Here is a 143,870-nt window from a genome sequence, read left to right as displayed (position 1 = left end):
ATTAATTCAAGAAATCGTTATGATAGCTTAAACATAAAAAATCTTATTAATATCGATTTGGTAGGTTCAAATTCTTCTCATTGATATTTTTAATAAAATTAACAAATTAATATTAAAGATATATCTTTTGCATAAGTTTGACCAACACTACTCTTTAGACGCTATTTTTGCATTTTGTTGCAAGGTGGTGAAGTTTATTAAAATCATCCTAATTAGTCTTGTTAAAGAATATTCAATACTCCTTAATGTTTTTAATTACTTATTTATAAATGTTTGGATTGTAAGAATGTATATTTATCACAGGTGAAAGAAATTTCAATTCATATTTACCCATAAAATTCACTCCAATGAAAAAATTAACCGTATGCACATAATTTATTATCTCAATTCAAACACTTAAAAAATTTACTCATTAATTATCCAATCGACATTTTTTTATACACAAGTGGTATTCTTAATGTGTCGTGTGTATTTGAAAGTATAAAATAATAGGAAATATTGAGATATAAATTAACTGTTATTTTAAATATTTCATCAACATTTCTCATTTTTTTTTATCTCTTTTTTTCATATTATAAATTTTATTATATCTTTATTTTTTTCTCTAAATGTTAAATAATATTTGACCGTCTATCAATCATCTTCCAACGGTGGAAATAGGGTAGGGACAAAGATTTGGGTTTGGGTTTGGGTGGCGTCAACGGGACACAACATTCTGACGCGTCTAAGATTCTTTTGTCACTCCCCTTCCCCTTCTACTCTATTCTCAATACCCATCCCATCCAATAATACAATTACAAAAAACAACACATTATTATTATTATTAAACATAAGAACAAGGGGATAAGATATTGAGACGGATCAATAAACATGAAACGACGTTGCCTCTCGTCTTTCTCCGGGGTCCGGCTTGCATCCACCGTTGTTGTCTTGTAGTTTTCAAATTAATTCAATGCCTGAATTATGCTTTGTACATGCCTACGAGTTTGAGGCCATATCCACACATATATTAATGGTTTAGCATTGTGTTTGCCTTATGGTTTTTGTTTAACGTTCAATCGAGACTGAGTCTGAATTATTTATACAGATTATAGTAGCCTATAAACGGTGATTGAAATAATACATTTGTCCCCACATAAATATTTGGGACAAAAGTTAATGAAATAACAATAATTTTTTTATTTTTTTTAGTTTTTTATAAGGCTAACCGAAGATAATTTATTTCTATGTTTTAATAGTTAATATTAGACAAATGCTATAACTACTGTTCCGAATTAAGGAAAACTACAATTTTTTTTTTATTAAGATGCAAACTGTATGTTTTTTAATACGAAATTTCTTTTAATATCTTAATCAAAATGAGGGCTTTAAAATTATTCAATAACTTTTAGACCCTTAAAAAGGGTCGTTTGTTTTTGCCAACTTTGAGGGGTTCACTGCATAATTCTGTGTATGAATTGATATATGAGGTAGTAATTATTAAAGCTGCTCGTTGTGGATATATGAAACTAATGGAATGTTTATATATATAATTAGATTGAAGACACGTCTAAATCAGAATGATTTTGGCTTTAGAAAGGAGAGGGAGCATTTTCTCGTTAGTTTTTACAAAAAGGGTTTGGGAAAGGATGCACAGAAGATGGGACAGAGATTCATTTCACCACCCCCGTTTTATGTTGTCTAACATATCCAAAATCATACATATATATTGCACGTACAGTTGCCAGTGGTTTGGTTCCCACTAAAGTTGTGAATCTATATATCTTGATCTTGCATTTCGGCCCTCAGCGAGCCCTCTTAACCATCATCAAACACACGTACAGGATTTGTAGACCTAACTCATTAAGGATCTCCTAAAAGAGAATTCCAGAAGGTGATGTATGCATTTTGACAGAAGACAAGTAATTAATATTCTTTCTCATTCAGAATTATAAGATTAAGTTGATAGTAAAAAAAAATAAGATTGTAAATTTGGTTTCTCATGTTAATAAAAAACAGATAATTGATAATTAATATTTATTGATAAAAAAAATATTCTTTCTTATTTAGATTGACATTCTTTTGTGATTGAAGTCATATTTCTTGAGAAAAAGAATGATAGAATGAATGTCTTCTTATATGTCTCTTTGAGTGAAAAAGAGTTATATTTTTTATATTTTTTTTATCCATAAAAATCAAAGATATATATAAGAAGATTTATAACAATTAATTAAACTAAATTTTCTTGATACTTTTGTTATACTTTGTGAGAATAGAAAATAATTATTAACAAATGTGAAAATGTAAAATTCTTTGAGTGATTCTTTCAAAATAGAAAAACAAATTTTGTAATCTTATCTTCACCGTGAAAATCTTTTGTTGGACTAGGTCTCATGATTTAAGATTTTTCACGTAAAAATTGAAGTATTATTTTTTTCTCTCTTTACACTACGTTGCATATTTCACGTTCACTAAGAGGGGTTAATGAACAAAAATCATATTGATAGACAATGATGCAAAACAATATACATTATTAGGTATCAGTTTTTACTTATTAATAATTGTTTTGAATCAACCTTAAGCCATTAGCTATAGAAGACTGAAAAATCATTTGTGTCACAAATTGCTGTAATTCACCCTTAATTTCCCCCAACTTTATAAATAACAAGATCCAATCAAACCATGTATACATATTGTTACTCTTCTTGAGAAACTTTACAGATTTACTCTTCTAGAGAAATTTTACAGATTAAAAAGTCGACTTAATAAGTACCCATTCTCTATTGTAAGCACAACGACCCGGGCATCTTCTTTGATAGATTTTGTTTCCTTAAATAAATGTTTTAAATTTAATTTATTGTTTCTCTTGAAAATTTACGTACTATGTAGCTAAGTATATATATATATATAAGTACTGTGCTAATTATAAAACGGAACAAGATAACATTTCATAATCAATTTTAGTCCTTTAAAAGTGATTCTAATATACTTGGGCAATATTATTATGCTTATCCGAATGGAATTGGGTTTAGATTCTTTAAGTAAACTCTCAAATTCAAACTTTATAAATAAATTAAAATGATTAAAAGTGAAAATCCTACTAAAAATAATCAATTAGCTAGGTTTATGAATAAACATTATTCATTTTGACAAGTTACCAAATACTACTTCGCATCATTAAAAAAAGAAAGTGATTCTACATGCCACTAGCTAAGTGTTTTCTTTTCAAAGCTATCTGTCTTTGGAGTTTCTTTTGTTGAGTGACAAGAAGACAGATGCATTATCCTCAAAGAAAATGTAACTTCAATTGGCAATGAATTCCGCCAGGGAGGTTGAAGAAATGAACATCGAAATGCAGACAAATTCATGAACCCTGTATTAGTGTTGGTGGGCTGGGTGCCTGTAATATTGGGTACAACTGCACACAGCATGGGTCACGCAAGTTTCAAGCCGAAGGGGAACGACAAGTGCCTATGTTTGACGTATGCTCCATGTGTTTTTTCATGCTCAACTTCAATCATGCCAACGCATCAGGTAGTGGAGTTTCCATGAGATGACCTAACTAATCCCCCCTCTCTCTCTCTTCTCTCAATCCCCACCACTTAAAATGAATATCTCTTTCTCCAGGGTACATATATGGTAGGACAGGACCTCATCAATTGTCGAAAACAATCAAACTAAATATTCTTTATATTGTCATTTTTTCATTTATCATTTTAGGAGAAGTGGGAGGGGGTTACATATAATCTTTTTCTTGCTTGTAATTAACATGTTATTGTTTTTTGTTTATATTTGATTCTAACATGGATTCTCTTGCCTTCTTTCTAATACCCTTGCGCGGATATTTATTAATTTATCTTTTTTTTTTTTTGACTTTAGAAATTACCTACTACTATCAAATATTAGGTCATACATTAATATATCATTTGGCTCAAGTGAAACTAAATTTAGATTCTTTAACTAAAATCTTGAATTTAAATTTTGTAAATAAAAAAAAGTTCAACTAAAAGTAATCAATCTGGTTTACTAAATTATACAATTAGAATATATAAAATAGGATTTACTAAGTTTTTAGATTCCAAATTTTTTTCAAATTTGGTTTTTAATTCTTAAACAAAAATTTGACCGATGATCAAGGTTCCTCAATTTTTTTAAAATTTAATTTTTAGTCCTTAAATAAAAATTTAACTGTTCAATGTCTCTCAATTTTTTTATTTAGATTTTTAGTCTCTAAAATCTCGTTAAATAAATAAAAATAATAGAATTAAAGTTTTATTTAAAGATTAAAAACTGAAATTTCTAAAAGTTTAAAAATATGATTGTGAAACAAAAGTTTAGAAATTAAAATTCTTAATAAAAAAATTAAGAAATTAAAACTTAATTAATCCTATAAAATATGGTTGAATGATATATTTAAATCGTGATTCTATTGCTGGTGAATGATATATATATATCCCACTCCAATCAAACTCCAGAAAGGGGAAAAGTTTAGCGCCGCAACATTTGGCAACAGCTCTGGCTTTTAACTCCAAGTCGATGGGTCTGGGCCAAAGCGGTGCTGGAAAGCTATACTACTTAATAAATATCCAACAGCTCTGGCTTTTAACTTCACCACTAAAAGATCTAATTTTTTATATTATTTTTACAAATAAATTGATGTCTTTATTTTATCTTTTTTATTCAAATTAAAATGTGTTATGTGATTAAAAAATATCATTTTTAATTATTTTTTTAACATGTTATTGTCATAAATTCATATTGAATGAATTTTTATCTCTTTATATCAATATGTAAATGATCTATAATAATAAACTTAAAGTATTTTTTTAACAAGATAAAACACACACAAAATAAAATTATAAAAGAAATAAAATTAAAATTAGTATATTAATAAAGAATAAAATATATGTAAGCTTTTATATGAAATAATATTTTGATCATCAGAGAGTTAGAGATTATTTTTTGTGGGACTAAATAAAAAATAAATTAAATCATAAATATATAAATAAAATAAATTTTTAAAAATGAGATAAGTTTCTTGTGAGTTTATCCAAACTTTTTAAGATTCAATTAGAGTAAGAATGAGTTTCAAAAATATAATATCATATATTTTAAATAAAATGTTTCCTACCTTTTACTTGAAATAGAGATTGGAAAAGATAAATTTATCTAGTGTTTTATCTTTTTATCATGTTTATTTTATATATAGATATTTATATGTATGTAATTTTTTAAATATATAATAAATTAAATAACAAATGATAACACAAGAGTAAATTAAATAAAAAAAATATGATATATATTTTTCAAATTTGTTAAATTATGTTATTTGTTTAGTGAAATAAAATTATTTTTTATGAAATTATATATCTATTTTTAAATACTCAAATAAGAAAGTCTTATTTAGTATTTCACATGTATCATGAATCTCATGACCGACCCTATATATAGGTGAATTTGTGTGTGCGTGTGTATAAATAAAAATAACTGCCATAGACGAGCCTACACTATAGACATTAATTAATTGCAAGCATTTATCTTGATCATATCGTAATTTATGAAGCTCCGATACTCCAAAAATAAAAATATGTGTTATACCCATGTAAAACATCGATACCCCTCCATATATCAGGCTATACATTCAAGAAATTAAATATCCAATTTTCTTAAAAAGAAATTGTAGGACAGGTTCGAATACGACTCAAGATGTCTGTGCACAACTCCAATAGGCTCAAGTTGTTTTAGATATAATTTTGGTACGACTTGAGCCACTTTTTAATATTTATAATTTTAAAATAAAAAATAATCCAAACATAAACTAAACAAAACACAACTCTTTTCTTCTCAAAACATAAAAACACGGCACACCTTGTCACTCTTCCGAGCATGACAACTCCTTTCTAATTGTTCTGGAGCGAGTGAGTCTCTCTCTGCACAATGCACAATTTCCCCCTTCTTCAAGTACGAAAACATCTCTCCTTGGTGGTTTTGCATGTTCTTCCGATGAGGGAATCTTTCTGTTTCTGTGGTTTTGGCTTTGCTCAAATCATTTTTATTGAATAAATTTATTTTGTCACTCAACAGGTGTGTTTGTAGTGTTTGATAGCTAAAATAGAATATGCATATTACAGTGTTTTAACAACACTCAATATCATCTGCTGAATTGCATTTTAACACCAGTATTATTATATTTTATTTTGCATCCATATATAATTTTTTATTAACATATTCAAGATATATCGTATCCTTAATTTTTAAAAAAGGTTATATTTTTATATCCATATTGTATGGTATCCTTATTGTATCACGTTTTTAGCTTCATGGATGATAATATTTATATTATAGCCTTATATAGGAAAATATTAAAGCCCTTGATTATTGTGTTTTCTAATTCTTTTATTACTAGACTCAATTTCTTAATAAATTTTTTATATGATTTTTTCTGGAAATTTTTATATTAATTAACCAGTACAATATATATATAATTATCATATTACTATGTTTTCACTATAGAATATTAGTTCTCCCCCCCAAAAAAAACTACTGAAAATTAGTAGGTCCTCTACAGGTAGAAAATGGATGCACGTAAGTGAGAGCCTCTTTCCTTCGTGTCTTTCAAGTTTCTTTAAAAGCCAAATTTAGTATGGATGGGACACCATTAACATTGTATAGTGATCGGTGTGAATTGATGAACAATTATAATGTCATTAAGAGATTTTAACTAGCAATTACTCCTTCCCTTTCATATGATTTTTAACATTTTGACACAAAAATTAAAGAATATAATTAATTTGTTGAATTTTTTTATAAAACATTAGATAGTTTTTTAATATATTATTTGTCTCTCAAATTAATTACTCATTTACTCTTATTATATATATTACTCCCACTAAATACTGATTAAAGATAATCCTAAAAAAATATTTAATATAGTATTGATTTTATAAAATAACATTTGTTTTGAAATAATTTTTCCTCTCTAAAATGTCATATAATCTAGAATGGATGTTATAAAAATATAAGACTCTTCATGAATAAAATGATTACATGTTAATGAAAATAAGTCGAATTTTTTCTATAAAAAATGTCGATTTTTTTAACAGCTATTGAAAATATGTGGATGATTAAGCTAGTTGGTCCAATCCGTCTTTGATCATACAAACTACATAATTTTCTTTAAAAAAATTATAAAAACAGATGATACAGTCCAGGAAAAAAAATTAAAAAGAAATGAAAGAAATCAACAGTAGTAGTATTAATAGAAATGAGAGACTTTGCAAATGAAATATAAATGTGGGCAAATGTGCCTTATATATAATTAGTTACAAGAAGGAAATCAACCAATAACTAGGAGATAGATCCAAAAAATATACAAGTGAGAGACCTTGCTACGATTAAATAAACTTTTAGCATACACAAGCAAATTCTTTTATTTTTTTGAGGTTAAATGCTGAATATTATTGATGTACTGAAGAAACAGAAATTACATCGTTGGCTATGATTTAGATCACTTGAAAAGGGGCCTCCTCAATTCAGCATGTGTCAAAGTAAATGAAAGCTGAAGCAGCTAAAATGTGAGCTGTAACATATTTATTCTTCTTGAAAAAAACAGATTACTTATTCTTGAGTTATTCTTGAGCTGTTACATATTTATTCTTCTTGAAAAAAACAGATTACTTATTCTTAAAAACCTCCTGCAATCATCCACTAAACCATGGAAAAGTGAATGACCTTGAACATCTTTCTTCTTTCATAAACATTTTTAAATTCAGATAGATAGATAAATAGATATAGAGAGATAAGAGAGGGTGTGTGTTCTAGATTAAGAATTATATAAACTAAACTATCTAGCCAGCACATCTTCAAGCCACGCAACAAATCAAACGATCGGGAACGCTTTCAAATCAAACACCGGCTTCTTTTTTCTTTACTGAAAACATCAAACCAGGCCACTTTTACAATGTTGACACCAAAAAGGAGTTTAACTCCTCATAGTAGTCATGAAAATACAAAAACAAGAAGAAAAAAAGCTAAGAGACAGAGTAATCCTAATCATCAAGAGACAAAAGTGGCAAAGGTCTCATCTAGCAATTTCTAATCCCTTTTTATAATTAGAGTTTAGGAAAGATTAAAAATGAATTTTAGATCAAACGTATTATGAACTGATCTAGAAATGGATTTTAAGATTGGTTCTTAGTGAAATTAATCTAGAATATCTAGCATAACTTTTTTCTTCCATAAACACACTTATATTTTCTGAAACCTTTTGTTCTCAGTCTTGATAACATCAAAATCATTGATAATTTCATAATTTCTCTCCATTGACAATACTCTCTCCCTTGACAACATTGTATGTCAATGTTATTCTCTCTCTTTTGACTCTCTTATCTCTCTCGACACTATTCTTTTTTAATAACATTTAAGATACTATGTTTTCTTTTTTCTTTTCACTCTCTAATTATCATGTGTTTTCTTGATTTTCATTATATATTTTATTCATGATTATTTGTTAGGTGTTTATCATTTTTTTTGCTGTTCTCTTTTCATGGTTATTGGTTATGATTTGGTGTTGTATTAGTTTTATTTGTGTAATTTAATCTGGGTAATTATTATTTTTATTGTTCCCGCCCCAAAAATGATTGAATATTTTAGATATGTCCTCCAGTTCAGTGTGTCCTTCCTTAGTACTTGTTGAAGCACTCTTACAAAGGATGTGATATTTGCAAAAACTATTCTGATAATTAAGTAAAATTTCCACTTAGAACCATAAATATAAGTAATGAATGAATGAATAATTATTTTTTACATTTTGTCGTCAATCTTATAGGAATTTGGACCTTATGAACTTTTAGGGTGATTACCATCTTAGGTAATTCAATCCTAAAGATGATTAGGGAGGTTAATATGCATGTGCTACTTTGTTAATTGTCCTACCGGAACCCAAGTATGTGTATACAGGTCAAACACCCATACACCCATTTAGGTACTAGGAGACTTAGATATATGGTTGACTGAATACCTACCGTATAGTTAACATTATTTTCTTTATAAATTATATTATTTTTGTGTAATTTATCATTTGGAATTTGTTTTCTATAATTACTATGCTTATTATGAACTAGCTTTGGTTAAGGTTGTAGTAGTATGTAACAACAGAGTGCTGGGTTTGTAACTGATGATCAGATAGAATCAACAATGCACATGCTGATCAAAAAAGAAAAACCAAGAATAAAACACATGCTTTTAATTTCTAGGAGTTAAATTCTGATTAAATATCCGGGAAATGTTGATGCAACATTTCCAACCACGTTGGAAAGTGGACCATACGGTACTGGAAATAAAATCAAGATTCAAAAAAGGTTAAGAATAAAATTAAAAAAAAAAAAAAGAAAACACTAGTACTAGTACTATACATTATTTTGGGTGAGTAAATGAAGTTTAATTATAAACTAAAATCCAGGAGAAAATAGAATACAATGGCAAATACAAATTTCCAAATTCTTACAGTAATTGTAAAGATGTATGATTTCGCTTACTTGTTTGCTGGAACCTTAAAAGTTCAACATACAAAAAGCAGCTTTTTACGACCATCAGACTGCGTTTAAAACCAAATAAATGGGGGGATAATAAATAGCACATTTTGTGATGTTATAGTTGGTTTAACGTTGTCCCTGTTCACACGTGACACACTCAAACCCATGGACCATAATGGCCATTGTCGACATTGACTTATAATGCGTGTTTTCACGCGCCGAAAGGAATGTGAAGCTAACAACCATTTGGGGCGTGCCGCAAATGGTAAAACGAACGATGCCCAATTATCCCGTAGTTTGAACCCACCTGCCCCCAAATAGAGTTAACTATGATTCACTCAACTTAACTAGGGTTTAATTAACAGCTTCAGTCCCTCTTCCCAATGTTTTAGCCGCAACATATCCAACTACTACACTTCCCTTAAAGTCGGTATTATTTCTCTCATTTTTTCGTTTATTATATAGTTAAAAACTAATTAATATTATCTTCAATTTTTAATGGTTTAATTTTACTTTTCTTCTTAAAAATGTGATTGTACAATTTTGGATACCATATTTCAATTGTGTTAATTACATCAATTAAATATCATAATTGTGTAATTTTAATATTTTTATCAATCTTTTCATCACCTTTTTTTATTAGATTTTATTAACATGACATTAGATTATAATAGATCAGTAACAGGATATGTTGATTGAACATGACTTAAACACACTTTTAGTTTATCTAAAATCAAGCAATATGTCTTGTCATTAAATAATTTAGGGAGGGATAAAATTAAACAATTATGATACATATAGATTTAATTTACCTAAATTAAAAAATAGAGATTAAAATTGCATAATTACACTGAAATTAAAAGTATAATTAAACCATTTTAAATCACCACATAAATAGAGAAAAAATTTATAATCTCAGATCTATCATTTATTAATCATCACACTTTGATGAATAATCTACCACAATAACATATTGTAATGTTAAATGCTTCAAAATGGTTTGCCGGCTTTTGAAGACACAGGTTTCTCAGATCCAACGAAAAAGAAATGTTATTACTGTTTGTTTTTATTTTTGTTTCCCCCTTTTCGAGAACAAATAAGATTAGAAAAAAAAAATGGAAAAAAGGTATTAGAAGAGGTGGTGATGTCCCATGGTATTATTACTATGACCACCACCAGTGGGTCGTTGTAGTTAAAGAAAGGCTTTTTCTGTTATTTTTCTTGTGTGTGCGCTGTTTGGACACTTGCATTGCATGAGCTAAAGCTCGAAAAGAAAACGATTCCTCTGCTATGCTTTGCTCTGTAAGAGTGTGGGTCTAAGTCTGATGTCTCTGCCTCTTTATCCGCGCATCCGTGTCGATCATACAATTCATCATCTCATCACTCCGAATCTATGAACGCCAAAGGTTCCCTGAATTTTTTTCTATTGTTTTAATAAGAAAAGAAAAAAAAAAAAAACAACTTTTGGGTCTTCCTTCGGATTTGAGGATTTTGAACTACAATTACGGAGCTTATAGGAGATATTGTTACAGAGATTATCGTATAATTAGTTACAGATTTTTGTATTTATTTTTTGTGTGTTTTCTAGTTTTATCATCTTCCTTTCTTTCTTTATCCCTCTCTCTTATCCTGTTCCACAAACAAGACAGCGACTGAGTCTGAATTCTGAAACTGTTTTTGTAGCCTCCTCCACGATCTCCAACTGTGTTTTCTGAAACATGTTGTGGTTTTCAGAATAATTCAATTAAAACCTTTTTCACTGTCCCCCCAACTCACCCTTCACTTATCTTCTCTGCTTCAACCATCCATGGCGTGTTTCAACTTTGAACCTTGGGGGAGTCTTTGAGATTCTTCAATTTTGCAAACAAACCTCTTTTTCTTCCACCGAAGCTAAGAGAGAAGCTTTTCAAGTCAGAATTGGTCTGTTACCAAAATTCTGTTGCAATCACTTACTTGTGGATAAGTGGCACGGATTCTTATGTTTTGATCATATATATGCTATTTCAGGTAAGAAATTCACAAAAATGCACTTTACTGATTCTCAAAAGGTGATAATTATGGAATATAATTTTTTTTAATTAAAAAGGGAAATTGTGGAAATTTATATCTATGCAGGAATTTGCAGTGAGAACAGGTTACTGTATGATGGAGTCAAAGGAGAAATTGAAAGAGGTGGAGAAGTGTTTGGATTCTCGGCTATGGCATGCGTGTGCGGGAGGGATGGTTCAAATGCCAGTGGTGAATGCTAAGGTGTTCTACTTTCCTCAGGGTCATGCTGAACATGCATGTGGACCCGTGGACTTCAGGGTTTATCCCAAAATTCCACCTTTCATTCAATGCAAAGTTGGAGCTATCAAATACATGGCTGATCCTGAAACTGATGAGGTTTATGTAAAGCTTAGGCTTGTTCCTTTGACCAGAAACGAGGGTGATTTTGAGGATGATGCTGTTGGAGGCATCAATGGATCTGAAAATAAAGATAAATCCCCTTCTTTTGCCAAAACCTTGACACAGTCTGATGCCAACAATGGTGGGGGCTTTTCTGTTCCCAGATATTGTGCTGAGACAATTTTTCCTCGGTTGGACTATTCCGCGGACCCTCCCGTTCAGAACATCCTTGCCAAGGATGTTCATGGTGAGACATGGAAATTTAGGCACATTTATAGGGGCACGCCGCGCCGGCACTTGTTAACTACCGGGTGGAGTAGCTTTGTGAATCACAAGAAGCTTGTGGCGGGGGATTCAATTGTGTTTTTGAGGGCAGAAAAGGATGATCTGCGTGTTGGAATTCGGCGGGCTAAGAGGGGGATTGGAATTGGTGGAGGACCTGAGGCTCCTGCAGGGTGGAATTCAGGTGGGGGGATTCGTCCTATGCCTTATGGAGGGTTTTCAGCTTTTTTGAGAGAGGAAGATAGCCAGCTCTTGAGAAATGGGTTGAGTCCAAATGCAAAGGGGAAAGTGAGGCCTGAAGCAGTTATTGAGGCTGCAACTCTTGCTGCCAATATGCAGCCATTTGAGGTTGTTTACTATCCCCGGGCAAGTGCCCCAGAGTTTTGTGTGAAGGCCAATTTAGTTAGAGCCGCATTGCAGGTTAGGTGGTGTCCTGGAATGAGGTTCAAGATGCCCTTTGAAACAGAGGACTCCTCGCGGATAAGCTGGTTTATGGGAACCATCTCTTCTGTTAACTTTGCTGATCCAAGATGGCCCAACTCTCCTTGGAGACTTCTCCAGGTACTGTTTAACCGTGTTTGTTGAATTTAATATCTTCCTTCCAGAGTTGAACATACTTTATTACATGGTATTGATAAATGGAGAACTGTGCTTTTAATCTGGTGGTCCCTGCATTTTTTTTTACCTGCAATAAATCATGTATTATTGGTAATTTTGTTGGTTTGTGTTATCATCCATAATGGGCATGGACAGCTTAGCCATTAAGTGAATTTGGTAGAAATCCTATACCTGCATTGATATCATTCATTTTGTATCTGTCAGAACCTTCACACAGTTCACCTTGGATACATTTAGAGTTAGCAAGTAGATGTGAAAATTTGTTTGCACATATGCACTAAATAATATAGAATGTTTAGAAAAAAATGGGACATTGTTGTTGCTGATAAATTTGCTATTAGAGAATTAGATTATTAATAAATTTCATGATGTTAGTTTGCACATTACTTACCAATTTGCATGTTATCACATTTAGAATCAGGCTGTATATATGTGTTTCTATTTTTATTTAGCTCCAAATAATCTTTTGAACTTTTAGGTTACATGGGATGAACCAGAGTTACTTCAAAATGTAAAAAGGGTGAGCCCGTGGCTGGTTGAAATTGTATCAAACATGCCTACCATTCATCTTTCCCATTACTCAACACAACAAAAGAAGCCAAGATTCCCTCAACACCCGGATTTTTCTTTTGATGGTCAGATTTCATTGCCAGCATTTCCCAGCAACTTTCTAGGTCCAAGCAATCCGTTTGGTTGTCTAGCTGAAAGTACTCCTGCTGGCATACAGGGAGCCAGGCATGCTAATTATGGTATATCCCTATCAAATCTCCACTTCAATAAACTGCAGTCAGGCCTATTTCAAGCTGGTTTCCCTCCACTTGATCACACTGCTTCCCCAGTATTGAGAGTCTCCTCCAACAATGCAGCAACAATGCAAAAGGTCGGCACGGGTGACAACGTCTCTTGCTTACTGTCCATGTCAACTGCTACTCAACCTTCAAAGAAAGTGGATGATGTGAAGGCACCCCAATTGGTGCTTTTTGGCCAAACAATTCTCACCGAACAGCAAATTTCTTTGAACACCTCTGCTAAGACAGATCCTACTCGAAATAATTCATTTGATGGAAATGCTGATAAAATGTGCAAGTTTTCAGATGGTTTTGGTTATGCTCTTCACCCACAAGGCTCTTCTCTTGAGAGGTTACAGTGGTACAAGGATCAACAAAAAGAAACCATGGCTAGTTTGGAGACAGGTCACTGTAAAGTTTTTATGGAATCTGAAGACATTGGTCGGACTATGGATCTCACAATGCTTGGATCTTATGATGAATTGTATAGAAAGCTGGCAGACATGTTTGGCATAGAAAAATCTGTGGTGCTAAGTCACATGCTTTACCGTGATACAACTGGGGCAGTCAAGCACATTGGAGATGAAGCATTCAGGTAAAAATCAATGTCACTATATCCTCTTGTGTTGCAAATACAAAACCCGTCTTAGAGGTTCAAATGTTGATTATGTCTTTGATGCTATTGCAGCGAATTTACCAAAACTGCAAGGAGGTTGACCATTCTAATGGATTCCAACAGCGATGGTAGAGGAATCTAGAGGAAGAAATAAACAATTATCATTTCAATTGTACAGCTGGTTGATCAATTTCTCTGGAGAGTCTCATCTAATTTATGGATATTAATGTTTTTCTCGAAGGGCCTATTTGGATTTGTTTTTTTTCTTTTAGTGATGATAGCTCGTGGTTTTCCTTCTCTTTTTGGATCATAACATGGTTTACTTGAGGCTTTTGTTTAATAATTCTGATGTGAAAAAAGGTGGGGGAGAGAAGAGAAAGGGTAGTGATCATATATCCCTATGAATACGATTGGTTCATAGGAGTTTCCTGTATACAATGGTTTTTAAGTGTAAAAAAAGCTACCTAGGCTTAATGGTTATTGAGACAGTAGTTACCTATTTTTTTGTTCTGTGTTTTTACCACTGTAGTTACCTATTTCATTTTCTTGTGACTTTCGTATGCAAATCAGTTAGGTCATACGCATTGACTAACAGTTTATTTGCAATCACTACTCCATTTGGCATGAATGAAATTCTACGGCTGAAATTTTATGGGGAGACACTTACAAAATTGACTCATCTCATGTCCCCCAAAACATTCAAAGGAGTTTCCGTTTCTATTTGGAAATACGTTCGTAGTTGCATTATTCTTTGGAGGGATTCGGACTTGCAATTCAATTCCAAATGTTATGTGACATTAGCAACAAGACATTATTATTAACAATTAGCAAACAAAAAAGTGTGAACAAGTTGTGAGACATATTATGCTTTTCTAGAAGTAGTTGGACGCAATTTTGGTCTTCCAAATAAACCTTTCTTGCTTGACCCGGAAAATTAAAGAGTAGAAATAAAATAAAAGACAAGAAGATTAAGTTTGTTGAAAGTCTAATCAACATATAGAAAAAATGGGTAGAGTTGACTTGATGCTGAATTGTAAAGTCTTATCAGATGTTTCACACACGGCTACAGATTTCACAGATCGCGAGAAACTAATGATCGAGGTGCCACATGGAAGACAATAACAATTAAATATCATAGAAGAAATAATTTATAGTAACAACAATATTGACACATACACATATGGTTCCAGGTTGCTCTCTGAAAACAAAACCAAACCTGAATTCAAATTCAACCAAAAGCAGTTGCCATCATGATGCCGCAAAGTGTGTGTGTGTGTGTGTGTGGTGGGGGACTAACAGTTTGGTTAAGGTAATTAAGGAAGGATGGGGTTATGGCCTTATCGGGATTGCAAAACACAGTTGTCAAATAAACGCAAAGTCAATAATGGGTTAGATTGGGAGTGTGACACCCGTAACATGTCACTATTGTTAGTACCAGAAACAAAACAACAAACCACACTAGTACGCTGGTAAAAAGGCCAAGGCATGTTCCTTTTTGACTCATCTTCCATGCTGACTGCCAAGGGATAAACAAGTAAAATGCTTACGGTGCAGATTCTTACGGACGGAGAATTCTAGAGAAAAAAAATAATACTACTTATTATCTCAAGAATTACTCTCAACACAATACTACACATAAAATAATTAGAATGATGACGAAAAGTCATTACCTCAACTGATTCCACACTTGAGTTCAACTAAGATTTGACCATAAAATTACAATTAAAAATACTACTTTATCTCAAAATGATTTAATTCGATGAAAAAAATTAATTAAATGTTAAATAAGTAGTCTTTTTTATTTTTCGTTGAAAAAAAAAAAGGTGCACGTGAGAAAGCGGGGTCAGGTCTGGGCTTGGTAGAGTGAAGTTAAAGGTAAGAATAGAGTTAACGTGTGGTGGTGATATTAGGGACGGTGGTTTACGAATGTGTTGCGGCGTGTTGGCCACCACACTGTTTTGTTGCTGTCTCATATCATATGCTGATGCTATTTTTATGCCTTGAGGCTCAACCACGCTACGCTAATCTATGTTAACCACGGAGCCCTAGACCACTGTGTTATTGCAACCAGTGATGTAAGATGTTAACCATTATTTCGGTAATTAAGTACTAACTGATATTATTGTCGTGGATAGAACAAGGATTGTTAAATGTCTTCAGATCAAGTAAAAGAGTGATATTTTTTTTTCTTATTTTTTATGTAACACTCAGTTATAATACTAAAATTATTTATAAAATTGGAAATAATAACAATGAAGTAATTCATATTATTTACTAACTTCAAAAAAAAAAAAAATGGAACCAGTGTAAAGAATTTCTCATATTACATAACATACTGTGTACTTTATACATGTCTATTGAAGTTCAGAGTTCTGTCATTACACAAGAGCCATTGCAGTGAATGCAAATTAGGTAACAATTTTCCATTATATAATGCAAATTAGGTAGTAATTAATAAGCTTGCATTTTTTTTCCACTCCTACAATGGGAGAACACAAAGCTAGCTGGACCTCATTATAATCACTGTTCTATGATTATCCTATATATAGCTTATTCTTGATTAGGTTATCCACATACTCTCGTAATGATCTCAAAGTATTTGTCGGGTTCTCGTACACATAACAAAACAGCTACTAGTATTCAACGATCTTACATAATAAATTTTTTAATTAAATTAATATTATTGAAATAATCAAAGGTATTATTATTTTATAGAATTTTATGTTTTTAGCATGGACCAAAAATGAAAATAAGAAAAATATCAATATGTGATATGATCACAGAGAGAAAGGGAAAAGAGAAACAATTAATTTGAAGGCTATTATTTTCTTTATAAATATACAAACTCCACTACTCTGGTTTTCTTAATCAGATTTAGACTTGAATTAGCTAGCAGAAAACATTATTGATCTATAAACACAAGTGGGTGGATCCACATGTTCAACCTCCATTACCATTATACTTATTCATCATCACGCATGGTGCATTGCATGGTCTTTTCAGGAATGCCAAAGCGTATTCGCCAAAAAGTTCCTTGGAACAGTAATCTTCCATGTTCAAAGCAATTAATTAATATAATATAATTCACTTGCATAAATTATCAGCCAGTGAGAAGTACACAACCTGAAATCCTTGGAGATCCCCATATATGGTAACATCTTGGGTTGGGTTGGATCTTGTAACTTGAAATCGTCTTATCAACGACATCAATCTCTTGTTGGCTTCGTATAAAATATACAAATTATCAAAATTGTTTAACTTAAAATTAACTTTAATCATTTGTTTTTATATGGTTAGAAATAATTATCTTCGTATACTCATGTTTTAGGGATAGTTAATATGTTTCCGCTTATTATTTTTTTAAAAGTATGTTAATAAATCATATATCTAGAAATGGTTTAATAAATCTAAGTTATATATGTAACACATTGAATAATTCCTTTAAAAGCATTAACGGAACAAAAAATCAGAAATAAAAATTACTCAAACTTTCATTTAGAGACTAAAAATAGAACATTGAAAGAGTTTAAGCACGGAAAATATAATTAACTCATAATTTTATAACATTTTTTTACAAATATCTTATTTGTTAAATGAAGAAATGTTTGTATTTCATATTATTTTTATTTAATACTACTACCCTTTCTATTATCTTTTACGTAGACAGTAAATAATAAATTATTCTCGAGTTTCCGCCAAATCCTAGCCCCAAGTTAAATTCTACTAAAAAAAACAAAACAAGAGAAAACTAGAAGAATAGTATCTAAAGTAATGGTCAAAGTACGATGGAAGAGAGAGCAGCGAGTAGGCAAGAGCAGAGAGGTGACAATAACTGTTTCCGAAGCTGTCTTCAATTTCAATTGCCCTGTTTTCAAGTGACAGCAAATGAAAATTACTCTGTTTTCAGGACGCAGTTTCCACCAAATATGGCATGGTTTCTATCTAGAAATAAACAACACATTACATTAAGGTATATGCAATAATGTATGCATGGTGTCTAATACCTCGCCTAGTTAAAACCTGTGCATGGCTTTACAATTGCATCACGGAAATGTCAGTTTCGAAACACAGATTTTTTGCTTGTTTGATTAGGTACGGTTTAAATGGATTGTGGTTGAAAAAGTTTCAAATCATAGTGTGTGTAAAAGATTAGCTGTTTCGTTTTTGTTTTAAATATTAATCGGAGATTTCTAAATGAAATGCCAATAAGTTTATAAGTGAAGGCATTATTTGTGGAGATTTGTGAACTTCCGTTTGTGTTAAAAGAAATGTGAACAAAAAATTTTCACAAATAATTGTCTATACATCCTATTTATAAATGTCCACAAATAAATTGTACATATAATTTATGATTAAAAGAGTGTAAAATTATAAATAATAAAAAAAAAAGAGTTTGTGACAGGCAAGGCAATTTGGTCAGTGTTTATTTATTAATGTAACTAAAGTACAGGAAAGTGTGATCCAAAGACGACAGAGGTTCGGATGACGCGGCACTATTACAGCCTCGTGCGGTGGCCCCCAACTCGTACCTGCCAACCCTGTCACACGGACACGGTTACATCCTACGACCGCTTCGGATTGCGACTACTCTGTTGTTCCTTACCAAAAATTTACTTACCCTTCTTCTTCTTCTACTTTTTTTCTTTCGGTGTGAAATTTTTATAAAAATAGATTTATAATGATACTAAGTACAAGAGAAATATTTGAAAATACTAATATAATATTCAACATTATTGAAATACTAAAAAATAAAGTGTAATATTAAAATATAATAAATTATTTATAATATAATATAATAATGTTGATTTTTTTAAAAAAAATGTAAGAATTTTAAGTGAATAAAAATTGCACTTTACTCATATAAAAAATGAAACGTATAACGTAACATAAAAGCATAATTTCAAAATAACAAAAAAATATTTAAAATTGTTGTATTTTTAAACAATTTATGAATATATTGAAAACAAGTTATATAGAAAATTTAAAATAATTAAATAATAAAAAGTGAAATCCAGAATTTTAAAATAATATAGCTTTTAAATAACAGAAACTTATCATTCACTTATAAAATAAAGCATAAGCAATTATAATTTTTAAAGAACAGTAAACAAAAGATAGGAAGGTACAAAAAGGGGGGAAATGTGACTTTTTAGAAGAGCAAAATTCTGATAATAGTTATATCAACTGTCATATATATATATATATATATATATATATATATATATATATATATATATATATATAATTAAATAATAATATAAAATTATTTTATATTAGCGGTATATAATCATTAAATTTATAATATTATAATTATTTTCATTACCAATCATATACTTGTTATATAAGAAAATTAAATCTTATACACAGAAACAGAGACAAGACAGAGGAAGATGCCCAGAGGAGGGCTAACCATATAAAATATGTGTATATTAAGATAAATTAAATATTTATTTTTTAAAATTTTAAAAATGGAAATGTTAATCATGGGTTTTACATTCTATTAAAAAATTTATGAATTTATAATAAAAATTAGTAACTAAATTGACTATAATTTAATCTTAAAAAACTGTAATTTATTTTAACAAAAAAACTTATTAATCACATTCTAAAAATATGCTAAATCGGAACAAATTATATTACTCTGTATTTTATGCTTTACCATGATAATATCCAATAAGCATGAAAGAAGAATTTACTTTTAGATTGGACGGTGTGATAAAAAATATGACTATATTGTAATCCAATATATATATAATATGTCTTGAAGTTCAAGCTGTCAATCTTGTCTGTAATGTCTGCAAGCTTGCTCCATTTACAAAGGTTAATAATATATAATTTTTAATTCACCAATTAATTATAACCAAATCAATATAAAAGGAATGATAATGAAGTGATTTATTTGTAAATACAATAATTTATTTGATTGTCTTTAAAGTAATAATAGATTATCAAAAAAAGAAATTTTAAAAAGAGAAATAAACAATACTCAAATATTTTGTATAAAAAATATAATTATACAGTGAAAACTATAAAAAAGGAAAATAATAAATATATTTTAAAGGAAAAAAGAATATCATTATCTTGAAAATAAATATTATAAAAGGATAATAGAATATTTTATATAAAAAAATAAAGGGATAAGTAATACTTAAAAATTAATATTTTTATAAACAAATTACCAAACTCTTAAAATAAAAAATAATAAAATAATATTATATGTTAAAATTTTAGAATTAAAAAAAAATGAGAGGGGGCCAAGGCCCCCCACGCTTTAACGTCCCTCCGTCCCTGCTTATAGATGAAATACTTCTATTGACAGAGATAACAGCGCCGATGTATTCTTTGAAAAATGAAATTAAAATAACTAAAAAAGAAGAAAAGAAAGACAAAAATATATTCTTTAAAATGTAGCTATATATATTGGTCAAAACAAATTAAAATCAATGCATCATGCCTTTATATAAATTGTTTTTTTTTATAAGAACAAACTTAAGTCATTTTATCAATAGCTGATAAACAATACGATAAAAAAAAAAAAAAAAACATGATCATTATCACAGACAATGGTGGAGCTTAAAAGGACCCAAGGGGTCATGGCCCCTCCCAAACCTTTTGGGGTTTATAGTATTACCGATCTTAAGTTAGTATGAGTTAATAGGAGGGAAAAAAACACACTGAACCTACAAATCTTATCATAAGACTCACACACAAAAATTTGCCACAAACAAACTGAAAGTGTAAAAGGTGGGCTGGGAAGCTACAAAATAGGTTGGCCTAGGACAAGCACTCATGACTTGTGAGTTTTACTTTTAATAGGATTCATCAAGCTTATATTGTGTTTTGATAATTTACTGTGAGTTTTACTTAATAGGAGTTTTTTTTTTTATAATTTACTGTATGTTATGTTTCTATACATATATTAAAAACTATTAATAATATTAATATTAATGGCTAATTTTAAACATTAGTAATAATTTTTGTACAAGAACTATTTTTTTAATTAAATATCTTTTTATAATTTTTTTTTGCGTTCTTCAAACTTATTTTTTATGACCTTTAAATTCTCAATCCGTATAGGAAAGCCTCAAATATAACTTAAACCTACAACTTTTTCTTGCTTGCATATTTTTCTTGTAGGCTTTTTATGCAATTTTTTTTAAATTTTATTACAATTTTTCTTTCAATTTTGCTATGATTTTGGCAAAAATATGAATATTTCCTTAAATTTGTTGAAAAAATTATTGAAACTTTAACATTTTTTGCGTATTATAAAATAACTTAATTTGTCTTGTTAATTTTTTACAAAAAAATTGAAACATAAATCCTCTACTTTTTTATTTAGTAGCAAACAAGGGTATATAAGTCGTTAAAAAACTAAAGAGTATTATTAATAAAGTGCTAAAAATACTTTCTAATATCATAAAAAATAATTCATATTTAAATAATATCATTAAATATTTAAAATTAGCCATAAGTACAATATTTTAAAAAAGATTACATTTATTTATATAATATAAGCTTAATTATTTTTCACCTCTCCAAATTTTTTTGTTAAACACCTTCATTGATCACAAAGATAAGATATAAATGGTGCTGCTTTTGCTAGAGCATTAATCACTCCATTTGCTTGCCTCCTTGCAAAACCAAGACTCAGTAATAATAACTCCCAACTTTGAAATATCATCTACTGAATGAATCTTGTGGATCGACAACCCCTTTGCAATCCATCTCAAAGTGAACATTCTCCGGTCCAAGAGAGTTGACAAGTTTTAACGCATATAGAAGACACTAGGCTTTTCCTTTCCAAGACCTGCAGGCAAGGCATTACGCAATCTGATTTGCAACCAACAACATGACCCAAATGGTCTCTAATGCCTTTATATAAATTGCTTGAATCAATTATTTCTGTTCTTGTGTTTTCATCATCAGTTATCAAGTTAAGCAATTAAATAGATATATAGCCAAGGATTATCCAATGTAACTGAAGTCATAAACTACTTAATGCATCTTATAGGGATGCAATGAAATGATTGCTGAATAATGATATAAGTGAGGAAGAAGTGTGTTCCAATAATATATATGTAATAATGGATCCCTTACAGAAGATATCCATGTACGTGATCCAGAAGCTAGGGGTGATCTTCGCTCCCTGAATTAGAAGAGACTGTTGTTAAAATTTAAATGATCACCTGCAAACAAAGCTGCATCAATTCCCTGAAATTAAGCATGTACTTTTATAAGTGCATTATTAGTCTGTCACGTTCAATAGAAATATGGGCAAAGATTAAATAATAAAAACAGATTGATCACATGCATCCTCTCTTATGTTCTTCTTTAATTATTAGAGGAAAAGGTACACAAGTAATAACTTCAGCAGAATCTACATCATTTTATGTAGGTTTATTAAACTGGTTTTTGTATCTTTCTCTCTCATATACAACATTAAAGAACCAAAGTCTAGTTTGAATATCTTGTACTCCATACTAATTAGCAGCATCATTCGAGTATTCATACAACAGGAGAATTAATATATTGCTCATCAGACATTGAGACACTACACTACCCTAATAAACTTTCAATGTAGAAAAAACCAACAAAAATTATGTTGATTTACCAATGAAGAGACAAAACAAGAAGATCAAAGGGCCTAATATTGCATATATGACCCACACCCTTCAACAACGAAATAGGGCAAGCTATTTCTTTTTTTTTTTAGAGGGTTGGTTAATTGGGCAAACACAGAGTCACTTATTAAACCAGAGGGAGTACAATTTTAACAGTCATGGATAAATATTTAACTGTTGTTCCAAAATTATAGATTTTTCAAAATTATATAAGTGCAATTTAGCGTATAAAAATTAAATATTATAGGACGTATAAAATTTTTTATGTATCAAAGCATAGGACAGTGGACTGTAACCAAATTCTTATTATTAATGTAGACTGTAGTGAGTTTTTTTGTTGACTGAAATTTAAGATCACCTAAGGAAAGTTATACTCTCTAATCTCTAACAAACACTCTGAACAAGGAATATTGTGTTCTATAATAAAAAAAAATATCGTATTCTTTCTTTCATTTCCTTATAGAGAATTCATACAACTATACCATGATATTTATTGAGATTACAAAATTTAAAATATATAGTTCATTTAAAAAAAGAGGGTATGTAATAATAGCAAAATTAAGTCTATCTAAGACTGTTTTCAAATGCAAACTCCCAGGACATTGTGAGCAATCAACACATTATTCTTTGAATTTTCATAGCAAATACGTAACCCCCACCACAAAAAAAAATGTAAGAAAAGAGTTCCCATGGTCTATTTCACTACAAAAACTTGTCCTCCATCTAAATTTGCACTCGACCTTTAATTCTAAACTTGCTACCAAAGCGATCAAACCTCCATTAAACCAGGTCACATATTTGATAACTTCTATTTTCCCTACACTAATGGAAGGATGATGGGGTGAAATTAGAGTTTAAAGACATGTGACAATAATGAAAAAAATATTTAAAATAAAATATTAAATTAATTGGTCTTTTTATTTGGGTCAATAATCAATAGATGGTCTCTTCTAAAAAAAATAGATGGTTTAGTATCCCACTTAGCATGCACATTATGAACAAGTTAACAATTATTTATCTATTTGGCACTAGTAATATAGTCATGCCAACATTCAATAAAAATATATGACCTTGATTTATTGCTTGTAAGATAATTAATTCGTATTGATTATCAGATTATAGATGCCTTTCTTTTTGTAATTTACTTACGAGAATAATGCCTCCTAAAATGAGTTGTTTTTTTAATAATATTTTTATACGCGTAATAAGGAATTAAATTCTAATTTAGATGCTTAAAGAAATACAAGTATCCCCCAAACTATGTTAGACTCTGATATTTTACAAGCCATTCTACCACTTGACAAAATCAATGTTGTACTAACATTGAAACATCATCAATCACTTTTAAAAAGGCTTAAATGTAGGAGCAAATTGAAAATTGATCTATTACCAACCCAACAAATTTATTCTGATTCCTTCTACGATTTGATTTTAATATACAAAAGAATAATGGATTTTCTCTCTGATCATTCATTCATTCTTAATATAAAAATGTTAACAATATTTTTTTCAAGACTTTTTGTCAGTATACTTTTTTATCATTGAATAAATTTTATGAGTTTCGTTAAACGAATAGTGGATATAAGTAATTTGTGGAACTCATATAAAATTAATTTTATAATAAAGATAGAAATAGGTGGATAATATTCATCTTCTCAATATTTCGGTTTCAATTGTGCCATTTTCTTCATAAAAACGTGTCTAAATTATTCCCTCTGCTATCGAGCAAAGGTAAATGTTTGTGTCCTTTGCGAATATAAAATATTTCTTGCAGTTTTTTATTTAAGACTTTCTTTATTTTTAAAGGAGAGAGACGTGCGTTCAAATTTATATATTTTGTTATGTTATATATTAAAAAAAGATAAAATATACTTTTAATTTTTTCTAAAATTTTCCAAATTCAATTTTAATGCTCTAAAAGTATTTTGTATTATATTCATCCTTTTAATTTGAAAATACCATACTTTTAATCCCCAAAATATATAACATTTTTAACCGTCATTAAATATTAATTTTTCAGAAACAAAGATGTTTTTAAATTAAAGAGACGAATAGAATCATTTTTTCTTTTTAAAAAAGCTAAAACCAAATTTTTTATTTATAATAACCAACTATAAATTTTATTCTATTAAAAAAATTATAAAATAGTATCATAAAAGAATAGTGTCAATTAGAAATACGGAAAACAAGTGACGTTGGAATGGCTGTAGTAAAACTGACCCGTATACGACTTTGTTTGCATACAAAAATTGAGATGAGGGAAAGTTGAAATTTTAATTCTTTTCCATTTTATTTATATTTTTTTAGTTTTTACTACATTACTTATTAGTTATTACTTTTATTACTTCTCTCTATTTCTTCGTCTTTTTTCCTCTGTTCACTCAACTCACCTAGAATAGAGTGGACCTTTTATCATCACTCTTATGAGTCTTATACATTCTATTTTTCTCAAAAAATATCACAAACCTCATAACTACTTTTAAAGATATTTTTACATCCTACGTAAGTACATTTTTGGGAATAATTTGTTTCGAGTAAATCATCATTTCCTAAAGTTAATTTATTAAATATGATAAAATAAAATTATTTATGTAAAGATAAATAAACCGTTATATTATTAATTTTCTGATAGAAAATAAAATATATATTTTTCTAAGAAAATTATTCCAAATATAAAGAAAGAAAATATTAGAACATATACTTGCAGAGGGTTCCACTCTAGTAAAAAACAAAACTTGAAATAGTTCTTCTATTTTATTATAAAAATATATTGTATTAATAATATTCATTAAAAAAATTAGAATCTTATTCAACAGTAAAGTCACTTGAAGAGGATTCATTCTCATGCATAAACACACATTTATATATATATATATATTGTTTCATTATTATAAAAGTGTATAAAAATAATGCATAAGTATCACTATTTATACTATAATACTATAATGAAGCAAGGAGTTTGTGCTAATAAGAGCGTAGCTAATAATACCTTGCTAAGAAGGATAATATGTATGAACAAAAAAATATTGCATTTGTTTTATACAGTTTTTGTTTCAGTAACAAAACAGATATAATAGAAGGTATATGTTTTTGAAAAAATAACTTATAAACAACGTAATTCCTTTATGAACTGTTGCTCGGTGTAACCTTTCTCACCAACCGGTGCGTTAAGCCGTTAACTATTACTACAGCAACCAATTACCCGTGTTTTCCGCCAACGTCTTCCATTTCTTACATGACATCTTCTTTAAGAAAGTTTATTGGTTCGGATCATTTTTTTATCAATTCGACAATTCAAATTGAATAAATTAAATTGATTTGGATTATTTTTTTTCAGGTTTAATCCGAACCAAATTAAAATTCCATGTTAATTGGTTCGAATATCGAATTCACGTTTTTAAATTTAAATTAAATCAATTATATATTCATTATTATTATTTTTTTTAAAATGTTTAATTTACCTAATATTGTATTATTTTGAATCTTTTCATTATGTTTTACTTTAATTTGCTTTTAGAATCAATATTTGTGTTGAATAATTTAGTTTATTTTCTTTTAATTATTATATATAAATGAAGTTTTATGATTTAATCATAATCATGTGTTTCTTTATAATTTATATTATTATTTAGTTGGACATAACTTAAATAACATTTAAATATGTTACATATACTATGACATCATTATTTGTTAAAATTAGAATAAAATCATGTTATTTTTATTTTTTTTTAAAGCTACTTTTAAGAAAAAAATTGATGGAATATCTGAATCAACTCATTTATTATTAGATTGGTTTGATTCCAGTTAGACAAAAATATTTCTAAAATTTGAATAGAACCAAACCAATAAAATCAATTGGTTTGAATTTAATTTTCTCCTGAATTCAAACTAAAACAACCCATCAACACCCCTAATTACTTTGTTTTCTTCCCATTCCCATGAAAACTTCCTACCATTCATTCATGCCTTGCCCTTTTATCTCTTTAAACACCATACACCTATCTCATCATTCAAACCCAAAAGCTTTTAACAAATGAAAAAACAAATAATACAAACAACGTAACGCTAAAAAAAAGAAGAAAATTAAGTATAAGATGAAAATGAAACTTAAAAGATCTCATAAGTATAAGTAGGCATTTAAATAGTTGAAAACACTTAATTACAACTTACAAGCATGATAATGATCCCTTCTTCTAGACATCCAAATGAAGGAGGCTTCATATATCTCCTTATATAACCTAACAATCAAGAGTCACCCGTCCCAAAAGAAAGAAAAATGTCCAATAATTTATAAATATAAACCTTTCCTAACAGAGCTACTAAGTTGCTAGTATAGTCCTCTGACTAAATTGATCACCTAAACAAAAAAATTCCAAAGATTAAAAAGTGATGGAATCAGATCTAATGTTCATATGTGTGTGTGGCACTACTACCAATTTACTTAATAAATCAATCTTCAAACCCCAATTTCTTCCAAATGGAATTTCTTACACTGCGCAAGTCCCTGCCCTTAAGGGTCCTTCCTTTTCCTTCATGCACTGAGTGAGAAGCCTCTCTGGTTCTAGCAAGATACTCATGAGGAGGAACTCGATCGTAATCGTGGTCGCTAACAAATTCTCTCTTCTTGTGCTCCTTGAAGTCCTCCTTCAGAATCTTGGACCAATCAGGAATAGCCACTGGCATTGAGGATGAGGCCACAGGGTTCACCTTTTTCTTCTTACCAGATCGTGGTCTCTTCTTCGACTCTGTCACAGTGTTGTTCTTGTTGTTGTCATTGGACATGTTCCAGTTGAACATTTCAGCTTCATCCAATTCCAAGTCACCCTCTGTGGATTTCAGCTCCAAATCGGTACTTGATGATACAAACATGGAACTCACTTTCGAAAGGAATCCCTTCCTAGACGCCATTGAATGTTGCTCTCATTCACACTCTTGACTATTATTCCTTCTAGTTCTCATTTATTTATATAATTGGTTTTCGGTTGGTTATGCATAAAGCCAATCCGCTTTTTCTCTACTCTAGGTATCACTATACGCGTTACAATTAACAAATTTAATAACTAGTAAGGGTTCAATTTTAATGCAATGGGCCTCACGTGCTTTAACATCAAGCCCCCCTTAACTGGGTCACTTCTGTTAATGATATCATGGGGATGCAGTGCACCGTTGGTGATGTTTCGGGTTCAATCTCAAATTCCTTTCACATCAAGGGAAAACAAAAATGGCACACTACACGTTACACAAATAAGTAGTGAGTGATACATGCACCATATGAAAAAAATTCACATTCTACATGTTAAATAATAAAAAAAGAATCGCTATTTAACACTCAAAATTGAAGCATTGTCATGGGGGGAAAAGTTGTCATAAAATTGTACTACTTAAACTATAGTGACCCATTCTTACCCAGTATACTCGTTTTAATTGAATGTTTATTATTACTTGGATTGTGATATTTAAAATATTAATTAAAGGCATATTTTTATTGTAAATGTGTTTGGTTTTAATTTAATTTAAAGATTATCATAATCTTTTTTTTCTCTCGATAAATTTAGAAATTAATATACTCTTTACTTAGTTGCTTATTTTTAAAAGTAATTTTCCCACCATAATAGTCACGTGATATTGAGCCGCGGAACAATAAATCCTAAGATTTTCTCCTTTCTCGTAACCTCCTTTTTTCTAAAATTATTATTTTACTAGTCTGGATAGGGAAAACAGATAGAGAAACAAGAAAAGAGTTATCCGATTTCCATGAGACAGACACTTGGACCAATGGGATCTTTGTTCGGCGACTGCCTTAAGTTAATAAAATAATAAAACATTTCTAATGACTTTTAATAAAGGTTAAGACGGCAGCACACGTTTTCTCGTAGAAATGGAAATTTTTATATTATGAATATCAATTTGATATTTTTTTGCTATCATAATTTTATTATACCTTATATTTTCTTTTCTTTTCTATCGCTAAGTGTTAATTAGCATTGAGGGTGTCCACCAATTTTTTTTATGGATTTTTCTTACCCAAATTAGACTGCTATTATCGTAAAAAAAAAAAAATAAGACGCTCATTTAGCTAAGAGAGAATATCATTCGAAAATTTAAATCCATTTAATCAAGAAAACACATAGAACTTAACGATTATAAATAATATATACAAGAAACAAGGATCCGTCTAGTTACGAAGAGTTTAAGTAATTTAAATAAATTCATAAAAGAAATTATAAATAAATGACGAGGCGTTAAAAAATACTTCTATATTGACGAAAACATAAAAAAAAAGTCCATTGTCTAGTCTATTACTTATGTATAAAAAAAAAATCAGTCAATTGCCAGCTACTACTGGGAAAAAGTTAAAGAGTTATATTATTTATATATTATTATTTTTTGAATATTAATTTTATTTCTTATATATTATTCATTTTATCACATATTATTTTAATTTTATCTCTTATATTAAAAATATATAAATTTATAGTAACAATATAATTTGTCAGATTTAAAGATGTGGGTTCCATCATCACCATTCAATTAATGATGATCAAGATGTCCATATCCTGACACGTTATCATAGACTTTTGTCACGACGTGGTCATTAGTATTTATTTTTATCATAGTGGTCATGACTATTATTGTCTAGTACTTCCACTGTGGCCTAATCCTTTCCCATTGGTGTATACGCTTTGCATTGGACGTAACTACATCATTTTTGCTCATGCAAAGGAACCAGCGGTTTAGCCTTTTAGCTTTAGCTGTCCTTTTAAATGTTCAAAGATAAGGTTTATAGATTAACAAATATTGATCCGATAAAGAATAGACTCATCTCTTTAAAAGGATATAAATATAATTTTCGTTGTTAACCTAAGAATCTTATTAATAGATCATATTACATATTTCTGTAAGTATTATTAAGCTTTGAGGTTTGTCTTGATTTTGATATATTCTAAGGTTCAATACATATAAACTAATTTATATATAAAAAAGAAAGATATGGGTTACAAATTAGCGCAACTAGAGAGAAGATTATATTTTAAAAATAGCATTCAATTAAATTTTAACACATTAGCTTTGATATAGTATGCGGTGAAGTGTAAACTATATATATTCCGAAGATTATAATATTATAGAACAATGAAGATGAGAAAAAGATAAAGGTGATTTGTATTACTTTTATAGGTGTCCCAAAAAGTAGAAAACAATATGATTTAGTAAAAAAAAATTATATATTTGTACAAATCATACATTGTTGTTAAAAAATATATATTTTTATTGTTTAAAAACAAATAGAATATATGATTTAGAAACTGTTTTTCTCAATGATTTGTACAAAGAAATGCCCATTCACAACCTCAAAGCGTGAAAGGTTTTGATAGGCAAATAAGTTGCTCAAAGTACAATAGAAAACAAAGAAATCAAAATCGGGGACCAAATTAGGCTCAAAATGGCTCACCACGCAGTCGAATTGTTGGTTTGCTTTGAAAAGAACCAACTTTAAGTACATGTTCAATGTTACTTGGTTTGGCAAATAGTTAAAAATCCACAAGAAAACTTTGACCTTCTCAAGTTATAGGTTTGAATTCCTTTGAATTTTGTTTGACAGAGAGTTCTCTCCAAATAAAATTATTTGCAGTTTAAGCATGTATTAGGAATTTAGAATTACTAAGTCGATTTCACTTGTTCATTACAACATATTAGTTTTGTTTTTTTCAACAAAAAGTATTTTCATTAATACTGAAGGTATTGATGGTACCTATGTGATTAAAATCTCCAATACAAATTAAAGAGAATAAAATATAATCCCTATAATAGAACAAACTCCTTTATAGAGGATAAAATGTTGTATCTAATTAGATAAGTATTACCACTTTATGAATGTACTCCATATGACTATTTGGACCCTAAACTATTGATTAAAGGAAAAGAATGCAAGCTATAAGATTTGATTGTCATTGCTACAGCATAATAGTTACTAACATTCTGTTTGATATATGATCTTTTACCATTTTATAAACAAAAAATAATCTATTTTTAATGTAAAGCTCGACTGTTGTTAATTGTTATTCATGAGCTTTAAATGTATTAAAAATAGGAAAAAAAGTATAAATGTACCTCTAATTTATTTCTTTTGCGAGATTTGTAAACAATTTATTATTGTGTGAATTTATACAATGGAGACTCCATTTTTGTTGACTAATGTTGGATTTAATTGGATTTTTAGGCTAAAGAAGAGAAGATTTTGAAATGCTGCTGAAGGGCTCGCCCAGCGAGCCAGATTGGCTAAGCGAGACTCATCCGCTTAGCGAGAAAGCCTGCTCGCTAAACGAGAACAAAATCCTAGAGAATGTTGAGTCAGAGAGCAGTGCGCTTAGCGTGCAGCCAGTCCGCCCAATGAGAACGTTGTCTCTTCTCGCACTTAGTACATCCAAGCTCGCTTAGCGCACAACCACTTACTCTCTCTCTTAGCGAAACATGCTCGCTGAGCGCGCCATCATAAGCTGAGAAGCCCAAAAGTCTTTAAAAACGCTGAGAATAGAGGGAACAGAAAGACAGACAGCGTGAGAAGGAAAGAAGAAGGCACCAAGGCTGAAGAGAATACATTTTCTTCATACTTTTACCATTTTCTTTCATTCCAACATCATTTCACCTTTGTATTAAGCCCTCCTTGCTAATTGAGGGCTAAACACTTCATTGTTGGGGAGTTTTTCTACTGAGCACTCTTAATGTAAAACTTCTAACTATCTATTTAATGTTATTGCTAGTGTTCTTTGCTTCTATTTGTGTTTATTTTACATATTTGCGGCTTGATCACCCATTTATATGCTTTGTTAGGTTTTGAGTATTGAAAAATGGTTAAAGTCCTTAGAAAGTCTGCATTTCTAGGAATAATGTGCAGTAATATAGTAAATGTTGCCTCTTGTGCGTAGTGTAGCCCGCTTAGAATGAGTTTGTTGAGGAATCAAGAACAACACTAAGAGGGTTAGGCTCTTTCATGTGAGGAATTACGATTTGAGTAATTTGACGGTGCAAGAACATGAGAGTAATATTGAATAAAGAAAAACCTATTTAGTTACGGCAAGAAAAAATTTAGTAGAATACTCCTCAACATTTTTATCTTTATATTTGTTCTGTTTTACAGTTTTGCGTTTGTTTTGTTATGCGTTGAAGTCTAGAAAAATTAATTAAAGAATTTGAAACATGAATGAGTTTCTCTAATTTATTTTACTGAAATTGAAAATGCTTACAAATTGGAAATATGGTATCTAAGTACAACAAATTTCCTGTGGACACGATACTCAGACTTACCATTTTAATTACTACTTGTGCAAATTGGTATACTTGTCAATCAAGTTAACAGTTGTTAGGATACCTTTTAGTTTTGGAAGATGTAATTAAAAAAATCCAAAAGTGTAACATCTCTAATTTTTAATTTTTTAATGGCTCTCACACTACAACATTTCACGCAATGATACTTTACTCCAAATTCTTGTTGGTCAGAATCCTCTACCATTCAGAAATCCTTCGTAAGTAATCCTTTTTGAAACCTCAAGAATAAGCTCTACCTACTTCTAGGCCAAGACAATCTTGTTTAACTATGAAGTTTTTAAGTGATTTGCCGAAAAATATATGTATCTTGTTGATTATAGGTAGTACCAATTAATTCCTTAAAGTCATCATCAATTGTATCTATACCATCCTTATTCTGATGTGATTCCATTAGAGTATTACAAAAAGCATGTGTAAATCTAATGACATTACTTCAAGTATCGAATTGGGACTCTTGTCCTCCAGATCTTTAGCTCACCCTTCAAGGTGATGCTTTAGGAACCTTATTTCCTGGGTTAGTTGATCTCCTTTTTCCTTGTTGTCTTTATTTTATCATTGAAAAAAAAGTATCGAATTGAAGGAGTAAAACTCAAACCAACCTAGATCTTGGACTTATATTTTTTAAATTTTTATGTTGTATAATTCTATAATTCTATAAATTTTATGTAGTATAATTCCAAATTTTATATTATTTATTAGTTTTCTTTTCTTATATAATGATTTCCTATTTTTTTTATTAGGTGATATGATGATTTGATTCAAGTCAATCCGAATATGATCAAGTTGTCTTTTTGTCTTCTAAAAAATTCAGTCAAACTCAAAACAATTAACATTGATTAGTTTGGATATAAAAATCTCTTAAATTTGAATCAACTTGATCGTGGTTACCCCTAGTCTTAGATATTTTGTTAAATTATTACAAAATCTAGCACGGTTAGTTGTTAATTATTAATTTTTTGTTAGTAAAAATATTCAAAAACTTTATTTTTAACTAAAATAATATTTTCTCCACTTAGTAGGTAACTTTATATTTGTTTTATTTAACGATGAAAAAGTCCTTCTCATCTTAAATTATAAATTAAGACTATTACATTTGCATTAATTGAAATCATAAATTTGATATAAGATAAAAGAAGGTAAATTTACAACTTAAGACAGTCTTGAAACGATATATAAACTTTATACTAATAATATATAACAAATAAACTATTATTATTATACACACATACATTAAATAATTTGAATATTATCATTTTTAATTTAAAAATAAATAAATAACTTTGAGAGTAATTTTTCAGACCTATTATATATCCAACCTGTTATTAGTTGAGTTGATTTGTTTAATTTGAGTCATAAACTCAAAATTAACTAAATCCCGAACAAGTAAACTCTTTCAATTTTAATTGATCTAGTGATATTTTTCTTAAACTCAACCTAACCTTATTCATGTACGGTCCTGGAGAGAAGGATTCTTTAATCAATTTATTTATTTATTAAGAAGAATTCCTTTATTTGGTTAGTAAAGGGAGGAGAGAAAAAATTAAAGTAATATATTGTTATATATCCTTATAAGTATTAAACAAATTTAGTCAGTACAATAAAACAAATCATAAACAAGTTTTCCTCCCTTTCAAATTTCTTTCCCTGATGGAGAATAGGCAAGAATAAGAAGATAAAGATTTTAAATTTAAACCAACCTCCTCATGTTTCTTTCTTCCTCTCCAATTTCCTCACACCATACTAACAAGGCAATTAAATTAAAGGGTCTTTATTTAAAATGAAAATGCAAATCTATTCTATAACTTTGGATGATTCAAGTATAATAAGTGTATATTTCTTTATTAATTAATTGAACAATATGTATAAATTATTGTAAACTTTCTGAGTTGATTTTTTTTTTTTTTGGAATATAACTCTCCCTTGAGGTTTTAAGAACATATTGATCCTTGTTTTTTTTTAAAAAAACAAATTGATGTTAATTATTTAGTCAATATACTTAATAGGTGTAGCCTAATTGACAATACAAGTTGAATTTGTAGGGAAAAAAAATAGTTTCAATTCTCACATAATACATCATTGAGAGGAAGAAAGAATTTTAAGTGTAAGTAAATCTTGTCCTGAGAATTAATCTCATAATTAGCCTGTCAAGGATTGAAACTTGTGAATTTTTTTGTGAAGCTAAATGCTATAGTTACCGTAACTACCAAAAAAATTCAATCAATATAAAATGTTAATTTTTGTCCATTCCCCCTTCAATGTCCCTTTTTTTTTAAAAAAAAGAAAAAGATTGATTGCTGCTGCTTACTTGAGGGAGGTAAAAGGATAGTTCCTATCGATGTGAACTCCTAGTTCTAGATTAGGAAAGCAAGAAAGAAAGTGATGGCTCTTAAATTTTGAAGACCACACATATGTTAATTTGATAATTCCGCCAAATAAAGAGCTTAGAAAAATGAACAAGGCCTAATAAGGCATGCCTATTGTCCTCTTCACTGTAGTATATCAATCACCCGTGCAACATGTGTTTGAGAGTAAGGATATATATTTCCTTCGTCAGATTAGCACGCGTTGGCCAACTTGTCCCAAGGCTCTTGTATATATAATGCAACATTATGGGGTGTCTTATATAAGGTAAAACAAGTTGCAGCGCGCATGCCCACATATACTGTGGTCCTATCAATTGAGTTAGGCTAGAATTTAGGATGCAAACAGTGTCTATCAAAAGATAATTAACGTACTATACGATTGTCTTTTTATTGTTTTGTAGATAAGGATGAGCTTCTTTGGACCTTATATCATTTAAAAGTGAAACTTCACTTAAAGAAAGTGTTCGCCAACTGTAGTAACTCAATTTGTTAACGAATTTTACTTGACTAGTGAATTCAACAGTGGCTTTGCAACTGTTTATTTTACCGCTTCTTTTTTTATTCATAAAATCATGATAAATTATCACCAACAAGGTATTTTAGTTTAAATAGATTAATTCAATGCATAGCTGTGACATTTTTCAGTTTTTCACCCTCTCTTTTGATCTCAGGCTAAAAATATCTCAAAGATAGGTTGGTGAAATTTTTTTATTTTTTGTGGGAAAGGGAGGGGGATTGTAATGTAATGGGTTGGTGAATTAATGTGGATCAAACTTTTTTGTATTGGGTCAACTGGTTTTATAGGCTTATAGGTCATGGGTTATCTTCAACCAATAATAGGAAATTACTACGTGCACCATGCAAATTTCTGGTACACCCAGCATAATTTGCGCAATTCTCATCTTATTCTTTCATAAAATTCCCATCTTATTCATCCGTGTGAGTCTTACAAATTGTTCAATCCGTATCAATTTTATGACAAAATCAGAATTACTTCTAGGTGCGCGTAGTAACAGTCCCAAGAATAGTTTGTGGTCAAACCAATTTATGGGCTCATTAAATCGGGCTAAGGTATAAATTCCTCGAAGGAGTCCAACAGGGGACCACAAGAAAACAAAGGCCTAGATCCAATCTCAAGTGGCATACGACTTTTAATGGCTTTGTTAAGTTAAGGACATTGTTGCCTTTAGTCTGAGTTTGTTGGGCATAAACAGTTGATATAGGACCAGGCACCCATAAAAAATAAAAAAATAAACATTGAGTGCGTTAAGGAATTGTTAAGGAACATATTAGTAACATGTTTAAAGAATTGTACAAGAAAAAATATTGGTAACATGTTGTGACCGCTTCACCATTAAAGGAATTACTAGTTTTAGTTCCAAATTTCCAATCCTTTCTGTTTCTCTGTTAGATTCCAGTATATTCTAGAGGCTATGCCCAAATTGTCGACAAATTAGCTAAGAATATACGAATATTTCATGGACATGATAAAAGTGAGGTGTTGTTGACATTTTCTTTTGCCTCTCTAACAGGGAATTCGTTTGGGGGTTCTTAGTAGGACTTTAGCAACCGACAATGATATTATTCTAGGGACACGTTTGTGGTTAGATCAATAGCCACGCTATTCTTGGAACTTTTCGTAGATTTTTAATGTAATTAATGTTGCCATAACCGAAGCTTCCGAATAGTCTTTCATTTCTCCACGTGTATTACCTTAAAACCGTCCAGGTATACGTGTCTCCTATTTATGCCTTCTCCAAATATCTCCTACTTAATTGTATCTTCTGATTTTTAGCTCCTTATTCCGAGCTCCACTACCTATAAATATGTACACGCACGTAAGGGCTTTGGCAAATAAAAAATATAAAAAATTCCTGCTTCTTATTTGATTCTCTCTCATAAACAAATTAAAACCCTTTGCAAATACTCTTAGGAAAGTATCTCTCTTCTTTCTAGACATAGGAGGAGGAGAGAAGATATTTACATTTTGCAATACTCGATTTGAGATTTGATCAGGTAAGAGGAGCAATATCAATTGTTGTTTGTCAAAATATGCCAATGGCTAAGGGAATCAGAAAGCTAAGTTCCTGGATGGAGGTTGCCCCAGCACCTATTATTTACACAAAGAAACCTTCTAATACACCTACTTTGGAAACAATCACCGAAGAAGAAGAAGAAGCTGCCGAGGGATTCGAAAATGGAAATGGTCAACTATAATAAACGACCTTCTCCAATTTGATGTAACTTATAATTATAAGTTGTTTATGCATGGTTTGTGACGTAGGGTATATAAATATCCATCAATCATCCATGCATGAACATTTTGTCGGTGGTACCATCAAGCATATATCTTGGGTCCATAATCGGGGGCTTAATTTTACGTTTGCAGGAATGGTGAAGTGTAGTAAAGTAAATGTTGCAAGATTTTGTCCCATAAACATGTGAACGCCAAACATGTTTTGAAGGCTATAGTTTTATGAAGAGAGTCCAGTTGTGAACTTGGTCACGATCGAGCTCGCAACTACTTTGTACATTTGTAAAATATGCAGTTAATTATGTAATTTTCTATTTATGTAAATAATTTTAAGAAAGTCTTTGTGTGTACGTGCCCCTTTTCTTTTCCTGAAGTGGGTGGTTTAAAATTTTAATGTGTTTGGAGATTAGCGTAGAAATCTACATTTGTTAATAATACATACATATTAAACTATTAAACTCAAAATCATGGTAAAATTATAACAAAAAAACATTAATTTGTTGTTTCAGATAATTACGGTGATTTCAACTCACCATATTATCAACTTTATATAATCATTAAACATGCACTGGATCTCTATTTGACAGAACCTAGACTTGTAAAAATAAATGCTAATTAAATTTAATTTAAGTTAAATTGTAATTTTTTTCTTTTTAATTTATAATTTTAAATCTATGATTTTGATCTTCCTATTTTTAAATCAAGACATTTAATCCTCGAGAATATATCATACAAAGTCAATGTTTGTTGTTATATGAGGACTAAATATCTTAATTTAAAAATATGAAACTAAAATTATGAATTTAAAATTATAAAAATATCAAAATCATAATTTAACCCTCAATTTGTCATATTATTTTTCTGAAATTGTGATTTTTTTATGAGTTACTAAATTTATGGGTTAAGATAGTTTAAAAATCAATTAGTATTTGACTCGATTAAAGCATTGTATCACAAGGTCAATAGTCAAACTAGTGAATCACTAATTGATCCGTATGATCTGATCTTTAATAAAAATAAATAAAATTTTATTATATACAAATTTTATACTTGTAAAATTTGTTAAAGTTTCTAAAAATGCACTAAAAAAGCAACAAATAAATACAACACAAATTAACATAATTGCTAATTTCATATCATACATTTCCAATATTTTGATGTCACGTGATAAGAAGAGTTACGGGAACCTTTGTGCCTAATTATTAATATAGTTAAAACTTAATCTTCTTTATTTCAAAAAGTTAAAAGTCAATTTATCATCCAAATCATATTTAATTTTAATATAATATAATCTGTATAAAAACCTAAACGAAAACCTAATTATAAAACTTCTTAAGTTAAAAGATCTAATATAAGAAAAGTGGTGTATCATTTTTTTTATCCGTAAAAGTTAAAACTGTAAAAGGGGTGTATCATAAATATTTGGATGGCAACATGATTTTCTTGGTTATTTTGTTTGGGCCTTTATGATCAAATATGAGACAATGATTATTGTTAAGGCCTATTAACTTAGGAAACCTAATTCCGTTTCAACAGACATTTTAGCATTATGCGCCGCAAGTCCGCACTCCCTTGTTTTTTTCTCAGACTCATGTTGGGCGAGAATGTCTCCCTCACTCACTGGTCCCTTCGCGTTCTTCACTCGCACGATGAACATTGTGCGTCCGTGCGAGTTTGAGAGAGATAGAGACCTCCTTCCTCGTGTTTTTTCTCTTTTTTTTTTTTAATAAAAAAGATGCGGCTTCATACATATTAATTTTTTTAAAAAAATAAAAAATAAGAAAGTGACCCGAACCGGATCAGCGATTCACTGGTCCAACCAGCAAGTCGCCCGGGTCATTCCGGGCCAAAAGCATGATCAATCAGAAACCTGACTCGAATTGCATGAACCGCCATCATGGTCCAATCGGTTCGACTGGTCGGGTTGAACTGAGTTTTAAAACACTTGCTGATACTTAATTTAGGGCTGACATCATGGACGAAGACAGGAATAGACCGGAGGGGGGTCAAATATCTTTCAGCAAATATATATATATATATATATATATATATATATATATATATATATATATATATATATATATATATATATATATATATATATATAATATTTTATATAAAATAATGAAAATACTAATTACAATAGTAATTTATCAAAAAATTACAAACATCAATCGATATCATAAGATAAATTAAACGTTTTTAAGATCCAAGATTACAAATATTGATCACTAACTTCACATGTCATTAAAGAACTTTCACGATTTTATAATAAAAATTGATATTTACGTTATTAATCCAAATTTTTTAGAAAATATTCTATTAATTATATTCTAAAAATCTGTTAAATTAGAATGAACTATATTACTAACCAAATGATAGTATCCAAGAATCACTGAAAGAGAATATGCTTTCAAATTTGTTGAAAATTAGAACAATAAAGTTGTGTCATGATAATAGTCATGTACTAAAAGAAAATTATGACAGATAATGACATGTTTGGATTCACGCACTCCACACAAAAACATATTGGAGTATCACAACAATGTCACAAAAATAAAGACAAGTGAAATAATAAAAAAGAATATGCGAAATTTAGTGTAAGAAAACAAATTATTATTTATTTACATAAACCGATGAAAATGTATGACATATTATACGAGTTTTTCTATAAAGAAGTCCAACTCAAACACTTCTAAAGATGAATATTAACAAAACCAATCATAAAGACATATTCACGCACCTCATAGAAACGTTACAAGTAATGGACGAGAATCGTGATACTTACAAAAAATATGTAACTAACAAATGAATAATGTAAGCATATTTTTCCTTTTTCTAAAAAATATATATACATTTTTCTTTTTGTGTCGATGCGTGGTGATTTTGACGTAAGTATTAAGTAATCGCCACGTTAGTTGTGGGTTTATCGTGTGCTACATATATATGAATTAACAATGCCATCACTCCAACCCTTATAAAAAGGAAGCCTCGCTAGTATCCCTCTTAACTCCAGTTTCAGACGCACACAGTCATAACTATAATACCATTAAACAGTTTTTTTTCTGTACTCAAAAGTTAATCTAGGAAATTGTTGCAACTCAACTTGCAGTTACTGAAGTGAGTAAGGTGAAAAATCTTTGCACGTGTAGGGTTCAGTGAGTGCCATGGCAAAAGACACCAAGTTCTTGATACCTTGTGTTGAGTTTGCCCCTGCCATGATTCCACACAAAAAGGTTTCGCATCCTCCTCACTTAGAAACCATTGCTTTTCAATTCTTCTTGTCCAGAACAATTTCACATCCAACTGAGAGTATTTGTAGTAAGTTGGAGAATTTTGGATATTGATGTTTATGCTAAGGCTTCAACTGTACGATTATCATATCATTAGATTCCCATCCCATGCCAAAGTTCAGAACCCTATTTTTGTAGTGATATTCAGTGCCTTCTGTAATTTTGCAATAGAGAATTTTGTACGTCTGCTTTTAATTTGCAGATTTGTGTAAGTGGTTTGAACCAAGTCCATCCATGAGTTTGGCTACTCTTTTGTTTTGCCTTCAAGTATCTCAGCACATTAGTAATTTTAATACATTTTAGTAAAAGACTCAAATTCGTAAGTGCTTTTAGTAATTTTAGGGCATACTAAAATCTTTTATTTGAAGAAAAGTATCTACCAAATTAAATTGTAATTATAGGTACACGATGATAGCATGAAACTCAAATTACTTGGACATCACTGAGTATATGTTGGGTTTATAGTTATTTCAATGTAAAAGGATTTTGAGAAAAAAGTAAGAATATGCTATATCATGATTATAATATGTATTTAAATTACTCGATAACAAATTTGACATTGAAATTAGCATCATGATGAGTCAATCAAATTGTTCTTCCTAAGAAGAATAAGATTCCAGTTTCGAATTATATGCAAATTGATTTGTTATATCAACTTGATAGTTTGAATTTTGAAATGATCATTTGATTTTGTAACAAGAAATTTGATTGAATTAGTTGATTCTAAATGAAATTTTTTAGGAATCTAAATTGCATAAATACGACTTTGATATCCGTAAAGATAATCCGACACTCAAAAAATTTCTCAAAAATTTGAATTACATTAACAATGATTGTAGTATCTACTTAGACAGTTTGACATTTAAGTCAATAAAAACATGTGTGTGCATGCGTGTATGTAATTTGGACTACAACCTTTGAGGCAAAGCCTAAGATTCCTTTGGACAATTATACTCTGTTTCAGTGTGAATTTGTAATAATCGTAGTATCAAAATTAACAACTTCATAGATGCTTTTGAATTTAAGAAAGATGACCAAGGATTGGGCTCACGCGCATTCGGTAACACAAACAAAGAAGTGTTTGGATGATGATATTGTGATCATAATAATAATTGGAATATGGGAGTGTGCAAAAGACAAGGAGCATAAATGGTGCAAATTGATGGCTGGCTTAGATATAAAATGAATATATATATATATATATATATATATATATATATGGATAAAAAAAAGCAGATCAATTATATGTTTTTTTTATTCCACAGAGAGCCCGTGATACGAATCAATTAACAAAATTGGTGCAAGCCCAGAAGCTAGCTCAATGTCAACATACAATAAAGAGCACAAGGGGGCTATTACATCCTGCAATCCCGGTATTGTATCTTCCATTACATTCCGAAAATCTCATTATGAAATGCAATTGTATTGGGAGGTACAAGGATGCAATAGTGAGACCAAAGGAAACAAAAGCCGCACAAGGGACAACGGAAAAGAAGCTTTGATGCGCACAAAACTTTGGCCCACTATGAGTAAAATTGAAGCCCATCATTAGTGGCTCAGGGCTGTAATTAAATTGAGGCCCATGTTATTCTCATACCCTTTTCTCTTTATCCTAATCTTTTTTGTATTTTTTTTATAAAAATATATTTCATGAAAAACATGTTTGTATGATACGATATACCATATAAACTAGTTTTCGTTGCGTAGTAATTGAAGGTGAGGGGTGTCACTTCGAAATACATAAAAAAAAACCTATGTTCATTGTATATTGTATTACCATACCCAACAAAAACAAGTTTATATTATTAATAAAGTTGAAATGGGAGATATCTCTTTCCATAGTACACAAAGAAAACTTATTTCCATTATGTGTTGTGAAAGGAGTGAGGGTATTCTTTTACCATACACAATGAAAATAAATTTAATGTATTGTATTTTTTTTAAATAACACTATTGAAATTTGTTTTTCGACTCCCATTACCCCCAACATGATCTCTGTTAGCAACACATCTTGCAGCACCTCCTAGAAGACTAGGAGGAGCAAGGAAGGAGTCTCCACTTGCAGCTGGAACAACACCCACAAGTTACATGCTGATTAAAAACAAAAAAACACCCACGAGTTACACAAGGTGTGAGGAAGGGCTAGACGGGAAAAAAAAGTGAACAATGTTTAATTCTTTGCTATTCCACCCACTTGATCGAGAGACATTTAAACAGTAAGCCCCACAATTTTCTTTTGAAATCTTCCTTCCAATTCTAACCAACCAAACCACCCAAATAAACATATTTTCTCATCTCTTTCCTCCTCTTCTCTTCCTTTATCACTTATTTTACCCCAACCAAACAAGAGGTACAAGAAAGTAAGTTGGTGTTTTACTGTTACCTTAAAAATTGTGGCTTGTTATTATTTATCTTTTTGAAAAAAAATACTTATTTAATTTCTATAATTTTACAAATTTTATCTTTTAATTCTTATATTTAAAAATATTTTTTTTAGTCTTTTACAAATAACTTTAGTTCTTTTTTATTCTTGTCTCTATAAAATAATAAGAATTAAAAAGTAAAATTTGTGTAATAACATAAACCAAAAACGATTCAAAAGTATTTGTACATTATTACTAAAAACTAAAAAAAATAATGTTAAATTTAAAGACTAAAATTAAAATCATATAATTTTTCTTTCCTTTTTCCTTCTAGTCTACAACTTGTGAGTGGCGTAAATTATGGTTACAGCAGCCTTTAACTTGGGCCTAGACTAGGCCTTTTTCTTGTTCCAGGTCCTGTTCACACTGTTGAGTAGAAAGTAGGAATGATTTCTTTTTACACTTTCAATCATCACAAATCATCTTGTTTGGTGCCACATGTGCAACGCATGTCATATCCAAATGAATTGTCGGATCATGTTACCTTTAAAAGAGTTATACAAAAAATGATTCCTTTTATTTTCTACTAGTGAAAAAAAAAGCACTTCTATCTTTATTTTTAAAATATAATAAGAAAAGTAGTTAAAGAAAATAATAATAGTATTTTTTGTAGGAAGAGTAACAGGAGCTATAAGAGTTATACGTTGTGAAAAAAAAATAAAAACAATTAGAGTAAATTGCATTTATATTTCTATGTTTTTTTTTTCTCTATCCGATGTTTTTTTAATTAATTTTACTCTTTTTGTTAAACCAAACTTATCCTTTCTAATTATCCCCTCCCAATTACTCTCAGAAATTAGGGTTCCTGTTCACATATTCCTCTTCTTGTTCGCCATTAGGGTTCCTCTTCTTGTTGCGGTAGACGTTCCAGCGGCTGGAGGAGAGGACTTGTGGGAGAGCTTGACGCCGGAGCGGAGAATCTCCGAGAGACGGTCGAGTTGCGACTAGCGCGGTGCAGGAAGCTCGACGCCGGAGTACTTGATTTCCTCGATGGTGGGGAGGAGGTCGTGGATGTAGCTGATGAGCTGGTCGGCGCGCGGGAGATGTTTATCCGCATTTTCAGAAGCTTCGTCGCGATCTCCCCAGCAAAAAAATCGTTCAGGGCCATTATGTTGTAGATAACCCCACTTTCTCTGCTCTCACTCTTAGTGGCTATTTCGCTCTTCTTTCTTAAACCAACTTTTATTATCTCTGAGCTACTATACAAAAATTGTAGTATTATTTTTAGAGTCATTGTGTTTACTGAGATAACTTTCTCTGTTTATTTCGCTGTTCTTTCTTGCATCAACTTTTACAAGATTTTTTAAGCTTAATAAGTAATTTTGATTTTAAGTTCTATAGTAAAACTGATAAAATTTATTATATATGATAAAATTATTATTTTTTGTAAAAATTGTTTTAAAGTCTAATGTAAAGTTTTTTCTAATTAATTACACTAATAGTATATTAAAATTGTTGTCATCATTGATTTAGTTGAGGTAGTGAGTTCGTGAGTGGGTGAATGATTTAATCGATAGACTATTAATTGATCTAGTATATATTGAAAAATTTAAAATTATATATGTATCCATTATATATAAGTATATAACTAACATTGTTTGATTAAAAAAAATTTATTCATACTTCAAAATTTAAAATAACAATTGAAGTATTAAAGTTGATAACATAATTCCATAAATAATAATTAAATAACATAATTACACAAGTTTCAGGTTTTTTTGAAGCTTTTTTTTTTTGTTTTTTTATACGCAAAAGAGGTTTTAAAATTTGGTCTGGGTCATCAGGTTTATCCCAAATTGATCGGGTTTGTCTAGGTCTAATCGGATCATCCCGAGTCAGATACATGACCGATCAAATAACCAAATTGACCTGATTATATATGCTACCAGGTCTCGGTTCGACCAGTCCGAACGGTCGGATCGGACAAGATTTTAAAACTATGCTTTTATTATATAATTGTCAATGTCATCATTGTCATTGTCTTTATTGCATTCGAGAATTTACTATAATCCTAATGCTCTTTCCTATCATCGTTCAAAATGGTGAAATCCTAAAGAGAAAGTTGTCCATTTTGTTGAAAATGGTTATTATATCTACTAATTGTGTTGGTTATTCTATCTCGCTATTTACTGTTTAAAATATTTTTCATGTTGAAAATGATGACATGTCTTTTATGAAATTAATAGAAAAGAGATGGGAGTATTTTAGATATAATATTTCATTAAAAATCAAGTGAGTAACATGTGCTTACTTTCTATTAAATTATTAAGCAGTGTTTAGGAAGAAAGGAGTTTGAGTGTAATGTGAGCTAAACAATTAAATGATTTTTATAAGGTGCAAAAAAGGAGTGTGTCACATGCAATTTGAAAGAAAAAAAAAACGCAGGAGGTACGAGCATAATTTACTTAAACAGTTATATATAAAAAGATAATTTAGAAATAAAAAATATATACACCAAAAGGAGTAATTTTCTTTATTAATAATTATATATACTTAATAACATTTTCTTTTAATACCTATGTATATCATTTTTAATCCCATGTAATCCATAAATAAACCTTTTTAGTCCTTATAATATGGACTAAAAAGAATTAAAAATAATGTGTAAAAATTTAAGGAGATTTTTTTAATTGAAAGTAATGTTTTTAAGTATAAAAACTAAGCACAAAAACTTGTATAAATATAAGATCAAATGAGTAATAAAATTTAGTTTTTATTATATATTTCTTTTCTTTTTTATTGAAAGAAGACTAAAAGCTAATTAAAAAAAATAGAAAAATGAAAGAAGAAATGACATCATCAAAATTATGAAAAAAGGAAGATATAGACAATCCATGTTATGCAAACAAATCAAAAACTTGGTTGGTCTCTGGCATCCCATGCATCCATTGGATATCTGCCTCACATCATGCATGAATCTTTTTAATTAGCTAGGCTGTCACAAGGATGTGAAAAACGGCACCCCTTTATCAACAGGTTCACCGGATTTAGAGAGTCCGAATATTATCATATTTCTCATATATTACTATATAAGATAAACTAATAGTGTCATTAAAGGCGCCAATTAGTTGTTAAATTTATGTTTTTAATGCTTTAACTTGGATTTTGACGCTTACAGATACAACAAATTTATGTAAAGAGTACATTCTTCAGTAAAATCACACTAAAAATGAATTGTCTCTGTTTATGTCAGAGTTGGAGACATATATGCACATGCACTAGTCCTCTAGAAAAGAACTAATAAATACGTGATGTTTTGCAATGTACACTTTGTATGGCCCATGAAAGAAGAAATGATGTTAGCTGGCAATGCATGAGCGAGACAACGAAAAGGAGATAAAAGTAAATAGAAGTAAATATGTTTTTAATTATTATAAGTTAACGTTTTTTATTTTTTCTGTTGTAAGTTTATTTTTTTAATTTTAGTTTTTCAAGTTAATGTTTTTCTAATTTTGATTCCGGTAAGATATGTTGTTTTTTTAGTCCATGTAATTTTTTATTTTTTCAATTTGGTTTTTGTAAAATTTTAATTTTTTTATTTATACTTTACATAAATTTACTTTTATAGGATTAAATTGAAAAAATGTAAACTTACTTATACTACAAATAAACAAAATATCTTATAAAGGTTAAAATTAAAAATATACAAACTCACAAGATTAAAATTTAAAAAATAAACTTGTTATGATTAAAAGTGAAAAAACACTCATTTACAAGACAAAAATATATGCAAGCATATGATAGTATATAGGACGAGAGTATGCATAAAAGGAGATGCATAATTAACTTGAGAACTCTTGGTCAAACTCCAAACTAAATTTTACAATCAATGCACCAACTACAACTACAGCTAATGCCGTGCAAATTATATTACTACAAAAAAATATCAATGTTAAAACTATCTTCATTAGTTTGCGTAATTTTTGTCTAACAAATTAAATAATAAACTATTAATACATATATTGAAGATTTATATTAGAAACATAATATATTAAACTAATATTTGAAATATTAATAATATATATTAACATTCTATACCAATATAATAATTTGTAAATATAATGTCATATAATTAGTAAGAACCCATAATATCTATTCTAACATAAACTAATTCAGCACTAAATTATCAGTAAATGGTGTTATTTTTGTAATATTTATTTTATACAGCATAAAATGTTTATACACTTTACAGATTTCTTTACACGTAACATTTCTCTTTTTCTATCTTATTAGATGCACTAAATGAGCTGTAAATATTAGAAAAAATTAATCAGTGTAAAGTATTGTAAGAAACATTTCGAAGGGCACTTCACAAGAAGTTGAAGTAGATGTAAAGTTAAAAAGAACATTTGACGTTTGATGCTGAGATTATTATTGATACATGATATTGGGCATGCAGAGAGAGTGGCCATTGTGGTGGGGCAAGGGAATCGCAGAGGAAAAGATGAAATGATGAGACGTATGTGAGCTGGATAATCAGGCTGTACAGAAGTTTTGTTCTTTGTTGGAGCATTTCTGTCATTATTCACATTCATCATCCCATCCCATGCATGCATTTCGTTGGTTCTTTCTTTCTCTCTCTCTTCATGTCCATGTATGGGTGCATGTGGGTGCCACCACAATCATCAACCATCAACCATGTGACTTCGAGCTTAAAGGAAAAGAGAAAAATAGAAATTATAGATTCGAAATTTGAAATTTTCTCATTAACGAATTAACAACTAATATTTGATCAAAAAAAATTGTGACTACACGCTCACACACTTATCTGTGTGGTGTTCACACGTGTTGTCTCTGTGTGGTGTTCACACGTGTTGTCTCGAACATGTGTTGGGGAGGGAGTACCGTATCCTTCTTTTTCCCATGCAGATGACTTTGCTTCTGTTCTTCAATTTCCTGTTGTTTCTATTCTAAACAAAGCAAAATCGCACATGTATGTTTTAAAATTAATTATGATTGTTATTCATAGGAGATCAATCATACTTATGTATACTTTTCTCTGTAACATTTTAGGTAATCGTCATTATATTGTCGTACGTTGAAGAAATATTAAATTCAAATCTCCCAGAGTTTGTGTTTGTTAGGGGAATAGTGTAAGCAGTGCTATTTTTAAATTTTTAATCTCGCGGTTAACCAACAAATCGTCGAATCACTATTTTTTTTATCATGTTTTTTTTTTTTTTTACAAATTAACATGATTGCCTAATGCATTTTGTTCATTATTGTTTTTCTTATAGTCATAAATCATGTCAAATCTTATATTTATTTTATAAATTATAAGCATAGAATATGAACATTCTCCATTTTTTTCATGGTTCTCGTAATGAAGAGATATTTAAATTAAAGCTTCTTAATTGACATTTAATTAATCTTCCAACATTTCAATTAATAACTGATAATGCATTTTTTATTTTACACACGATTAGAGAATCAATCTTATTCAAAATGTTAAAATGAATCAACTATATGTTTTTATACTGAAAAATAAACTATATTATATATCTTCTTTTATATATTAATGATATATCAATGTTAACGCTAGAGAACGCAATCTATGAGGAGTCCTAAAGTTGGAAAAGACTCAAAAATCGTCAACCATGATCCCAAGGTATTGCCTTGATGAAAAAAGCAAAAGGTATTGCCTTGAAGAAAAACGCAAAAGAGACAAGTTAATTGCATATAAATTATGAATTTTACTAAGGCTTTGTTCGATTCTATTATTCTATTCATTTAGGAAGGTCAATACCAGTTATCTGTCTAAAAGTGAAAGGAAATGTGAAGGACGGAATGCTTTAATATATAAAATGATAAAATTTTCTTTGGTTTTTTACAATTTTTTTTTCTTAGAAATATTTATGTCATTTTAATACATGTTATTTTTTTCCTACACAACTAAATAAGAGACACAAATTATAAATCTTTTTTACCTACTTTTTTTTACCAAACAATCTAATTTTTATATTATTTTTCTACTGCCTTTCTTTTCTTCATTCGTCTTATATCTTCCTTTTATTTTCTTTCTTAAACAAACAGAAGCAAAATTTATTTAGATTTATATCTCTAAATTGTTCCAACAAAAACAAGACGTTTTAATTAAATTAATAGGGAAAGTTAAAAATTAAAACTTTTTAACCAAGTGCACCTGACCTGACAGAACTTTCTTATAGTTAGATTTGGATATTTAATGTTTAATAATGTTAAAGGTGGCGTCATCTAATCGTCTCACATTCTCACCTATCCTTCTCCCATAACTACCTTGTTGTACTTTCAATTTTGTTTTACAGGACTAGCAGTTCAGATTTCAGAAGTAGGTGGGGGCGAAGAATGTATTTGTGAATCTTCATGGTCATGCGTGATGCAACAACGGACATACCATGAGCTAGAAATTGACAAGACCAAAACAAAAACAGAAAGGGAATAAGAGCAATTATTGCGTCAATACAACTAATAATTATATTGTTCATATGCATAATTAAATATAAAATTAAGGTAATATTAATAAAAAAATAAATCATCTTTTTAATTATTGTCTCAATTATACATCTTAAATCTTTAGTGATTATCTATATATCTGTTTATTTTAAAATTATATACTATCAATTGTGAAAAATTAATTTCAGATGATTAAATATAATTGAGATATATGCGCGTTTAAAATAATTTTAATTATAAATTTACACTTTATTATTTGAAAAAAAAAACTTAAATTCAATTTTGATCATTTTATTTTTTAAAATTCATAATTTTAATCTCTTATTTTAAAATAGAAAAATTTAATCCTCTTATTTTTTAAAATCCACAATTTTAATCTCTTATTTTTAGACATTCAGTTTTCTACTTTTTTAAAATATATAATTTTGGTCAATCTTCCTCACTAAAAGTGTTGTCTTTTAAAAGATTAATATTGACTATGATTTATATTAAATAAATTATCTTGTGTCATATTAAATTAATTTTTTTATCGATTAATGTTTTTTGAATTTAATTGTAGGATGTACCAAAATTGCGGATTTCACAAAATTAAAAGATAAAATGTTTCTATTTTAAATAGTTAGGTTATTTATAAGATAAGTAGCGATGAGGTTTATTTTAGTTTCTATTTGTACATAAAACTTTGATAATTTTTTATGTAGTACAGAATTTAATTTAAATAAGATTTGATAATTACATAAAACTTAATTAATTGCTATGATATTACCATTTTTAACATTATGTATAATTAAAATATATAATTAACTTAAGAGGTATAAAATTAAATTAATGCATATTTTACAATACATTTTAAAAATAAATAATATTAATATATAGGTTAAATTAGTATTTTACTCTTTTAATTTATTATTTAAGATTAATTTGATCTTCTAATTTTTTTATTATTTAATTAATATTCTAATTTTTAAAATTGATTCTTTTTTTAAAAAAAGTATATATTTTATGACGGTTTAAATTCAATTAAGTGGAGGTTTTGAACTGTCATAAAATATGATTTTTTATAATTTACATTGAATAAATAAATTGAATTAATTTAAAAAATTAGAGGAATAAATTGAAAAAAATAAAAAAAAATCAAATTAAACCTAAATAATAAATTAGATGAAGAAAATACTAATTTAATCTAATATAAATATACTATTATGTTACATATAATATTATTTATGAAAGTTTATCATAAGAAATTTTCTAGTCAATATAGGGTAGAACGCTAATCCAGTAAGTAATTAGTACTAAATCACATTCTTTAATCTTTTGGGTGAATACCAAGATAAGTAATGGGTGGGGGTGGGGTGTTACCGTTCCCAGATCATCAATGCATGTTTACTAAAGGATATATATATATATATTTAAATGGGAACATAAACATGCACTTGAATTTTAGGCAGAATGCCAACTAAATTGATAATTATCAAATCATATCTACTATCCCAGAATATTTGGAGTAATCATTGATGATGTCCAAAGTCTCTTTCTTTCCTTAAATTTAACTAAATCTATTTCCTAAATCTAGCTATCTCAATTAAAAGCATTTCTCTTGTAAGAAAACCTTAGATAATTGGTAAAAGACATAACAAATTGAATATTAGGATTGATTATTGATCTCCTTCAAAGTGGTCACCACTAAAATAAATATAATTTATTCTTATTAGATCTTTTGTTGTTCGACCTGTAAATGATCTTTTTATTTCTTAGCTGAACTCCTTCTTTAATGGTGAGATGAATATCTGACACTTAAGTAAGTAAGTGTACGTAAAAAATGAGTAATGGATGAATGTCACTTACTTGCTTCGGCTGCTCTTCTCCTATTAATAACTGATGACCATAATCGAGTTGTCAACGTCCATGTATAACATATTATCATGGTAGTCAGTTACACAAAGCCAACTTGCTGTGGATTCCATACAGTACATTAGAAAAAGAAATATATAAGATATTACTATTAAAGCCAATTGAATAACTCAAAATAAAATTAAACTGATATAAATTTCAAATTTCAAATCCATTAATAGCAAAGGGATGATAATTGGGCTAGTGGAGTGACAGAGAGAAACCGGAGCAGAGCAGAGAAGAGAAACAAAAGGTGGGGTCAGTGGAAATTATCATCATACAATTTCACTTAACCCTTCAAGCTCAAGACAGCACAGCAATCACATCGCATGTCCCTTATATATATACTTATTCATTGCCTCTGAACCTTATCAAAACACTTCTCAATCTCTCTCTCTCCAATGGCCAAAGACCTCGAAACGGAGATTCAAAGTGGGTTGCCTCACAAGGACTACCACGACCCACCCCCCGCCCCATTCTACGACCCCGCCGAGCTCCGAAAGTGGTCCTTCTTCCGAGCCCTCATCGCCGAGTTCGTCGCCACCCTCCTCTTCCTCTACGTCACCATCCTCACCGTCATCGGCTACAACCACCAGACAGCCACCGCCGCCGAGCCCTGCAGCGGCGTCGGCGTCCTCGGCATCGCTTGGGCCTTTGGAGGCATGATTTTTGTCCTCGTCTATTGCACCGCCGGCATATCAGGTATATCAACAAACTTTTCATACGTACAAATTTTCTGATTAATATAAAACTATTTTGCATTAACAGACTTACCACATATTTCTTTTCATAAAAAAATATTAGTAGTTAATAAAAATTCAAATGCACCATGGCTTCTATCTCCTTTCAAGTTAATTTTACAATTTTCGACAAATTTGTGGTATATAATAATTTGTGATTAGATGATACTATAAAATAAAATAAAAGGGCATGAGTATTGAGTATAAACTATTTTCAGGGGGACACATAAACCCGGCGGTGACGTTCGGGTTGTTTTTGGCGAGGAAGGTGTCGCTGACAAGAGCTGTTGGGTACATGGTGGCTCAGGTGTTGGGGGCCATAAGTGGGGTGGGGCTTGTGAAGGCTTTGCAGAAGAGCTACTACAACAGGTACAAAGGTGGCGTGAACATGCTCGCTGATGGTTACAGCAAAGGAACCGGTTTGGGCGCTGAGATTATTGGCACCTTTATTCTTGTCTACACCGTCTTCTCTGCTACCGATCCCAAGAGAGTAGCAAGAGACTCCCATGTTCCCGTATGCATATATTATATGTTCCCTTATCCTCTGCAAATTCATTCTTTTCTACTTTAAATTTCTTCTTACACTCCCAAATTTAATTAATTGCATCTGAATAAATAAATAAATAAATACAAAGACCACTAGCTACCACTACTATTAATACTTTTTATTATATGCAGGTGTTGGCACCACTTCCAATTGGGTTTGCGGTGTTCATGGTTCACTTGGCCACCATCCCTATCACCGGCACTGGCATCAACCCAGCTAGAAGCCTTGGGCCTGCTGTCATATTCAACAACGAGAAGGCTTGGGATGACCAGGTATCTACATAAATATACATATGCATGCATATATTTTCCTTGTTCTCTCTTGTTCATTTTCATATTAATATTTTAGTTAACTTATGTACAAGAAAAATAAAAATTAAAGACCAAATAATTTGTATGTACTACTAGTCTACTAGACTACTGCTGCTGCCGTCCCGACATACAAGAGAGATCATAAATTCATCATATTAATTTCTTATTTATTAACTTTTTGTAAAGTAATTAAAAATACTTTAATAAAAAAGAGTTAATATAAAAGAAAATTTGATTCTTATAAAAAGAACAAATAAATTTCAAAAGAGTCTGTTATATAACCGAATGAGGTCGATCATGGGGTACTATATATATTTTTAAAGAAAATTCTTACTAAAGTAAAAATAAATTAATGACGAAAAGTACTGTAAACTCTTTACTTAATTTAGTCACTAATTCTTCGATTTTAATTTGTAGTAGTTGTTGGTGTAGAGATTAATTAATTGGGCTCTGAAAATTGTTTTGAATTGGTTTAGTGGATCTTCTGGGTTGGACCCTTCATCGGTGCTGCTCTTGCTGCATTCTACCACCAGTCCGTGTTGAGGGCCCAAGCAGCAAAGGCTCTAGGGTCTTTCAGGAGCTCCTCAAACCTGTAATTCTGGCCAAGCTATTTGAGCTACGAGAGACATGCTTCATTTAATTGTGTTCTTAATTAATTTGCTTATACATGGTGGATTGGAATAATCTGTATATCCTCGTCACTATGTTTATTTAATTTATGTTTACTATATTTGTGGTGACGTCCATCTCAACAGACATGCCCATGTTAATTTGTGTATGTATTTTTAAGTGTTACGTACATGTGCGTTAGTATCCTGTGGTCGTGGTTTTCGCGTTTTCTTGCCAATACCATGTCGTTTTATTACTTGATTTCTTTGTCAATTGTTATCGTGCGATGTTGAGATATGATAGGATCACGTGTAGTGAAGAGTTTATGAGAGCAAAATGGTTGTGCTATGTGTCTATTTAATCGTGTCGCATCTAATGGATTTATCTATTGGTGTGGTCACTGCGTTACTCCAAGATGGTCCCATGGTTGTTTAATTTTTCTCTGTTGTGAAATTGAAGAGGGGTGTGGTCCTATGCTGATATTTATGGGACTTAGCGTATCCCCTAGCTCAGGGATGATGATGTATATTTACTTGTTATGTGGGGGACCAAAGTCCATGGGAGAATGTGTGTTTATTATAGGGATAGGGTGGCGAAGGAGATTGAAACCAAAATGTGCAAAACTACAACTTGATGCTACGTTAAACTTTTCAAAATACTTGTCTTCATACGCAGGAATTAGAAAAAAAGAACAGTGATATTTAACGTATAAAACTTTCCCTAGCTAGCTGGATGTCTTATTTGTGGAAATTAAAGCTAGTTATAAATGATCAGCTTTCCGGTTTTGCATGAATAATTTCGGTATGACCAGATGTTAAAATGGATTAATCTGGCCTATCTTATCCACTACTTAAATATCCCAACTCAATTTGATCCACTTAAAATTGATTTAAGAAAAAAAAAAGTAACTTTATCTTGTCTGGTCTATCACGGATTGTGAGTTAAATGGTTTGACTCATGAATCCATCTAAAATTAAAAAAACATATATCTTTTAAAAAAAAATTAAATTTAAAAAAAATAGATTTAAATAAATTAGAAAAATATTAATTAAATTAAATTTTTTACTATTCACACGTCACAATGCATATATTATAAATAAAATACTTTAAGGTCTTTAGAACTTATTACAAAATACTAATATATTATTTTTTTAAATAGGTTAGGTGGATCAATTTGATCCATTAGGGTTGAATTCAGGTGAACCCAGATCATAAGTGGGTCAGGTTACGTTTTACAATCAATTATAAAAAATTTCTCTTTTGGACCCAACCCTACCAGATCTGTGGTGGACCAGGTTACCTCTTGGGTTTGAACCCATTTTTACCGCTATAGGTATGGGTTTCATCAATTTCCAAACCAACCATGCAAAGCCTGATGTCATTTTTTTAGAGCTGCAAAGACTTATTATGTCTTAAATGAATGGAAAGAAAGAGGGAGAGAAAGAAAAGTAAGAACTATGGGTGGCAAAATTCAGCAAATTGTGAAATGGGTGATCAAAAGTGTAATCAAGCTTTTTAATTTTCTTACTATTAAACATGCTTTTTAAATAATAATGATATTCATATCTTTGTACAGTATTAATATTTATATATATTTTTATTTTTTCTTATCATATCACACTATCTTTCATATCTTTTTTACTTCCTAAACTAAAAATAAATAAAGGGTTAATTAATTGTTGGTCTTCCTCCTTAAATTAATCCATTACACAAGAGAGAAAGAAATGGGCACCAAAAGATGAAAAATGAACACCAACTCACCTTGAAAAGAGAGGGAGGGAGGGAGGGGGACACATTGTCTTGCCCCACTAAAGCTTCATATCGTGCCCCTTTTTGCCATTATTTAAGATGGAGTTATAGTACAAAGGGATAAGTATCTGCAATGGACAAAATATTTGTTTCGTGGACTAGGACCATTAGCTTTCGATTAAAACAAAACGTTTCCGTCATGCAACTTGTGGTGTCTCTAACGAAGATTGCCATGCAACTATTTGTTGGAAGTTTATTACAGCTTGACAGCGTGTGAACATGTCCTTTTACATTTTCAATCGAGCTAAACGATTTTGGTCACATGCCACGAGGACAATATTTAATAATAATGATTGTATATATTATTTGCCTAACCTTTTTTATATTGCACACTATTAATACATTTTGATATTAAAATCTGTATAAATATAATTTTTTCTTTCTATTCTCTTAGTTATTAAAAAGTTTATACGATCTTATACAAATGAAATTTCTCTTCTTAAGACAGTTGGGTAGTGATTAGTGAAGGTTCTCGAGCGTGAACCCACGTAGCATTGAGCTTACTTACTCATCAAAGATGATGGATGAGTTGCAACTCCTTTCCACCGTAAAAATTCGCTGTCCACAAAAAAAGAGTTAAAAAAAAATATTGGGTAACACATGCATTGATGCACGTGGTTACTGACATAAAAAAATTATGTAGTTTAAGAGTGGACAAACTAAAATTTTGTCATTTGGCTTGAGACAACAAAACTTTGGATAAGAAAGACACGAAATGATCAGAAACAGGGATGTGATTAATTATTGTGCGGATCAAGTTATTCTTATTCTTTAAGAACAATTTCTCAAAAGTGAATTTGAAGCTGCTACTGTCTCTGTGAAATTGATTCTGATGATGACCACAATGGCAGGGATGACACTTGTCACGAAAGAAGCCGAGTGCCCTGCTACTCATTCCACCTTCTCCGTTCTCAATTTTTTTATCAGTTTGATTTTTTTTTTGAAAAAATATATAAAACAAAAACCAACAATGCAAAATAAAAACCATCATATACATGTGTCTTTGAGTTTTAGTTTGATAAGTAGACTTTGTTTCCAGTTTTAATTTTAATAGCCAACATATTTTACTTCAATATAAAATTAAAAAAACCCTTTGTCTTTTGAGTTTTAATTTGCATTTACCAATACAAAATAAACAAGAAAAAACATTTTATCGGATTGAAATCTTCACACAAATAACTGCATTAAATTTTAATAAACATTTTATTTCAATATTTTAAAAGTCAAAAGTATCACTAGTTAGTCTTTTAGAAATTAAAAGTTTGTCCAAATGATCCCTAATGGTTGGTACAAGTTTTGCTTCAAGGTATCGAGCAAACTTTTAAATATTTTTAGGAATATGGATTTAAAAATATCACAAGTTTGGTTCAAGTTTTGTCAAAACATTTCCATGAACGTGAAATACTCACAATTATGTTGCTTCTTGTTCATCGAGAAGAATGGATACATTGAATTTCCATCTAAATGAAAGTTATTTTTTACAATAATTATTTATTCTCACTTTATTTTTTCAAATTTTATTTTTTAATTAGATAAATTTTTCCCTGAAATTACTATTGTCAAACAAACATGTTCATGAGAATAATATTTCAAGACATAATATTCATGGGAATGTGATTCCCTACAATAAAATTTCATACCTTGAAACAATGCTTTCTACTATCAATTTCATACCTTGAAACAATGCTTTCTACTATCAAGCACATGCTTCAACTGATAAAAAATTATTTCAACTTAATTTTGAGTTTGAATTCATTGAATACACTTAAATTAAATATTTTGAGGAAAAATTTTATCACTCATGATAGTTTTATATATAGCTCGAACATAGTTATCTTTGGTAAAAAAATACATGTTGTACAGTTGTACAGACAAAAAAACACCTCCTAAAGTCAATGAAATTAGTTCTCAAGGAAAAATATACTTCTTTTATGCCATTGACTAAAAGAGTATTAGCACTGTAGTACGTTTGTTTTGTTTATGGTTTTTTATCAGTAGCGTATGGACCTCAACGTCAAAGTGAAAAGGCCCCAAAAGGAAGCAATTTGGATAAATTGGGTCAGGGAATCAAGGATAGCATCCAGTTGGTTGATGCTTCTTGCACTTCCAAAGTTTATCTGCACTCTTTCCAGAATATTTTTTGACCTTTCGAATTGGTCACTCCAAAAGTAAAAAAGGAAGTGTATTTCAAAATGTAATAATGGTCATTCCGGAAAATAAAAAAGAAGTGCTGGAAGCAAATGAGATGCAGGAAGCAATATAACATCCAGTTCAGGACTTCCAAATTGGGCCTACTCAAACACAAGATGCATTGCATCAGAGCTGAGCCCAAGTTATGTTATTATGACAACAAAATTAAAATGAAAGCAAGAGAGGTTTGTTGATGATTTGATTGATACTGGCCATTTTGCTGTGTAGTATTTTCAATTTTGCATAAATATATTTTTATAATTTTCATTTAAATTTAAATGATATATATTTTAAAAAAAATTAACACACACACAACTTATTTTTTTTAATAGAAGGATAGTAAAGGACAGTAAAAGAGAATATTCAATTGAATTAAAATAATTATAAAAATTTAAAACATTTAGAATTGGATCAATCACACTCTTTTTAATAGATGTACGTATTACACTGTTTTTCATATTATATAAATATATATTTTTTTCCTCCCGACAAGTAAAATTATACTAAAATATTTTTTTTAAAGAAAAATCAGTCAAAGTTTCATTAACTCCCATTAGAAAAAAAATTTATCTTCAAAATATCTTTTACACTCCTCTCTTTTAGAAAATATGACTTATGAGTATTACATTATTAATTCCGCGATCCTCTTATTTTAAAATAAGTATTCTCCTTTGTTGATAATATTATTTAATGATCAAAATTTCTTTTATATTTCCCTGTTTTAAAATATTTAAAGAATTTAGAATAACGAGTATTTTTTGGTTTTTATTTTGGAATAATTATTTAAAAATATTTAATTTAAAAAATAACATATAGTTTCCTTTTCTCATTCACCGTTTTTGCTTTCTTTACATAATCAACGCTTGAATTCTCATCTGCTTGTGATTGTTTTTGTTGTTTTGTTCCTACTTATAGTTACAGCAGCTTGTGCTGCTAATTCGTGTTTGAGTCACTACTAGTGTAGACTGTTGATTTTGCTACTAGTACTGCAAACTCTTCATTCTTGTAAATATTCCGATTCTATTGATCTGTTCCTGAAACTGATGGAATGTATAATCACGATGGTTTCTTTTTTATGTTGCCTTTCAATTGGACAGGGGTGTGCATTTTGATGCTTTTGGTTTATCTGCCTTCACCATGATATCGTGTGTGTTTGGTTTAACGTTCCGAAATCTCCCAATGACTACTGAATCAAAAGCTAAGAATTCTTACTTCTCACAAAATGTGTGTCCATTCAACTTAACGTTAAACCAAACACACCAGATATGATTGTCTTAAATAGCAATAATGAAATTAGGTTTTCATATTTAAGTTGTATGGCATAGGCATAATTTTAAAATTTGAATCACTTCACCAAGGGAGAAGAGAAAGAAATGAATTGATACTCTCTAGTCTCTAGTGTCTAAAATTGAAATGTACTACAATATTCGTGTGATGCTAGGTCTCCTCCTCCTTTTGGAGTGAGAAGAAAAGATTTGTCTAATTTGTTGAACTTAAGGTCTTGCTGTTACAACATAAAATTAGTTATTTTCTTGTTCTCTTTCCAAGTGGCGATCATTTATGTTTGTAAAAGAATTCGTTTGTGTTGCTGAATGATGAGGGGCTTGATTTATGATACATTGTTGATGCTTTTATATGTTTTTGGTATTATTTTCCAATTAAAGATTTAATTCTATCTCAAAATTAATGTCACTATTCATTATACAGGTTATTTCATCCTCATCAAAAACAAATTCATTTCATTCGGCTCCATAATTTCACTTATCTTCAACAATCCAAACAACCTCGAGATTTTTTTTTTAAAAAAAAATTCAACTTTCAACTAATTTTTAACTATCAATTAGCTACCAAATGTTACGGTTACACAGTAGTTGCCAATCCTTGTTGTCCCATGCAGGAGGAAAATGAATGAATCCCCACCACACAAGTTTGGGCTAAAATATTGGAAGTTCTAATAAACGGGTTTATGGTTGGTACTTCAAATAATGAGGAACTTTATGGTTCACAGAATTCTCCTACGAGAATTTAACGAAGTTACAAATCAAGACTCAATTCAATGTCACTTTTTTAAACTGAAATAATTTCTTATGTAATTTTTATTTTTAAAGTTTACTCATTTGAATTGACCTTAAATCATTCAAAATAAGTAAAAACCAATTTTCACTGTTAACTTGTTAAAAACCAATCATTCAAATCAAGATTTATAGTGAATTTAACTGTTAACTTGCTTATTCAAAACCAATTTTCACCGAAATGAATTTGATTTAAAGTCACACACTTAACCTGCATGATTTCCCGTGACACATTCATCTAGTGACTGTTTGCTTTAGATTTTAATAATATTGATTCTTATAGAATTAACTTTAAACGGTTGAATGTTGAATGCAATTGTAATTAAAATATATATGTGCAAGTTAGTGTTGGCCACAAATTTTACATTGGAACGAATGTAAAGCAGAATACATGTGCATAAGTCCTGGTAGTAAAGCAGAAACAAACAAGAAGAGCAGAGAGTATAAAATCTGCAAAGGGAAGGGTAGCAAGGTTATTCCAAACACACAGATGTTGCCAAACACGAGTGAATATAGCTCCTACTTGATGCAATAAGCTTTTGTAAACATTTGTCTTGTCGAGTATTCTCCACAAGATTCTGGGTATGGAAATTCTGCAGCTTTATTTTGCAACTTGAACGTGTTTGTTTCAGGATTGGTTCTGGTCCTACTTGAGATTCCTGTCTAACTAGAAGGGAAACCCTCTACTTTTGCTTTGCATAATGGCATGTGTCTTTGCCCGTGACTTTTGTTTTCTAAGCACCACCCAGAATGTTTCTTTATTTCTATCATGCATGCAATTCATTCAGCAGTTTTAACAATTTAATGCCTTTGAATTTGTCTTTTCTTTTTATTTTTTCCGGTTGAATAAAGTTAAGTTCTAATCCATGGTTCCACACTTTTAATAATTTCGTTTCGGAGTTTATCACTTCTTGCATCCGAGGATTGAGGGGCAATTTGAAAGCACCCGTGTATGTGTATGCAATGTAAGACAATAGGTTTATACAGTGTGCTACTAACTACAGAGAATTCTGATTCAAAAGCATTTGCAACCCAAGTTCACAAGAAATTGACAGATGACTGAACATTTTGTTGTCACAAGATTGTTAATAAATCTAACGTGTGTGTATCTTTTTAAAGTTAATGTGTCAGTTCATGTTCGCATAGTGGACCACATGTTACTGAATAACGAGAATCTAGATGTAAGACGGCGGAACAAACTAAGAAGATGGTAGTGCTAATTTTGCATTTCCCTGAGTTAAAGAAAAACAATATTTATGCAGTTTCCTAGTTGAACTGCTCTTATCTTGCAACAATTATAAGTGATCACAGTTTATTTGAAATGCCTGCAGAAGTTGGTTAAAGGAAAAAAGGGGGGAATGAAGGTGAAAAAAAAAAGCAAAGAAAAGAAACAGGTACATAAGTGCTCCCTATAAGTACCCCCCTAGCTTGTTAAAATTCAATTCTGGGTTGTACTCTTCCATCATGTTATACCATACCAAAAGAGAAAGGGAAAAGAAACACCACAAAGTGTAAAGGGAAAAGGACAAGAGGGGGAAATATCTTGTTCTTTAAAGAAACTCAATGGTGGGGGAATAGGAATCTAAGGGGATCCAAGCACTTGTAGACACTTTAGTTTCTCAAGATAAAAATGACTTGCCCTTTATGAAATGGAAAAAGAAGTTGAACCCTGAGACATCCCTAGAGCCATCCCAGCCAATAGTAAATATGAGAAGACCTTCACCCCCTCCTCATTCACTCATATATATGTAACACTATTTCTCTTCATCAATATGTTTCAAACTCCTTGGGAGTTTGAAAAAGTAAAGTAGGGAATAGAAAAAGAGAGAGGGAGGGGGGGAGACAAGGTTGGTTCAGGTAGAGTTATTTACAAAGCTAGCTTTGCTTCATGCCAAATTGCTAGCTGCTTGGTTGTTTCCCAAGTAAAAACAGTAGCCAAAGGAGCTGAGGAGTGTTTTTGTCTTTGTGGGGGCATGGAAGGCCTAGCTTCTCTTACTTCATGCTGCATATATGCTTCTTAATTGCTTCTACCTCCTCATAGATATTACTTGCAGATCACTTCTAGTCTCAGCAACACCAATCATCAAGAGCACTCATTTGGTCATATCTCTATAAATCTTACCATCTTCCATGGTACAGATAAATTGGTTAAGTTTGCATTTAATTAGTTTTTGTATATTACTATTAGCATACTTGGCGTGCCTGGCTCCCTGTATGCCATTTGCAGAGCCCATCAGGACAGTGATGGCCTTAACGAATGGCGTGCGAGGAGCCATGCATGTTGTGCGTTATTAATCAAGGGAAAACTAAATTAACTAGTTTCTGTTTTCTACAAAACTTAGTTCATTATGTCTCTCTTTAATTCAATTCAGTTTTGATTTCCTATTGTCTTTGTTTCTTTCAATCTTATCAGTTGGGAGGGATGGAGAGAAGAGGCTTGAAAGGTCTCCTACTCTCCTTTGGTATCTGATTAATGATTAATCTCTTAATTGCGTTTAATATTGTGTTAGGTTGTGAATAGCCTACCTGGTTCAAAATGTTATTGACTTGGCTAGCTAGATAGAAGAGAGGTAAGTGTCAATAGCTACAAAGAAAATAAAATAATATTTTTTGTTTTATTCCTTTCTTATCATTTTATAGGTTAATTGACATCTTCTGTCCTCCCTCCAGTAAAGATCATTGTCACCTTAAAGTTGACGCATCCACCAATCCTTTTCATTATTGTGTTGTTATTTTTTGTTGCAATTGACTAGTTAACTTCTTGGCTACATTTACATTTGTTTATATTCTGTACATTTCAACTCAAATCGGGAGCCTGGTTTTGAGATATATATATTTCATTAGTTTGAATTCGTTGACAGTTAGTGGCATTATTGTCTTTTAATTATGATAAAGAAAATGTTGACTGAATTGAGTACCTAGCAATATAATGTACCCAGCTTTTAGAGAACAAATTTATTATGTCTTTTAGTTACTATTTTTTTTTAATTATTTTCTATCTTTTTCCAGCTTTTATTTCCCTTTGGAGCCACACAGGTGTACACTAGATCTTGAAATTAAAATTGGACAAATGCCATTAATTGTTGAGCCTATGCTAGTAATGCTGGTAAGATAATTGTTGCAACAGCCTTGTGTAATACACTTTGTTCATTCAAGTTGTGTGTATTTGTGAGAGGAGTGTAGCAATGTGCTTTCATTTTTCACTTTGTACAATGCACATGGTGCACACCAATATTGGTACGTAGTGCAATTAAAGAAGATTTGTATAGCTAGCTACCAAAATCTTGATTATCGAACTTTTCCAATCCAGTTTGCAGCTAATGATCTACAAACTTCACAAGAGACGAAATCATGGGTGGAAAGCTAGCTTGATTAAATTTATTTATATAATATCATCAGTTTTTGCTTTCAGTATGTTACATATTTCACAAATAAACTCGACAGTCCGAAGTAACTCATACATAAATTATTCAAAGATTAGTAATACTAATTCTATTCACACAATTCAGAAGGTATCCAAACAAAAAGTTGAATGATGATCTATTGATTGTTTATCAAATCAATAATAACTTGTACAAATATTTATTTTTAATTTCCGTTTCCTTTCATTTTGGTTGTTAGAATTTAGATAACTTTACCGATTGAGAGATGAGACTTGTGACTAATGTTTCTGTGGTGTTTAGTTTACTCACGCAACTTCAATATAGTTTTTGTACTAATACAAGAATTATACGAGTTAATTATATACTGTCGATCAAATGGGTAATAACCATTTGTAAATATGACTCGCACGTGGATCTGGGAAAGATGCGTTTGTAGTTACATCTATTTTTTCAAAACAATTACTGATGGGTCAACAATATATCTAATACAACTGCATGAAAAATAGGACGAAAAGGACGCAATATATATGAGACGCGCGTGAAAATACTTTAGATTTATTCGTTCATTCATGCAATAATCTTATAATCTGCAGGATAAAATAAGGAGATTTACTGATATAATACTTTTTAAAACCAAATTACTCTAAAAAATGTTGAGTTAAAAGTTAAAACATATCACCATTTGTCACCATTAACCTACGCCAGAAATTTCAACTTTTGGCGATTTGAAGAATACTTCGGCCGTTTGGCGATTATATATAGAACGTGACTAATGTTTTAATACAAAACTTTATTTAGAATAATTTATTTTTAGAAGAGTATTATTTTAGTAAATCTCCCAGAGAAAACACGGAAGCAGTAGCCAACCGATTGCAAACCATCAAAAGCGTAATATGTCAATCTTAATGTATATAAATAATGTTCTGACCTTTTGGCTCCCAGCAAAACAAAAATAAAAGGTATTATAAAAATATTTTTAAATCAATATAAAGTTTTATAAATTTGAATTATAAAATAAGATCACTCAATTGAGATTGTCAAATAGTTAGATTAGCTAAAATTTAAATTAAATTATAATAGACGAGTACAAAATAAATCTCACTAATCTATTTATGAATTATTAAAAATCTACTTTAAAAGAGTATAATTCACCCATATCTCATTTAATTAAAAAATTTGTCTTAGCCATCATCTATTAACCAATTTTTATGGATGGATATTTAACTCATCTATTTGAATTATATTATATTTTGCTTACAAAATATTTTATATAATAAAGTTCAATCTTTATATACATTCTCACCTCCTAACACTAGAATCTAGTACTTGCTGTTTAAAGACTTATGTCCAAACAATAATTTTTAACTATTCGATTAAATGCATTATAAAATATCTTAACGGCTCATTATAATATCTCTTGTGGAGACAACGGGAGGCTTACATGAGTTTCGTTTTAAGTAATATCGTTTAACATTTTTTTCATTGAAACATATGACGATATGAAATTACTTATATAAATATCATTGCTCATATATTTTTTGGTGAAACACCATTGCTTAACAACATCTATATCATTAATAACATATTTTTCAAGCATTGTAGGACTAACTAAATTAAGTTAATTAAATACTCATTTGAAAACTTTAACATTGAAGTGAATTTTTATTAGGACTAACTAAATTAAGTTAATTAAATACTCATTTGAAAACTTTAACATTGAAGTGAATTTTTATGTAGAGTGTTTAAATATGTGAAATTGTATAAGACCAATAAAATTAAGATAAATAATACATCTAATTAATTGTGTATTATAGATGTTGTTTTCCATCTAATTAAAACAAATGGTAATCGTCCAATTCAACCAATTTATTAATTTTTTATTTTAAAAATTAATAGATTTTATTGAATTTATATACATGGATTTGGATGGTTAATAGAAAAAATAAATCGAGTTATCATCCTATTTTCAACAAAACTGTTAAACAATACAAAATTTAGTTATATGTGAAGCTTAAGGACATGTGTTGTCCAATTAAAACATGTTATGTGCCTCACTAAATTGATGAGTAGCAACACAAACAAATACAAAGAGACATGACTACAACTGCACTTCAAAATGAGATGCCTCTTAGGCTCCAAACAAGCAATAAGTTTGAATAATAGGGCACCTTAGTCCAAAGAAACAAACCAACCCAATTCATCATGCTTTTAAAAAAAACAATTCATCAATATTGGCTTCGATCAACATTCATATTCCAGCACATGAATACTATAATATACTTAGGAACAAAGAAATATTACTAGGCCTAAAGCAAAGTTACCATTTCGTTATACTAAATATGATAATATTTCTTTTTAGAGGCCTTGGGCCGCAATCAACCCCACTTCAAACTTTTATAAATAGGGCTTATGTCAACATGCAATAATGTTAGCTAAACTTATATGTTGATATTAAATTTTTTGGTGTATAATAATGATATTAAACTAAAGCAGATGAACTGAAGTATAACTGGATTCCTAACTGGTTTTTTTCCTAACTTTTCCCTTTACATGTTAGTTACGCATCCAATTGATTTTTAAAAAGAATTTTATTGAACTGTTGTGCTCATATGCATTATGACTTCCCTAATTTTTTTTCCACAGCCAAAAGAAATCATAATATATTAATGGAAAAGGGAGACTTGACACAAGAAGTGGCAACCCTCCCTGTATAGTAATGGAAAAGTGATGATTGTAAACTCTTTGAGCAAAACTTTGATGAATCCCAATTGATGATATGATGTATTTGGCGTGATCCTACATCATAACCTAAGAACCATTCTTGTAATAGTAACATGTTTGGAAACATATTGAGAATAGAAGAATAACGTTTGAGACGTGGAACCTATAACAGTTAACTTTTAAAAATCACTTCCGAATCATGAAATCAAACACCCTATAAATCTAACGGGCAAGATTGGCGGTACTCCATCCAGAGGAGTCTGCAAAGGTTGCTGCAGTAACACTTGATTCTTCTGATGGATTCATTTGGCTCCTTATTCTGGCGCTCCTGAGATCAGTGACTAATCCTGGTTTTGAAACACTAAACTCTCCCATGTCAACATTGTTGGTCAACATGTCCAAAACCTCTGACATTCGTGGCCTAAGCCTCGCCATTTCTTGCACGCAACGCAGCCCCACCATTAGGAACCGTTTCACTTCTTCCGCGGGATAGTTGTTATTCAGCACTGGATCCACCATTCTCAGAAGATCATTAGCCTCATATGCTGCCCAAGCCTGCAAACATGTTCACACATCATTTAACATAGACATGCATGTCCAAATAATAAAACATGTTAACCCCATTTCGTATATAGGCTTGTTTATTTGTTCACACTGTGTTATTTATGCATGAATTAAATGAGAGAATTGTGTTTTTCAGTCCAATTTTATTACCTTCTCAACTATGAAACGTTCCCCGTTTTGATAAGCATCTACCACTCTTTGGCCACTGACAATTTCCAAAAGTAGTACTCCAAAGCTATAAACATCTGATTTTCGTGTCAAGTGTCCAGAACTAGCATAGTCTGGTGCAAGATAACCCCTGTAACGTTTTTTTTTTTTTGAAAAAAAAAAGAAACCCCATTTGTCACTGAATAAAAAGGATCCAATTTTATTCTATTTAGCCAAAGGGTTTTCCCTTTTCACTCACAATGTGCCTGCAACATGGGTAGTGACATGGGACTTTTCATCTCTTAGTAGCTTGGCCAAGCCAAAATCCGAGACTTTTGGTGTAAAATTTGGATCAAGAAGAACATTGCTGGATTTGATATCTCTATGCACAATATGGGGTTGATGTTCCTCATGGAGAAAGGCAAGCCCTCTGGCCACACCTATGGATACATCCCTCCGAGTTTCCCAGCTGAATTCCATCCTTTTTTGCTCTGAACCTATCAATTTAGAAGAAAAACATTTTATGGCCTGCTTCTATATATGTTTCCCTCCAGTATCTAACACTTACATGGAAATCAATTAACATAAAAGCTTAGAGATTAATCTGAAGGTCACCTAAGAAAGTGTAACGAAGGCTATTGTTTTCCATGTAGTCGTAGACTATGTATCTGTGGGCTCCTTCTACACAACACCCTCGGAGATTGACAAGATTGTGGTGTTTGATATTTGTTAGTGTATTCAATTCTGCCACAAACTCCCTCTCTCCTCTCAAGGAATCTAGCTCAATTGAAAGCACTTTCACTGCCACCAAAGTTCCATCCCGAAGCTGCCCCTTTACAATTTACACAACCCCTTTCAAGTTTAGTTCTCAAATAAATATTAGAATTAACATACAATATCAAATTGTACATTTCTTCAATAGCCACATGAAAATAATGATAGTATATAACTATGTATAACCTTGTAGACAGTGCCAAAGCCTCCTTCTCCAATCTTTTCCGATGGGTGAAAACCACGTGTGGCAGAATTCAATTCTCTATACGTGAATAAGCGAAAGTTGCCATCATTATTATCTTCATCTGGCTCCTCTGTTGGGTAATTACAGATGCAATCCATAATTCTATGAAATTAAGATCAAATGTGATGAAAAAACAAGCAAGTGTTGATGAGAGGGAGAAGGAAAAGACATTAATTAACATGTTTATACCGTGCTTGGTTTGTTCTTTGATCGATGCTGAGAAACAAGTGCAAAAAGAAAAAGGATTCTTCATGGCTCGAGAGAAGTGTAAAAATTCGTAGGATGTTGGATTTGGGTGTGCGGTTCGTGAAGGTTTTGGAGATGGCAATTATGAGAAGAAATTGAGAGAAAGAACACCGAGGTTGTGATTTGAGCTGAGCTAAGCTAAGTCTTTGACACATTGACTAAATCTTTTATCTTCATTTCTCTGACAGATTCTCTTGTCTACCATGTTGCAATCTCATTCCATTCGAAAGTTTCTTCGATTTTGTTTATGGATGTGGTGGATCACGGGTGAAAATGATACAAGGTCCAAGTTTATCCTGTTTTTTAAATCCAAAGCTTGACTCTGCATTACTTTTTAAATTTAAAGTTAAAATTGATAACTTTTTAAAGTCAAATCTTTCTAAAAGTTTTAGTAGATTCGAAAGTTTTTTTTAGAGGTGATTTAAAAGTTTATTTGAGAACTTGCTTTATTATAAAGCTTTTTGTTTAAGTAAAATTATATGTTTTTAAATAAATAATTCTAAATATTTTTTTCAATATTTTTTTAATTAATTTTTTACTTGCTAAATAAAAAAGTATTAAATATTTCTTATAGAAGATATTTTCTAAATATAAGGTCAACAAGGGTTTATTTTTTTCAAGATAGGTAGAAGCTCATATTATGCTTCAACTTTTGAAAACTATGCTGTCCATTTCCTCTCTTTGTAATGCCCCCAACAATTTCAAAATTTAATTAAATAGAATAAATTTCATTCATATATTGATGTACCTGAAGTTTTTTATTATATTACTCATAATTTAATGTTCTTTTGATATTCTTTTTTGTGTTATGTTCTTTCGATGTTTACATAGTCTTATAAGGGTATTAGGTGAAATATTTTTCAAACAATTAATAGATGTTAGTGGAAAGATAGAAAATTGAGAGGTATAAAAAAATGTCGATGGACTTCACAATTCACATATAACATTTCCATCATGAATTCCTATATCCTTGAAATTAGAATATCTCTGCAGCTAACTTGAGTTAAAAAAGTAAAAATTAAAAACATAATTATATCACGTCCATTTTTTATTGGAAAGTAGATCATGACGAAGGATTCGCTTGTTTAAGCTTAAAAAATACTTTTAAAAAAAGTGATTTTTTTTTAAGTGATTTCTATATGAATAGAATCTGTTTTGTGTTGGGTTAAAATCATAAAAAGCATTTTTTTAAATTAGAAGTAATTTTTAACTTGTTTGAATGTGATAATTGTAAAAATGTTTTTTTATTATAAAATTACATAAAAGACTTTATAAGTACAAGTAATATGTTTATTGGAAATTTATACAAAATGATTATTTTATTTTTTTGTATAATAAAAAAATAGAGTAAATTAAGGCACACGGGATGATTAAGAATGTTACGAATTGAATTGAATCCATTTGAAAAGAAAGTTTATTTGATTCAATCATTTTAATTTTGTTAATTTATCATTTAATTGATTTAGGATAAACTTTTAATCCAATCTGATCAATCTGAAGCGAGATTTGTATTAGATAGATTTTTTATTTTAATCTTATTTTTAACTTTTTTAGAAAATACAAAAGATAAGATATGTAATAAAAAATAATTTAAAATATCAATATTTTATTTATATAACTAATAATATAATATTTATGCACCTTAACCCAAATAATTAGTAAAAATATTTTTAATTAAATAATTTTTTTATAAATAAATATAAGTTATATCATAATAAAAATAAAAACAAGTGATATTATAAATTGATGAAAAAAATAAAACCTGAGTATCAAGGGAATCAAACACTTCAACGATCACTTCTCAAATTTTCTCCTCTTAATTATTTTTGCATCAAGATTGCAATTTCCTAACAAAATGGTCTGCTAAATCGGAAAAGAATTACAACTACCAATCCCCTCACATCACACACCACCTCAAAGAAAGAACAATGTTTATGTCGATGCAGTAATCTCAACCTCCATAACCTCTTCCACCATCTCTTTCTAATTAAACCCCGTGTGATGCCCTTGAGATGCAAACCATTCTCTCTTTCATTTCCTCATGTAGCTTCTCTGCAATTTCCTTATCCTAAGCCTTCAAGCAGAGAGATTGTATCAACTTTTGATACTCATCCACACTAGGGTGGACTCCAAAATTATTCAAGCTGTAATCAACATGTGCTTTGTAAAATAAGAGCAAATTAAGACAAAGCTATATGCATAGAAGTCAGTCTCAAAACAAAGGAAAACTAAGGGATTAAAAATGACAAAAAGAAGAGCTGGACTAAGTAGTTCATATGTCAATGACAGAATTTGTGTTTTAGCTTTAATATATGAATTGGAGTATTGGACAAAGAAAGCACACAAAACTGAAAATGGCATAGCCAAAATAATCTAAACTAGTCTTCTCTTTTGCTCGGACGTTTCATTGGAACCAACCAAAAATAACATAAGCAACAGATATCCCCCTCACCCCTTCTAAGTTCTAAGTAATAACTATGTATCTTAGTTATGTTAACATTGAGCATTAAATACCGTGTACACTAAGAATGTTCCGGTATAAATCATCAAAACAATTCAACCCCTTCACTATTGTCATCAAACTGATGCGCCCCACAAAAACCATAAAACAAAGCCCCTGCATTTTTCCGCATGCAATACCCTTATCAACCAAAACATCCCTTATAAAAAAAAATATTCATCAAATTAACACATCCCACGTAACGCAAACAGCATCAGCATTTTGCCACAATAAAAATCAATTGCAAACTTTGTTCTAACAAGTTCTACAACATATATATCCACTCTCGCTGGAACATGAATAAAATGACCAGTGGCGAAAACGGAAGCACCCATTTTACTACTTGGTTCACAGTGATACTTCTTGTATGCTACAAAACTCAAAATTCATAATAATAATAATAAATAGCAACAAAACTCAGATATTAAGAAGAGGAAGAAAAAAAACCCGAGTATTAAACATATTTGTAAGTTGTATAGAAAGGAGATGAGATTATTTTCTTACAAGAAAGTGTTTAGGAGATGTTATTACTTACGAGGATTATAGCCTTGATATTGTTAATAGCTAAAGGACATGTTGCTCTGCTTCACCCTGAGCTTCTTTGGATCTTGACTCTGCCTCTTTGTGTTCATTGATGAAGTCTTCTAGAGCATAACTAGGAAGCGAGATCCACATGCTTAGTTTGAAAATATCCCTCCGGCTGCCACCGCAACACGGAGACAGTGAACTCCGACAAAAGACAAGTCTAGGAAGGTCTAGACATCACCACAAACAAGATCACCGGGATTCTGTGACACTCTTCCTTCTTTGGTGACTTGTTTGTGGTGATGTCTAGGCCTCTTAGCCTTGAGAGAAAGGAAAGGAACTTGGGAACTTATCCACAGCAAATTATGTATGCAGGGATTTCTCGCTGCTATTTATACTAAACTGGAACTTGAATGGCCCATTTCTTATGGCATGATACGCTTCATGTCTATCCACGACCATGCCATGTGCATGTGTGGACTAACTCATGTAAAAGATTCAATATTTGACTAATGTCGTCGTTAATGTCGCCGTTAATGTCGCCGCTACTAATGGTCCCTTAACATTTTTTTTTTTTGAAAAGCTAAATGATTTTAACTTGTGTATAAAGATTTTTTTCACAAATGCATTTCATTTTTTCTTATTTTTAAGTGTTTATAGAAAAAAAAAAAAAGATTTCCAATCACAATCCTAGCCATTTTCCTTTCTCACCACCTTTATGTGGTTTGGTGATAAGAATATGATACAGTAAATTATCTTTTCTTGTTTTAAACTAGAAGTAGAAGTAGAATGTAGTGATACACGGATAAAGGTTGTTTCTGAATATTTTTATAAAATAATTATATATATATATATATATATTTCAAAATTTTATATTAAGAATTATTTATATTTTTTGTTTATTTGTTGTAATCATTGACGTATTAGTCATTGTCTTTTATTGTCTATAGTTGATTATGTATATCTAGTAGACTATTTTTAAAAGCTCATTGAGACTTAAGGCTGTTGCTATATCGAGTGTATTCATGAATTAATATAAGATTATTTTAGTTTAATTAATTATTTTGGATTTGAGAAGCGAATATATAGTTGCATTTGAGTAATTAATATCAAATTATTAAATACTTCTTTTATTTCAAAATTATTAAGATTTTTATTTTAAAACTATTGATATTTTGTAAATAGTAAGTTTTGTTAATTTTTTTTTTACTTATATCCTTGTTTAAAATAATTCCTTCTGATCTTAAAAAAAATGCTACACCTACAATTTATTGAAAAGGCACTTCAACAAACAACAATTACATCTATATCTTATACTAAATAAAACTATTTTAGATTAAATATACCAATAAGTGTATTTTTAATCTATTAAATGTTCTTGAATTTATGTATACTAACCTAAAACGTCAGTTTAATAAAAGATAGAATAAACTGAATGTGAGTTATCCTAAATTTTTTACAGGTAAATAATAATAATAATAATGAGAATAGCTTGGTTTCTCATCGTCATCAACGGTGCCATCTAATCTAACCCAACAACACAACCTCTCTGGCTCTCACTTTAGAATTTCTATTCTTTTCTTCCAAGCATTCAAGATTTGTTCCACCCAAGAGCGCAGCCTCTCACTTTAGAATTTCTATTCTTTTCTTCCAAATCTTAAATGCTTGGAGCATTCAACATTTGCTCCACGCATAACACCCTTTCGGCTCTTAACTTTTCGGTTCGGCCTTGGATTCATTCTCTTCCCTCTCTCTCAAAAAACACTGAAACCCATAATCGTTAAAATTAGGGCTTCGGTTTGGTATCTTCTCTCCTTTTCATGGGCAACATCTCAAGCAGCGGCGGCGTCGGCGGCGGCAATCCCCGTCGCCGACACAGCGGGGCTTCACGGCGGAGTCACCCTCCGCCACCTCCTCCGGTGACGCCGCAGCCTGAGATCGCCGCGAATCCATTCGTGTACCATGGTGCTGCTTCACCGTACCCGAACCCTCCCCTGCATTACCCTCAGTACCATTACCCCGGTTACTATCCTTCGGTGCCACCTCCCATGCCTCATCATCCTCATCATCACCATCATCAACATCATCATCCACACATGGACCCGGCGTGGATTCAGGGGCGTTACCCTTGTGGGCCCATGATGCCTAACCCTGCACCTTTCGTTGAGCATCAGAAAGCCGTTACCATAAAGAACGATGTCAATATCAGGAAAGAGACCCTTAGGCTCGAACCCGATGAACAAAATTCTGGCCACCTCCTCGTTTCGTTTTCCTTCGATGCCACCGTTTCTGGGAGGTATGCTTTCTTGTAATTTCGCTATTATACGTGTTGTGATTGTTTAATGTGTTTTTGTCGTGTAAATTGTGGAATTAAGGGGTTACTGGATTCAATTGGGGATCTTTGTTCTTTGTAATAAGTTATTATCTGTGTGGTTTATGTTGCACGAAGAGGTGAATCAATCTTTGTGTTTCTACTTTCTAGGGTTCAATTACCTTTGACAATATGGAGAATCAATTGGAACATAAAAAATCTCTTACTGATATTTATTGCCAGAGTGATGATATATCTTCATTTGATTATATATATATATATATATATATATTTTGAAGAAGCTAAACTGAATTTCATTAAGATCAAACTAAACATAAGGCATGCTTAGCTTGATAGAAGATCAATACAAAATGTAAATTACAAGTGGCATATTAAAACTCTTCATTTGATTATATTGCATATATAAACTATGTTTCTAGCCACTAGGATTGGGTTGGTGGTAAAAGGTTTGGGTTATTTTCACGAGGTTATATGCTCAAACCTCAATGCCAACGGTTATATCAGGAAGAATAAAAGAAGCTGTTTTTTTACTTCTCCTTTAAATGTATTCTTCAGAGTGGCTTTCTAATCCCGTCCTTTTTGCAGAGGTTGGGTGGGGTTTGGGGTTCATGAACTTGTTGTCTTTTGCAAGCTATGCTACCCTTTTAAGGATGGTTAAAAGAAGTTGAGAAATAATTGTATGTTCAGAAATATAGTTGCCATTTGCCAATAATGGTGGTCAGTTTGAAAGTCAAGGTTCTTTTTGTTCGGACATTAGCTTAACAATCATGTAGTTTCCTTCTATAACTTGAAGCTGTTATTGCTATCAAACAAGAGTCAGAGTTTTTGTTATTTGTGTTATTTTAATTTTGACTTTTGTTCAAGAAAAGAATGAAGCCATGTCAAAGGAGGAGGTGGTAATTCCCCAACAGTTTGAGTGTTTAGGTTTTTGTCCCTTTCTATCCTTATATTCAAATTGGAGTTCTAATTTTGATGTTTTGAAGATAGAATAAATGGTAGACGTGACCTATATTTTTAGGTATAAATTGAAACAGTGCCTATTTTTCTCTGTTAGTTGTCTGAGTAGTTGAGTCAGTAAGTGTTTCCTTATGCTTCTTAGTTTTTACCAATGTTGCATAAGAAACTGTTTTAATTTTAAACTTGTGAAAATGCCACTAAGTCACTATCAGTAATTGTAAGTACTTGGAGTCCTATATTTGGATTTGGAACATTGTAAGCAGCTTAATGGGTATACATTTAGCTAGATGTTTAAATTTTAATGCTTTTAAATGCTAATGTGCATTTGTGACTTGTGAGTGTGAGGGTTGTCATCGAATCCTGATGATGGTTATGAATGTGAACATTTTGTACTACAATTCTTCATTTACTTGTTCTAAAGGTTGTGTTGTTTCTTTTTATCTGTTTGACAGCATTGCCATATATTTCTTTGCAAAAGAAGGTGAAGGCTGCATCCTCACACCAATGAAGGAAAACCATCTTGCACCGGTGACTGTGCATTTCGAGCAAGGTCTTGGCCAGAAGTTTAGACAAGCAGCTGGAACTGGTATTGATTTTTCAGTGTTTGAGGAGTCTGAGTTATTGAAAGTGGGTGACATGAATGTCTACCCTCTAGCAGTAAAGGCAGATGCATCAGTGAAGGCAGATGCTCCCCCTGGTAATTATGACGAGTCAGATAGATCTCCAACCTCTGGTAACACAAACTCTCAGATTACGCAAGTGGTGTTTGAGAAGGAGAAAGGAGAGTTCCGGGTGAAAGTTGCTAAGCAGATCTTGTGGGTGAATGGAATGAGGTATGAGCTGCAGGAGATATATGGTATTGGAAATTCAACGGAGAGTGACTTGGATGAGAATGACCAAGGCAAAGATTGTGTCATTTGCTGGTCAGAGCCTCGAGATACAATTGTCCATCCCTGCCGGCATATGGTATTTGCAGCTTCCCTTTTTGAATGAATTTTTCTTTGATTAGTTGATAGAACGATGCTGATGTGATGGTAGTCATCAATATCATAATCAATCTTTTATCAAATATCTTTTTTCAAACCGTTTTCTATTTCTTCAGCTCGTAATTTATTAGTCTGTCACCTTTTGGTCTTAGGTTCTTTGCAAACTCGTGATCATTTAACCTAATTTAACTGTTAAAAACTTATTATTTGATACTTGAGTCCTTGATATACGTTGGCTGGATTCATTTTGTATTTGCAGTGTATGTGTAGTGGATGTGCAAAGGTTTTGAGGTTCCAGACGGATAGATGCCCAATTTGCAGGCAACCAATTGAGAGGCTTTTGGAGATAAAGGTTGGGTCTGAGGAGTGAGGAAGATACATTGAAGATACACTGTTAATTCCTCAAGCTTCATGTACAGCCCAGCTGTAATACTTTTACATTTCTCCGTGTCTTCTTTTCATGGTGTCACCTTACTTTTCTGTATTTTCCAATAATCAGAAAAACAAAAGAAAATGTAATTTATATATATAGGACTTGCGATTCAACATGAACGACAGGCTGGCATTGCACATAATTTGTATAAGACAATGCCTCCAATTAGCTTGTTTGTTTGTGCTTATAAATGGCTTCCATTCTATATGAATAATTAAATACATTTTCTCTTGGTATGATGGCATTTTCTTTTTTAACTTTAATAGAAGGGTTGGTATGTAAAATTTTGCCATGCTGTAATATGGAAAAAGTTTTGAACCCTATATAGTACGGATAAAGTGGGCGTGTTAGGCATACAACGGTTAAGGGAACTAAATGGGATCTTCTTTTTTGTGTGGGAGTGCTGATTCTGTGGTTCTGATATCTGTACGTGGAAATTATTCCTATTTTCTGTAACCAAACTGATGGTTTCCTAACAGGAACACCTATTTAATTTTAAGCCATTTTTAAATCATGGATTAGTCGCTTGCTGAAATTTAGTACCCAACCAAATAAAGGATTCCTCCTCATCAACTTCAAAGACATTTCTAATTTCACCAAAGTACAGAAAAAGCAAATGATTAACTTGCTAGTGTATCACAAATAATGTTTTAATTGTTGATAAGAAAATTAATAATTGATGTTTAATATATTTATAATTTGTTATGTATGTATATGTAATAATAGCTGTTGACTTTTTATTAACAATCTAGATTATTTATTTTTATTTTTGAAAGTGAGTTGTTTCAAACATCAAACTGAAATTGGCCATGGCAATGGCCACATGCTACTTTCTTTGTTTCTTTACCGCAGCGAAAATTTGGTTTGGCCAAGTTATTTATGGGAAAACGTTAATTATATACCATCGAAGAGTAGCATATTATTATATTATCGAAGAGTTTGAACTTAAATTTTATAATTACCTTCTATCATAAATTTATGACCGAATCTAATTTTATAATTGACCACCAAGTATCTATTCATAATAGTATAATACAGTGAATACACCGTACTGACGTAGTCGAGAGTTGATCCAATTGACCCATACTACTGTGTCTTTCAACGCTGCTTTCTGACCCGAGATCAATAATTAATATAGAAAGAAAACTGAACATTTGGTGAAGCATAAACCACACCGCCACATTGAGAATGAAGATTTTTCATAACAATTTTCTATGGGTGTCTGTAAATTATGAATGTCTAAACATCATCCCTCGTTTCATAAAATATAGCAATGCTTCAAATTTATAAGCAAAATACAGTGAATCAAAGAGTTGCTGATTTTATATTATTTTTAGTGGTATGGCAACGATGGATCAAGTATGGCAGAAATCCTTGATCCGATCTTAAAAAAATGATTCGTTCTTTATGAAATTTATTATAGCTTTGTGCTTTGTCTGCCAATTCCTACTCGCCATTATAACCCAAAACCAATCAAAAACAACAAAAAAGAAAAAGAAAAGTAGAAAAACGCAACACAACAAACCACGAATCATCACAGATTTTATTAGCAAACGAGAACGACAGTGGTTGTTTATTTTAGCATTAATCGCCCAACCATAAAGCACTCGGATGTTCATAGCATCCTACACACTTTCACAGACAACAAACACAAAACAGAGACATAGTTGGACTATAGTCCAAATACATAAAACACAAGAGAAACTTGTACATACACAGAGTTTCTCTAACACCATAATAATCATCAAAGGTTCAATGCAATTCAGTCTCCCCACCATTGATGCACATAGACACCATTGCTTCGGAGAGCCTTGTAAATATCCATGCAACTTTCCTTGCTGGTTACACTTTTCTCATCACCTCCCCTCCTCTCGGGACACTTGAGAAACAACTCATCAACAAAGCATATAGCTCCATTCTCAAATATGTCCGAGAGGAACTTGAGCTCAACACTTCCTGCGTTCATCTTGAGGACCACAAAATCAGCATATTGCACAGTTTCTTTGAACCACGCAGGGAAATCAAACTTCTCCTCCTCCCCAAGTAAAGGATCCATGTCATCATCATCATCACTACCAAGCTTAGCATTGACCTTATCAATACCAGCCAAGCCAGGGTGGTAAACAAAGGTAATACCAGGTCGCTTCACATAGGACAACATAATCGAAGTGTTGTAGTGAACAAAATAAACATTGAAATCCTTCTGATCAATGGGGTACGATGGTAGGAACCAACAATCACTAACATTGGCATCAAGAAGCTCCCCTACCCCAATGTCAATATACACCAACCTCTTCCTAGTGGAAACATCCACAAACTTAGGCAAATAGGGAATATTCCTCTTGTGAAACTCAATCGGTGGTTGTTGTTGTTTCTCACTCACGAGAGGCTCCATTAACTCTATAAGGGGTTTGGTGAAGGTGACACTGGGACAATCAGCGGGTAAACCATGTTGGTAAAACAAAGTAGCGTTTTCAACTCGTTTCTTGAAAACAACAAGGTTATGGTCGTTGACAGAACCAACATGCACAACATTGGAAGACCTTAATAACGAGGACACAGGTGTGGCTGCTCTTATCATGTCATTGGGGTGAGAACTTGTGGTGCCTACAAGGAAGACACCAACGCCACCTGGCTTAAGGACACGCTCAACCTCGAGAACCAGCAATGCCGGGACAGAAACCTTGTCTAGGTCTCTCGAGAACACGAAATCGAAGGAATTATCCTCGTACAGGACGTTCCTCTGCTCGAAACGGTGCGTTTGGACGGCGCTGACGCTGGAGAAAAAACCTAACTGTTTCATTGCCGTGACGGCCATTGAGGAGCCTTCTCCGACGCAGAGGCTTTTAGCTCCGGGGTGGAGTAACCGGCTACCGGTTAGCTCGGTGACCACAGTGAGGGTCAAATTGGCGTCTTTCTCGCAATTGGCGGAGACCCCGAACCGGGTTCGGAGTAAGGGGGAACCGGGGCGGAAGGTGACGCTCTGGAAGCCGGAGACGCAGTCGAAGTAGGTGGCGATGGGAGCGAGGGTTCCGAAATCGAAGAGGGATAGGGCGCGGTACAGAGAGACAAACGAGACAGCGCACGCGAGTAGGATTGTGCGAAGGAGCACGCGCCTGGCGATGGAGCTAGTAAGGATCTGGAATTTGAATGCCTTGGTGTCCATGTTGAACTAATCGAGTTAAGAGAAAGTGAGAGAAAGATGGATCTTTTGAAAGCCGAAAGGGGGAAGGGAGGGGAGTTAGCGAGTGCAAAACCTGGAGGAGGTATGGTTTCCACCCACGAGGACACCCATTGATTTTTGGAAGCTTAACCACACCCTCTTTGGAACCCTCTTCCTCTTCTGCGTCGGTTTGAACCGGCCCCCACCCATTTTTTCCACTTTAGATTACCTCATTACTTCATGTTTATGGATGCACTGTGCAATGAAGAAGAAGAAGAAGAAGAAGAAGAAGTGTGGAGTTGGGAGTGTAGTAGATCTAGTGAAGATATAAAAAGGACACAGCGATGCCGCAAATGCGAAGCCAGTGAAGTTGCGATCTGTGATGTGATTGTGAAGGCGCATCATCGTCATCTCCTTTACGTGTCAGCACATGGAAGTTTCACTTCTGTTTCAATCATACTCACTTTTCACTTTTCACTTTTTTATTTTAATTGCTTCCTATATTATTAATCAATTCTATGGCCAATAGCTACTCCTTGCAGTCAAAACTAGGAATCAAAATATTATTACTCGAGTTTAAATATCTGACCAAACTAGTTAATTTTTCTACTTCTAAAATAAGTACCAATTACAAATTCGATCATTCTTTCTAAAGACTGTAGAAGTAAGAAGAATGCATATCTTATTATTTTGGTAGAAAAGAAAATCATACAAGTCCTCAATAATTATGGAATTACAAATTATGACATTAAATTAATATAATTGGACAAAATCATTTTTCCATCTTATTACTTCTTTTTAGTTATTAGTATTTTAATTTGTGCAATCTACATTATAAATATTTATTTCATATTATAAAAATTTATAATATAAAATTATATTTTATACTTGTGATAAATAATTTATATTATGATATAAAATTATTTTTAATTATCAATATTTTTTATAAACAATATTAAAAATTAATTTAGAATCTAAAGATGAAAATAATAGACCGAAGAAACATTCTTAAAAATGTTATTGTTGAAAATTGAAAAAATAAATCCTAATCGTTAAAAATAAATCCCATAAACACTCTCATCCAATATAGTTATTCAAATTTTATATATTTTTAGTTTCAAATGTATTTTTAATATAATTACATTAAAGAAATTTTTTTATTATCTATAACGATCATATATATACTTAAATAAAATTGTCTCGCATAGAATATATTTATAGTCTTAAAAAATGTTTTTTTTATGTATTTAAAAAAAATGATGTTTTTTTTTTCTGAATGCTATTTCTATTACTGTGTTTGCTATGCTTGTCTTTTACATTGCCATGATTGATATTTAGATTCTTAAGAAGATAGCTGATGGAAATGTGGAATAAATAGTAGAGAAGATGTACAAAGTTATTCTGTAAAAAAAAATGCACAAAGTTAACGTTTTTTTTTTCGGGGTAGATACAAAGTTAACGTTTGAAAAATTATTATGTAATTTAAACTCTGTTGGAAGAGTTTATATATAGATTATTTAGACTTATCTTTTACTATGATAACTGTTTATGAGAGTAATTAAGAGAAATTAAAAAAGTATCTTAAAAATAGTCCATAAGATTTTATTGAGCTTATATTCATAAGCTGCCGAATATTAGTGTTTGTATTTGAAGAAAAAGACATTACACCTAACAAGCTAGTGTTTTTATGGGGACGAAATTTTTATTGAGGATTGAAATGATCTTGTTCCGTAGAACATGGATAAATGATGCGAAGGAAATTTGTACGAATTTATCTGAATATATTTTATTAGTAAATTAGTATTTTATCTATTTATTATATAGAATAAACATTTTTTATATAATTAAAATTTATAATAGCAGTAAAAAAATTATAATAAATAAATACTTTTAATCTATAAATTATACTTTAAATTTATAATAATAATTTAAAATTTAAATTATAATATAAAGTTGTTTCTAATTTTTTATAATTTATATTTAAAAATATCTAAATTTAATTTAAACATAAATACTAAAGATGATAATTAAGAAAATCAAACATACAGATAAAAACAAAAGAAAAGTAGACAAATATAATTAAGATAATTCTTTTTTCCTGGACACAGAGACATTTTTAAAAAAAAAAAATAATAGACATTTTTTTAATGATTACATCTACCATCTGAAATCAATTTTATTCAAGTCGAACAACACCATTATGTGTAACAATAATTTAGAAAGATAGTGTCTGATATACATGTTTTTAAATAATAAAAGAGAGAAAATATTGAGAGTCTCACTCTAAATTATATATTCTAAATTTATAATACGATAGCATATTACCCGGGCTTAAAAAATAGAAGTGATTAAAAATTTATTTTAAATCTAAATGTGTTGACCATTGAGAGATTGTAAATAAGAAAGGGTTTTGCTAATAAGTATTTCTTTTATAAGTAAACAAGCACTTTAAAAACGTTAGATAAGAAATTAAAAATATTTTTTTATTAAAATTATATGAAAATGTATTTAAAAAAACGTAAGAAAATGTATTTTTACACATGTCAACAAAAAATTCTCCTCTTTTATTTCCTTAAGTTTAGAATACTGATTAACATTCATCAAATTTGATATCCTAGTATACATTAAATTTAAGTTCACCAAGGAAAGTTGTTCTTCCATATAATTAAAGTAGCGGGGAAAAAGCTATCAATAGAAAAAGGGGGAAACAAATTCTACTTACTGTTACGGAAATAAAAGAACAAAGACAGTTATATGAATAATTAGGAAAAAAACAATAAATATTTTTTAATTATATCTGAATTATATAAAAACTGGTGTAAATTTTGTTATAAATATATTTGAGAAAAATAGAATGCCACTTGCTAATGCAGTAGTACTGTCCAGTTGTGGAGATGAGTTTACTGTAGACGCACAATGCACCGACACATTGAGCCAATGAGAGAGTGACAGTTATGATAAATGCTGAAACCAAAATGACAAGATTTATCCAGTTGCCAATTCCTAATTAAATCATCTTCATGGGAAAACTCCATTTCAGAATTTTAATTGTAATTTTATATTTAAACTGAATATCGAATTCTAAACTTAAGTATTAAATTATTGGTGCCAACAATTCTTTTTTTGCATGTTTTCTAGAAAATTGAAATATGTTTCTCATCTAATTTTAGCTCATCCTTGATTTTATGGTTTAAATACATTTTCCTAAAATATATTATTTTTGTTTTTAGTTTTTCTAAATATTTTTTTTTTATTTTTGTACTTTTCAAATATTTAGTTTTTAGTCCTTTTTATTACGAAATGTTTTCATGACTTTAATAAGTAGTAGTATTGTTATATGACAAATTTACGTTTAAAATTTTAAATATTACAAGAATCACGTTAAAAAATTATAAGAAATATTATGTAAAAAAAATATCAGAATAATTAATAAAATTAGTATATTTATAAAGAAAAAATATATTTAAACTTAATTTTATCTCATAATTTTAGAATTGATTTAAATATATTTCTATTTAAATATAATTTTACTTTCATATGTTAAAAATGATGTATTGTCATTTTTTTAAAAAAATAATAATAGAAGTGAAGAGTTGGTATATTATTTTATATTAATGTTAAATAGAAATGAAAGATAATAATTTTTATAAAATATGTTAAACAAAATTTAATAAAGAAAAAATTATTTTTAAAATTATATAACATATATAATAATTATGTAAGTTTAATAAATTTAAATTATAATAATAAATTAAAAAAATAAAAAATCATGAAACCAAATTAAATTAAATCAAAAAGATTGGTTTGTTTTGGTTTGAATTTAATATTATATTTAAATCAAATTAAATTGAAACATATTTATTTTATATTTGATTTAAATAATTTATTTTAAAAAAAATAAGTCAAACCATATTATAAACACCCAATTGCCGTGTACCGAATCTGGTCTGGCACGCAATAAAGGTAATAGAATGAGCAATGCCAGGTTCCAAACGGATAAATTTTTTATTTCTATGTATAATTAATTAATTATTGTATGAATATAATACTAATACTGGTTCCGTCAAAAAATAAATATTACTAATACTTGTTTTAGAGGGAGCGATCATAGTAGTATCCTTATAAAAACAAGTTTTCTATTTGTGTCCCTTCACGAGTGCTTCAAGGTTAGGATTCTAATTGGTCTTTGGACAATGATGGATCGATGCTTGAGGACCATTGTTCTCACAAAATTTTAATTTTTATTTAAATATATTTTAAAAAATATATATTTGCCCCATATAAAAGAAATTGGAATTGTTCCCATAGTTTTTTTTAAAAAAAAAATGAATGAAAATAATTATAAGAGAGAACAAATTGATATTAATTTTATCATCCTAGTTTTTTTAACTTTTTTATTGTATTGACACTAAGAAAACTATACAATATATTTAAAATATAAAAATGTGTAGAAAGTTATTATAATTTGTAAAAGGTTTAAATATTTTTTTCCAATAATTTAACATTTTTTTGTTGTTGTAATTTTTTGTTGTAGTCATTAGAAAATGCTTCAAACCTTTGTAAAAATATGAGTATCTTAAATTTCTTTTGTGATGATATATTTTGAAAAAAGTTATAATATTTTTCTTTTATGAAAATATTATAAATTAAATTTTTTCTCATTGAAAATTTTTCATAAATTTATTATTGTTTTTAAGTATAAAATAAATCATGTTAAGAGAAAAATATTTATTTTATTAATTTCATATTATATATATATATATATATATATATATATATAAAGAATTATACACCATTAATACATAAATATTAAATTCACTCATATATATATATATATATATGAGTTTGGTACCATACTCTCACCTCTTTTGGAGCATCCTAGCACTCTACATCATAAATTTTGGACAAGAAAATCCATTCAATTCTTCTATTTTAGTTAGATTATTATAGTAATTTAACGTTTAATCTTTAAAAGAAAAATAAAAATAAAACATATTTATTTCTCATCCAATCTTATCCAATCATCCCTTAATTTTCTGGGCTTTTGCTCAGTTACACACGCACATAGTATGTGTCCTCCTCTTCCTCTTTTCCTCATCTTCTTACTCATTACCCACACACATAGCATTATAGGCGTCTCCTCTTCCTCTTCTTCTTTCTCTTCCCTGGCTGATAAAACTTGAAAATTTGCAAATATTTACTGGGCTAAAAATTGAAAAGTTTTGGTGTGACTTAATAAAACTTCGATAATTTTTGTCTAAAAACTTGTTTTGAAAACGATGTAATTAAACTTCTCACTTTATTAGTATTAATAAACGATTGCAGAATATACTGTTTTTTATTTTTTGTTTACTTGCTACTCATGCAGATTTGTTTCCTCGTGTAAGCAAGTTAAAAGTGATAGTACAAACTCAAATACTCTGTATTATACATTTTTTTTTAATTTGACATTTCAATTGTCCCCCTATGTAAAGCTGAAAAAGGAAGTCATGTAACATATATCTAGAACTAAAGAATTTTCGGCTAATGAACTTTTAATATCACAACTTCATAGAGACACAGTTTCTTAAGCTTAAACATAGCTACACCCCTTGCCTAAGAACTTTCATCTTCACGTTTCCATATTTCTTCTAGTTTTGTCTTCCCAAAACAATTAACTATTTCGACAGAACTAATAATGTTAAAGTGAAGGATTTTTTTATAGAATGGACATTGATTTTGAAGACACCCATGTCTCCTATCACCTCCTCCTTTTGTTCTGAGACAAGGAATAGTCTCGGAAACAAATTCATCAAACATTTTCCTTCCAACCAAGAGCCCACCCAAAATCTAGCTTTATACCCCACCCTAATTTTTCACTGAATTCCTTTCTCAAACCAATTTTCCCTATCACCACCACCACACCTTTTTTAAATCTCTCCACCACAAACTCTCCAAGTTAAAACCCTCCCCTCTCAAGAGACCTTGTCAACCTTCATATTTTGCATTAATTACCTCCTTCCAAACCCCCTATCATTATTGTGGAAAAGATTCCCTGCCATTTTTTCAATAAGGCCTCATTAAAAACCGCAATGCCTTTCACTCCAAGACCACCTAACTTCTTACTTTTGCATATGCCCTTTCACTTCACTCAAGCAATTTTTTTTACTATCCTCACTTTCACCCCACAAGAATCTTCTTTGAATTCCTAAGTCTAGAGCAAAATTCCTTAAGAATCCTAAAGAAGGAAATAAACAAAATTGACAATGATGATAACACCAAATTTATCAAACATACCTTCCCCCAAAAGAAATGTGTTTATGTTTTTAAAGAGTCAATCTTTTTTCAAATTTTCTAATAACAGGTTGTTACATCTCCACCTTCCTAAGATTAGCCCTAATAGGCAATCCTATGTAGGCAAAGGGCATAGAGAGAATTCCACACCTATAGCCCCAAAGCTACTCTTATGAAAGCTTACTCTTAGTCCATAGACTAATTCAAACAATCTAAGAATAACTTTTATAGTGAAAACATTCTTTACATTTACCTCACTAAGGAAGATTGTATCATCAGTGTATTTAAGTAGGCTAACTTCACAATTATTATTTTCAACTGAGTATCCCTTAAAAGGATTTCATTTTTAGTTTCCCTCACTAAACCATTCAAGCCCTCTGTCACAACCAAGAAAAGAAATGGAGCCAACAGATCCCCTTGTCGTAGACAATTGGAACACTTAAATTCTTGTGTAAGGCTTCCATTCACCAACATTGATGCCTATGAGGATTCAAGACATCCCTTAATCCATTAAATCTAGGTTCCATGAAAGCCTAGTCTACGCAACATATACACAAGAAAATCCCAAGATACCGAGTCATAGGTGTTAGGCGTTATGCAAGTGTATCAAATGTCCAAGTAATAAAGTCTCGGAAGTTCGAATGTCGATTTTCACAGGAATTTTGTGTTGTATTTATCTTGGAAACTTTTTAACTTATAAGGAAAATAAAGTTAAAGAGAGAGGTAGGAGAAAAAAAATAGGAAATGATAAGAGTGAATTATAAGTAATAAAAAGCAAGAGAATTAAAAGCAGACAATTAAGAAAAGGAAATTCAATGAAATGCAAGTGTTAGGACCTAGCATGCCTTTTCTGCCTAAGATGTATGAGTTTAGGATTTTTCTTTATCAATTCAATTGGATCTATTCTACCCACATCTATTCATTCACTTGCCCCCGATTCCTCACGATGATAAGCCTATTTTATTTATCTATCTTCCAAATCCCTTTGAAAAGATTCAATAAATAAAATGCATGAAGTCTAAATTCTAGATGTTCGCATAAATGCATGGGCATAAAACTATCATTCTATGTCTAGTAATGATTTTCTTATGAAACGCTTTCTTTTTGTTCTATTAGAAGTTACCCTCTTCCGAGTGTCTAACCCCTAAAACTGATTCATACATACTTTCTTTAGACCTTAATTAGAAGTTACCCTCTCCCGAGTGTCTAACTCCTAAAAAAATATAAAGATGAGAATGCAAGAGAGAAATAGAAAAGATAATAGAATAGAAAAACCTGGAAAGGACTCATGTTGCATTGATAAATATGAGAAGTACATCATACATCGTTGGCTTTTAGGCCAGCCAGATCCTAACTAGGGGATTAGCCACTCATGGCTATTAGGGCTTTACAATGAGAGGGGGTGAAAGAAAGAAATAAAGATGATAGAAGAAAAGAGAAGAAGAGTTCTCAGGATGCTTTAGGTAGTAAGGAGAGTGTGCTCTGAGATTCGATATGTTGTTTTCCCTTGGCCAGACTCTTTATTTATAGCTGTTGAAGTGGGCTTTGGGCCTTCGTAGGCTCGCTTAGCGCGACACTCCTCGCTTAGTGCGTTCAGATCATGCACTTAGTGAACTCCTCTGGCTTAGTGCGTGCTGCTTCTGTTGGATCGTGAGCTTAGCGCGTGCTGCGCGCTTAGCGTGTTTTGTTACTATTGTGCACGCTAGGCTCGTGTTGTGCGCTAAATGCGAGTTCTGACTCTTATGCTTAACACCTCGCTTAGTGCCTTCGTAGGCTCGCTTAGCGCGACACTCTTCGCTTAGTGCAATCAGATCGTGCGCTTAGTGAACTCCTCTCGCTTAGCGCGTGCTGCTTTTGTTGGATCGTGCGCTAGCGCGTGCTGCGCGCTTAGCGCGCTTTGTTACTATTGTGCACGCTAGACGCGTGTTGTGCGCTAAACGCGAGTTCTTACTCTTATGCTTAACACCTCGCTTAGTGCTTATGTCTTTTATCTCGCTTAACGCGAGTTGCGCGCTAAGCGAGAGGCTAGGCTGGACCTTTTTTTATTTCTTCTTTTTTTTCTTTGTTTTTTTCCACTTTTTGCTTATAACACCTCCAGTTTTTATATTTGCAGCCAAAATTCAACGAAATATTAATTCTTTAACATTTGAGCACAAATAACTGCTAAATAATTATTTTAAAGACAATTTTGCTTCATTTTCTATTATTAAAATACAATTATTTAACAGTTATTAATAAGCTTTTTCAAAATCTACTTAAAAAATGAAGTATTTTTTATCTTTCGTGTAACATCATCCACCACCTCATTAGCTGTCAACACACTATGTAGAAGTTGTCTACCACCAAGAAAAACACTTTGCCTATGATCAGTCACTCCATCCAATACTCTTTTAAGCCTATAGCTGGGATTTTGGCTATAATTTTATACAACCAACCAACAAGGGAAATAGGTCTAAAGTCAACTAATAATTCTAGATTATCACACTTGGCAATAAGAGAAATGAAGGAAGAGTTGATATCTCTAGGCAAGACACCATTTCTATGCAACTCCCTTGAAAATCTCATTACTTCTACTTTCATGGTCTCCCAAAACTCCTTAATAAAAAGGAAAATGAAACCATCGAGACCCAGACTTTTGTCATTACCACAATTTCAAATTACTTATTTCACTTCATCTTCTTTTAAAATCCACTATGAGCATCAAATTGTCACCACTTGAAATTTGTGGAAGTTAACACCATCAAACTTTGGTCTACTTTTCATATCCTCCACATATCTCCTTTCAAAGTACCTCTTCACTTCTCCCTCTATCAACACCGTTTCCTCCCACCCATCTCTCCTCCACACGCAAACCTTTCATCAAATGGTATCCATGTAAAAAACTTGTATCTTGAACATATGAGGATATGGTTTTCCTTAGCTTACGAGAAATAAACTGAAATTGTCCTAAAATATAATATATGAGAGAATTGGGAAATTTTGAAGAATTGGTGAAAACCAATCTATTTCTGTCACCACAAAGATGATAGGTGGTAACCCTAAAAAGGGTGTTTCCAGTTCCAATTTGAGGAAAAGCATTAGTTGTAAGGTTGAATTGGAGCCAATCACGAAGACCAAGACTGAAAAAACTTCATCCAATGTTTAGGATCTATCGGCGTTGAATGGAAGTCCTTAAAAACTTGTAATGAAAACGATATGAAGAAAGGATTTACAAATTTTCCATTAAAAACTGTAATGAAGATAAATGAAATATTGAGAATGTTTCATAATATAATATATCTTCTTTTCCAAATAGATAACGTACAAAAATAAAACAACCCCATCACATGCGCCCATATTTCCGCTCACTATTGGGCCAAATTATATCTACTTTAATTTGTTTTGCTCTTCATACATAACGTTGAATTTTTATTTACTAAGAAGGTAAGTCATACTATTAATAAATTAATAATTATCCTAAATATAACTGTAAAAAATATTATAAAATTCAATAATATATGTAATTAAATGATAGTGTAATTTTTTTTACACTATTCCATGTTATTTTTTGTAAACTTATGTTTTTTAATGTACAATTAGTATAATCTAATTAAATTCTTAAAAATAAACCTTTTGAACTTTTATTTTCTCTTAATTAATCCTTAAATTATTATTATTATTTTAAAAATAATTCTTTTCCCCACAATTAACACATTTTAATTAAATTGTTATTGCCGCGTCACCGGGTAGCAGCACTTATAAAAACACCTTTTGAAATTTATTTTCTCTTAATTAATCCTTAAATTGTTAATATTATTATGATAGAATTTTATGTAAACTTTGAGTTAAGTTAACAATGGGAACAGTTTTGAAAAGCTTATAAGTTTATTTGACCAATTTAGAGTATGTTCATATAAACAACCTAGTTTATGTCAACTCAATTTTCTCTTCAATGTGTATTTTTATAAGTTGTTTAATACAAGCTAAATAACTCGTGAGCAATAATTATTTATATAAATAACTCTATCTAATTTTAAACAACTCAAAATCACATATAGCATATTAAAATAATATTTTTTTAAGAAATCTATTAAGCAACTCTCATTGTAGATGTTTTTATAAGTTATTTTATCCAAAACTTATTTGGTACATGAACTTATTTTAGTAGTTTGTTTTCTATAAACTACTTCAAATAACATACTACTTTTTGTGTAACTTATGAAAAATAAGCTAACTTATAAGTAATCAACTTTATTTTCTTCTCAATTTTATCTGAAATAATTTATTTAAACTTCTTTTTAACCCATTTATTCAATTTAAAAACTCTTTTACATATTTTAACATTCTTACAAACACTAGATGTCATATTTATTTTCTTAGTTATTATGAAATTTGGAATTATACTTTTTGTATTATTTTGTTTAATGTTAAACTATTTATTTTAATAAATTAATACATTTTTTAGTTTTATTCAAAACATTTGGTCACTAAAAAAGTTGATAAAAAATCAAATTTATAAAGAAAATACAATTTTTATTTTTTTAAAATAAGACTATTAATAAAAAATTGATTTTAAACAATATAAGTTTATTTTATTTAATTATATCTTTTTTTTCAACAAAAGGAAAATTTTGATTTAAAACAATATTAATTTATTAAAAAATTAATTTTAAACAATATGAGCAAAATCACCAAACTTTTATTATTCTTTTATAATATAAAATTATTATCATACTTGTTAGGCTTAAATATGTTTTTAATCCTTTAGATTTGATTAATTATTCTTTTAGTCCTTCAAAGAGAATTTATTTTATTAGTTCCTCAAATTTTTAAAAAGTTACATTTAGTCGGCCTCATTCTTTCTATTAATGGTGTCACAATTCGTGACGATTCCTCACTATAATTTTTTTTAATTTAATTTCTTTAAAAATTATTTGTGTCAATTTAAAACAACCACAATATGTAAAAAAAAAATCGCGACAATTCTACATCTATCTTTTTATTTGTCTTCTTTAAAACCAGTTGAATATGTAAAAAAAATAGTCACGAGACCATTCGAGTCAAATATTATGATGGTTTAAAATTATCAAAAATCATTTTTCAAAAAAAAAAATTGACGTTTAAAAATCATTATGAATTGGAAATTCATGAACACATTGAATAAAGAGAGACTAAAAGTAACTTTTCAAAAATTTGAGGGATTAAAAAAATAAAAAGAACTAAAAAAATAATTACCCAAATTTAAAGAACTACAAACATATTTAAGCCTACTTTTTAAGATGATAAATTATCGAAAATATAAGAAATATTAAATATATCATTATGCATTTTTTAACATTTATCAATTAACTTATCAGTTAATCTTAATAAACACTTTTATTTAAATGAGCTAGTTTAGAAGGTTCTAACTCTTGAATTTATAGTTCATAACTTGTAATGTTTCATCTAACTTTATCAAACATAGCATTGTACATATATAAGAATTAAATGAGTAATTATTTTTTTTTCTAGAAATATTATAAAATAAGAGAAAAATAAATTATTTATTAAAAATCTAAAAATAATTATTTTAAAATAGTTCAAACAATCATTTAAGATGAAATAGCCATATTTTTTACATACACGTAACCATTGAACTCATAAAGAGTGTAGTTAGTTAGCATAGTCTCACTTAACTTTTTACTTTTGTGCCCCACCTTAAAAAACCAGAAAAGCTGAAACATGTATGCTTGAAGCTTTTTATGCCACTTGTCTTCTCCTTTTTCTAAATTCTCTTTATGCTTCTTTCCTGCTCCAATGATCGCAGCAAGATTTCGCCATTCTTTTCTGCAAAATACAGTCAGCTCAAACTCTTTGTGGGTTTTCCGCTGAACCCCTTCATATATGGCCACTGAAGCACATCACTTTCCCAAGATTAATGACCAAGGCACTTCTAGTTCTAGTAGAGCTTATAACCCAATTCAAAAGGTACTATTTTACTATTATGTTTTCCACTTCCTTCAGTTGCCTATTTTTAATTTTCTTTGTTTTACTCTAAGGCTAAGCTAACACTTTCTTCATCATGCATGTTCTTTCAATAGTTTTTAGTGTTCAAACTAAAAACTTTTAGAACATTAGTTTTTTTACTAGAATTCACATGAGTATTTATCAGTTCATACCTTTGTACAATGATCAATGATCATCATCTCCACTGTTTCTAACGAATGATTTTGCTTTGGTCTTCTCTATATCTAATTTTAGTTGTACACAAAGCTGCCTCATTTGGCCAAGCAGATATTGTTTCTTAGGAGTTATTTCATTGAATTTATGGAAGTAATAGGAATTTCAGAACTAGCTCAGGCTGAAAATCTGGCCAATCAAAGCATCCAATTACTCATCAAGCATAGACAATATTGTCTTCTGAAGATTTTCATGATTTTGTAGTGTCTGTTGCTAGGTCAAACTAAATTAGTAAAACATCTATAGTTATATTGAATGGCAATTCATTGGTGACCTGTATGGTTCTATTAACATAGCCCTCTGTCACATAAGCAGTGATCAGTTCAGAATACACGAGATAGAAAAACTCTTACATAAAGCCACATCATGTTAACGCCTACCTTCTTAGCAGTTAGCATGTCTCTTCTATACTTATAGAATATACATGCATAAGCTAAAAATAGGGAAAACTATGTTTTGTTGCGAAAATATGTGTGTATAACTTTGAGATTTACTATTTTACAGCTTGGTAAGTAATGTTTCTCCTATATTTTTAATGAAAGTTCATTTTGGCTTCTTGATGTGTAGGATGTAGAGCCATCCGAAATAACTGAGGAACTCCCTAGTAGACATACACATGGGAGAAGTAAAAGCCTTACCGAGATACCCACAAGAACGCTAGATGAAACAAGAGAGGAATTTTTTAGAACAAGCAAACCTCCAACTCCATCTCTTAGAAGCCAAATAAATGAGTTCCAAGTTCCTTCTTCAACCAAAAATGAATCAACTACTAAAACTCTTATTCCCAAGCTCAGTTTTAAATTTCACAACACTTGTTCAGATGTTGAAGAGGCATCCATCCCAGCACTTGAAGGTTCACCCCCAGAACGACTGCAAGATCCTATTATTTCAAGAACATCATCACCTAATGGGAAGAAAATATCATCCCTACCTGTCACTCCAATTGCTCAGTCAAATCAGGAGTCTGAGCATGGAGGGAACATTTCCTACCCAGCAACACATGTTGTGAGTGTCTTTGCAACTTATACTATGGTTGCACTGTAATGATCACATTTAGCTATTTAAAATAAATTTTCATACAATAAAGTGGAAAATCATTCTGGGAAAAGGCATTTCTAACTTGGGATGCTTCTAACCATGCTTTGTGTAGCTTTTTTATGATGAAATTGTGTGTAACACGTGCATTATTTACAATTAGCATACATATTACTAGATGTTGGCTTTATTAGAAATCTGGAATTCACTCTCACTCTCATTTTTTTTTCTTGTTTTTTGACATGCATCTAGCTTCTATTCCAAAATTTGTTTGTGAAGGCGGTCAATAAAGTATCCAAATTTAAACCAGTAAAACAGATGCTGTATTGTTAGTTTGTTACTATAGATATGGTTCTTTCAGCATTTGTTTCCTCTGCATCATCAGTTTCAAAAGTCTGCTTACTATCCTACTATTTCAGAATTCATGTAACATGCACCTAACATCTCTTCAGTTCAAATTTGTCAAGTGTATCATAACTTATTTATTTTTTTAATAATTGGCAGCAATTTTAATACTTAACAGATCAAGCTCACAGAGCATTGCATTAACACCTGCACTGCTGCACACCTTTTAAAATATCAATTTCAATGATAATTTCATTTTGCTTGTGGTATAGTTGAGTCAGCCAATCCGTTTGCCTCTGTTGATCATCCATTCATTCTATTGGGAGGAGTTTGGCATTAAGTTCTGTATAATAGTATAATAGTCAGTTTCAAATACACAAATTCGGTACCTAGGTGACATATTAATTTTGATATACCATTAGGATAAAAAAATTCTTTTCTGCACTGGCATCTAATAATATGTTGACACGTTATTGGAGAGTTTGGCTGAGATTACAATTACCTGAGAAATCACACTGATTTAATATGACAGCATGCGATTGAATGTTGGTGGAAAAAGGTGGCAGTGGATCAAAATAAAACTCTTACTTAAAATCATCCAATTCACTAAAAATTGCCTTCTTCATCAGATGCATTCTTCAATTCCAGCCCATTCAACCTTTCATAGTTTTTTATGCATGTTACACTAACATCTGTAATACTATCTATAGTTTGCTATGCTAATTTTAAAAAGCAAATGTTATTTCTATGCCCTTCTATTCCTTCCCAAATCATAATTGAATATGGATATTTGATGTCTCCAAGATAATTTTTTATCCACTTTTATCTGATTCATTCTTTCCTCCTTTTACAGAAAAAAGGACAGCAGTTACCGATGCATCGTTCCCGTTCAGTTCCTGTGCTTACCGAAGATGGCAACACATACGTAGGTGCCATGTTTCGTATTGTTCCTACCACACCACGGTTGGCAAGGAGTATTGCCACAACATCTACGAAATCTCCACCTGACGACACCAGTAACTCTCTTTTTCTTGCTTGTGTAATAAAGTGTGAAACCTCAAACCGTAAAGCCACTTTTGTGGCATAAAAGTCAAAAAGGGATGGATGAAAAATCTACCTCTATGTATGCTAGGCCTATGTGAATTGGTTGGAGGTGAACCAATTTTCAAAAACATTAAATACCTAAACTCAAATGTTGTCCTACAATTTCCAATTACGAGTTTGTGCATTTCATAACAATTCTAGCATTCCATCTTATTATCTTAGAGACAAAGATTTATAGGATTTTTCTAAGAGTGCGTTTGGATAGAGAATTTATCTAAGATTTATAGGATTTTTCTAAGAGTACGTTTGGATAGAGAATTTATCTAAGATTTATAGGATTTTTCTAGGGTGTGTTTAAATATTTTTTTATATATTTTTTATGAATAATTTAAATTTTTAAAATTTTAAAATAGAATTTTAAATAACTAAAAATGTGAAATTTCATGAAGAATTTTCATTTTTTCGCATGTGAAATTTCATGAAAAATTTAAATTTTTGAAATTTTAAAACAGAATTTCTTTAACATTTTTTTATGAAGAATTTTCATTTTTCCCCATGTGAAAATAGCAGTTATTGGCTAGGAGTTGGGCATCCAGATTAAGCTTTATCGATAACCATCTTGTGCTTATGAATATTCTTGTTCAGTCGAAAACGAGGATGGGGAAGATATTCCTGAAGAAGAAGCCGTCTGCAGAATTTGTTTGATAGAATTGGGAGAAGGTTCTGATACCCTTAAAATGGAGTGCAGCTGCAAAGGTGAACTTGCACTGGCACACCAAGAATGTGCAGTTAAATGGTTTAGCATTAAAGGCAACAGAACATGCGATGTGTGCAAGCAGGAAGTTCAGAACCTACCCGTCACTCTTCTACGAGTTCTAAATGGCCAGACACTTTACTTGACAAGGAGTAGAAGCCAACAATACAGGCAAGGAGAAACCAATGTTTTTATTAAGTATTCATTATCTGAAAATATTTCTATATCATTTAATAATGATTTATAGAACTTTCACAGGGTTTGGCAAAATGTCCCCATTCTTGTGATCATCAACATGCTGGCATACTTTTGTTTTCTTGAGCAGCTACTTGTAAGTATTAATATTCTTTGATAATGTTCCCTTTGGTGTCTATGAATTCCTAATGATGATATCATTGTCGGGCAGGTTTCAAGTATGGGATCTGGTGCCGTTGCCATTTCTCTCCCTTTTTCATGTATACTAGGTCTACTTGCAAGCATGACATCCACAATTATGGGTAGGACTTTCTCTACTTTTAGACAACACTAGACATTTGAATTCTGCCTTTGGTATTGCACTGATTCCCCCAAATTTGTTCTTAGTGACGTGTGAACATGTTTGGGTTTATGCAATTGCCCAGTTTGTTATGGTGGTTCTGGCTGGACGTCTTTTCTATTCACTGGTAAGGAAATATTGTGTGTTTTTCCCCCTTCACCCCCTTTCTCTGTTAACTCCTCTAGCCTAAGTGGACATGTTGCATTCAAAGTTTAGGCCATAAAAACAAATGATTATTTGCAAAACTTTGTTGAAGGCATAGAAGCATGGTCAGTAAGCTTAATGCTAATTAGTTAAATGTAAATCAAACATTATGTTAGGTTCAAGTGAAATTGGACTCCAACAGGCAATTTCTAAGAAAGTTTTAGATTTAAATCTTGTGGATAGAAAATACGTAATTGAGAGAAAAAATCTCGCTAAAAGTGATCAAGTAGGTTCTTTGATGAAGATAAAATCGGTAAATATTTCACACCTATAACTTAATAATATAAAAAGAAAGTTAAATGTAGATAATAATAGTATATCAGTGGGTTTCAATTTAGTGTTTTCGAATTGCATTGAAAAAAAAAATGTCAAAATTTTCCATCTCTAATGTCAATTATTTTGATACATTGGTGGCACAACAGCTTAATAAGGAAGCCGTTCTATCCATCCTACTTGCTACATTTACTGGGTTTGGAGCTGTGATGTGTGGAGCTTATATTCTTATTGAGTTTTTGAAGTGGAGAAGACGATGGCTTGGTTCCCAAGAGGTGGTGCTGCCTCATTAATCATATTCATCTGCGACCACTCACCAAGCTTTGACCGATTCTCAACATCATGAAAATAATGCAGTGCATGTGAGCTGATGTAGAATATACTTTGATATTGATGGTGTTTAGCTGTACATAAAAATATAATGTATGGACTAGTTAATTTAAGCACATTACACCCTTTTTTGACTCCGTGGTACTCGCGAGAATACACAAGTATCACATTCCTTGAGAGTTGAGACCGCTGACTCAAAGCCAGTTGTAACTGTGAGGCCAAGAAACTTCTGAGCAAATCCTGTAGGTGAAAAGATAAAGAAAGATGGTTTGTGTACAATTTTAGGGGAACACAAAGGATTTTGTACTATAAAGATGGTTGAAAAGATGAATACATATGTGATATGTCTATTTTGGTTGCCTTCTCTATATGCTATCTTCTATGCTATACAACCAGAATAATTAATGATGGCAATAAAACAGAATAATGGTACTGTTTAATGATTTTTTATTGTTGGTTCGCCATTGTATTTTTCATGAACTTGTTAGTTGCTGTCATAATTCACCCCAACTCCATGCCTTATTTCAGAATTTGTCATCGATTGGATAAGCAAGGGGAAACGTTTAGAAAGTAAATTTAGTAATCATGATTAAAATTGAACGCCCAAATAGTTATCCCTGCTTAATTTTATGAAATTCTAAATATTTAATTTTTAATTCTTTATCATTAATTTTGCACTTCATGTCCAAAGTCTCTTAAATTAAATATATTAATTCTAAATTAATTAATTAAATTTATTTATTTATTTCCACCTACACTTCCATTTGAATAAGCTAACAAAAAGAAAAAAATTCACCTCTTTTTTCTTCTCATAAATACATCTTCTCTACCACATTTCTTTTATTTCTATTCTTATCAATTTCTCACTTGTCTTTCTTTTCTCTCTATTTCACTTGCAATGCAACTAAAAACTTAAAATTTTTAGTTCCCATTAGTGTCAAACAATAAATTTATCACATATTGAGCTTCACACGCACATCAATTCGAATATCAGCACACACGACATGGCATTCAGCTTCATGCAATTCACGTTGATGAAGTAATATGTAAAGCCACAAAATTAAATGCCAACACAATAAATAATGGCTTGTATGTATGAACTTCAAAAGTACCGATCTCCAAGGACCAATTTTCACATTATTCCTGTAATCACTAATCAGATTATCCTAATAACAGCCGTTTTATAATTACAGCAGGCAGCTGGAGAGAACTCTCTCTCCCATCCTCAGTGCCATCAATGGCATGCTCATCCGTGAATAACTGAATATACAATAGACCAGTTGGTTCATCTTTACTTGAATCACTATGTTAAAACTAGGAAACCAACTGGATAAAGATAAACAAACCATATAAAAAAATTGCTTAAAATTCCCTTTAGATTAAGATTTAATCATTGCTTGTAGCTAGAATTGCTGCTGATCTTGCTTGAAAGTGAAGGCTTCTCCTTGAGATTGGTAGCTAACAAGTTTTCAGAGGTGCTAGATTGGCTCTCAGCAACCCCTGGCCTCATCCAGATTTTAATATGCCCCTCCCGGCAGGCAGTAAGCACAGATTCCTGGGTAAATATCAAGCCAGAGAGTGGTTCAGTATGCACACGGTGAGCAACCAACGGTGAGATTTTTGGAACATCCAGCATACTCGGAGCAGGTTGCAAGGTACCTAATGGTACAACATTGTCCCAGTGCGATGACTGACTTCCAGTACTGTAAGTTGGGGATCCACCAGGTGGCCGTCTCAAGGGCACTACAATCTCGTCCATTTCCAGGTCCCATAGAAGCAATTGTGTATCCTGACCACCAAAATTTCTTAGTTCAAAAATTTGACCAAACATAAGAGCTTGGAAGGCAAAAACATCCATAGACACGGTTGAGAAATTTTAGTCAAAAACCATCCCAATTACAACCATATTTTTTTAAAAAAAAATTCATCACCTGACATTCTAAATGAAGCCACAGACAGTTTACCTTGCTCCCTAGGGGATGAGTGGAGTCAATTGTCTAACATTCATCAGTTTCAAAATAATATTAGTTGTGCTATCTTCTTACCCAACATTCTGCAACATATGTTTTATTGAACTTTTGATTTTGACAGATGCTCTGAGAAATTATAAATGCCTAACTTCATCGTATGAAACTGAAAGCCGCTAAAATGTTGTACTCATAATTATGTAAAATAATTTTTGCTTCAGCTTTCACAGTAGCTTTTAACTAAGTATGTTGTTCATATGCTAGTATCTACTAAATTCTTAGAAACGAGTCCCAGATCCAATAATTGAAAACCATGACTGAATCTGAAAATTACACCAGTGCCACTCTATCTAAGCATTTGAAACCAAAACCATCTAGCAATCAGCTAATTTCTAGGCAAGCACACCCACAACTTTATTTTGAAACTGTCAATTATATCACAGGCCAACAGGGAAAAATCATGTGGAAAATTTTAATTAAAGAGTAAAAGCTACACACAGATCCATCTATGTTAGGTATATTGATGAGTTTTACATAGGCTGAAAAGCTACACATAGAAAAAGTAAATATTATAATGAAACATTTTTCTGAGTACCTGACCAACAGAACCAAAACGATACATAATAGTCTCTCCATTGTCATTTGAATTTGGAGATGACCAATATGAATCGAAAGCAACTCCACTGACCTGATCACAGCATTTGACACAAACTACATCAGTCCTGTGGTAGCAAAGTTTGCTACAAGCACATGACAAAAAATTAACACACAACTTACCCATGAGTTATGTCCCTCACCCCATGCCACAACCTTGCGATCTTCCATGCTCCAAACTTGAACTAAATCATCTTCCCCTCCCGTCAAAATATATTTTCCATCCATGCTGTTAAAGCAGAGTTATGATTGTGAAATTGTATTCTCAAAGTATTAATTAACCAAAAACAGAAGAATCACAAGCTAGAGTAAGATACATATTATTTTATATAAGCTCTAGAGAAAGAGGTGAACTAGGGAAAAAGGAAACGGATCCATAAATGCCGATTTCATTAATTAATTGACTAGAACCAAACAAGACTAACCTCCAAGCACAACATAACAAAGCACCATAATAACTTTTCCCGCCACATATAAGTTGTTCTTTTGAGTAATCAAACACTCGTAAATAACCTGGATGCAGTAAGTAAAATAATTTCAGATGTTATCTTTGAAAGAATATGAAAATAAGTAGATATAATACATAGTGAGGATGGAATTGGATTAAGAATATACCATCTCGCCCAACAGTTGCTAAGAATGCCCCATCCATCGAGAAAGAAATACTATTAATTGAACCCTGGCATATATGCCATCTCGCTATAGGATTACTCTGCAAAGACCAATATTTCTTTTTTTTAAAAGAAAATTATAGATATAGTAACGCAAAATATTCTACAGAAGTGCCAATTGTAGAATTCATCATTTCATCCAAAAACTAATTACGCCTTGGATGTATTAATTGTGCGGTCAATCAAGTGTTCAGTGAGAAAGCAGCAAAATTCTACAAAAAACTAAGCAATCATTACTAGTAAGTGATAAAAACCGAGTTTAACTACAATAAAATTAAAATAGATAGGCTAAAGGAAAGAAAAAGATAAAATAGAAGTAGAATATCAATAAGTTGTCAAGAAATCAAAAGGACATCAAATTCATTACCTTACTGTAACGTGCATGGGCAACCGAAAACTGAGTTTGATCCTTTACAACTGGGAAAGAAGAATCACCAGCGCCATCTTTGTTCTGAAATAAGAAAGAAAAAGGTAAAAATCTACTTAACTCATCATAAGAAAGATCATCATAAATGAACCATAAAATAAGTTTCTCTCTTGATGATTGACACTTGCCTTTTCATATACGTACAAATTCCCATCAGCATGAGAAACAACGAAAGAACCATCGCCTCCAGGAACCCAAGCAATACAAGTACAACGACTGTTGAATTGAAAATACATCAATTAAGATAGGTTCCAATCACTGTCTTTGGCATTCCAATACATTAAATTTATAGAATGTAACAATTCAGAGAATACTCAATGACAAGAATTATAACCACTGAAGTCAACCACGTATCAACATAAACATATTTTACTTAATACACTTGAGAGAAACAAGTAATATTCTTTCATACAATTAAACTAATTTTTCCACTGACTGGGAACACCATGTGCTCATGTTTGGCTCAATTCTGAGCTCTTTTTGGGCCAACCAAGCTGCTGGATTTGATTGGCACCCCTATCCATAAGAGATCGCATAATCTAAAAAGGATAATTCCTCAACAAGCATAATCATTTTCATAAAAAATGCTAATTCATAATCAATAGAACAGAGATGAACAGAATCAGATAATGAAATTTCCATATTTTATCATATATCACACAAAGGATTTAGAAGTTTGCTCAACCACTATGTTTGAATTTATACATAATGGAATATACACATCAATGAAACTAGAATTTGATAAACATGATTCCACCCACATTAAATGATATGGTAGCTGTGTCATGGGCTCATGGTTATATCAAACCTTCATTCACATAGCAAAGAAATACCATGTCAACAAGGCAAGTGTCCTGTATCCCAAGACATTCAAACTAAAAAATTATTCACATCTCAACAAGTTTTCCCAAACTGAAATAATGTCCTTCCTAGCTTTCAGGCCACTGTCCAAAAGGAATCCATAGGAAACGGAAAAGGTTTGGAAGAAAATTATTAAAAAAAATAGTCCATCTATATCATGACCAAATATCTACTCTTGAAATGGGCTCAATTGTGAAGCACTGGGATAGATAACTGATAATGAGCGCACAACGTAATACAAAACAGCATTATTGGCAGCCACCACAACATGAACAATAAATAATCTATAATAGACTATGAAGCACCAACTCCAACACATTTAGCCAAGAATAGGTATCAACTCACTCTCTTGACTTGTGCTCGAGCCGGGTCAGAGAGGTGTACTAGCTGTGTCGAAGAGGTGTATGAGCCAAAAAAAATGTTTTTTAATTGTGACAAGATTAAGGGGTATCCGACACGTGACAAAGGCGTGTCCAACAAATGTTGTGTCCGAAAAGTGTATGACACACCAGCATGTTATTCTACAGACGTGTCAGTGCTTCCTAGAAGGTAAATACTAATGAGTGCCATAAGGAAAACAAAACTAGGAAGTATTAAATGAAAAAAAAAGAAGCATTTATTACATCAAAAACACAATATTTAATACTTACTTTTTTAAGTAATTGAAAGCATTTAACAGGAGCATCAAGTGTTGCTTAACTGGAGTCCTAAGAACACTCATTAGCAATTAGCAAGACCTATAACTTACTCATTTTGATTGCTGAGTGACAGTCAACGCATATAAATTACCAAAGTTGGACCATCTGCACATAACATTAACAGCTCTTTTGTTTCTGATAATATATTCTTCAAAAACTGACACTAAATGCTCAATCAACATACTGGAATTTCTAAAGAAAAAATGATAGTGTGTATTAACATACATGGCAATCAAAATTCAAAACTGTATGTAATTACTAGCACTAGCAAATTAAGTCATGCAACAATTCTGAGAAAAGTTAACACACAATTAAAACATTACAATGGGTTGGGTAATTAAATCTTGCCTGTTATTGACAGAACCATCTCTGTTGTAATGCAGGGCCCCGACAGGCTTTTTACCAACATCCTGTAATTGCTGTCTCAATGACACTGAGTAGACTACAATGATACAAACAGGAACAATAAATTCATAATGCTTAAATTTTCCTCACAAAATGAAAAGTTAAATTTTAGCAAAGACTTTTTTACCATCACCAGAGTTCAAACCAATGAGCAAATCATGCCCATCCTTAGCATCCTGATCAAATGCGTGGCACACAGGATTCGAGTTACTGAAGTGAATAGACTTTATGGGGTCCTACACGCAACAAGAAACCTCTGATGAAGCAAATCCAAAATTCTTATATTAAAATTCATCAAACTCCGACCAATATACCTTGTCTTGTGAATTCAAATCACTAATGAAAATTGCATCTCCGACATTGAAGATCAAGTAAGTTCCTTTCCCGTCAAAATTCGGATTCGCCATTGCACTACTTGTACTTGAAGCACCAATCGAACCAATCCTAGTATTTCCTCCATTACTCTTGCTGCCACCGTTGCCTCCAACAAAACTAAGTGCCCGGCTTCCGTTGCTTCCTCCCAGCAATCTAGCTGCCGCTGACCGTACCCCACTGCTGGCACTGAAACTTGATGACGACGAGGACGCAGTTGGGGTAGAAGGCGCAGGCTTGTCCTTGAGATGTGCCAGGGTTACCTGCTTATTCAATCAAACCGACAACGCACTCATACGCTAAGACAAGTTCCATTTTAACTCAATAAACAGTAACAACAGGAAAAGCATTAGAGAATTCCCAGAAATAATTCTACAAAATAACTAAAAGACAATAAAATAACAAGTAGAACTGAATGCCAAGGTAAATAACTCATCCCAGAATGCCAACATTCCCACGATTGAATTCAGAAGAAAGAATCGGAACTCAACGAGTCAATATAAGAAAAGAATGTAATGAATAACAAGGAAAACCCTAGGAATGAATGAATCAAAACACGAAGAAAGACTATGTAAAAAGATAGATAATTAGATTATGCATAATGAGCATTGAAGAAAGCAAGTCTCTACAACCCCAAAACCAATAACAGTAAGAATGATCGCAAAGGTTTAAGGGAAACCTGAGTAACGGTTTTGCCATGGGCGTAATGAAGAAGACCGGAAGGGTGAGTCTTCTCGTAATGAAGCTTATATCTCCCCTCGGGGGTTTTGAAATAGGTCTTCAGTCCCGGCGACTGCGCCGTTACCGACGAAGACGACGGTGACATCATCGTGCCGTTAGCTGTGTTCATCATAGTGCCGCCTCACGTGCGCACGATCATCGCATCGAAATTCAGCGCGTGGCTCCGCTAGGGTTTGGAAGGTCCAGCAATGGGTTCTGTGCCAGCGCGGATCAGAGGGGACACCAACGAGACGAAGAAGAAAGGAAGGGTTTGCGGCTGTTGGATACGATGTATGCGCTGGCGATGGCAATGGGAATGGGAAGTGCGAATCGCCTGTTTTTGATATTCATCGGTCAACGGAACGGACGGCCAGGATTGTAGGTTGCCAATTACTAGTAGTTACTGGAGTACTGCTTTTTTTTAAAAAAAATTTATCTGATCATATCAGTTTGCAGTTTAGAACAGAAAAACGCGATTCAGGGAGACGCCGATAGGTTCCATGCGCCAAAATCCTGCAAGAAAGCAAGGCTAGTCTAGTCTACAACTACAACGAAGCACGATGCCGTTCATTCATCGTGTGTTGTCAATGTGTTGCGCAATCTTTCACTATCTATGCTTTGTTCTGCGTGCCAATGTGACATCGGCATTTCCGTCCACGCCAAAGGCCCATGAAGACACTAAATGGACTCCCGGAAGCCCACTACAGTCCACCTCATTCCATTCCTATTAGGGCATTATTTTGCGCACCAGTCAAATTGCTGATGCATCCAATATAAGATGGACAATTTTAATATCACACTTCTTTAAAGCTGATACGGATTAAAATCCATAAGTCCATTATGGATTATCAATCCGTATGTCATACGGATTGTCAATTCGTAATGAACTTACGGATTCACAGTCGGTAATGAACTTACGAATTTGTTGATACAGAAAGGTAATATTAGAATTGCCCATCTTATGCTAGGTGTATTAGTAATTTGACTGGTGTGCAAAGCAATGTCCTCCTATTAGTAATCAATTTTTAACCTAAAAAAGAACTCTTAAATTGAGAGTGCAATTCAGGAAAAGAAAGAAAGTGCAAACTCCTTATTAGAAAACTAATGTTGAGATTACTTTTATATAATGAATTAAATTTATTCTCTTAATTTTGCTAAGAATAATTATAATTTACAAACTTGTTTTAAAGAAAATTAATCTATTAACGGAAGTTGAATATAGTAAAAGGGTTAGTCTTATAAAGAATTAGAGTTCCAATTCAGAAATGTACCCCATGTAATATCTAACCAAGAAACCATGCCTAAAACGACATTATCTGCTACCTATAATAGATGTAGAAAAATAGAAGAAAAAAGAAATTAAATCTTTTGTTATCGCGATAACTATTCCTCAATGGCTCAATAGGATAATGGATGGCCCCATTTAGAGGAATTCATGGACAGTTTATTGAGACTTATCTCATAAATGCTTATGCAAGTGTGTGACATAATTTATAAAAATATCGTCTGAGTGATTCATAAGATCTTTTGAGCTTATTTTAATAAGTTGTTCAATATAACTTGTTGGAAACAACTTATGTGGCACCTGCAAAAGGACCAAACTTTGATTCTTGTTAGACCCCAAGCTTCAATTTGTTGATATGCATGTATACAAATCTTTTACTTTTAACAAGTTTATCCAAACAGGCCTAATATTTCATACAGTTGGTCTAGGCAAGATGGTGATCAATTTATTATGTTTCCAAATCCGACATTGACAAGAATATCTACAAGAATTTTTTATGTTCAGGTTACTGAGGGTAAGAGTCAAGAAATAAATAAAATTGAAGAATAGTGCAAACCTTATGTGGAATTATTCTTATATTGAGTTCGTCGGTCTTACTTACGTGACAATGCAACTCCTAAGACAATGGAATGATACATACTTATTCAATTTCTTTGATTCATGTACTCATACTTAGGGTTCTGCAAAAAGTTCAGGCTGTTACTTCCACTCCTCTTCCTCAACCTCCTCGTCCAAACAATTTCAGCCCAAGTAGCACCAGCACCAGAGGGCCCCACCAACATCACCCATGTTTGAAAAGGCATGTCTGCTGATGCTTCGAGTGCATTGAGTTTGAAAAGGCACACATTTGAAGGTGTTATCTTCACCGTGGCAATCGTTGTTTCTTGTTTGTGGATGTAAGTCTTCAAATGGCAATTTTTGACATGTATTTTTTTCTTGTTTTTTTTCTTTTCTTTTCTTTTCCCCTGCGTTAAGTTTGAACTGATTGACGATGTAGATCTCGTGTACTTTTTTGTCGCTACCAAGTTAAAATTTTGGGTTCCATGTAAATGATTTTTCTTCCTTTTCAAATCTGCAATTGATTGCAATGGTAAATTTTTGTCCGTCCAATCCAGAATGTGTTGGCACAATGAATTTCACAAATCTAAGTCACAAACCACTGAACTAACCTTTTCTGTTAGTTACTTGGAGACTTTCACTTTCAGTTAATCAATTAGAAAATAGTGGTGGCTACCCCGTGTTTAAGTGATAGTAATTGAAGCATTGAATGAGTGAAAAGTACAGTTCTTTTCTTAACAGTTAACACTCGCCATAGAAAAGTGCCCAGCTTATCTAATGTCGCAGTCCAAAAAAATCTGAAATAAACATTCAATTCGTGCTACTAGGTGTGTATTAGAATGAACTTGAATTTATAGCTTGAAACGATTGCTAATAGCAAGCTTTTCAACAGTTTTCAAATGCATTATTTATTATTAAATAAAATTTATTGAGAAACATGCAATTATTTGGATTACTTTCGTGAACTTTCACTTTGAAAGAAATTGTTCTGCAATTATTGGTTATCATTTTGAAAGAAAATTGGTGTCGGATAATTGGTTAAGTCTTTAATTATTGGTTAGGAGATACCTTCATGAAAAAATAAACAGAATAACTTATATTTTAAATAGTTTAAATTAGTATTTTATGCTCTAAATTTAAAATTACATGATTAAATTGAAATAATAATAAGTAAAAAAAAAATCTAAACCAATCTTAAATTTAGATGATAAACATACTAATTTTACCTTTAAGATCAACATGTAATTGGCAAAAAAAAATTCAAAAGTAAAAACATATACTAAACAATTAATTAATCAACACTAAGCAAATTTTTTCTGATGAGTAATGATAGTTAGACATCCAAGTATTCTAACATCTAATTATTACTTTTTAAATCATTTTCTATTGAGTAGTGACAGTTAGATCATCCGTTGTCTTTTATCTTTCTTCTTATTACATCAAATACTTATTAAGTCTATTATTTTTTATATTATTTCTTTCTCTCTCTTGGTTTAAAGTAGTGTATTGAGTATTTAAGAAATATTTTTCTTTTCTATCATGATAAGTCAAAAAAGTGATTATATTTTGACAACAACAAATTTCAACATTCAATGAACAACTCTCTTTTATTTTTATTTCTCTCTTCCTATGGCACAATATCATTAATCAAATCAATCACTTACTTCTCTTCTCTTCCTTTCAAAAAATATTACTTCTCATGGGAGTAGTAAGGCTACCAATTGGGATCATCCTTTTTTCAACCACGGCAGGTGAAAATATATTATTATCTCTGCTAAGAAGTTCAACATCAAAGGGATGAAATATTCAAGCAAAATCTCTTTTGAGCTGCACAAGCCAAACTTCAATGGTGTACTTACAAGAACTTTAACACTTAATTCATTATTTATAGGTGGAAGTTACGAAGATATAAAGTTGGAGAGTATACTTGATGCTTCTATGAACTATTTATATGTTCTTACTCATGTTACATGTAGCTAGTGAATCACATGATATTGGTTGTTTGTTTTATTAGTTTATGTGTGAAATCTTATGCTCCACATTTGCATGGACGCCAGTATAGGATCAGAACATTCTCAACCCCTACTTAGTATTAGGTTTACTTATCTACTATTAGACTTTTTAGTATTAATTAGGCCAGTGATTGGCTTTTTTATTTATATGAGCATAAGTTTTCTTTAGCTCATTGGCAAGGTTAGAGTTCTCCTCAAGTGCTGGGTGATCATTTACCCTTTTTTTCATCTGGCAAGGGTTGGTTCTTTATGGCTCGTATGGTTTCTTTCTTCTCCTACATTATTGTTTGGGAGGTGTTGAGTATCTAAGTACAGAAAATTTCTTAGGTACGTAATCAATGGGTAAGCAAACTATGTCTTGTAATTTCTCGCTTAAGTCGAGACAAATCGACTAGGTTCAACCTAACATTCTATCTACTCCTTATTAGGTCTTTGAGACGAATTTAGTTTGTTTGCCTATGTACATTGAGGTGACGGGTATTGTTGAAAGAAAATGTTAATTAAACCTTCTAGTTGGTTGAGCATAATGCTTAGATTTGCTCTCATGATATTGACCATCATTACTTCTTACCTTTGTATGATATTTTGTTTACCAAGATAGGCTTTCTCCTTCCCTTTACCATTTTTGAGTTATCCTTCTTGTGACATTTAATAGTGGGGACTTTATAGTTCTATTCAAGCCCTTGGTCCTTCGTTTGTACTTACAAGCTATTATGCAAGGGTCAAGAGTTAGCTTGCTCACTTTTTGTCTTTTTTAAATTGTTCAAGGTGGTTTGAAGCAAAGTTTCTATACATAGATGAGTATTTTTTTAATATGTAAACAATTTTATTTCAAATCTTACAATGTCTAATATTCGAATTTTAAAAATAAGTACTCCTACAACCAACCAAACACTTAAAGAAAGAGTCTTCTCATGGATGGCTTTGATGGCTTGTTGGCCTACTTGTTTTAGACTTCAGCGAATTGATGTTAAACTTTTCTTTTTGTTGTTTAAGGAATTGAATCCTCTTGTTGTGTGAGCGAATGAGTAGGACTTGTTCATGGATTTGTTGAGGAGTTCTTTTTCGAGGTTGTTTAATTATTTTAGGTGAGGTGAGGTGGTAGTTCCTCTTTTGTCAAAGGGGGAAGATGCTCCAAATCAGGATCAAAGAAGCAATGGTCATAGAGACTTTCAAGAATGAGAGTTTGCTCTAGTTGGACCATCCTTGATGAGTTGATTTGCAAAGTTGCAGAAGGATTGGTACAAAACGTGAACAATTTGAATGAATAATTCCCACAGATGGTGTCAAATATATTTTACAAAGACTCTGACGTGAAGTTAGTAAATATAGGTTGGAGGTTAAGAGTGTTAAATTAGAAAGTATACCTAAGGCCTTTATGGTTTATTTGTATCGTTCTTACTCTGACAATAATAATTATTCTTGTGTGATGAGGCATGGGAGGTGCCTTGAGGGTGAATCACGATATTCGTTATCTGTTGCTAATAAATTGTGTCAAATTTTATGCTTCACGATTGCATAGGAGTTTATATAGGGTCAAAAGATTCTCAACCCGTTCGCAGTATTGAGTCTACTTATCTGCAATCGACCTTAGTAGTATCAAGTCAACATATTCTCTTTATTCATTTGTGTGTCCTCTAGACGGGATCCAAACCAACAAATCAGATTTTCTCTAGCCTTCTCCTATACAAAAGATAAGTGTATTGCAGCAATAAAAATAAAAAAATGATTAAATGATAGATAGGAGAAAATATTAGAGAGGATAGAGAGGGTACTTATTAAAACAAGTGTACTTATTAAACATTAATTTGTTAATGATTAAAAATAATAAATAGGTCCCTTATTGTAAATTGTTATATTTTCCATGTATTTATTCTTTTTGGATTTCTTAATAAAATGAACAAAGTACTTATTTTTTTTATTGTAAACCAGAAACGTAGTACTTTCTTCGGATTCATATAAACATAAAAGTAATATTATATGTTAGACTTAAATATAAATAAATTTAATTAATTTTTATCTTATTTAATGTTATTATTCTTAAAATATATTTCATTTAATTATAATTTTATTTTTAATAACTCTTTTTTATTCATGATAACAAATTTCAATGAAGGATATTTTAAAAATAATTTTAATTTTACTTGAGGTTAAGAAAATTAAATAATATCAACTAACTTTTTTAATTAATATAAAATTTTTATTTATTTATATATGAGTTTAAATAATATCAACTAAAAAATACCTAAGATTCAGATCATTAATGAAAGGTATGCTTACTTTATACAGTGAGTCAATACCAAAATACTTTATGCAGAGTAATTGTATTGAAGCCAATACCATTATTTTATTCTATTTATTTTTTCTCGTTATATCATACCACCTATTGTATTGTTTTTTTAGTGTGCACTAGCAATCAGTATCCATAGTCTATACATCATTTTCCACATATAAAAGCCAAATCAACTTCTCACGGCAATTACTTGATAACATATTGTTGTAGTTGTACGCGTATAGTAAATGAATTAAAATTTCACGAGTGACAGTTGCAACTAAATATGGGATGATGGACACTCGGCACTAACTAAGATTTTCAGTGTTAACTGTGTGTATCAATTCCATTCAATTGACTCGAATGTGTGAAAAACTGTTACAGTTACCTGGAATTTAAAGTCATCTCGTTACATTGTGACATTGTGACAACCACCACATAAAAAGAAAATGGGACAGCATCAAAATGCGCCTCCTTAACTAACATCCACCTCATCATCACTTGTTCACAAAGCAAAAAGTTCTGTAAAGTACATTGCTTATCTTACAAGCATCTGGGGAATGCCTTATTACGTATTTACCCAAACAACCATTAGCAAGCGATCGAAATTAGTCTAATATTATTGCCGGGACCCTTCAACAAAACAAATTTCTCTACAACAAAATAAATTAATCAAATATGATTAGCAAATAATTTTGTTTTTGGTCAGAAATTTGATCCTTGATCTATAAATATGAAAAAAATATTTATCAAAAGAGATCAATCCCTTAATATATCTCCGCATCTTAAAGGATTAATTATTGATTCTCAACCAAAAATACTTGGATTTAAAAAAAAAAAACAGTTTTTTCTAACAAAATCATCACCTATTTTCCAATCTTCACCAATCAAGAAAATATTTGATCAGAAATTTGATCATTGATCTATAAATCTGAAAAAATATCTCAAAAGATTAATCATTGATTCTTAACAAAAATGCTTGGATTAAAAAAAAAACAACTTTCTCTAACAAAATCATTCCCTATTTTCTAATCTTCACCAATCAAAAAATGCATTCATCCCCGCCAGGGAAGCCCCCACCAAGGGAAGCAATTCTGCCCTCCCTGTAATGTCATGCTTTTAGAAAGAAAAATTGATTATGAGGGCCTCTTGCCACCTTATACTAATTGCAACCTTTCACCTAACCTTTTAACAATCTAATTTCAATGCACCCTATTCTTAATATATATTACAATACCACACCTCTTCTTTCCACTTGTAACAAACATCTTAGTCTTCTTAATTTCCTCACTCGCAAGTCACACCAATGGCAAAGCTATTCAATTTCCTCCCTCTCCTCTTCCTCAACATCTTCATTCAAACAATTTCAGCCCAAGTAGCACCAGCACCAGCGGGCCCCACCAACATCACCCAAGTTCTTGAGAAAGCAGGCCAATTCACAACCTTCATCAAACTTCTCAAGGCCTCACAAATAGCTGATAGAATCAATTCGCAGCTCAACAACTCAAACCAAGGCCTAACCGTATTTGCACCCACTGATAATGCATTCTCAAGCCTCAAAGCAGGGACACTAAACTCCATAAACTCACAAGACCAAATGCAGTTGATACAGTTCCACATTCTCCCCACTCTCTACACCATCTCACAGTTCCAAACCGCAAGCAACCCTTTGCACACGCAAGCTGGGAACAGTGATGATGGAGAGTACCCTTTAAATGTCACCACCTCAGGGAACCAAGTGAATGTAACAACTGGGGTGGTTGATACTACAGTGTCCAATACTATCTACAGTGATAACCAGCTTGCAGTGTATCAGGTAGATAAGGTACTTCTTCCAATGAAGCTTTTCGGCGCAACGGCACCGGCTGCTTCACCGGCAGAGGCTCCGGCACCGACCAAGCCGGAGAAAAATGTCCGGGCTGGGGCTGCTGATTCTCCTTCAGGGTCGTCGGACACGTCCGCTGATGCTTCGAGTGCAGTGAGTTTGAAAAGGCACACAGTTGAAGGTGTTACCTTTGTTGCTGCAGTTGTTGTCATGATTGTTTCTTGTTTCTGAATGTAAGTCCTAGGATGGCTCATTTTTCTTGGTTTTTTTTTTTATGTTATTCTTTCTTTTTTTTGCTCCAGCGAGTTTGGGTTGATTGATGATGATGGTGGAGATCTCGTGTGCTGTTATTGCTACGAAGTTAAGAAAATTTTGGGTTCTATATAAATGATTTTTTTTCTTTTCTTTCAAATCCATAAGTTAGAGTTGGAGCTATTTGTTTACTATTGTTGAAAGGTATGCTTGTTCTATCCCTCAATGCTCATCATACCCTTGCAAGACAAAATCAAGCTTTGTATGTTTAAATTAGAGAGTAAGTAAGATGGTGAAATTTTGCCTACCCAATCCGAATTGCATACGACACTGGCTATGGTTTTTTTCCATTTCACAGTGGTGGAAAAGTTTTCAGTATATCGTCGTAATAAAAAGATAAAGGAAGTGACTAACTCATGCAGTTAGGTATATAGTGGGTACTATAAAGATTATTTCATTTCATTTAACTTATTTTGGGTTTAAGTCAACTTGTAAATCGAAGTATAGATTATAGAACTATAACAAAGTTAGTTAAAGATTAATCAAAATAAAACATGGATCAAACTTGTCTAATTATCGTATTAGATTAGAAAGGCTACTAATCGAGAGTGAATCTCATCTTTTACCCTGTGTGACAGGACACAGGAGTAAAGTGGTCATGGGTCCTGGTTGGTCCAACGACTCGAACATTCCGAACCAAAGTGAAGGAAGAAACTCAAATTGATTCAAAACCATCAGTTTGATTCAAATTTTAAAATTGTAAGCTTGAAAATATCAGTTTAGGCATCTGGTTTAAGTGGATGGAATCCAAAAACGCACTACCCGAACCTTTACCTTTTTAGCCTATACTTTTATTTTATTATGTAATGGTGGGCAACAACTTCTATCTTATACTTCTTTCCAAAGGTGTTTGTGCTTCATTTTTATCAAAAAAATCACTCAAATCAAACTTAAAAAATATATGTGATTTAATTTTCATTTAAAATAAAATTCAAATTTTTAATAAAATATTATTTTATTAAAATTTATATACTTTCTTTTTAATTTTTAAATTAAATTACATTAAAAAAATTGTTAATAACAATCTACTAAACTTATTAATATGTTAAACCTTCTATAATAAAAAATTTCATCAATTTTAAATCAAACATATCTTAAAAAGTTATATAAACAAATATTAATTATTAGATTGTTAATTTCTATTAGCAAGAAAAAATTGAACCCTGACTATTCTCTCCTTCTCCTTTTTAACCATCCAACCAACCTTTTAATTTGGGTTGATTGAAGAAACTGAAAAAATTGAACCAACCTAAATGAATTAAAATTAATCAGTTTAAATATAAATATCTTTCTCTAAACCTGACTGGACTTGTGTCACCGCCAGACAAGAGATTGTTTCATTGCCACTTCCACTTGTTTTTCAATCCACAACTGCACGCGTGACAGGTCCAAATATAAGAAAAAAGACATCAAGAGTGAAAAATACCCGAAATTCGGAGAATAAATGAATGAGATGTAGAACTTGATAGTGTAGAGATTGTGGAGCCACGGCCACAAGTATAGCAAATAAATTTAAAATTTTATTAGATATTGCAGCTAAATAGACTTCAAGCAGCAACTCAAATTACAATTGGCGTCAGTTGCGAAGCAATTCAATTGATTTCAATCCATCAAAATGTATTATGGTTGCTTAGAATTTGAAGTAGTCGTTACATAGTGACAACCACCACATAAAAGGAAATGTGCTACATCAAAATGTGCCTCCTGAACTAACATCCAACCCCATCACTTATGCATAAAGCAAAAAATTCTCTAGAGCACGTTTCTTATCTTACAAGCATCCGAGGATGGCCTACGTATTTATCTCAGCAACCGTTAGCAAGTGATTAGTCAAATATAATTGTTGTGGTCCCTTCAGAAAATTTTTTTTAAAAAATGGGGAGTGCATGCGGCTTTCCCAATCAAAAATGGAACTCAAATCCACCGCCACCGCCACCGCCGGGAAAGCCCCCTCCAAATCCACCACCGGGAAAGCCTCCTCCAAAGCCACCACCAGGGAAGCCACCCTCAAAAGTATATGTATACCCCCCACCACCAAAAGGGTTGAAACCACCGCCGCCGCCGCCACCGCCCGTTCCCATCTCTTCAAGGTCCTCCCCTCTGTCATATCTTACACGCTTGTCTTCATCGCTGAGAACCTAAAACACATTGCAACAATCAGTTATTCAACAAAATATTCAAATCCAGATTAATGCCCATAACAACAAAAAATATGATTGTGTAAGCATGATAAAGATACCCAAAAAGAGAAAAGCTAGTAACTACACACTCTTCTTAACACACTTATTGGGTGAATTTGGTACAAGTCCCACCAAAATGGAAGTAAGACAATTTAATAGGTCCCACTTAAATTTCACCTAATATCAAAACAGGCTAAAAAGAAATGTGTTGTTAGCATTTCCCATTCAACAATGACCAGGCACGTCCTGATTAGAGACTGTAGGAGAAAGGTCAGGTAACCATAAGATAATAATAATAGACCTCATAAGCAGCAGCAATTTCTCGGAATTTAGCCTCTGCTTCTTCCCTCTTGTCGACGTTCTTATCTGGATGCCATTGTAAGGCGAGTTTCTTGTAGGCACGTTTTATATCAGCAGCCGAAGCTGTTTTTGAAATTCCCAAAATTTTGTAGTAGTCCTTGCGTTTGCTTATCTTTAAAGCTTTCTCGGCCCTCATTACTGCTTCACGGATATTCATATCCTGCAGTTATAGATAAACTATCACTTCAACACACAGAAATAGTTCAAAGAACTGTTGAAACTTGAAACCTTTCAAATCACAGCAAATCAAAAACCTTAGTTATTATGTTAATAAGGCACTTCTGTAAAAACTTTTCACACTGACAATGATCAAAAGTAAACTCTAGGAATAAAATGCAAAGAACACGAAACAGCGAGAAAAGGGAAAGCTTTAAAGAGCAAGGTATATTTTCTGCTTAAAATTAATACAACTACAGTCTACAGACAATTCTGAACCTCCAAACCGCATACACATACAAATGCAAGTAATTTATAATGGGATCTGAGCCAACAACTAACTATTGGAGTTCTTAAAAAATTATATTTATGCGTCATATTAATTCATAAACTGAGACTGAGGGATTTCAATCTTAAAAGTGTAAGAAATTCACAACTGATTATGAACTAAGGGATTAACAGAAATGAATATTGGTATAGTGCTGTTAAGGAAAGTAGGGAGCAAAAAAAAACGTTAAAGTTCTTCTTTAACCTATATGAATAGATAACTAGTTTTTTTTAGTTAATCTCTCCATCAAACACTTACTTCTAGAATGAGTGCGTTTTTTTGTATCTTTTTCAAGGATTTCTTATCCTTAATAATCCCGAGAAAGGGAATTCAGCATTGAATATTTGTTCATCACAAGACTCATCCTAAATTCTAATATATTAGTGATCTGGAGTATGCTCTATGAGTACAACTTATATAACAAACCTGAGGCAATTTTTGAGCAGCTGATCTCAGATCCTCCACAGCTCCCTCCCAATCTTCTGTTAAGAGTTTAGCTTCTCCTCTCTACAACAAATAACACTAAGATAAGATAAGTAGTAAGTGCAGCCTATACTACAGTATATTTTACTGCAATTCCGTATTTGTCCCATTGCACTCAACAAAGCAATCAAAAAAAGAAGAGACAAATTGCTAGCAGACTATTGCCCAAAAAATACAGCTAAAAGTCAAAACAAGCACAAATGCACAATGATTTTCAAGATTATAGTGAACCTGAACAAGAGCTTCCACAAGCTCCTCATCAATCTTAAGAACTTCACTACAACTGTCCAAGGCATCTTTTCCTCTGCCAAGCTTGACTAGCACTTTACATAAGCCAAGATGAAGATGTACATTGTGTGCAAGATGTATAGGGTCAACAGCAAGTGCAGCTTTGAATTCCTCCACTGCCACACGTAGTTTACCCTTACTAGCATTATCTTCAGCCTTTCACATAGAAACCAAAAGACAACCAACCATTTCAACACCCAAAAGAAAGAAAGAAAATAGACTTTAGATGTAATGTAAAAATAAATTTCCACAATAGATCCAGGCTTACACTTTTACTCTTTTTTAGTAGATTTTTCAATCCAAAATATGCCTTTTTCAGTTCACTATGCTCTGGATCTAGGCGGAGACCTTTCTGAAAATGCCTGAATATATATGTTCGCATATAAGATAGATTGTATATAAAAAAAGAAGGATTTGAATATCATTTCCACAAGACAAACCTCGTGGCAACATCATGATCAGCTAAATAGTAATATGCACGACCACGTAACAACAATGCCTCTAAATTATTTTCATCTTCCTTAAGAAGAAAACCAGACTCAGCAATAGCACTCTCATACTCTTTATCAGCAATTAACACTTTCACTTTAAGAAGCTTAGCCTGCAGAAAATAATGAATATAGAGTTAACATGCTGGTTCCACAAACCAAATACCAGCCCAAACCCAAAGCTTAGGCATTCACTTTAAGACTACATAGTGTAACAAGACAGACACAAAACAGAAAAGATATTTATGGAACTATAAGGGCATAAAAGAGTTACCTTATTGCAAGCTGAAGAAAAAACAAGAACAACTTTATCAATGTATTCCAAAGATTTTGAGAAGTTGCCCGAATCATAGAGGGACTGAGCTGTTTCCAGAGCACTTTGAGCCTGCAATAGTTGAGAGAGCTCCTTTTCTGCAGCTGAATCTCCAGGTTTTAACTCCAGAAACTTTTTGTAGCTCCTCTCAGATTGCTCATATCTACATTAGCCAAAAAGCACCTGAATGATATAACTTCCCAATTAGGAGTTTCAGAGACTTGGGATGAGGGGGAAGACGAAGGATGGAAGGTGATGAGAGGAAAGAGTCATATGATGGTCAGTATTTGAAACAAAATTTCAAAAATAGGGGCTCTGTTTATGCTTCTGCTAACTTTAGGAAGGAATGCACCAGGGAGGAGAGCAGTACTGCTGTTTTTCACAATGCTTGATTGATAATAAGAAGGTTTGGGATATATCCCCCGTCCCTCACAACAAAAAAAAAAGTGGGAAATTTTAAAATACAAATAATTTTGAACGAGTCAGCATTAAATAAATAAAAGAACACGGTCTAAAAGCACTTTGATGTGCATAAAGAAATGGTCAAGAGGACATATACTTTAGTAACCAACATCTTTTACAGTATCTCCTGTCCTTAAGAAATAGAATATGGAAATCAAAATAAGATGTGCTTAATTAATATGTTTTTGGTAACAATTCCAAAAACTTAGCCCAGCATTTAACAAGGAATGTTATCTGAGATTCAAAAACTCGGAGGTAGGGATAATATTTGCAAATGAACCACACCTGCATAACTGACGAAGAACTGAGGCTCTGAAAAGGTATGCTTTTGAAAGGGTTGGGTCTGCTTCTATCGCAGCATTTAGATCATCAAGTGCCTCAGTATAATCTTTCACTTTTATGCTCTGTGATGCACGCTCAAACAACTCAGCAGCATTTTCAGGTTTTCCATCTGATCACATCCAAAAAAACAAAACAAAGACTGAACTCAGGCAACAGAAACTGTTATCAAACTTGGACATAAAACCGCTGCAGAACTTTAAGAGCGGTAATAAAAGTAGGAAAAAGATTTTATAGTGGGATGTGTGCACTTAAATATTATTTCATCATTCTCCTAATTGATAAACAAGGTTTCCTTGTTAAATTTAAAAATAAAAATTGAGGAAAAACACCATATACCACAACAAACTTGGACATGCAACTTGATAATGTATGCCTTGTAACCAAAATTCCACTTCAGAATGCAATTATGCAAAACTTGGGATAAAACTGAACAACGGAAAACATTAAAACAATCCAGAAGATCAGAAAAAGTATACGAAGAACATAAAGAAATAGCCAATGCACAGAATGGCTTTCAATGGGGCTGTTCAAAAACATGTCATTGTAGGGGATACACAAGAGATTCATGGTGAAAAAAGATGAGGCAAGGCTGTTAGAGTAGTTACACAAGAGGATTCATTCTGAATTGTTAATATTGGAGAACTAAGCACTAGCTCACTTAATGGGGCACCCTTTGAAGGAGAACTCACACCTTTTCTCTGTTTTCTCAAACCTCAGATTCTGTTTCTTATGTACCATTAAATCCAATGGCCCAGCAACAAATCTTGTTAATCTACTTCAGTTTCTAATTTGATAGTACTCTACACTAAACATCCCCATGAAATCGCCGCTCCAAATCCTAAATAATTCACAATGGGTTAACCATGTAATCATCTATTGATAACATTGATATAGCAGTCTAGTATGGAAAATGCAGTTCTTATATATGCAGAGTACCACTCCACCACTAAAAGGAAAGAGAAATGAATAGATAGAAAGAGATCAGGGAGGTACCAGAAGCAGAGACGAGAGGTTGAAGGAGAATGAGTTGGCAGACCAAAACAAAATTGAGTATGAAGAATGTGTAGAGCAATCCCCTGTACGCCACCGAATCCATCGTCAACAACGAGAAACCGATAACATTGAACATTGTGAGATCTTCCTTTTCCTCTGTGATTTCGAATCCTCGTTGGTTGGTGTTTTTCACATTCGCAGAGGAACAAGTAGAGGGCACTGTTCGTCAGAATCAATCACCCCACGGAGACTATTTATTTTATTCTTATAAAAAATAAATAAAACGACCAGATGAGTTCGAACAGAAAACCAAACCTAATAGTAGTAGCTGCTTTTGCCTACACGGCACCATCTCATCCCACGTAGTTTGTCCAATCACCGGTCTACACGTGGATTTTACCACAACGCTGTGTCCTTTACATAACACAGGTGCAAAATAGGACCAATATTAGTCTGCCACGTCAATTTGCTACTCCTAAAATGCCATCTCATCATTTTTATTATTGAATTTAATTTTAAGTAAATCATCATTTTAGCCCTAAATATGTAGATCAGTGACAATTTAGTTTTCCATAGAACAAAAACTAATATTTAGTCTCTCCATATGTACAAAAGGCTGTAATTTCATCTTGTAATTATGTTTGTAGGCCAATTTTTTCATTAATTGTAATATTTAATGATTAATTTAACATTAAGTTATATTTTTTGAAAATCAATTTGATAAATTATAAAATTCAAAATTTAATTTGTCGTGAAGTTGTATGTAATATGTAATTATCATACTTTCTATACTAATGAATCAAAAAATTTATTTTTTCAATGACTAAATTATCATTAATTTACATGGATCAAAATGGTCATTTATCCTCAATTTTAACCACTAGTTTAGCACATGATAATTATTTATTTTATATAATTATAATTTATAATAAAAAAATATTTTTAATATATAAATTGTAAAATAATTAAAATTTATATAAAATAAATATATTTAAATATATAAATTATATTTTAAATTTACAATAAATCATTTAAATTATAATATATTATTTTTAACTATATAAACAATTTCTTTAAAAATAAATTGTTGAAATTCTTTTTACATAAATTAGAATAGTTGTTTTAAATAAACAGTATTTCTAGAGTTATTCTTTATCAATATTATTTTTAAGTAGATGTTTGGTAAGAGAAAAGTTTCTCATTTGGTGAAAATCTTATATTGAGAATTTTAGTTTCTCAATTACAAAATTTATTCACTCTGTGATCATCTTTATTCAAAAGTTTATCTCCATTGTTCAACCTTACACTCATTCATATTTTGAAAAAATTATTGAGTCTGAAATTTGTAAAAAATTTCTTTTTTTATTTGTTTAAAACGTAGATCTTCTAACTACTTGATGTTATCTCATTATTTATTATTCATCTTTTGCATTATTTTGTAATTGTTAAATAACCTTAACGATTTTTATATTAACCACTTATTCTTTTTTCTATGAATTCAAGGATCGCTTCTACTATTATATATCATAGAGGGCATATCTCATGGTGTTAACTCAGCAACTGCACTATAATAATCTTTTTTCTTCCATGATGATAACTCATTAGCTTTAGTCACAAACTTGATAATCCAAATTATTTAAAGGGTCAATGTAAATGTGATAGAGAAAATCACTTAACCATATTTTTGGAGTTTCATTACCTGCTTTTAAATTAATAATGATACACATTATTTTTTTAATTGAAATTAAATGAATTACGATACAAGTTACCTTTCTTTAATGGTGATCGAATTAACTATATTAAAATTAGTTTTTAATAATAATTACATTAATTAATTATGATACAAATTAATTACGTTACTATTAAAAAGGGTAATTTGTACATAATTAATTAAAAATATATTAAAATGGGTAACTTGCATAGTAATTAATTTAATTTCAATTAAAAAAGATACTTTTTATCATAATTAATTCAATTACAGCATCAACTATATCGTAATTAATTTAATTTTAGTTAAAAATGATAATTTATATCATAATTAATTTTTAATTTTTTTTAACTTGCATATAGAATTAATTTCACAATGAAAATAAAAATCTATTATAAAATCTAATTGAAATACACAATGAAAATCAGCAGAACCAAAACTTGTTTCATTTCTAATAACAAACTGAAAAAACATTATCCAGAATCAAACACAATTTGTTAATTTATTCAAGACTAAAAAAAGATACCAAAGACCAAAAATAAAATTATTATTTTATTAGAAACTCAATGTAAAGAAAAAATTTATCAGAGAGAAAACATAAAATTTGTTAATTTATCGGGGACCAAAAATATATTTTAGCCTATTTCTATTTAAGGGACCAAAACTAAAAGTGTATCAAGTTTGAAAGACTAAAAACATATTTAAACCTCCTAAGTTTGATCCCCATAGAATACACTTTTGGGGAGGAGCGATGAACTTTAAATGTGACTAACTCCTAAATCGAGGATTAGTCTCATAACCAATCCAAAGGATTGAAGCTTGTGCTAATATCTCGAGTCCCATTAGGAAGTCAAAGGCCCTGATTACAGTGGTTTAAAAAAAAAGAAAAACATATTTAAGCCCAAAGGGAGAGAAAACACAAAAAGCAATTTTGAATACTTGAATGCACTGTGGCACTGTTTGACAGTGAAGGAAGTAGCTGAGGACCAAAATGCTAGTTAGTCTAAACTTCTAAGCATGAACTTAACAGAATTATCACTGAAAAGGATGCAAGAAATGCCTATAATGTGAATCAATTATGCTCTTACTAAAAGACTTATAAAAAAAGAAAATTCAAACACAATTCAATAGGGCATTGTAGGATTGCTAACAGAGACAGATGGCTTTCCATTTCAATGATAACCAATGATCAGTGCCATCTTTTGAGCAAAATTGCGTCTTCATGCACTTTCTTCCTGTGCTTCACCATTTTTGCCCTTCATTCCATCAGCCTTCTGTTGTTGCTGCTCTGCCTTCTTCTGTGCTCGAATCATGGCACGCCTTGCTCGCGGCCTCATTTCCCGTACGCTTCTAGGAGGCATCACATACGGTTCAAGTGGGCGATCAACAAAAGGGTGCTCACTGCCAGGAAAGATCCTTAATTTTCGATCCCTGTCCTATATCCATTAACAATAATGCAAGTAAATGCAACTTAGTATCAGTTATTCAATATTATAAGGAACAAAAAAATATCAGAAAAAGCTCTAACCAAATGAAAATAAAGATAATAGGAAACCACAAGCTATTAAGAGAACCATCCTCTACCAAAGGGTCATTGATACTTCATCTTTGGACATTTATGATAACGTCCTGATGATTTTATACCCACTGATAACAGTATTCCCCAATCCTATTCTCTTTTTCAGAATCCTAGTGCTAGTGAAGTACTAAAGCAATACTGTTGGATTAAATGATAAATAAAAGGAACAATTCATGAAGTAGCCAACAAGGTTTGGCACTTGGCACGACTAGTAGATCGATCAACATCAAAAGACAACAGAAAATGCCATGGTTCAATTCCTTTTCATTGGTAGGTCATCTACACCAGGCTTGTGGCATACCCTAACCTTGAAATGGGGCAACCTTTCTCTTTAATATAATAACCTTTCTATTACCCGCCCATCAACCTTTCTCTTAACTAACCTTTCCATCTACACTTTGGCTTCTAATGATAATGGGACTGTGTGGGTTAGATATTGTAAAAGAATTGATGCTGAAACAAAAGATTTTTAAAGTTCTGAATTTGTTTGGGTTTTATAATTACAATTATTTTGGAAGTATAAAAGTAAGAGATTTATTTTTTTTTAAATCAAGGGACAAACTTGGTAAATAAATTTATAATGTTGCTTGTAGGTGACTTTATGGAAAACCATTGTTAAACCTCAAAACTTTGTCCACCACAGCAGCTACCCGTTAGTCACTTCTGTGAGATTTGATTCCCACAAGAGGCAACAATTCTGGAATCTTAACCTACCATCCTTAGAATGTCATTGTATACTGTTCAAAGGATTTTCTTTTTTTTTGTCTCAAATGGTATTCTACCTTGAAATATCCAAACCAAACATGAACTAGCAACGAAATTCCATATTCAGCTCAAAATCCCCCAAAAAAAACATTGGTCTAGGTAGTACTTACATCACGTAGTTTGTTTCTAGGCAGCATACGCAGAACAGCTTTGCGAATGACTTCAGTAGGGTCTTTGGCCATTTGATCCTTTAGAGTCCTTTGCTTGAGGTGGCCAATATACCTACATACCATGACTTATGTCAAAATAGACTGGATAATACTGAAAATTAAAGAGCATATGAAACCAAATAAACAAGCGGCAATGAAAATATTGTTGAAAAACATAGAAGATAGGCACCTTAACCAGAAGAAAACCATTTGATTTATAAGAAGCTCAAAACTATTAAATAATATTTCATCCCTTCTAACTAATAGTACAAATGCAAAGCACTTGCCCTGTATGCCAGTAGTAGACCTTGTCTGTAAGTTTTCTCCCAGTCACACAAATATCTTTTGCATTAAGAACAATGCACATATCCCCATCATCACGATTAGGTGTGTAAGTTGGTTTATCCTTTCCTTGAACTACAGTAGCTATTTGAGATGCTAACCTCCCAAGAACCTATATAAAAGGAACATTTGTATTAGCAAAATGATCTCAAGACAGATAAGCAAATTGCTCAGTAATCAATCACACACTAAATACCAATCAAAAGTGTACAAGATGTTAGAAGCTTGGCCAGCCTTCGGTATGATCTCAATTAGCATTTTATAATAAGTTGTAACTTATTCATGGAATAATTTGTTTCAAAAGGCTTCACTAATACTGAGTCATGGCTATATCTTCTGGAGATGTAACTACTAGTGATAAATATGACCCCTTCTGAGCTGGTTTTATAACTAGATATTGCAAAAGATTGACATTCATTCTGGATGATTATCAAATGAAACCTCCATGAAATTGAATTGTCTTATTCCATTGATAACTCCTCATAGGATTTGACTTTCAATCCCAGTCTTACATGATATGCAAGCCAATAAGCTGAATGTTTGCAAAGAATTTCATTAACCACTCACATTTTATTCTTGTGTGATATGCAAATGCTAAAAAAAATGCATAAGGAATCACAAAGGCAATGTTTGCATATCTAGTGATGGGTAGAATGGGATAGAGTGGTGTGGATTGTGGATTGAATTAGAATAAAATTACCACACAATTGAATGATCCATGATGGAATATAAATAATATTAGCCCATATAGAAGTGAACAGAATGATAAGGAGAATGCATAATAACTTAGTTCCACCCAATTGCATCCTGTACAGGGGGATAGAAAATAGAAGTATCTCCTATTTTAAACACTCCAAACAATGGCAATTGATGTGATTCTATTCCAGTTAGTTCCATTCTATCCATTTCCAATCCATCAGTCTAAACATAACGAAAATGAAACTGTGGCATGTGTTTTGAGTTCAACAGTACTTTTTTTAATCCTACACTCCTGGAAAACTGCTTTAACTTGACAGCAGAAACATCATATCATGGGCACATAGTCGCTCTATGTTAGCTTTCAAGAGAAGGATAAAAAAGAAGCAGCAGACTCACCTGGCCCTTTGCGTCAAAAACCCTCCATCGAAGACCATCAAGATTAATGCGTCTAAGTCCAGCAGCAGCTTTCTGAGAAGACAGTAAAAATAAATGTGAAAATTGAATACAAAAAATTATGCAGTTTTAGCATATAGCAATATAGCATATATTACTCAGGCTTATCTAACCATTGGGGGAGGCGGGTCCCTTTTCACAAACCCTATGCATATCCATATAACCTAAATACCTAACTACACAGGTTCTTGAAAATTTAATTACCTTCATGTTGCCGTTGAAAGCAGTTACCATCTTCATTTTTGCCTCTGTTTATTTGGTCAATCTTCCTCACAATTCAAAAAACAAAGCTTTCACCTCTGGATTCACCAACAGTATAAAATAGTGAGATTGAAAAGGGATAGAAAGTAATATGAGACAGGGAGAAAGAGAGCAAGTGTCGAATGAAAAGAGAAGATGCAGTTTTAGTGTGAGAATTCAGAAACCAATGCAAATATCGTTGAGGAATACTAAAAGCCAATCCAATTCTATTCAATCATAGACTTAGTCAAGGTACTGGTCACGGGTTCTACCGGACTACCAAATACCAATGCATCACTTAGAACACTATACACACACAAATAGACAGAGATAGAGAGGAGACATGTCAAATGAGAGGACTATTTTTATTTATAAAAGAGAAGAATACATATTGACTATCAGATCATACATGAATTGTCAAAGCCACAGGGAACTCCCCTTGAAACTAGATCCATTCATCATCCACTAAGCCACCTATCCCTCTCCCCATCCCCAGTTCTTGCACTTGAACATAACAAAAACGATCTGTTGCTCATTCTAGTCATTGATTGAATCTAAGCATTGTTTTATCTATTTGGTTACTATGCAGAAATACAGAAGAAAAACACAACAAATCCAGAAAGAGATTTTAGAGATAGGAGGATATGGAAAGGAGGTAAGACCATGGTACTCAAAACCGCGATCTGACTCGTAAGATCGTACGATTTCACGATCTTCTGTGCCCTGTCCGAGTTTGCGAGTGGTGAGAATCGTGTTTTCGCCGGATCGTTGAAGATCACCGGGGAAGATCGATGATCGAGTTGCTGCGCCGTTCTTCTTAGAGTGCTGTTCGGCTTTCCGCAGGTCGGATTTGCGACCCGGTTAATAACCCGCTGCCCATAGAAATGACCGCGCCCTACTTTCCCCAAAATTGAAAATCTACCGAACCAAAATAACCCTAAAATGAAAATTAATTTCACCCATTTAAGTGCCCTTTTTACCGGCTCAATGTGTATCTTTGGATAACATTCAAAATCAGGATTGATCATTATTATCAGATAGATCAATCTTGATTTTGATCAAATTTTACATGTTTGAATTGTTTTTCATATCATGGTAGAATAAATTTTGATAAATAAAAAAATTATAATAGTGTTTAAGCAAGAAAGTATAATTACTACTTCTACCGAAATCAATTCTACTTTTATTTTGATTAATTTACCCCACCTCAGTACCTTCATGCATATGATTATTTACTTATTAATTTAAAAATATAATTAAATATGTCAAAATAAAAAACATAGTTAAAAGTGTTGCTATATTTTTTTTCAAAACCAACGTATAGACTTCTTTTATGAGATTACATTCATATCCTTTACTTTATAGTGTGATAAATCATATTTTTTATTTTATCCAATTTTAATGTTTTATGAGGGATGTAATTCTATTTCAAAAGTTAGGATATTATACACATATTGTCTTAATTTTAATTATATCTATTCAATTTTAATTATATATATATATATATATATATATATATATAAATAGGAAATGCTAACATAATTACATAGTTTTTTTTTCAGTTGGAGTACACCTAAATCTATTGGAAAAAAATCACTCAATCTTTCTGTTTTACTAAAAATAATACAAGGTTATTTAATAATTATAACTATTTATTTTATTTTTTTAAAAGTTTTTCCTCTATTTTCCTCTCTCCTTTCTTCTTTAGGGTGTCCAGGTTGATTTTGGTCAACTTCAAAACTCAACCCAATCAAATTTGATCGATTTAGTTTTGTTCGGTTTTCATAAATTTTATTTAAAACCCAACCCAAATCAACTTATTCATAAACGGTTTGGTTTAGTTCAAACCAACAAACTATTCATTTAAATTTGATCTTTTTTTTTTAAATTACTATTTTATATCATAATTCATCCAAATATTCAATACAATTAACACAATATTATCACATGTCTGAAAATAGTAAAATTGATTCATTTAGTACTATCAACATAATATTCTAAAATAGATTAATACAAATTAAAACAAATTTTTTTCAACAAGATTTACTATAATAGTTTGAATCATAATTATTTCTTACAAATTAATTTTGTACAATAAGCTTTGCTACAATCAGATTTGTTAAAACAAATGAACAAAATATGATTCATTAATATTATAAACATGACAGAAAAAATATTATGAAAAAAAAGGTGAAACAAATAACAATGTACCTCAAAGTAATATCTTAAAAAGTTTCAACACTAGTAGTACCAATACTTACAGTTTCTAACACTTAAAGTCTTAATATTAGTAGTATTTAAAGTCAAACCAAATAATTCTAAACAAATTTATTAGTTTTGATCAATTCAGTTCGACTTTGATCGAATCTATAAATCTAAACTCGTGACCCAACCCACACATGGACAATTTTAATCAGTTCAATTCAATTTTGATCCAAATACATAAATGACCCAACCCAAATTGTTCAGGTCGATTTTGGTCAATTCGGGTTCACGGGTGACTCGTACATGTGAACACCCCTACTCTCCTCTCTCCTATCCTACTCTGCTTCCATGTTTCACATCTCATCAGTTACCTCCATTGAACGTTATATGGGCTACGGTACTGTGTAAATTTAATTCGCCCGATTGTATTAAACTCCATTAAAGGACTTCGCCCGCAAGTTCTTGAATAGCAGCAATGTCGTTGTCAATTGCATAGTGTATCCATTGAAAAACAATAGGCCTCCTCCACGCATAATGACAAACGCGGAGTTTGACGACAACTCACTGTGTTTAGATGGTTTCGGATCGTCTATGCATTGATGCTAGAGGGGGCACAAAATCTCACCAGAGTAACTTGGAATAGTTGAAAGGAGAAGGGAGTGACAGAGAAATTGTGTCGTCTTGGAAACATCTCATCTGATCAAATACAAAGAATTTATTATATATTGGTGTCATCAATATTTTTTGCATGCATTTTTCATGTCGCTCTAGTAACTTTTAGTGTCATCATTAGTATTATTTGCAAGCATATTTATTAATATATCAAAGAAACATAAGAAAAATGAAAGAAAATAATTGGACAAAGGATTTATGGGGAAAAATGTTACTCATCAATTTAAATTTATTTATTACAATAATGTTTGATTATTATTTCACCTAACAACTTTTTTTTCTCAAATATTCCTGTAACAAGTTATTATTTGTTTATAAACTCTTGCACACGAGAATTCACCATGTTGGTGGTAAGACCACAAACATCTGACACGTAAAACCAATTAACAAAAACATGTAAAAATGTAAATAACTTGGTTATAAAGAATAATTATAAAACCTTAAAAGGACATCAATATTGTAAGAGGACGAATATCAATATTAATGTCAATGAACTTGGTTAAGCCACAACCAAGGATACAATTGGAGACAACATAGATGAACTTTTCAATACATGTTGTATGACAAAGCATAAAGACATATTACATATGCAATGTCAAGTTTTAATATAGAAGGTGCACATTCTAGTTCACATTTGGTAACTCAGTTGATTAAACCAAACACACAAGTTGACTCAATATGCACAAATAGAGGATTGTCATTAACTTTTGAAAAGTTTGGCATAATCATGATCATAATCATAATCACAAACCTAGTGGTTCTCATCTTATTCTTTGTCATGGCTATTCTCTAATTCCATATCATCTATGTGAGAAATTTTGTATAAATGTTAAATGCATGTTTATGAAATTTTAAAGGGAGAAAAAAATCAACTATATACGTGTGTAATGAATATAAGTTTAAATATGTTTTAAGTCCCTGGTATATAAAATCATATTTTGGGTCTCTAATAAAAATTATTAGCATTGAGTCTCTAACAAAATAAAATAAAAAACTATTTTTGGTCCTTTTTTTTGTTTTAATTCTTCTAATACATATTTATTTCATTTTTGTCCCTAAAATATGTGAATAATTTGTTATTAGTCCCTATCAAATATTTTTCAAAGAAACTAATACAAAGTAAATAAAATATTTCAAGGACTAAAATGGAAAATAGACATAATAGATGGATTAAACAAAACAACAAGGATCAAAAACAAATTTATTTTATGAAGGACTCTACAATTTTTTTAGAAAAATATCAGTGACACTTTCTCTCTCTCATTAATTTTGGTAAATTTCATTTTTCATTTAATCTAAACGTGGAAAGAGGATCATTAAATAAAAAATAAAACATATAAGAAATTGTGACTTTCAATAATTTTAACCAATCATAAAAAAAAAATTTGAGGGAAAATGTCAGGAAGAGAATATCACTAACATTTTTTTATTATGACCCCAAAATAAAATCCGCTAATTTATCAACGATTTAAAACATATTTAAGCCAATAGATATAATATTAATACTACATTTTGCGTTGTAATTAGCTCACTAAGAGAAGCCTATCATAGCCACAACTTCTGTAGTTTCATCTTATTTATTACCATAACTCTTCTATAAATCTATAATATCTATCCTAGAATTTGGATACGGATTAAAATTTTATATTAGTAAAAATTTATTTTAATGGTTGAGAACAATGCAGTTTTTTTATAAAAAAAAATTGTAAAGGATGGTGATCTTTAAAATCTTGTTATGATATTTTAAAAATAATAATTATAAAATATATAATATTTCATAATTTCATCAATATAATATTTAATAATATTTATTCATTTTTAAACAAATATTATTAAATTTAAGAATATATTGTGTAAAATAATAAATACTGCATTAAATATAATATATTGTATAAATGCAACTTTAAATGGTACATAAATGTATGTATATTAAATATGGTATTATATACGAAAATTTTAATATTTTATATGTTTATATAAATATTACATTAAATATAAAGAGAGAAAGATGTTTAGGTATCAAATTTGCACTAATTACTTTTTGTTTCATATACTTAATAAATATTTATTAAATCTAATAAAAAAAAATGAGAGTTCAGTTGTTTGAATAATGTTTATAAATTATTGTAAATCCTCTGATAATAAAGTTTGATTCCAGAATTTTATAGATAAAGAAAATATAATAAAATTATTTTATTTAATATGAATAACATGATTAATATATAATAATTGTTATAAATTTAATTGATAACCTCCTTAAAAAACACTAATTAATATGATTATATATTTTTTAATTAAAAAATAAATAAAAACCTTCTGTTACGTTTTATGAAAAAAAATGATATTGTCACATGATATTTAGTTGCATAACAAAAACTTTTTTATATAAATATAATTAATTATTTTTAATTTCTTAAAAAATGTAATGATTTGACCTCACATAATAATTTATTTAAATAATATTCTGAAAAAAGAACATAAATAAAATTTATTGATGTCATATTCCACAAAACTCATTCGACTACTTTCAAGTATTGAACTTCATGTGGATTTAACGATGATGACGGTTATTGCTTTTTTTTATTTTTTTATTGTATTTCAAAAAGTTAGATTCCAAAATACATTTATTTTAAAAAATATAATGAAAAGTGCATAACACAATAGTGAAAATATAGGAAGTACGTCCCTTTCACGACTAGTGATGGGAACCGAGGCTCAAGCATTGGTGAGGCCATTAAGGGTCCAACGTCCAATTGCGCAAAAGATGCGTATATACAGGGAAATTTTAAACCTCGTGAACACAAATGATTTAATATTTAAATTCTTTAATCTAGTTTGAAATTAGAATCAAAATTTTGAATATGAAGTCTTATTTAGATAAATCACTTTATTTCAAAATGGATCAACAAGAAAGAAAGAATTAGTTGAATATCAAATATAAATATTTATATTATACCTAGAAAAAGAAAATTTACTCTGACAACTCAAATATATTTCACTAGCATATTTGCGATTCAATTTTCATAAAAATAAATATTTTATGATTTGACTCGGGTTGATTTTTGTGATTTTTATTAAAATATTATTTCATTAAAATTTATATGATTTTTTTTCATTTTTAAAATTAAATTATACTAAAAAGTTACTAATAATAATTTATGAAAATTCTTAATATATTAAACATGTTCAAATAAAAATATATCAAATTTTCATACATTTTAAATTAAATATATTGTCTAAAAAGTAAGTGATATACATATTCTTATAACACATATAATATAGTAAAATAATTTTGAAACTCAAGCTATATATATATATATATATATATATATATATATATATATATATTATATAACAAATAATCCTGTAGTAATATAAGTGTTATGATTTTATTTAGTTTAAAAAATAATAGAAAATCAAATAAATTTGAAAAAAAATCACACAAACAAATTAAAAAAGAAAATCTATTTAATTAGATTTTTAATTTTTATTTTAGAATAATTTAAATTTGAATCCCTCTATATATCACTGTACTCACATGCTTTTTCATTCTCTCTAAAAATTTGGACTTATTGGTAGCAACCGCAAAGGCATTAAGAAGGCCCTGTGATGTGAGCAATAAAGCTGTTCTTCCTGTGCAAAGTTCAATGAAAATTTCTTATTAACTTAAGTCTTAAAGGATGTGTTTGGTAAATAAAAAGTAAGAGAGAAAAAGAAAAATAAGTAAGAAAAGAAAAAAAAATAAAAAATAAAGATTATCTGATAGAAGAAAAATAAAAAACATTTAAATTAAAAATATTTAATAGATATAAAAATAATGTTGAACAAAAATTTAATACTATGATAAGAATCATGTGCAGGAGGGCATAAAGTCTTGATTGTTGTAGGTGATAAATGGATAGGGGAATTCTGTGCGCTGGCTATCATAAGTACTGTTCATTTCGTCTCTATTCTTTACAATTTGGCTGAGAAATTTTGCATGGAGGGACCCACGTTTTTTTAAAGAACTTCCTTGGTATTTCTAGCGTGCCAAACCGCATGAGTGAATATTTCCGTACACTTCCGTGCACCTCCCTTCCTCTCTTCTCTATTTCGTGCCACTAAACACGCTAAATCCCAAACATATAAAAACCTAACACATGTATATGCATTTATTTCTTCTACACATGTATAAGGGGTCTCTTTGAGGTAACAAGGCAAAGCATAATGATACATTTATTACATGTAATCAAATAAAATGTTTGGTTTTGGACATAATTTTAAAATGTTCTAGTTCAATTTTTATTGTAGTTTTAAAGCAATAGACCTCTTCTTATTTTCGTGATAAATGAATCAATTGCAAAATTAGTTATACATTAACATCTCATTGATTTTATAAGAACTACTACATTTTGAAAGTTAGTTGTAGCAATATTTTCAGTTTACAATTGCCTTGAGAGTTAGCTCTTGGACTAATAAGTAAGAATGTTTAAAACTAAATCAAATCGTTTGTAAATCACCAAATTAATATAAAAAATAAAAAATTGCTTAAACCAAAAATAACAAAAAAAAAACATATATTTTTTGTAATTTAGTTTTTGGATCTTATTATAAAAAATAAATCAAGCCGAACAAAATGTATATTATAATTATATTAATTTCTATTGTGATAATTAATAATAAGTATTAGATAATTTAAATTTTCACTTACTTTATAATTAATATGTACATTTTATTTTTATATGTTAAAAAAGATAGTAATAATATTGTTAAAAAGTAGTGTTAAATATTAAATGATGTACAAATTATTATTATATTAAAAAAGCTGGTAACATTATTTTATATTAAATAGAAGTCAAGATAATAATTTTTAACTAAAATATGTTAAAAAAAAAAATAAAAAAATTAATTTTTAAAATTATATAAAAAGTATATAATAAGTATGTAAGTTTACTAGATAAATTTAAATTATGATAATAGGTTAAAAAATAAAACAAATATGAAATTGAACTAAATTAAAAAAAATGATTTAGTTTAATTCGAATTTGATATTATATTAAAATTAAATCACATCTGTATTTTATATTTAATTTGAATAATTTTTATCTAAAAATTAAATCAAATCACGTTAAGAACACCCTACTAATAAAGTGGCAATGCAATTAAGACTTTGGGTTTCGGTTGAGTCACAAAGAAAAACAGTATGACTATGTAAATATGGGTCCAGTTTTATTTGGGCTTAGACCTTAGATAAAGTGTTTAATTGTGACAACTCCAATAAATAGAATGCAACGTAGTTCAAATGTGTGTCTGGTTTTTTATTTTATAAATAAATATATACCAATACCACACCAAGCATTGGTAAGGGTCCAAGACTCCAAGTGTTCAACATCGAAGAATGCATGCATGCAAGAGAATTTTGTTATAAATTTAATATCCGTTGGATTTATTAACGCCGGTTTCCCGAACGATTTGATGGTTTGGAATGCATTTCCCAAGCAACGAGTCTTCGGTTCGAAACCAGCAGAGAGAGAGAAGAAGAGAGGAAGAAGAGAAAAATGAGGTATTCCAAAATACCTCTCTTTTTTATGATTTTCGCTCTCACTAAAATACTTATCTTCTTATTGTTTTTTCTCAGATCATTAATTAAATTTGTATTTTAATTTATATTTTGTACAGAATAACTAACTGTTTTTATATAATTAATTTTTAAAAAAACAAAAATTTTTAACATATAAAATATCAAGGATTAATTTATTGTATATTTTATACATTTAGAATTTAAATTTAAATTTAAATTTTTTTATCTTTTAAAAATTAATTTATCATTGCTTCACAGTTTTAGAAATATATGAGTATTTATCCAAAATGTTTAGCCTTTTATTTATTAGGATCTCTTCCTTTGTGCACGTTCAAATATCATGCTCTTACCATCTACTTAGTATTTACATGGAACCGCGTCAATTGGCCATTGGACATGTACAAGCTATCCTCGAAAGCATTCAAAATTCAAACACTGTTTCGCAATGATCGCAAAGTACATCTTTGTAAGGTCCTATGATATAGGTCCACGAGGAAGAGACGCATCTTAATAAAGCACAAGATAATTAAGGTCGATTCATTGCTTAGAACACTAACACAAAATGAAAGCATTCATTTACTGTTTATTGGCTTCTTTTCTCGTAGGGTTATTTAAGAGAAAAAGGCAAGTTAATATAGTTCAATTCAACCAAATGAGAAATGATAGATGCATATTAAAAAATGTGTAATTATTTACATTTGATAGATTGTAGAAAAGTTATAACCAAACGAGGACTTTTATCACCGAATCAAATAAAGTAATTTTTATTATTATTTATATTATGAGAAATATTTTATCGCATTAAATAAGGTTTAATTAATGATATAACAATTTTAAAATTGAGTCAAAATACAGAATTAAATTATTAAAATTAATACAAATAGTTTTTCTTAACATGAGATGTTGAAATTCAAAATTTTAAAATTAAATTAAATTAAAATTGTTTAATATTACAATAAATTTAATTTAAAATTTGGTTCATCTAAGAAAAGATATACTAACTTTATATAGAATTTAATAAGAATTAAAGTTAATATATAATATTTAAAAGGAATAAAAATTAACCAAAAATAAATAAATGCTTTATATAGAAAAACATTCTTATTAAAGAATAAACATTTAGATTTGTAAAATAACCTACTAGGATTGGCCTAGTTGTAGAGGATTTGAGTGGTGATTTACATGTGGTTATATGTGTTTTTTATTTTATCACCGTAATTAGGCTCTTAGGCTCCTAAGTGGTATGCTAAGGTATCTTTACAAATTTAAATTCTTTGAACTGATTGTGAGATTAATTCTTGACTAAAATTTAGTCATATTTAAAATTTTTCATTCTTATCTAAGAATGTATTTTGCGAGGATTAAATCTAAGCCATTTTTCATAAATTCAGTGTGCATTGACATCTGAGTTATACTTGTTAAGTATGTGAGAATTATATGTTTAAATCTCATTATATTAGCATTGTTCATGAAAAAAATTTATATTATAATATGGAGTGAACTTTTAAATGTAAATATTTTACCCCAATCAACGTATGGAGCTGGTTTTAGTATCATGTATGAGTGGGTACGTATTAATATTTCATCCATGCCAAAGAGTACCGTGACATCAGGTAAATATTTTTTTTTAGATAAGGTAAAATCTTATTTAAAAACTGTATTTTATATGTCTGTGTGATCTATTCAATATTCATCTATGCAAATGGTATTTCATTTTCCATTACATCTTTGTAAGTTTCTAACAAAACTTATTTTTCATTACAAATATTTTTAACAAATTAACATTTACCAATAAAAAAATTCCATCAATCCATTGTAGTAAGTTTTCATTAAGTTAATAAACCTAACAGCTATTTAAAATTTTCCACATCAGCCAGTGAAGTTTGCTTAATGATGCTTGGATTGGCTGTTGTTTCCATTTTCCAAACATCTGAACTGCAAGGGATTGAACCAGCCTAGGGCATACTTTATAATTTTTATTTTTTTAATCAGTAAAGTAAATGTTAGTTGTTATTAGTATTCTTAATTTGTATTAATAAAGAAATTCGAATCTGTAAACTCTTTTTTATTTCTTTTCTCTTTATTATTAAACCAACTTTATATTTCATTTACCGTTTCTACTGTGCAAAGCAGCAAATAGCAACCATAGACTATTTTTTAGTAATTCAGTATACCACCAAATAAAGAAGTTTGACCTGAAAGCAACAGGCAATGAAAGCAAGCACTAAAATAGTAAGCAGTCTTAATTCAATCTTAATTACTACTACTATAAAATTGTACGTATTTGAAAAATCAAACGGCTCAAACGAAACCTTCACTGTTTAACACTTATCAGTAGCCACTAGCTAGAGATTTGATCACTATATACTTAGAGTCTATGGAAAAGTTAGCCCAGCATCTGGATTCTGGCTATTTAAAATTACTGTGCAGCACTTGATATCTACCAAAAAGGCAACCGAATAAGAAACGTACGTGGAAATGCTTATCTCCTCGTGAACTTCCCTTAATCATATTAAAAATAATATGGTTACCATAAGACTATAAGAGTATATGACTAACATATCCAACGTGTAAATTTGTCTAGAGTCATTTATTGTTATAATGATTTCAATACACAAAATATTCAACCTTCTCATAAGTTATGTTAACACGGGAACTAATAATCCACGCCATGTAGGGTTGTCCAGTAACCGAGTTTTGACTCACGGTCAGCGATAATAAAAGTACCTAATACTAGTATAGTACGTTTATTTATTTCAAATTTTTTTCCCATTTTTTGCTCTTCAATCAAATTCTCATTATTTTCTGGTTGCTTTTTATACTTTATACTAATTTTCACTTGTTTCGAGGAAGAGAAGCCAAAAACGATAACAAGGTTAAGACAGAAGACAAACAAACAAGAACAACAACTACTTGAAGAACATGCATTGCTCGGGGAACTCGCTGTTCCTTCTTTCATCTCAAACATGCAGTGGGTCCCTTTTACCCTCCGAACCGCTGACAACACACACAAAGAACCATCTCTGATCTCGAACTCGCTCTAACTTGGTCCCAACCTTCACGAACTTCCCAATAATTTAGTGTTATTTTACACATGAATTGGGACCACTAGATATGTCATACTATGAGTTAATTATAGTCAGAAAAGACTTCATTGATGGCCTGCAGTGAACTGATTCAATCCCATTGATGAGCCTAAGGAAGCAAACTTTGCCAGCTCTTGGGGTAGAAATGCATGATGTCCACCTCCATTTCCACTCACGCCAAGAAAATCTCTTGTCAAGTTATGTTGCTCCATTATGTTTGAGCCAGGATGGAGCTTCAACTGGGTCGGCTCCACATTGTTTTCCATCAGAAACTGGTCAAAACCGTTTGATGAATGCGTCAACGAGCTAAAGTTAGTAGAACTTCCCAACAGAGTTGCACTGCTGCTTGTTGCATTAAAATTCTGAAAGGCGTGGTTAAGTTGGTCAGAGCTTTGGTTTGAATTGCTATTGAGACTAGTACTTTGCGTGGAGGATGAGCTCATTACTCCAAAACTGCCACTGAAAATTGAAGGATTGGTGCTTCTGGTGGAGCCCATTTGTGCTGCTTTCTGCAAAAGGGCAGTGGCTGACATTGGAGTAGCTGAGTTTGAATTCTTGTTTTGACTCTCAGAATACATTGATGCCAAATCTGAAGCTCCACCTTCTCCCTTTTTCCCCATTAGAGATAAGTTTGGATTAGATGAATTGGAAGAAGCAGGCGTTATTCCAAAATTGGAGAACATTGTAGAAGAACCAATTAAGGCATTATTATTAGGTTGTGCCATGTGCAATACCTCAGGCAAACCAGAAGAACTTGATGATGCCACATCAAGTGGGTTGTTAATGTGGTGATTTCCTTGGTTCAACCATAGTGACAAGTTTGGTCTTTGTTGGTCTGTGCCCATGCTCATTAAACGAAGCCCATGTGGACCAAAATGTGAAACACTTTGCATTCCCTGGCCATTGATTAATCCACTTGACGACAAACTAGCTTGTGTGTTCATCATAGTTGTATCTTCACTCATAAAATTTAGGCTCGTTGAAGCAACTGAGGTGAGTCTCGAACTCTCTTCAGCTAAGGCATCGCAGAATGCCCTGTGTGTAATAAAACTGTCCTTCCTGTCCAAATTTCAATGAAAATTGCCCATTAATTACCTAATCATTTATACTGCTAATGTATACACAATTATTATATGCACATTAAATCCCAAGCTCAATCCACCAACAAACGAAACAAACTTACACATGTATGAGCATTTATAATTTCATCCACTAATATAAAAAGATTGCAAAACTTATAAATACTATATAGTTATAGATATAGACGAAGCTGAATTTTTACGTGACTATGTAACGGACAATCAGATCCATGTCTACTTTGTTTCTATGACATGAAATTTTCACTTTTTCACGTGATCAAATCATATGAAAAATTAAACCAACATCAGAATATTCATTAAAAAAAAAGTGTATGGATTTAATTAACTACCTTGAGAAGAGGGTGCCACAGTCGCACTTATACTCTCTGGTGCCGCAGGTTTTGGTGTGAGCTTTCCAATCAGATTGAACTGCGTATTTTTTCGAACACTTTTCACACTTCCACTTCTTCTCACCGTGTTTTCTGCTATAATGCTTCTTTATTCCGGTGAGATCACCGAGAGCCCTTGCCGCATCGTGGTGGACACAGGTTTTTTCTGGACAGATATATACCTTCTTCCGAATATCTTTGTTTGATCTCTGTCTTAGCTTCCATGGAAGGTTGTGACCCCTCCTATGGAGCTGAAGGTTCTGGTCCCTCTGAAACCCTTTGTTGCATATTTCACAGATGAAACGGTTCGTTGCCATGAGAGTCTTTGGCGAAAGAGCAATAACCTCCGCATCTGGATCTGCATATATAATAATCCAATCCAAATTCAAAAAAAGTTAAAACCCGTTTGAAGAAAAGTGGCAAAATCAATTTATTTGAGAATAATTAATCAATTAAAAAAAATGATTTTGCATTACCTGGTGTTCCGGGTAGATTTCTCTTCTTTTTGTTGGGCGGTGGAGTATTAGGGTTAGGGTTTGTGTTAGTGTTTTGTTCATTATTGGGAAGCCCTGGGAGGGAAGTGGATAGTGAAAAGGGGTCTCCGGGTATCATTTGCATATTAGAAAAAGGGGGAGCAGTGAAGCTATATTGGAAAGGTTTGCTTTCTAGCAAAGTAGAAGAAAACAGCTAACTTTCAAAGGTTTCAGACAGTACAAGCAAGAAAACAAGGGATGTTAGAATAGCTAAAGCCAAGGAATATAATATAAGTTTTTTTTGGAGGGTACTCATATTCTGTAAAAGAGAGAGTGGCTGGCTTCATGTGATTATTCTGCCAAAGGACAAGAAAAAGCCATAGACGAAACTTGAATCGAATAAAATATATTTAACCCCCTGAAAAGTATTGTATATATAAACTTGTGTAAGGGCTTCCAACTGGTGTCTGCTCTCTTGTTTTGATTTCTTTATCATTTGAGAGATAAAACCAAAAGCTCACATATATACATAATCATAACATGATAATGGGTAGTATATATAGAGAGAGACAGAGATTCATATTATTTTTTATAAACATTTTTATAACTCATTTCTCTCTCTCTCATATTACATATCTTGTTTTATATTTTTTCTTTCATAGTATTATTTCTATTAATTATAAGATAAGAGTTATACAGATAATATGTGAGCTGCATCTTATATATGTCATACCTGAACTCTTTTATTCTTAGCTCTTTTCTCTGAAACAAGTTATATTACAAATAATATGTCAGTCTATGTCAATTTAATTAATTAATTTGCTCTTTGCTGTCTTTGGTTTGACGCGTACCCTCTTTCTTAATATCTTATTATGGCATCCTCAAAGTGGCAGTCAGTCATAAATTTTAATGGGCCACCACACACACTACACACACACTCTTTCTCTTTCAGTCTCACACACATACACACAGTAGACCTGAACTTTCTAAAAACAGATACTACCCACATGCACACATAGGTAGAAGAAGAATGTGTGTGTGTGTGTTCGAGACAGTGAGTCGCATTTCTTCTGCCTTAGGTCTAGCAAATAGAAAAAAAATCATATATAAATGATTATCTTAATTAGTAGGAATAATGATCAGCGGATTCAGGTAACATTAATTAATTCCTTGCAGTGTTTAAACCTCAAGTAAAAAAAAGGAGAAAAATAAAAAAAATATGATAAGTAATGTGATATATAAAATACAAGATAAATATAAGAAATCATAATTAATCTTAATAGAGCTTATTTAAGCCAAACTCCTACTATACTATACTGGTAGTAGTATTAGCTTAAAGATACTGAAATTTTAAAGCTACCAGTATACCACCTTTGGGCTTTGGTAGAAGTAAATAAAGTTACTTTATATGCATACGTTGACTGACTCGTTGACTATTAGTAGTAATATACTATAAGTACGTATTAAAAAGGTTGTGCACGTGATATTGAAGAAATCAAGGTGAAAATGATGGTGTTCGCGAGGACGAGGGTAACAGAAAAGTTACTGGCCTTTGTAAGAGGCTTTAGTTGTTGGTATTGAATGATTAAGCCATAATTACAATGAGGGCATGCGAGAAACTGTTGAAACAGGGAGGTCAGAGAAGCATTGATACACAGAGAGACAGCGATGCTTGTGTGGGGTCAATTCACTACACTAGTAGTAGTATGTAGTGTGGGGGGCAGTGTTTGAGGTTCTCTTTTTCCAATGCAAGGTGATAGGACCGTCCGTGATACTCTGTCACTGCATAGTCATCCTGAGGGCTTAAGAAAATTGAACCATATGGGGTCCCCCGCTGCACCGTCCATCATCCCAAAAAATAAAGTATTGTCGTGGATAATTTTGTACTAATATGTTTTTTACTAGTAGTTTTCCTCTTTTTCTACGCAGATATGGTGACAAGGAAATAATAACAAAAAACTTACTATTTTATTAAAGATAAGGTAAAATTATAAATTTAATTTTCTTATTTATCTTAAAATTTGATTTTGATCCCCTATAATTTAGTTAACAAATTTAGTCCCCTGATTTACAATCATCTCACTATTTTATCAAATTCCGAAATTGGAAATTATCTCACTATTTTGTCAAATCTTGAAATTGAGCATTGACTATTATTTGTCAACCTTGACCGTTATATGTTATATGTTTATTAGACATTAATTTTGTGCACTTAATTAACGTCAATTTCTCATAAAATTGTGACATGTGACTATCAACATCCGATAAAAACGACGACACGTGGAGGTTAAGATAAATAATTAATGGTCATTGTTCAATTTTAAGATAGATTGTAAAAATCTGGGTGACAAAATTCATAAATTAAATTATAAAAAAATCAAAATTGAATTTTGAGATAAATATGATGACTAAATTTACAATTTTAGCTAAAGATAAAATAAAATAAAAGTTAGAATTTATAGAAAGTGCTATTGTTCATGTCTAAGGATCCTAAAACTAGTTGAACTCAATAAATCCAAATAATTACTCTTATGCTTGACCTGATGTAAGTAATAATGTGAAAAAATCATACTTATTTATTGAATTTGATTAGGATTTAAGGATCACATGCTCATCTATTTTGAAGAGTTTTTAATCAGATGAACAGTCAACAATCTCTTAAACATTAATTTTAAAAGCGTAAGTACTTGTTATGCTTAATCAATCTAAACTATTTACAATTCCTTAAACAATATTGAGTCTTAAAGGTTTGGGTGTTTGCTATGCTCAATCTATCTAGAATTTATATAGTTCACAATTGCTCTAGCACTTGAAAAACCCGTGTGCTTGCTATGCTAGATTGGTGTATATACACGGACCGTCCACAAACTCTCAAGTATTGGGCATTTGCTATATTACATGCTCAGTTTGTTAGAATGATCCATAGTCCCATAACTAGTTATGAGCTTGAATGGCGTATGCTTCGGATGATTCACACTCTATCAAATGCCAAACTTGAGTCGATCTATATCTGGAGTTCTGGACTATCCAAAAATTTACATATCAAACTACATATGTTTTTGTTACAATTTTCTAAATAAACAAATATGTTGAAATTAGAGGTAGATATATATAAGTTTTGGTGAACAAGTTGACCTGTTCAACCAGCAATTTATACGAGCCAAAGCATAAAAAACTAATTAATTAGTAGATTTTCATGCCCAAGAGTCATTAATTTACCAAAGTTGAAAGGAAAATAATCAAAATTCATTTTAACAATTAATAATTAAAACATACAACATCATTTGTTTTGGTTAAAGTAAAAGTTATAAAATACTAGTAATCATATAAAATAAAAATTAAATTCAGAAAGAAAATATTAGAAACATGATGATATTTATAACTGATAATTAATTAATACATTTAGATAAAATACCTAAATTCATATGTTTATAATTTAGAACAATTCACCAAAAGTCGTAAAGTCTACAATATAGTTGATTATTAAGGATTAAAGATGTTTGATTGTTAAGGATTAGATAAAATACTTAAATTTATAGTTGATTCTTGATATAAGCATTCTTCGACATTTGTTATAAGATTTTTGCGGTTATCCATCACGATCATGAACAATGACATTATGTTTTATGTTTGCATTCGAATTTCATGTGTTTGATTTTTTGCATAAATAAAAATTACGGTTTATAAGTTTATTATGAAATTTATTTATTTAAGTACAATATTTAAATTGTACTTAAGGACTTAAGATTGATCTTGCTAAAGACTTAAGTTGAACCAATGGAAAATAAGCATGTTTGAGATCACATTGCATGTAATTTTCATGTTGCTTATTCATATTGATCTATGTCATTGAGTGTATTGATATGATAGTCATTGAGGTATAGTTACATTTGTTGTAGTGACGAAAACCACAATGATTTCATTATTGATACATGAGATAAATCAAGTTCTTAAGGTGAAAGTCTAAAGATAAATAACGTACAGATGCACATATAAGAATTTTTTATATAATTGTTAGAATATATAGCTCAAGTGGGAGATTGTTGGAATTTTCTATTCCAATAATTAATTTGGACTAATATTATAAGATAATTATATTAATTATTAATCATTAGTGATTTTTATTTTATGTGATCAAACTAAGTGAATCTGTTAGATTGTTAAATAAGATGATATGAACTTAAATGAACAAATGTCAGTGTTGGTCCATTAGGGGATAATGAAATTAAACCTTATTAGGTTAACACATTATAAGAAGATTACGTTTTCCAATATACCGAACCATCACACATAGTTTCTATTATCTTAATCAGAAGGGTTACGAAAGTCCAATTGAAGAATAAACAAGTTCTGATTGAGGAAGAACCATATTGTCATTATTCGTGATGAATAACCGCAAAAATCTTACAACTAATGTCTAATAACATTTAGATCAGGAACCAATTATGGATCTAAGTATTTTATCTAATTGTTAATAATTAAACATTAAAGACCTGCTCTGATACCATTTGTTGAAATTATCTTTAATCTTTATTCTTCATGCGGAGACTAAAAATTCACAAGTATATATGTAATTTAGGACAATTCACCAAAAGTCTAGGATCTACAACATGTTTGATTATCAAGAATTAGATAAAATACCTGGATTCATAGTTGGTTCCTGATCTAGGCATTTTTTGACATTTGTTGTAAGATCTTTGTGACTATCCATCACGATCATAAATAATGACATTATAATTCCTCCTCAACCATAGTCTCTTTTTATTCCTCAATGAGACCTTCGTAATTCTTCAGATGGAAAGAAGATAAATTATGTGTTATGACTCACTATATTAGGGATCATATGTTTGTTATAGTTGTTAACCTAATAGGATTTTTATTATCTTCTAATGACAGGTTAATACTGATATCTATTCATTTAAGTTTATATCATTTAATTTAATAGTCTAATGAACTCACTTAATTTGATCACATAAAATAAACTTCGCTAATAATAAATAACTAATATAATTATCTTATAATATTAGTCTACATTAATTATTGAAATAAAAAATTTCAAAAAAACAAAAATTAAGTATAAAAAGCGATTATAGAGAGTCAGTTATATCCTTGTTATGATGATAAACTCATTTGGCTACAAGGACCTCCACACTCATTATATTGAAGTCAACAACATATATGTTGTCCATGTCGCACAAATGAAGTGAGTACGAGCATACGTACGTACATGGTGTTGTAGTTCCATTGTTGTTATTTTTTACTACTATAGTAAGTACGAGCATACGTACGTACGTGTCTAAAGTGACGTATATTTCAAGTTAGAGTGGCACGAAACATGTCTGGGAATATGCTCGTATTGTTTGATCACCAAGACGACGACGTTACACTATAAAAGTTCAGTTAGCTGCCCTGGACTGGCTTGTTGTTGTTCCCCATCAGCATCCTATATAAGGGACATGTCATTGTGAATGTGAACTGATATGTACGTATGTGTGTGTGGTTAATTAAATATAAGAGATTAAAGAATTAAATAAAAAAAATCATTATTGTATATACTTCACCATAATTTTAATGCATCAAGATTTTGTTAAAAAATTGTATTGTTAATTAATTCTTTAACGAGTACTTTGTTGAAAATCTTGATGATTAATTCAAAACCGTTCATTTTATTTTCAAAAGTTGAGAAATTAGTACTTTCTATCACGTTGTGAACAATGTATGTGTATATATATGCACTGGAGTTAACTAGAATTGTCTTCGATCGATACTGCTCAAGATGAACTTAATTAAGAATAGACTTGAGGATTACAAGAGGGATAAGACATCTTACCTCACAGTCAAACTCATAATTGATGATATAACTAAATGACCACCAAGCCAAGATATTATTACTTCATAATCATTGACCCCATGTGGATTTGTGGATTCATTTTTTTTCTTTTCTCTTTCTAATTTCGTTCCGCTAGAATTCTTCATCAGATGATGATGTGCGATTGATTACAATTCAGATATTCTATATCTCGTTACTCTATTTCTAATAATTATGATGCATTTTTCGAAGAAAAAAAATTACATGTCTATCAGAATTGGCATTAGTCACCTATATGTCATAAGAATTTAACAATGCAATATACAGATAGAATTAAAAATAAAGTTAGTTTTATTGATACAATTATACATAAATAATTTATACTAATATTGTATTTAATTATAATCTTAATCATTCCTTTTAAATAAGAATTTAATCATCATATACCTAGCAATATATACTTAAAAATAATATTATATTGTCATTCAATCATAATTCATGGTTTATATAATTTTTATAAAAGTAAAAAAAACTTATCCCATATAATGATTTGTGATTGAGTTTTTTTTAAAATTATTTTACATTGTAATTAAGTTCATCACTCTTTTTCTTTTTAAATATAGTGTTTGTAATCGTCTCATGATTTCATATACTTTTTACTTTAATTTTCGTGTTTTTTATTTGTGAAATGTGATGTATATGCGATACACTTCATAGGATTAAAGCAAACATGAAAATAATAATTATATATTGTGATTCCTCGTAATAACTTTTCTCCGTCAATTTCCAACAACCCTAGCTACATCTAGTCTCATATATGAACAACTTTTGCCATCACAAGTAACAGCATTGACCTTTTATTTTCCACCTCAGCCAACCACTGCCACTTATGTTAATTAATAGTATGAAGACTACTATTCCATTTAGCACCAAGTGTCTCAAAAAGATGTTTAATTCTCTGCTATAAATGATTACTTATAGAGTACTATACCCGCATCCTCGTGGACTTGGTCCTTACGTGAATGGGGTAGATGGGGTCTCATGGGGAGAGCCTTTTCCATCCTTACATCCCAAAAACCTAGCCATGATACAGTTATAGGAGGACCATATCTTTCCTTATTGGTGTGCTCATCTTTAATCCACACGCTTACAGAAAAAATATGATCAAGTAATTTTAAATATAGCTCTAACTAATTGTGTTTTGTTTTAATTTTATTTATTAGCTGAAATATTTGGAACCATTAGATTGATTAAATTTAATTGATGAGATTTGGTGTAAACGGATCTGTCCCATATATATAATATAAGAGAATTCTGGTATCTTTATAAAAAACACTATTAGTTAGGGTATGTTTGGTTTGCATTTTTATTTTCTGTTTTCATTTTCTAAAAACTGTTTTCATTCTTGAAATATTAGAATTCTGAAAATACATTTGATTTGACTTTTATTTTATGCTTTCAAGAAATAAAAATACCAAAAATGCATTTTCAAAAGAAAATATATTTTTAGATTTACTTAAAATTACATTTTTTATCACTATATTTTCATTTTACCCAAAATAAAGTTCCTGATTTGAGTCGTATAGTTGAAGCCGGCCATCTCTTTCTGTAATGAACAACATCATAATGTATTTAGAGATTCAGTGACTAATTACTTTGTGTTAATTTGAATAATTAGTCTTTTACCTATGCAAATTTTTTCCAGTACAAATAACTATTTTTTTAAAGTTTTATTTGTTTTAAAAAAATATTTTTTTTTTGAAAATGATTTTCATTTTCAAATTTTCAGGATTTTAAAAATGTTTTTGTTTTGACGTTCTGTTTTCTATTTTCAAAATTAGGTGCCACTTGTTGCGGTGGTTCATAATAGGTGTGTTCAAATCGAATCAAATTGTTTGTAAATCGTCAAATAAATCCAAAAATCACTTAAGTTGGATATCACAAAAACAAAAAATCTAAAAATTACATATTTTTTGTGGATTGGTTTGATTTTCAGGTCTTGTTATAAAAAATTGAATCAATCCGAATAAATCGGATATTATAATTACATTAATTTTATCGTGGTAATTAATTATAAGTATTAAATAATTTATTATTATTATTTTATTTATAGTCAAGATGTATATTTTACTTTCATAAGTTAAAAAATGATGTACTAATATTGTTAAAACATAGTATT

At 30.9% G+C, this 143,870-nt stretch overlaps 12 protein-coding genes and 2 long non-coding RNA genes across 19 annotated transcripts; 6 read left to right on the top strand and 8 right to left on the bottom strand.

Annotated features, from left to right (window-relative positions):
- The first annotated feature begins 10,652 nt into the window (after positions 1-10,652).
- Positions 10,653-14,756, top strand: LOC114400007 (auxin response factor 18-like). The gene is made up of 4 exons (XM_028362246.1): positions 10,653-11,519; positions 11,628-12,743; positions 13,279-14,183; positions 14,277-14,756. Exons 1-4 carry the CDS (start codon positions 11,508-11,510, stop codon positions 14,344-14,346), a joined length of 2,103 nt encoding a protein of 700 aa, XP_028218047.1. The 5' UTR covers positions 10,653-11,507; the 3' UTR covers positions 14,347-14,756.
- A 12,173-nt stretch (positions 14,757-26,929) lies between these two features.
- On the bottom strand, positions 26,930-28,110 carry LOC114399784. The gene has a single exon (XM_028362000.1). The coding sequence runs from the start codon at positions 27,734-27,736 to the stop codon at positions 27,278-27,280; it is 459 nt and encodes a 152-aa protein (XP_028217801.1). The 5' UTR covers positions 27,737-28,110; the 3' UTR covers positions 26,930-27,277.
- A 23,062-nt stretch (positions 28,111-51,172) lies between these two features.
- On the top strand, positions 51,173-53,273 carry LOC114400540 (aquaporin PIP2-1-like). Its single transcript, XM_028363031.1, has 4 exons — positions 51,173-51,509; positions 51,766-52,061; positions 52,226-52,366; positions 52,882-53,273. Exons 1-4 carry the CDS (start codon positions 51,209-51,211, stop codon positions 52,999-53,001), a joined length of 858 nt encoding a protein of 285 aa, XP_028218832.1. The 5' UTR covers positions 51,173-51,208; the 3' UTR covers positions 53,002-53,273.
- Positions 53,274-60,315: 7,042 nt separating this feature from the next.
- LOC114399862 lies at positions 60,316-62,353 on the top strand. The gene is made up of 2 exons (XR_003663849.1): positions 60,316-61,655; positions 62,095-62,353. It is a non-coding gene; the product is annotated as an uncharacterized LOC114399862 (long non-coding RNA).
- A 2,843-nt stretch (positions 62,354-65,196) lies between these two features.
- On the bottom strand, positions 65,197-67,451 carry LOC114399245 (putative serine/threonine-protein kinase). Of its 3 annotated transcripts, none has more exons than XM_028361391.1 (6): positions 67,108-67,451; positions 66,861-67,020; positions 66,516-66,732; positions 66,160-66,397; positions 65,904-66,051; positions 65,197-65,744 (listed from the first exon to the last, which is right to left on the bottom strand). In XM_028361391.1, exons 1-6 carry the CDS (start codon positions 67,317-67,319, stop codon positions 65,412-65,414), a joined length of 1,308 nt encoding a protein of 435 aa, XP_028217192.1. In that variant the 5' UTR covers positions 67,320-67,451; the 3' UTR covers positions 65,197-65,411. The 3 variants fall into 3 exon arrangements, with proteins under 3 accessions (XP_028217192.1, XP_028217193.1, XP_028217194.1); XM_028361392.1 differs by having other exon boundaries at positions 66,516-66,726; XM_028361393.1 differs by having other exon boundaries at positions 66,861-66,988; positions 67,108-67,307.
- A 1,476-nt stretch (positions 67,452-68,927) lies between these two features.
- LOC114399566 lies at positions 68,928-70,565 on the bottom strand. Its single transcript, XR_003663765.1, has 2 exons — positions 70,200-70,565; positions 68,928-69,308 (listed from the first exon to the last, which is right to left on the bottom strand). It is a non-coding gene; the product is annotated as an uncharacterized LOC114399566 (long non-coding RNA).
- A 1,120-nt stretch (positions 70,566-71,685) lies between these two features.
- On the top strand, positions 71,686-75,136 carry LOC114400654 (probable E3 ubiquitin-protein ligase LOG2). Its single transcript, XM_028363213.1, has 3 exons — positions 71,686-72,485; positions 73,931-74,444; positions 74,724-75,136. The coding sequence occupies exons 1-3, from the start codon at positions 72,010-72,012 to the stop codon at positions 74,832-74,834; spliced, it is 1,101 nt and encodes a 366-aa protein (XP_028219014.1). The 5' UTR covers positions 71,686-72,009; the 3' UTR covers positions 74,835-75,136.
- Positions 75,137-76,418: 1,282 nt separating this feature from the next.
- Positions 76,419-78,446, bottom strand: LOC114400469. The gene has a single exon (XM_028362928.1). It carries the CDS (start codon positions 78,061-78,063, stop codon positions 76,660-76,662), a length of 1,404 nt encoding a protein of 467 aa, XP_028218729.1. The 5' UTR covers positions 78,064-78,446; the 3' UTR covers positions 76,419-76,659.
- Positions 78,447-90,053: 11,607 nt separating this feature from the next.
- Positions 90,054-95,419, top strand: LOC114399448 (E3 ubiquitin-protein ligase MARCH7-like). Of its 3 annotated transcripts, XM_028361636.1 has the most exons (8): positions 90,055-90,279; positions 91,099-91,536; positions 92,765-92,927; positions 93,601-93,880; positions 93,968-94,040; positions 94,116-94,206; positions 94,292-94,371; positions 94,871-95,419. In XM_028361636.1, the coding sequence occupies exons 1-8, from the start codon at positions 90,196-90,198 to the stop codon at positions 95,012-95,014; spliced, it is 1,353 nt and encodes a 450-aa protein (XP_028217437.1). In that variant the 5' UTR covers positions 90,055-90,195; the 3' UTR covers positions 95,015-95,419. The 3 variants fall into 3 exon arrangements, with proteins under 3 accessions (XP_028217438.1, XP_028217437.1, XP_028217439.1); XM_028361637.1 differs by lacking the exon at positions 94,292-94,371 and having other exon boundaries at positions 90,054-90,279; positions 94,871-94,987; XM_028361638.1 differs by lacking the exon at positions 91,099-91,536 and having other exon boundaries at positions 90,057-90,279.
- Positions 95,420-96,111: 692 nt separating this feature from the next.
- On the bottom strand, positions 96,112-102,420 carry LOC114400069 (dystrophia myotonica WD repeat-containing protein-like). The gene is made up of 11 exons (XM_028362335.1): positions 101,786-102,420; positions 101,049-101,369; positions 100,862-100,970; positions 100,678-100,771; positions 98,899-98,986; positions 98,711-98,794; positions 98,288-98,384; positions 98,098-98,185; positions 97,796-97,901; positions 97,614-97,706; positions 96,112-96,840 (listed from the first exon to the last, which is right to left on the bottom strand). Exons 1-11 carry the CDS (start codon positions 101,957-101,959, stop codon positions 96,442-96,444), a joined length of 1,653 nt encoding a protein of 550 aa, XP_028218136.1. The 5' UTR covers positions 101,960-102,420; the 3' UTR covers positions 96,112-96,441.
- A 6,775-nt stretch (positions 102,421-109,195) lies between these two features.
- On the top strand, positions 109,196-110,919 carry LOC114397935 (fasciclin-like arabinogalactan protein 11). The gene is made up of 2 exons (XM_028360006.1): positions 109,196-110,011; positions 110,669-110,919. The coding sequence occupies exon 1, from the start codon at positions 109,260-109,262 to the stop codon at positions 110,007-110,009; it is 750 nt and encodes a 249-aa protein (XP_028215807.1). The 5' UTR covers positions 109,196-109,259; the 3' UTR covers positions 110,010-110,011; positions 110,669-110,919.
- Positions 110,920-111,590: 671 nt separating this feature from the next.
- LOC114400589 (dnaJ protein P58IPK homolog) lies at positions 111,591-116,768 on the bottom strand. The gene is made up of 9 exons (XM_028363101.1): positions 116,484-116,768; positions 115,434-115,599; positions 114,648-114,849; positions 114,326-114,486; positions 114,154-114,247; positions 113,829-114,041; positions 113,541-113,621; positions 112,572-112,790; positions 111,591-112,228 (listed from the first exon to the last, which is right to left on the bottom strand). The coding sequence occupies exons 1-9, from the start codon at positions 116,617-116,619 to the stop codon at positions 111,992-111,994; spliced, it is 1,509 nt and encodes a 502-aa protein (XP_028218902.1). The 5' UTR covers positions 116,620-116,768; the 3' UTR covers positions 111,591-111,991.
- Positions 116,769-119,098: 2,330 nt separating this feature from the next.
- Positions 119,099-123,343, bottom strand: LOC114397960 (50S ribosomal protein L13-like). The gene is made up of 6 exons (XM_028360049.1): positions 123,081-123,343; positions 122,383-122,477; positions 122,122-122,193; positions 120,972-121,138; positions 120,646-120,757; positions 119,099-119,627 (listed from the first exon to the last, which is right to left on the bottom strand). The coding sequence occupies exons 2-6, from the start codon at positions 122,416-122,418 to the stop codon at positions 119,412-119,414; spliced, it is 603 nt and encodes a 200-aa protein (XP_028215850.1). The 5' UTR covers positions 122,419-122,477; positions 123,081-123,343; the 3' UTR covers positions 119,099-119,411.
- Positions 123,344-133,616: 10,273 nt separating this feature from the next.
- On the bottom strand, positions 133,617-136,389 carry LOC114399269 (zinc finger protein JACKDAW-like). 2 transcript variants are annotated; one of them, XM_028361423.1, is made up of 4 exons: positions 135,886-136,389; positions 135,371-135,767; positions 134,676-135,000; positions 133,617-134,549 (listed from the first exon to the last, which is right to left on the bottom strand). In XM_028361423.1, the coding sequence occupies exons 1-4, from the start codon at positions 136,025-136,027 to the stop codon at positions 134,007-134,009; spliced, it is 1,407 nt and encodes a 468-aa protein (XP_028217224.1). In that variant the 5' UTR covers positions 136,028-136,389; the 3' UTR covers positions 133,617-134,006. The 2 variants fall into 2 exon arrangements, with proteins under 2 accessions (XP_028217224.1, XP_028217223.1); XM_028361422.1 differs by having other exon boundaries at positions 133,617-135,000; positions 135,886-136,388.
- Positions 136,390-143,870: the final 7,481 nt, after the last annotated feature.

This window comes from Glycine soja, chromosome 19 (assembly GCF_004193775.1).
Source record: "Glycine soja cultivar W05 chromosome 19, ASM419377v2, whole genome shotgun sequence".
NCBI lineage: Eukaryota > Viridiplantae > Streptophyta > Magnoliopsida > Fabales > Fabaceae > Glycine > Glycine soja.
The sequence above is the reverse complement of the archived record's forward strand: the minus strand, read 5'-3'. Positions and strand labels throughout refer to the sequence as shown.

What these genes read in the sequence shown, in the direction of transcription:
- LOC114399784 (XM_028362000.1), bottom strand. Translation starts at nt 27,736, where the DNA reads ATGGCGTCTAGGAAGGGATTCCTTTCGAAAGTGAGTTCCATGTTTGTA.
- LOC114397935 (XM_028360006.1), top strand. Translation starts at nt 109,260, where the DNA reads ATGGCAAAGCTATTCAATTTCCTCCCTCTCCTCTTCCTCAACATCTTC.
- LOC114400654 (XM_028363213.1), top strand. Translation starts at nt 72,010, where the DNA reads ATGGGCAACATCTCAAGCAGCGGCGGCGTCGGCGGCGGCAATCCCCGT. An exon ending in GATGCCACCGTTTCTGGGAG is followed by an intron (nt 72,486 to 73,930) that starts GTATGCTTTCTT and finishes TCTGTTTGACAG; the next exon opens with CATTGCCATATATTTCTTTG. An exon ending in TCCATCCCTGCCGGCATATG is followed by an intron (nt 74,445 to 74,723) that starts GTATTTGCAGCT and finishes TTGTATTTGCAG; the next exon opens with TGTATGTGTAGTGGATGTGC.
- LOC114400540 (XM_028363031.1), top strand. Translation starts at nt 51,209, where the DNA reads ATGGCCAAAGACCTCGAAACGGAGATTCAAAGTGGGTTGCCTCACAAG. An exon ending in TTGCACCGCCGGCATATCAG is followed by an intron (nt 51,510 to 51,765) that starts GTATATCAACAA and finishes AACTATTTTCAG; the next exon opens with GGGGACACATAAACCCGGCG. An exon ending in CAAGAGACTCCCATGTTCCC is followed by an intron (nt 52,062 to 52,225) that starts GTATGCATATAT and finishes TATTATATGCAG; the next exon opens with GTGTTGGCACCACTTCCAAT.
- LOC114399245 (XM_028361391.1), bottom strand. Translation starts at nt 67,319, where the DNA reads ATGTGTCAAAGACTTAGCTTAGCTCAGCTCAAATCACAACCTCGGTGT. An exon ending in GCTTTGGCACTGTCTACAAG is followed by an intron (nt 66,733 to 66,860) that starts GTTATACATAGT and finishes TAAATTGTAAAG; the next exon opens with GGGCAGCTTCGGGATGGAAC. An exon ending in ACCCATGTTGCAGGCACATT is followed by an intron (nt 66,052 to 66,159) that starts GTGAGTGAAAAG and finishes AAAACGTTACAG; the next exon opens with GGGTTATCTTGCACCAGACT.
- LOC114399269 (XM_028361422.1), bottom strand. Translation starts at nt 136,027, where the DNA reads ATGCAAATGATACCCGGAGACCCCTTTTCACTATCCACTTCCCTCCCA. An exon ending in AAATCTACCCGGAACACCAG is followed by an intron (nt 135,768 to 135,885) that starts GTAATGCAAAAT and finishes TTATATATGCAG; the next exon opens with ATCCAGATGCGGAGGTTATT. An exon ending in TGTGGCACCCTCTTCTCAAG is followed by an intron (nt 135,001 to 135,370) that starts GTAGTTAATTAA and finishes AAATTTGGACAG; the next exon opens with GAAGGACAGTTTTATTACAC.
- LOC114400007 (XM_028362246.1), top strand. An exon ending in CTCCTTGGAGACTTCTCCAG is followed by an intron (nt 12,744 to 13,278) that starts GTACTGTTTAAC and finishes TTGAACTTTTAG; the next exon opens with GTTACATGGGATGAACCAGA. An exon ending in ATTGGAGATGAAGCATTCAG is followed by an intron (nt 14,184 to 14,276) that starts GTAAAAATCAAT and finishes ATGCTATTGCAG; the next exon opens with CGAATTTACCAAAACTGCAA.
- LOC114399448 (XM_028361636.1), top strand. Translation starts at nt 90,196, where the DNA reads ATGGCCACTGAAGCACATCACTTTCCCAAGATTAATGACCAAGGCACT. An exon ending in GTTTTCTTGAGCAGCTACTT is followed by an intron (nt 94,041 to 94,115) that starts GTAAGTATTAAT and finishes ATTGTCGGGCAG; the next exon opens with GTTTCAAGTATGGGATCTGG. An exon ending in GACGTCTTTTCTATTCACTG is followed by an intron (nt 94,372 to 94,870) that starts GTAAGGAAATAT and finishes GTGGCACAACAG; the next exon opens with CTTAATAAGGAAGCCGTTCT.
- LOC114400589 (XM_028363101.1), bottom strand. Translation starts at nt 116,619, where the DNA reads ATGTTCAATGTTATCGGTTTCTCGTTGTTGACGATGGATTCGGTGGCG. An exon ending in GATCATGATGTTGCCACGAG is followed by an intron (nt 114,248 to 114,325) that starts GTTTGTCTTGTG and finishes ATATATATTCAG; the next exon opens with GCATTTTCAGAAAGGTCTCC. An exon ending in TACTAAAAAAGAGTAAAAGT is followed by an intron (nt 114,042 to 114,153) that starts GTAAGCCTGGAT and finishes TCTATGTGAAAG; the next exon opens with GCTGAAGATAATGCTAGTAA.
- LOC114397960 (XM_028360049.1), bottom strand. Translation starts at nt 122,418, where the DNA reads ATGAAGATGGTAACTGCTTTCAACGGCAACATGAAG. An exon ending in CTTTCAACGGCAACATGAAG is followed by an intron (nt 122,194 to 122,382) that starts GTAATTAAATTT and finishes CTGTCTTCTCAG; the next exon opens with AAAGCTGCTGCTGGACTTAG. An exon ending in GTCTACTACTGGCATACAGG is followed by an intron (nt 120,758 to 120,971) that starts GCAAGTGCTTTG and finishes CATGGTATGTAG; the next exon opens with GTATATTGGCCACCTCAAGC.
- LOC114400469 (XM_028362928.1), bottom strand. Translation starts at nt 78,063, where the DNA reads ATGGACACCAAGGCATTCAAATTCCAGATCCTTACTAGCTCCATCGCC.
- LOC114400069 (XM_028362335.1), bottom strand. Translation starts at nt 101,959, where the DNA reads ATGATGAACACAGCTAACGGCACGATGATGTCACCGTCGTCTTCGTCG. An exon ending in ATTTGTACGTATATGAAAAG is followed by an intron (nt 98,795 to 98,898) that starts GCAAGTGTCAAT and finishes TTCTTATTTCAG; the next exon opens with AACAAAGATGGCGCTGGTGA. An exon ending in AGCAACTGTTGGGCGAGATG is followed by an intron (nt 98,186 to 98,287) that starts GTATATTCTTAA and finishes TACTGCATCCAG; the next exon opens with GTTATTTACGAGTGTTTGAT.